General features: G+C 40.2%; 5 protein-coding genes across 7 annotated transcripts; 4 read left to right on the forward strand and 1 right to left on the reverse strand.

The window, feature by feature from the left end:
- Window positions 1-5,388: 5,388 nt before the first annotated feature.
- On the reverse strand, window positions 5,389-27,144 carry LOC120791796 (A disintegrin and metalloproteinase with thrombospondin motifs 15-like). The gene is made up of 8 exons (XM_040130516.1): window positions 25,886-27,144; window positions 22,883-23,015; window positions 21,152-21,319; window positions 15,453-15,736; window positions 15,198-15,375; window positions 14,282-14,457; window positions 12,789-12,964; window positions 5,389-7,622 (listed from the first exon to the last, which is right to left on the reverse strand). Exons 1-8 carry the CDS (start codon window positions 26,855-26,857, stop codon window positions 6,845-6,847), a joined length of 2,865 nt encoding a protein of 954 aa, XP_039986450.1. The 5' UTR covers window positions 26,858-27,144; the 3' UTR covers window positions 5,389-6,844.
- Window positions 27,145-28,645: 1,501 nt separating this feature from the next.
- Window positions 28,646-45,260, forward strand: LOC120791795 (A disintegrin and metalloproteinase with thrombospondin motifs 8-like). Its single transcript, XM_040130515.1, has 9 exons — window positions 28,646-29,622; window positions 31,942-32,181; window positions 37,279-37,411; window positions 37,572-37,739; window positions 38,628-38,920; window positions 41,941-42,127; window positions 42,824-42,996; window positions 43,709-43,884; window positions 44,348-45,260. Exons 1-9 carry the CDS (start codon window positions 28,867-28,869, stop codon window positions 45,090-45,092), a joined length of 2,871 nt encoding a protein of 956 aa, XP_039986449.1. The 5' UTR covers window positions 28,646-28,866; the 3' UTR covers window positions 45,093-45,260.
- A 3,886-nt stretch (window positions 45,261-49,146) lies between these two features.
- Window positions 49,147-75,512, forward strand: zbtb44 (zinc finger and BTB domain containing 44). 3 transcript variants are annotated; one of them, XM_040130943.1, is made up of 7 exons: window positions 49,792-49,827; window positions 50,006-50,061; window positions 53,395-54,498; window positions 55,089-55,173; window positions 55,691-55,842; window positions 58,473-58,773; window positions 71,380-75,512. In XM_040130943.1, exons 3-7 carry the CDS (start codon window positions 53,433-53,435, stop codon window positions 71,789-71,791), a joined length of 2,016 nt encoding a protein of 671 aa, XP_039986877.1. In that variant the 5' UTR covers window positions 49,792-49,827; window positions 50,006-50,061; window positions 53,395-53,432; the 3' UTR covers window positions 71,792-75,512. The 3 variants fall into 3 exon arrangements, with proteins under 3 accessions (XP_039986876.1, XP_039986878.1, XP_039986877.1); XM_040130942.1 differs by lacking the exons at window positions 49,792-49,827; window positions 50,006-50,061 and adding an exon at window positions 49,147-49,429; XM_040130944.1 differs by lacking the exons at window positions 49,792-49,827; window positions 50,006-50,061 and adding an exon at window positions 49,147-49,429 and having other exon boundaries at window positions 58,473-58,556; window positions 71,380-71,504.
- A 45,450-nt stretch (window positions 75,513-120,962) lies between these two features.
- On the forward strand, window positions 120,963-131,917 carry c7h11orf53 (chromosome 7 C11orf53 homolog). Its single transcript, XM_040131102.1, has 5 exons — window positions 120,963-120,972; window positions 122,058-122,158; window positions 129,079-129,118; window positions 129,385-129,689; window positions 130,903-131,917. Exons 1-5 carry the CDS (start codon window positions 120,963-120,965, stop codon window positions 131,329-131,331), a joined length of 885 nt encoding a protein of 294 aa, XP_039987036.1. The 3' UTR covers window positions 131,332-131,917.
- A 6,634-nt stretch (window positions 131,918-138,551) lies between these two features.
- linc.pou2af1 (lnc RNA pou2af1) lies at window positions 138,552-140,096 on the forward strand. Its single transcript, XM_040131141.1, has 2 exons — window positions 138,552-138,763; window positions 139,529-140,096. The coding sequence occupies exons 1-2, from the start codon at window positions 138,557-138,559 to the stop codon at window positions 139,877-139,879; spliced, it is 558 nt and encodes a 185-aa protein (XP_039987075.1). The 5' UTR covers window positions 138,552-138,556; the 3' UTR covers window positions 139,880-140,096.
- Window positions 140,097-144,179: the final 4,083 nt, after the last annotated feature.

Genomic DNA, 144,179 nt, shown 5'->3' on the forward strand with positions numbered 1-144,179 from the left:
AGTGAATGGTATTTAATTTCCATTTTTGCTTAAAATTCAATGTATTTCCCTTACAAAGAGCCTCGGTTAAACGGGTGTTGATCTTGATGTATTTTTCCTGACGCCTTGGTTTACCAAATGAACTTCACAACCAGTTGTTTTCAGCCCTCCACATGCATTTAATTCTGCAACGCTGGTCAATGTGACTTTGCGGCTCAGTCAATGTAAAGAAAGGCCAACTTAAAGCCTCAGCGATTCCCATGGACTTGGAAACATTAACCCTTCATGCTCATTAGCCACATGAGTTGGGTCTGAATAGGTGGACAGGTCTCTGGCTGGAGAAGGGGAGGGGGACAAAATCCACTCAGCTCTTGGCAGAGGTTGGTGTCAACTGCTGTGTTGTTGTGTAAATCAGATAATGTGATCTCTGGACAAGACCTCTCTTCACACAGCAGCAGCCCCCAGTGAGGTAAAACTTCTTAAGATGAACTCTGAGAGTGTGATTTTCTAAATACACTGGACCAGATCTCAAATTCAATAGAGACCTGATCCATTCAGGATGCTACAAGCAACGTCCAAGTCCATTAAAAACTCACACAGTGATGACACAGGAAGACACTCTAGGTTTGTGCTCCTTTACTTTTTAAAGCAAGATGGTCTGCGCAGATGAAATGTGTGGTGGAGCCGTGTAGGCCAGTGGAGCAGAATAGTAATGGCTGACTTAACTGGGTCGATATATTTTCTAAACACATTCAGATTAGTCACTTTTATTAATGCAGTGTCGCTTACAGTGTCCCATTGCTCTCCATGAACTAATCCAGACCACACACTAACTGTTTTTATTAGGACTACTTTAAACCACTTGAATTATGACTCTAACCTGCTGTACATTTCGACACCTGTCAGTTATAAAAACGCTACTTAGCTAAATGTTTTCCAGACTCTTGGAACTAAAATGTTTGTGGAGATTTTTGGGTTTACAGAAATATGAGATGTCATATTGAATTTATTTGTTGCATGTGTTGATAGAGAGTATTTGACACTGCAGTAAAGGGTTTAAAAACACACAATGTAACGGTGAATTTATGTAATGTAAAATATATTGTTGTCTTAATATCAATATTTGAGGCTAATTAAGTCTAGCTGAAGTAGTGAGTTATTCCATTTCATATATTGCGGAATAAGCGTCCAGACTATTTGAGGACTACATGTCTTAGTAACAACTTCGCTTGTGGCTCTATTCCTTCTTCTAGTGTATGCTGATTGAACAATTCAGGCTGTGGAAGAGTTTTGCAATTTAGTAACTAAAGCACTCTGCTGAACTTCAAACTTGAGGGCAACAAACTTAAATTTCCATGTCAACAATATCAACTCAGTGTGACCTGGACACTCCCATTAAAAACCATATAAATACACTCCATCACCCCAGCTTGTATGTTTCTCCACCCAACTCTTCCAGCTTCTCCTTTTCCTTTTCCAATTTTCTATCCCCCTCATTTTTGTCTCATCTAGGAACAGAGACAGACAGGAGATTGTACTCACCAGATAAATGATAGCTATGGTCATTAGTTCAAACATTTATAATGAAATATGTCAATCTTTTCCTGATAAGCAATTGCTTGGGGTCTTGATAGCAAATTACATTGTGTTTATACATTTGTGTATTATGTGCTTTAGAGCCCTCTGTGTGTGCTTGTGGATCTCTCTCTCTGTCTTTTGCTGGTGAATCTAATGGGGTGGCTCTGTGTGTAATGAGCTGCACGTGAGACCTCTATGTTTGGCTGAGTGAATGATTGTGTGATTGAGTGTGTTGATTGTTCCCAAGAGTTGATTGGTGCCAGATTGACAGCTACAGTTTTAAAGGCCAGCATGCTGTGGTGAACACTTCTGTGAAAAATTGTAACTAGTATCGTGCACATTTTTCTGCCAAAGCTCACCACCACAATGTTTTAGGGGAGAGGTTAGAATAGATGATTGGCTCAGCAAAGGATATGACAACCACATGGAAGACAATGGTTCACATCCAAATCTTCGAGCAATGGATGGTCTCTGTGAAAGATGACACAAAAGTTTTCCGAACCTTAACCTGGTAGTTCATCGTTTAACAAACTGTAACTAAGTAGATTTAGTCGCCTGAATTTAACCAAACTATAGAGGTGTAGGATTAGGAAACCTGCCTATGAGTGTTTTTGGAACAGGTGTATGGTCTGTTTTGGAAGACACTGAAAAGTAATGTAATTTGTCTTTTATTTATGAAGACATGTTAAGAGAGACCAAAAAACCATCCAGGTTTTTCCAGCATAGGTTCATTGATCTCCATCCAACCTCCTCCCTGTTTGTTTAACCGATCCACCCAGGACGTCATCATGTAACTTCATCTCATCAACCTCCCCCAGAGGGGCACCAAAATATCATTTAACCAATCACATGCGGTCTGTTCTTTTACATGAGAACCCGGACTTATAAGATGTGACATCATTAAATTACACACCGTCATTCTCATATTTACTAACCCAGCCTGTCTGTGCTGCTTTATCCCAGGGGACACCAAAAGAAAAAAAGATCTAACATTGATGAGCCACTGCTGTTCATGTTTTGATTTGAAACGTCACTTTCTGCAGGGTGGAAAAACACTGATACAATTTCATTTATGCAAATCTACAGCATCTCAATTAGTAGAGTTGGAGTGAGCTTCTCAGTCTGTTTGACAGGGTCAGTGTGTTATGCTGCTGTCAAGTTCTTTTGACCTTTTCCAAGATTTACTGAAGTTGCTCTGGGTCCACTTCAGAAAGAAAAAAAGATAAAAGAAAAAGAAAGTGCAACATGTGTTTTCCTTCATTGGAGAGTGTTCTTCCCCTGGGGAATGGCCTTGAATCTTCCTACAGGGGTTTCGCTTCGGAACTGTCACCTTTTTCATCCCACCTGAGTTTTAGGCCTACTGTAAATCAGCAGATTACAATGAGTGTTTACATGATGTAAACAAGAAGATGCTGTACAAAATGCATATTTTTGCAAATACATGTCCTGTATTTCACTGCAAATCATCTTTACCTTTCGGATACTAAAGCTAAAGAGGCACTCCACCGATTTTATATATTGTATGAAGATCAGTTTACAAGTAATGGTAAGTACTCTTTAACTTGTGAAAACAGTTGTATTTCTTCTGTTGCTCTAGGGGAGCTTTGTCATGTCTGAGAAAATGACTCAAACCATCCACATCATCTCTCGAAAAGTATTTATATTAGTATGTACCTTTAAACTCTCACATGGGTCAAATCCTTGGGGTGAGGGTTTCCAAGTCTGAAAGACATCTGTCCAACAATGCGTCCGGCTTAGTGGGCAGGCGCTGGCCAAGCTGGGTGTGTTATTACAGTACAGCTGGGACAACAGAGCTTGAATCAGCAGAATACCAAAGTGGATGAATGAATGTGTTTTCATCGGTCATGCTTCAGTTGGAGAAGAGCTGAGATATCAAGACTGTCTCAGCTCATGTGATGGAAGACTGCGGGCACAGCAGAAATCTGATGCAACAGATACTGCAGGAGCAAAGGGTGACACTCAAGAGATATCTGTATATTAACATTTCCTTTTTGTCTTACCGTAAAAAATCTGAATAATGCCTAAAACAGAAAAGCTACAGACAGATCATCAATCACGATTCAGCATATAGTTATAATCTCACATTTACACTTTATATATACTTTATTTTATGCTGCTAGATGAATGTATACATAGTATACAATACAATAGACAACTGAAATAACATTATCTGTACATAATGTGAAAGAAAAAAAATAACTGTACAAACCATCTTTCAGATGGTATAATTGGTCCATCTGAATGAAAACAGACTGGAAATTAAAACTGAAATGAGTTTTCTTTTGAATGTCTTCAGTTTTAAGGAGAATTCCACCTTTAAGAACAAGGAGTTTTCTATCATCATTCTATGACTTCAGATGGACTTTTGCCAAATACTTTTAAGACTGTTGATGCCATTTCTATTGATCTCCAAATATTTCCAGCTGTGTTGGAAATACAGTAAACAGTTGAAATGAAATGAAAACAATCCAATCAAAACAAGAAAATTAAATGCTAGGATGGATAGTACACCAGTATCTGTTTGGTGACTGATTGTGTTTTAGAGTGGATTTTGCCTTTAATTTCCCCATGAGGATGTTTCATGGGGAATATAAGCCTTTTGCCACTTGTGTGTCCTGTAGGCTTTGCTAATAATCTAACCACTTTTGGATGGTTCGGACATACTCTATAGTGCTTCCCAAACAAAGGCTGACATGATGCCTGATGATGACCATGGATAATAAACACAATGTGCACTGATGAGCCAAAACTTTATGACCCTTTCCTAATATACTGGTGATCCTTTGCATGTCGCCAAAAACACTCTAAGCTGCCAAGGCATGGACTCTACAAGACACAATGAGCCTTGTGGTATCAGGCACCAAGACGTTACCAGCAGATCCCTGAGGTCTGTTGAGTAGCAAGGTGGAGCGACCACAGATCAGACTTATTTCAGCATATCCCCCAACACACTATTGCCTGTTCATGCTTAGTCCCTCATCAGACAACTGCCAGTAGGTACTCTCCACTGCTGACCGGGAGCACCACACAAACCTTGCCGTCTCTGAGACGCTCCGACCCGGTCATCTGGCTACAGCGATTTAGCCCTTGTCAAAGTCGCTCAGGTCTTTGCACCTGCCCATTTCTCCAGCATCCAACATGTGACCATGATACCTGACTGTTCACTTACCGTCTAATATACTATATACCAGACATTGACCTGCGCCGTTGTTATCAGATAATGAAGGTTATTCACTTCATCTGTGAGTGGTTATAATGTTTTGGCTCATCTGCGTATACAAAGGTCTTGTCGTTAAGGCCTAGAGCTGCTGAAGTAGCCATGCAGCAGAGGGATAGTGAAAGCTGAGGAAATGCCTCTAGCCAAACAGCATTTAACCCAGAGCTGAACCTTTTCATCTTCCTCGACCCTTAGAACAACCTTCCACTGAGCATCAGATCGACTAAAACTGTCTTTACTTTGAAATATTGTCAAAAACCATTTTTACAGTATTAAGTTTTTTTTAAAGCAACCACTATGCTAATTTTCTTTTTTTACGATATTTTATTGCTTTAATTTTGAGTTTACGTCTGTTTGCATTTTTCGAGTACTTTCTAGTATTACTATTTTGAAAAATTGTTTGCTGCTTTTTACCTCATTCAGCTGATCTAAAGCTGCTTATGTCCTGCCATTGTCTTATCCTCCTTTCCTTCTGGAAAGCACTTTGTGCTTTATACTAGAAAAGTACTATGAATAAATACTACTACTACTACTACTGATAATAATAATAATAATAATAATAATAATAATAATAGTCAATGACTGTTTGGGAATATAGGCTACCGAACATATAGCTACTCAGTAAAGTGGTTTATACTGCAGGAGTGGCTTGGGAAATCTATATGTATATTTTGATACTTCTTGGTCTAGAAAATAGTGAAAGACCCCAACACGACATCTGCAAATTGCATGTTTTGTCCAACAAACTGTTGAAAACCCAAAGATATTCAATTAACCATCAGAGAGGAGACACAAAAGCATCAAAATCTTCGCATTTGGACAGCTGGAACCAGTAAAGTTTTTGCTTGAAAAAATCTACTTTTACATGTACATTACTTACTAAAACCATCTATTGATTATAAGTTTTGTTGCAGATTAAGTTTCTGTTGACTGACTAATCGATTAGTCAGCTGTTTTCTTTTTATGTTTTTTTTTTTCAGCCTCCACTGTTTTTCATAGTCACAAGATAATTTTAAGGTGATGAGGGAAATGTGCAGCGATGGTTCTTTGAGCAAGCCATACTTCTGTCCAGCTCAAGCAGAGAGGTGTCTCTCACAGTACTAAGGCTTTGTGGAAGTTTATAACTCTTTGGCAACATAGAACATACAGCTGAGCATTCGTTGGTTTGCTTTACACAGAACAGACAACAGACAATGAATTACAATTGCACTATACAAACAGCCTACATTCACTGTATAGAAAAAGATAACATCTTAGCTTTGACTAAACTAATTTTCCTCTAATTAAAAATATTTTTAGTTTTTGGCATTTTTAGTCAAATTCAGGGACTCTTTGATATTATCCAATTGATAAAGACTGTTTCAAGTGTGCAGGATATAATGTTGACTGTTTTTCATTTTGGAATGATATAAATCTTGTAAAGCTATTTGTTAAGATGAACTAACTATGAATGGCAGTTTGATTTTTCTACATCAGACCACAGCCAAAAGCACCAAATCAAGAAAAAACAGAAAAGAAAAAACAAAACAAAGATGTAGGAACTGCACGGACCAATCAGGTCTTGAACATGGCAGATACAGTACTGTGTTTCACATATTGATTGGTTCCTCAGTGAAATGAGAAAAATGTCAAGTCACAGATATCAGCTTCTGATAACAGCACAGTGTAAGTCTCACAAACTTTCATCCATCCTTAACTTGGAATCTAACCTATGCTTGTAATTATACCGAGAAATTACATCTGTGTGCAGATGTGTGTGATCGCTCCCTCTGCATCTCTCTCCTCTCCTACAGTTTGCACAGGCATTGCATCAACATTCCAGGTAGAGGTAGACTTACCAAAAGTCAAACATGCCATAGATGGTTTAACAGTTTATGAGAGGACAGCTTTCCTACTTTTTTTTAAGTCAACAGATCTCTGTCTTTTCAAACAATGGAGGAGGACCCTCTCTGTCTCCATTGGCTTTCTTCTCTTGAACAGATGTCCCCGCAGATACACTCAGACTGAAGTTGAGAGGATTTCCACCCAATGGGCTGTGTCTGTTCTGCTCTAACATGGCTTTAGGTTGCAGAGGTCCAGTTCCTGAGGCTTCCTCCTTCCAGAGCAGTGGTCTCTGGGCAGATTCATACCATTGTTGGTCATGCAGCGCACTGGCCGCCTTTTAAATCCCCTTCCACAGGACTTGGAGCAGTGAGACCAGGTACCTACATCCCACATTGGACATGGATCCCCACATGCTCTCACTGCTGCAGGCCTGTCACCACTGTCACAGTCCACTGCAGGACGCCCCTCCATGCTCTGGCACTGTACCAGCCTCTTCTGAAGACCGTTGCCACAAGTCACTGTGCATAAATCCCAACTTCCTGTCACCCAGTGACTAACTGGCCTCTTACCCATCACCTGCTTCTTAACTTCTACTTTGTTGCTATCAACTAAGATGCTGTTATGCGTTTTGAGGCTTCTCTCCTCTTTCTGCAGGGTTTTCTCCTCCTTGCTCTCCTTGGAGATGTAGAAAGAGTAGCGCACCCTGGGGGGAGTCATCTTCCCCACAGAGAGTACCTCCACAGTCAGAGGCTCCTGCAGCGGTCTGGTGGCCTGCAGAATCTCCACAGATGTGGAGGTGCCACTGTAACGCAGCAGGCTGCCCTTCACCAGTAGGTCACGCTCCACAGCTGACACCACGTAGTTGCCGTTTAGGAGGTACTTTCCATTCTGATTCTTCACTGCTAAGTAGTTTTCATCACTGACCATTCCTCGATAGCCGCGCTGACGGATGTCAATGTTGGAGGCTCCAGCTGGCAGTATCACCACAAAGTTGTAGCCATGGCTGGAGAGGAAGAGTGGATAAATGTAAATGCTTTCCAATAATTTTTTTTTTTTTGTGATGGTGCAACTTCTTAATTTTAAAAGGTGCTACATGTAGCATTTTTTAAACAAATCCAGAAGAGAGTAGGGTGCAGCATGCTGCCATACATCTACATCAAAGTGTCAAGACAAAATAAAAGTAGATATACCTTCAGGCCATTACAATAAAAATGTTGCTTGTGTTAGTTCTGACTAAAAGTAAGACCACATTTCCAATAAGCTCTAATGCAACGAGGATGTAAAATCTTGTGATTATCACCCTTTTTTTTAACATTATCGGTTTGTGCAATAAAGCAATGAAGATAATTTCCCACTAAATCCAGGATGGATGGTGGCAAACATGACAAGGGTGAAATAGATTCTACGTGACAGTCTCCAACTTAAGGTATACTGTGACATTTTGGGAAATAATTGTTTCCTGTCTAACCAGAGTGAAATGAGAACATCAATTTAATTTCTGTGCTTGTAGTAGAAGGTTTAGTTCAGGTCAGCCTAGCTTAATATAAAGACAGAAGGGATGGGTGAAAAAATAAGCCTCTATTAAATGTAAAAACATACACCTTCCAATAGTTCTAAAATTGTCTTACATACTTATTTTATCTTGTTAATACACAAGCCAGTCACCAATACATTTAGAAGTGATGCTCCAATGCTTTAGATAACTACATTTTGTGTTTATGTATGTGTTAAATTAAGAAGTTACCTTGTGGAAATAAATGTTGATTTTGTGGTTTACCTCTGCTTCCAGTCTTTGGCTAAGTATGATTTGGATCATAATATCATCAAGTTTCTAGAGCCAGATGCAGTCTGCCTAAACCTTCCTACGACCAGGAAGTTTTAGGCATTATACATCATCTTGCTTTGAACACCACATGATAATGTATTTCCATCAATATAGTGGAATAAGCACATACTTATAGGACATTATGCAAAAGATTGCACATTTACACTTTTACATTAACATGCACAGACTCCGTAAGCTATGCCATACTTAACGTCTGCCTCCTAAAAATGTAGCTACAAATTGGGCCCACAATGGCTACAGACAAATGTGATTGGTCAGCATGGGCTGCTTGTGTTTCCTCCTACAGGTTTTCCTACAAGTTTCTGGAAAAGGTAAGTGAACCCCTTGGATTTAATAACAGGTTGAACCTACTTCCAAACTTCTACTGAGCATCAACTGGCAAACAGCCACCCTGACATTATCCTTTAATACACCTTGATAAACTTGGGAATTCATTTTCCCCTCGATGCAGTTCAGGTCTAGAGGCAGCAAAGCAGCCCCAAATCATGATGCTCCCTCCACTGTACTTCACAGTTGGGATGATGTTTTCATGTTGGCATGCATTGCTCCTTTTACACCATACATAGTGCTGCATGTTCTTCCCAAACAATTCAAGCTTAGTTTGATCAGTCCACAAAACATTTTCCCAGTAGCGTTGTGAAGTGTCAAGGTGGTGTAACATTGACACAAAAGTCCGTGCAACCATGCACTATGATTTGCATATGGTAGGCTCATGAACAGAGAAGTTAACCTGCGGCAATGATTCCTTTAAGCCTTTAGCTGTTACTCTGGGGTTCTTTTATATCCAATTGATCAATCTGTGTTGTGTCTTTGGCGCCATCTTAGCTAAGTGACCACTTCCAGGGAGAATAGCCACAGAAATGATATTGTCTCCATATATAGACAATTTGTCTATAAAACTGTGGACTGATGAATATCTAAACTCTTTCAGATGACTTTGTAATCCTCCAAAGCTGAATGCAAATCAACAATTCTTAATGGTAAGTCTAACAACAATGATAAAGAACATAACAGTTACAATGATCAGGTACACAACTCAGCAAATAATAGACAAGATAGCAGACACAAGTATGCCTTCCCTGAGGAGAACAGACAGGAAATCTCCTCACAGGCCAAACACCACAGACCACCAAAGGCATGAAACATTTCTAGTTTAGTTAGAACAAAATGACAAGAGATTAACAGGCCTAAAGCCATCAAAAAAAGGAAGATTTAGTCCCTTTATTCCTTACAGCTAGAACCCCAAAGGAACAACCAGATGAAAACAACTCAGATGATCAGCCTTCCTAACATACTTATTATAGATGGCAAAAAGCTTTGGATTTGAAAAGACTGTTGAGTCGGAACAGGTTAAGTCTCTTACTGGACAGGCCGAGCTTTCCATACCACACTACAATGCAAAAAGATTACACAGATTCAGTGAAACTACAATAGAACAAAGTCATAATGTTCATTTTTCTAAAAAAAAAAAAAAAAAAAAAAAAAAATTATAAAGATGCTTTACAAACGTTACTCTGCTGTCAGTACCTTACCCAAAATGTTTATAACTAACTACCAGGGTGATTTCAGAGCCTAGTTAATGTATGACAAGTGGGGGATCTCCTGAAATCAACGATCAAATCCTTTGTTTTGGTAACATTAAGATGAAGGAATTACTGTTGGCACCATGATACAAAGTTTTTAACTATAGCACCATGACCCTGTTCCTGCGCATTTAAGAGGCTGTCAATCAGTGTATCATCAAAAAATGTCATAATTTGCCAATACAAACTCGGACAGTCATTAGTGTACAAAATATAAAGAAGAGGGGACAAACAACAAACTTGTGAACAGCCAGTGGAGGAATGCCTCATTACTTTCATACATTGCGTCCTACTCGTTACAAAGTCTACAATCCAGCCAGTTAAATATGAATCAAGATTAAAAAAAAGTGACATGAGTCCTTCTGCTAAAAAGCTGATGAAAAATCAATTAATAAAAGTCTGGCATGAACCACTGGAGTCCCAAGATGTTTGAACAAAAAATTTTGTAAGGCAAGAGAAGTGTCCTCCACCCCTCTACTGACCCTGTATGGAAACTGTAAGGGCTCTAAAATTAATTCTGTTTGCTGCAGTACTTCGATCTTAATTACTTTTTCAAAGCATTCCATAACTAAGGAAGTAGGGGCAACAGGTTTAAAATCATTAAGCACTTTAGATGTGCTTATCTTGGACACCTGAAAAATTGCTGAGTGTTTTCATAACCTAAGAACTAATTGAAACTTAAGAGACTGAGAAAAAAAGGAAAAGATGTCGCAGAACTGATCAGCACATGGTTTTAATGCCCTGCTACTAATGTTATCTGGGCCTGGACTTTTCCTAGTATTTACTTGCTAGAACAGACCCCTTACACTCTGTGTGTCAATGTCAATTGCCTTTACACCTTTAGATCATGTGAGCCTGTCGTTTTTTTCATGCCTTGCCAAAGTGCATTTGCGTTATTGCTGCCAAGTTCAGCCTCAATCTTTTCCTTATCCCTCAGCCTTTTCAATTGTGATCTCACTGTTTGTTTTTACTTTCTCTCAATGTATCAATTTTCCCTTCCCCAAAAGTCCACCTTTTATTAGGCATAAGGATCTTAACATATTTAGATATCCAAGGTTTATTATTTGGAAATATTGTACATTCCTTCGCAGGGCTTACAAAGTTTGAGCAAAAGGAACAAACCAGTTCAGTCACAAACCACCTCAGTGAGTTCATCAATACTGTCAGTAGATACCCGTAAAGTCCCGAAATTCAGTGCTCTCAAAGCAGCCTTGCAAGGCCAGTGTGCTGTTGTTGTCCCATATCTGAACATGTCTTTATGGCACTTTCACCCTCTTAAGCAAAGGTCTATATATGGGGAGAAGTTGCAGAGAATTATGATCCAGAGAGCGCAGCGGTGGTCCAGCCAGAGACTCAAGTGTTTTTAATTGCTCCGTAGGAATGATCAAGGATTTTATTCTCTCTGGTGTGACAAGTTACATATTGCTGAAAACTAATCAGAGGCATCTTTAGAGTACAACGATTAAAGTCTGCCAAAACGATACTGGGCATCTCCGGGGAAACTGATTGAAAGTTATGAATTGTATTAACTTGGGGATGTAAATATCAAAGTGACAAATAATTGTCACTCCCTCAGAAGGTAGAGGGGCCTGCATACTCCTCCTCCCTTTATTTTCCCCTTTTACCTCACAGCCCTGATCCAAGTGCAGACGAGCTGTGAACCCACTGATCTCCAGAGCACTATCCATATCCATGGAAGTGAGCCAGGTCTCTGTGAATGCCAATATACAGGCATTCTTGTATTCTCAAAAATGACAGACATTGGCCTGTAGTTCCTCAACTTTATTTTTCAGGGAATGCACATATGCCAAGACAGTAGGAGGCAGAGGAATGTGATTTCTTCCCTGTAGTTTTTTACGTGTTGATGCAGGCCTCCCCTCTGGCCCGTCTCCTGTTCAAAGGCCTTTGATAGCTGATCCCTGCCATAAAACCCTGGTCATCTCTGTGATCAAGAAACTGGTGTCGCACAGAATGATGCACTAGGCACTCAGGCACATTGTTTATTTTGATGTATGAGACTGAGTTGTACAACTTATGTACAAGTAGAAAGTCAAGAGAGAAGCGTATTGTCATTGTCTGAACACGCTGACTAAGAGCCAGGTTTGCATGATCACCAAACATACTGTATAAAAAGCTCCACTGCGACCACTGTTCTCTCACGGCTGGACAAATTAAAAATTAAAAATCATTAAACATACACATAAAATCTTGCTCCCACACCTGCGGCTGGTTGCCGCTTTGGCAGCAGCCCACAACATCAGCACATGCTTCCTGTGAATTGCCACCTCAAACTGTTCGCGTGTTTTTGATAAGTCAAAGTAGCTCTAACACACACCTGCAATCTGGTTTCATTGACTGGACTCCAGTTTTACTAACTCCTGACTCCACTTAACTATTGGTGATGTCATTAGCCGAGGGGTTCACGTACTTTTCCAATCTACGCTGTGAATGTTTGAGTGATGTATTCAATATGGAGAAAAAAAAATACAATTATTAGTTAAAATAGATTGTGTTTGGTCATAATTGTAATTTAGATGAGGATGTGACCATATTTTAAGACAAATTTATACATAAATGCAGGTAATTCCAAAGGGTTCACTTACTTTTTCTTGACTCTCAAAAAAAAACAACATATACCTAATATTAAAAAAAAGTTGACCCCAATGTTGACCTTGACCTGTTCCAGCATTTCAGATGTAACACTAAAGAGCGGTACAGAATGTGCTGACATACTACTTACATGGGTTTGGTGAACATTCCTGAGACCTTCTTGCAGCCCTGGTTGTCCCCACCACACACACCACAGTTGTCAAACTTCTTGTTGGAGTCCAGCTTGCCATCGCAGCCAGCCTTGATGCATTTTCCCTGAACACATACAGCCGAGGTGTCAGGAGAGCAGGGCGTCCCATCCACAACCTGCGGGGTTTAAGGTTTTAGAAATTGCATCATTCTGGGCTGATGTCATTGGGTAATATGTGAGTGTGAGCAACAGAAAGAAAGAAAGAGAGAAAAGAGAGAAAGACAGACATTGTTACTGCAGATGTGGCCCGCCAGTCTTTACATTTTGACTATACAAATACAAAGAACCACATAAATAAACTAGAAAATGCGCTCAGTAGAACACAGACCTCCGCCAATGTCAAACAACATACACCATACTTCAGAGGAAAAAATTTCAAATCACAGTAAATGATCCAGATCTGCCCCAAAATTTAATGACTTCTTCCCATGCAAATGCCCCATCCCTCCACCAAGTTTGGTGCAAATTGGTCCAGTACTTTTTGCGTAATCCTGCTGACAAAAAAAACAAACCAACAAACAGACACCGGTGATCATATGACTTCCTTAGCAGAGGTAAAAAGAAAAACACAACTATCACCAGAGAAGGTGTACAGTGTCCTTTAGTGTAAACAAGCTGTGGGCTTGTATTGCTCCTACAAGTTTGTTTCCATGCCAGTTGCATAAATAGTAACTGACGGGCCACAGCTGTGAAGTGATACTATCCCTGCATGTTTCCCTTTGTCACCACTCCATCCATCCTGCAGCAGCGGCTACTGTCCACTGCCACAAACACATCGCAGCTCATTGTTATGCAGTTGATGGAACAAGCTGTTACTTATTGCACTGTGGACGAGGGCCAAATCATACAAGGGAAACTGTTACTGTAAACACCGAACCTGGAAACCTCTGTGAACATTGAGCTGCTCAATAAATGTTTCAACTACACCTCCCATGAGGTTTTGACTCATCATGAGGTGTTCGATGACAAGGAGTTCAGATTTCATTAGCAAGCACCTCGGAATACTAAGAGAAGTTTCCAATGTCATGTCTCAGGTTTTTAGGCGGATCTAAGTGTGACAAGACATTTTTATTCACAGCAGCATAATGAAAGCTGACAGAGCTGGTGTATGTACTGTCCACAGGCTACAACTACACTTGCAATAGAGCTAGCAATTATCCGGCTAAAATCAGCCTTGTGTAATTATGATTTGATGGTAATGTGAAAGCAGTGAATATGCTATTTGCCTAGAACTTTTGAGAACTCATTGGTGTCTCTCTACTTTATTAACACATCGTGTCCATAGGTTTGTCTAATAAACTTAATTTAGGTTCTTGAACAAGTACCACTTTTTCAGTGATTAGCAAAAGCGAGTAGAGATTGAAACAGATACAATCTGATGGTACATTTGCTATAAGGAATGTTTAAATGAAAATAGTAACTTGGATACACACCTTCAGAGCAAGGACATAGAAGTACCCAGTCCCGTTAGCACGGCAAATGAGCTTGCATTTGTCCTTGGGAGAGATGCCTGAATATTTGGGAACCCAAACCACAGCCGAACCCAGCCTGTTGGTGTTCAGGTTTAAACCATTGAATGCTTCACATTGCTCCTCACGGAAACTCTTACCTGGAAATGTAAAAACAACCTTAGAGTTAATAGCAGTTTGTGTATATATATATATATATATTTATATACAAACCGCTATTAACAGTGCATTATTGTTACACATCTTTATGTTATACATCTACTGTACCATGTCCCCGCACCCCCCCCTTTCTCCCTCTCTCTCTCTCAACCCAGCCGGTCGGGGCAGACGCCCGCCCACCATGAGCCGGGTTCTGTTCAAGGTTTCTACCTATTAAAAGGGAGTTTTTCCTCGCCGCTGTTGCCAAGTGCTTGCTCATGGGGGTATGCTGGGTCTCCGCAAATACTGTAAAGAGTACGGCCTAGACCTGCTCTATATGAAAAGTGCCCTGAGATAACCTCTGTTATGATTTGGTGCTATATTAATAAAACTGAATTGAACTGAATTGAATTAAATTAACAAAAGCAAGCTTAACTTAGAGACAATAGACTAATACAGTATACAGGCTCTTTTAGGCTTTGTCCCTTACATCCAGATCAATATGAGATATTTTAAAATTGAGATCAAATAAAATGACTTCTCTTTACATCTGGTCTATGTTGCAAGTAAATTTGTATGATGAATTTAAACTTTTCATGACAATGCCCTGGGATTTCGAAACTGTACCCCCTCAAAAAATTCAGTGCATGACACCCCTGGTAGAGAGGTTTCGTGAATAGTCAGTTAGCGCCCTTTATGCGTGTCTTTCTGTGCGAACACACTCAAACAGAGACTAGCGTACTTGTTTCAGGACAAGGGTTGAGGTTACAGGAGCGATATTTGATGCGAAGGCCATAGCAGTATTTGCCTCCATTCTCAGGGACAGGGTTGTTACACTCTCTCTTGGCCAGCTGAACTCCTCCACCGCAACTTCGGGAACAGTCTCCAAATTCACCCCACTTCCCCCACCGGCCATCCACCTGCAAACAAAAAAAAGGGACAATGGTACATCAGTTGTGCCCTTAAAAATGACCAAGACTGATCTTTCAACACTCACCTTGATTTGCATGGTGCTGTTCTTGTCAGTGCAGGCTCCTCGGTAGCAGACCTTGCCGTTGCCACAGCTGGTGCCATCCGCCCACGGAAAGTGTCGGGTTTGACAGACCAGCTGTCCACGGGCCTTCCCGGTGCACCACAGTTTAGAGCAGGACTGCATGTATGGGCAGGGTTTGGAGCCAGGACCAAAGGCTAGCTCACACTGACGGTGCAGGCTGTAGCTGGAGCCAGGCAGATTGTCTGGGAGAGACAGCTGTCTCTGAGGCTGGTCCAGCAGACAGTCTCCTACAGAAACAAACCGGCAGCACTGAAGTCAATCAGGCTGCAGCTGTATTCCCTCGTATGGATATTAAAGTCAAGCTGATTCAATGACTAAAAGTTTGGAAACGTTCAAATATCCTTTTATTTGAAGCGACCATGACCAGAGTTTTCTGTGGCCCTCGGTTGCTGCTAATCAGCCATTTTAAACATTGAAAACTTTACTGTTTTGATTCCCAGTACTCTCATCATCCTTGTTTTCAGCAGCAGCAGGCAGCTGTTTTCAGTTTTAGGTGCAAAAGCTCTAATAAACCCACTGTATGCTACCTGTCAGCAGACAGACAAAGTTAGTGACCGGCTGGTGAACTTTTAGCAGCGTAACAGCCAGATAAACAGATCATAATGTTGACCGAAAGGTCGAAGGCCCAAGCCACAGCTTATTACACATGCCCTTACCACACACAAAATTTCCCCTTATCTGAATTTGTCCAAGCTACACAGTCCATACGAAAACTAAACAAGTAGTTCTGTATATGCATACATGTATATATATACACATGCCTACACACTCTTATGTGTGCATACACACATTGACACACACATGGATACTTTCATTGCTTCAAAACATCACATTACAAGAAACAATTTACCACATATACTAATTGCGATGGAATACCAAACAGTTGTCGTGTATTTGCTTGTTACATAAATTTTAAACAATCTTTTAAATTTTTGATTTGTATGACACGTTTTTTTAGTTAATTTTCGAGATTGTTCCATACGTTCGCCCCTTTTATTGTCACACATTCATTGTCCTTCAGATTCATTCCTTAAACAGCAATATTCAGTTAAGTTGGTATTTGCTGTCTTTTTTCACAAACATGTTTAAAATATTTGATGGTAACAAATTTTTATGCATGTTATACAGTATTCATGCAATCAATCAGGTCATGAAATTTTAATGTCTGTAATTTCATTAGCAAGGGATTATGTCACCATCTCGGCTTCATCTCCAGTTTATTCCAAGTGTTTCTGTTGTTTTCCCTTTGCCCTGTGTCTCCTGTTCTCCCCTATTTGTCTCCGTCTCCATATGTGTGTGTAAGTGTGTCTGTGTCGTGGCCGTGGCGCTCCTCTCCCTCTCCGGGCTCCCTGATTACCAATCAGCCTCCACACCTTCAATCCATCTGATCATCAGAGCAGCAGTATATGGAACTTCCCCGGTTCTTCCTCTTTGCCAGACTGTTGTTTCAGCCTGTTTGGTATCTAACGTTAAGGCTGCTTAGAATTGTGTGTTCAGATTGTTTTCCTTGTGTTTTCTCTGAGTTAATCCCCGTCTCCCGGTGCTCCAGGATCACTGCATGCCTGCCTGCTTGCCTGCTTGTCTCTCTGCCTGCCATGCTTGCAACATTATCCACCTCATAAACCAGATCTGCTTCTAAACCAGATCCCCCCTGCTTCCTTCAAGACCCGACCACGCCAGCCTGCTCTCATTCCTTATCTTGCCTGCTTGTCAGTCGTCCAGCCCCGCTCACAGCCTTCATTCCACACTCTGCTCTGTCCTGCCGGCCGCCAGTTTCCCTCTGCCATCTGTATTCTGCAGCCACTACCCTCATTCCCCTTCCACCTTCATCCCCTAGATTGAACATAAAGCTTCTCTTGTTCATTTGAGCTCTGAGTCTGTGTCCTGTGTTTGGGTTCACCTGTTGATCGTACGTGCATACAGATTCTTAGCCTTGTATAATAGTGAAATTGATTTTGATATTCTTCATTTCATATGATTGATATGCATTTTCCAGTACTTAATGATCAAGTATGACACCCAAAAAAATTTGTCTCATAGACTCTTTCTCCATCATGTATGCATACAATATACAACAAATCCCAGTACACTGTTGGTCAATATCAGTAAAATGTTAATTACAAATCCTGTTAATTTAATAAAGTTTTATTTGTTTTCAGCCAAAGCCCAAGACGAATGAAGCCAATTAATTTAGCCACTGAATGGCCACTGCACCTTCTATTACTGTTTGTATGGCTCTTCGTATACCTCCTAACCACTGCTGCAGCCATGTTTCAGCTTATGTTCCGTAGCTTACTTATGCTCTCGTACCCTCTCCCATCTTTATGAAGCCTCATTGCATAGAGGTTGTAGTTTGGGGCCTGGATTTTCAAGTTAGTCTATCTACCCTGTTTGCTTTTAATCATACATACGATCAAACACCCTACACTAATACAATTATTGTAAGATGGTACGATTTAACATTTTAGTGATATTGCACAGGGTTGTACTCAGTTTTGTTTTGTGCTGTTTAACATCTGTGTTAATTACATGATTTATAAAAATTATAAACTTAATTTTGCTTAAATTTAAGGACAACTTATTTAGGGGGCCAAGCCCGAGGGGGCTGGGGGCCATATAGGCATAATAGTGGCTCACTATTGTAATCGCTCAGATTTTTATTTTTTTTATTTTTGTTTTGTTTTATTTTTCTGTTGGTAACAGTGGTACTGCAGAATACACCAAAAAAGTTATGTGAGTGAAATTTTCAGAGGAGGGATAGAATGGTGCCTACATGTAAGAGGCCAAAAGTGAAACATGTCCACCAGCAGGTGTTCTGATAATGAAGGTAAGCGCGTTTTGGCCCTTAACTCCCACATTGTACATCACACATTAAAAAAAAAAACTCATATCCATGCGCTCCATGAATTTAGCTGAATCTTCTGATATAGGCCACGCTCATTTCCGCCTATGACTTTTTTTCCAAAATCGCAAAATAGGCGTAACTTACACTTTCAAACTCCTCCTAGGCCATGAGTGTGATCTACACAAACATTTGCTCATAGAATGCATGATCTCTCTTGTTCAAAAGTTTATAAAAGAATTTTGATGATCCAAAAAGTGCAAGTTTTTAAAGGAACAACTTCCTGTTGCAGTCAAAACAGATATTCAATCAGATAATTAAGATATTCTGATTTCGCTGTTATTTTTAATTAGATCAGCTAAAATCAGCTAAAAGGGTAACATGAACTTCTGTTATTTTCTTTTAGGAAGAACATATAGACTCTATCATCTTTCTCATACCACGTCTCAGAATCAATTTTGCTCTTTAAAAATGTTATGCATTGAAAGGATGCTCATGTAAGGTCATTTACGGTACTGACTGCAGGTTTTCAAGCCTATGATTTCAAATCTGTGGATTACAGAATTAAAGGAATATTCAAAAAGCATACTGAAGCAAAGAAAATCTTTCATATGACTGCACATTACGATAAAGGGCAAATATTATTTGAACATACAAATAATGCATGAATGAGTTTAAAGCAGTTGGTACTGTATGTTCAATAACTCTATATTCAGTCTGTACAAAGGCAGAGGTAGCTGTACGTGAGAGTGTAGGCACCTGTTAATGTTTAGATTAAGCCAAAATACTCATGTAGAAAAGATAGTAGCGTTGCTTGTTACAGTTAGAGGGCTGGTTGAGTTGAAGTGATAAATTGGTGTGTTTAATTCTGTCTATTACACAGAATCCACTTGCACTTACTTGAGTTTACACTAAGGCAGACGAAATTTGGAGTAAAGGAGCTACTGAGGAGAAAAAGCTGAATGATACATTAATACACTCATGAATGTTATATTGAATGTTGATACCGGAAGCAGATATAGTATATTATCAGCATCTGAAATTGCATCTCATGGAAAAATACTTGGATATACAATCCACTTTAAAGTGTAATTTTTTACATGTCTGCATTTGTTGTTGAGGCATTGTGGACTATTGAGGCTTGTGAGAATCTGGTATATATCTCTTCTGACTCTTCTTATTTATCTTGACTTCTACTCTTTAAGATAACAAATATTTTTCTACTTCTTTCCTCATCCACTGATGTAGATGATGGATGCAACGAAATCAAAAATACAGCAAAATATATCCAGATGTTTAACAATGCCCCCTCTCTAAGGTATTTTAACAACTTTCACATTAGTTTTATTGTGCTTTTGAACTGATTATTCCATCATTTGAAACGACCATGTCTCTTATAGAAAATATGCCCCTTTTTTCAACATATCTACCATGACATGGCTTTTTTTTGTTTGTGGAGTGTCTTTTAAAGTGTTGAAGTGTATTAACTTTAGACAATCTGATTTGAGATTTATATTACAAGATGCCAGTGAGGTCCAACACGTGGAAAAAAGCAAATAAAAAAAAAACCTTCAGTCAGAGACACGCCAAGGAATTGTCCATTTATAGCAAGTGGTCATACAGTTAGATCTGGCAGGAAAGACTCTGCTGTTTGAGGGAGCTCTCCTTAATCCAAGCAGCAATGTGGATTCTGCTCAAAGAGGGAATCCCACGTAGATGAACACGAATCTTAGTTCTCAACGGAATGTACTGTACCAGGCCTGAGTGAAACAATAGCATGTTGCAATTCCCCTTGAATGACAGAGCACAGCTGTTCTCATTTGAGATGTAGTCCAGAAACAATACCTCAGATAAACATGCGGAAGGACGGGAACAGTATCCTGATTCAAGGGAAATATTCTAAACTAAATGTACCTGATCTATGAGAAGCAACAAGCTTGTTGCAGTTTCCCTTAAAGGTTAGCAAAGCCTTTCTCATCTGAGATATAACTCAATATTATTTTATTACTCTCAGATGAACATACGGCAAGATGCTAATAGCACCTTGATAACAAGAGGAATCTAACAAAAAAAAATGAACAAGCCATAACCACGTTTGAGTAAAGCATTCCTCTAATGATCAGCTCAAAAGCACGCATGAGCTAAAAGAAAACCCCCAAAACAACTTCAAGCAATGTTAAACCCCCACAATGCGGCTGCAGTCCAACAGCAAACACAGGGAAACTCAGCTTCTGTCCGGCTGGGCATTGTCAGTCAGAGGCTGATTGACAACAGGCTGACCACCGAGGAAGTGGGCAAGCAGAAGATGCACGGCATGATCATTTACTCCTTAGTCGAGTTGTCCGGTGCCGTCAGGTCAGCTGCGCCAGACGGCGTTGGCATGAGGGCGATCATCAGAGTGACAGAGAGCAAGTGTCAGGTCATAATGACTGTGTTGTACACCTGAGGGACTATGATTGGATGTTACTAGCTACACAGCTGTGAACGAGCCAGTCATTGTAAAGCATACTGAAAACAACTGAAGCCAGTCAGTCGACTCAAGTCTGACTTTAGTGCTCTGCCTGAACAAACACTATGCTTAATTTTATTTAAAGAGACATATTCATTAAAAAAAATAATAAATAGAACAGAAGTATTTTTAGCTTCAGTCACACAACTGAAATAATCAGTATATCTGTGACAAAATAGAGCCACGGTCTGTTTTTTGTGGGTTAGATTACTACCAGCTGACAGCACGAAACCTGGACAGAATTAGTGGTCCATCTGAGTCCAGAGACATATACAGGAAGTGTTTACTAACCATGACCTCTGTCCAGGAACTCAGTAATGATGGCTGCACTGCACACAGACCAGGGTCGGCTCCTGTCAATCTGAATCAGGGTGGGAGACATCATGTGGTTGTCCTTCAGTTTCCCAAATACCTCCTCACATGCTTTCACATTGTCATGGGGCATGTTGAAGACGTGGCCTGAGGGGAGAGGGTGGGGTGGGAACAGAGACAGAAGGTCAGGTCTTTGTTAGAGTCAAGTACTGCTATTTACAGTCGAACCGTAATTTAAAACATGATAAGTAGATAGTAAGAGTTACTGGGTAGATACAGTGAAGTTTCTGTGGGGATGACACTGAAATATGAATCCATTAAAATAGAGAGAAACTTTTTACCAGACATCACGTCACACACATATGTAAAAGGCAAAGTGAACTCAGCTTGGACTGATTTGAAGCTGACATCATAGCGGGGAATGCATCTATGCATGGGAATATACAACGTGGCATACGTCCATGTTCTAAACCTGGCCTGACAGGGGAATTTAGTTCCCAAGGAAATGGTTTCATTCCCTAAATACGAACATGCAGTACTTTCCAAAAGAAAAAAACAAACAAACTGTGGTTTTCAGCATGTTCAATCATGAAACAGGATCATTTTGAAGGGAAATTGTGTAATTATTTAACTTACGCGTGTAAATCAATGCCTCTCTTGGGGCCTCGGGAGTTACTTGTGCATCTGGTCTCAGGCATGAGTCCTGCTTCTTTTACAGTCTTCTCAACCAATGATTATTTAAAATGTGAAAAAACCTGTCCCTTGTATTATTAAAATGATTAGGCTTAGCCTAAAACTACAGGCAGTTTAATACTATCCATTAAATTGCATCAAAAAGCAGACAAGGAAGGAATAGTAGTGTTCAACTTTAGTTCTTTTTCCATTTTAACCTCTCACATATATGTCCGCCTAAATCACAAATACCTGATGAATAGATAAGAATGTATTGACAGATCAGTTACTGTAAATTCACCCTATTGTTCAAGCTATACTGGACACTCCTCCACCCACAGGAGGTCATAAATCAAAACTTCTGAACTCAGTACAGTCTCACAATTCAGACAGATTCGTTTGGTTCATAACATACATTCTCTGTGTATTTAAACATACTCACCATGAAACAGCCAATGCAATGTTTCTTTTTAATAAAAGCTAGTTGATTAGCAAGAAAACTAGAAACTGATTTCGGATTTTAAAAAATGGTTCAGCATTTTAGGAAATGCGCTAAGAGTGAGATGAGAGAACTGATATCAATCTCGTGTCTGTGGGGTAAAGTTGGGCATAGTTTCTAGACATAGCCGTTGTTTGTCAGGAAATACTTACAGCAAGTAACGTCCAATAAAACCACAATCATTTTACATTTCTCTTTCTGAGAAATAGCTGGTAGGACTGAAACCCTGCAGTGCTCTCGGATCAGGACTGAGAACCAGAACCATATAGATCATCATGAAAGTTGCAAAGCCCTCCAGGCAGGCCAGTTTGCATACTGATTATGTGTGTATGTGTCTGTCAAACCGGACTGCAGAATTCCTTTGACACTTTAAGTTAAGGTTACATGCAGCTCTCGCCCTAAGCATATCTCACTCTGAACCCTGCTACAGTTCAAATGTGTGTCAGCATAAATCTTAAATGCATAGTATGAGTGTTCAGTCCTTTCCAATCAACTACACTTTACTCAAATGCCAACGACATTCGGGAAAACTTTCTAACCGAGTTCGTGGGCAGTCGTGAAAGCAGAGGGCAAGCCATCGTCTTCGATGACAGAGCAGCTCCTCTTCGGATCACACATGGTCCCAACGTCAGCCATCCCCAGTGTATCACAGGTTGTGGCCCCACAGAGATCCTGGTGACACGGAGATGTAAGTGTTAATTCAAACCCTTTTTCTTTATTCTTACAGGAAGCTTGAAAAATCAGATAGGACTGGAGCCATGTTCTAAACAAGTTTAGTGTGGTTGAGGTGTGAGTTACAGAATGGATAGACCATAGAGGGCACTAATACAAAGCACATGGGACTCTGGTTTGCTTATTGCTGCTCTGTTCTCAAAATATATTGAGGCAGAGGGTCAGGGGAGATAGCCCATTACAGATTTCCTCTTGGTGTTTGGGTAAGAGGTAAGAAGATAGTTTGGGAGGAATATATGAGTCCCACCCGCAGCCCACAGCCCAGGATAAGGTAAAACCATGTCAACTCCACTACAGTCTTTTCTTTACAAGTTAATCACTAATTCTTGCTATTCCCTCTTTTCTCCTTGAAGAACTTCCATTTTTGCTAATTGTCGATATCTGGCCTTGTCAAACATAAAGTTCTCAACACAAGGTTTCCCCCTAAAAAACATGTGTGCCAGTTTTCGTGTCATGGCCCTGCAATTATCTCTTTAGCCTTCCCAGCAGCATGGCTGTTGGGAAGGCACTGTTGGTTGGTCGGTCAACCACTTTGGTCCAGACTGAAATATCTCAAGCACTGTTGGATGGAATGCTGTGACATTTTGTACATATTGTACATTCATGGTCCCCAAATGATGAATCCCGATGACTTTGGTGATCTCTTGACTTTTCCTCTAAGGCCACCATGAAGTTGATGTTTGTGGTTTGGAGTTAAATGTCTTGACAGCTATTATATAGATTGCCATGAAATGGGTTTTGAAATTCATGTCCCCCTCGGGAAGAACTGCAATAACTTTGGTGGTCACTTAGCTTTTCGTTTAGCACTGTCTTCAGGTCAAAATTTCAATTTGTCCATTACTTAAGTTTATGACCAAATACCTTCATGACATTCCTACTGGCCTCAACTGTACTTTGTGTTTTGTGCTAATTGACAAATTTTAGCATTTTAACACGCTAAACTAACAAGGAACATGGTCAAAATTATACCTGCTAAAAATCAGTATGTTGGCATTGTTTTTGTGAGCATTAGTCTTGTCACTTAACATTACAGGGAAAGTTACAAGCCTTTTCCCACCTGAAAAAATTCTTATTATTGGAGTATTGGCCATGACTCATTGGTTTTCAGGATGACTGTTGTTTTGTTCTGTCCCAATGCTTACTGGATAGGTTTTCCTGTTTCTAACACTTATTTTATTCCTGTTTGGATCTTTCTAGTCAGGGATTATGTTATTATGTTATATCAAATGACTTTCCTGTGCTTTTGTAGTGTTCAAAGGAAATCTGAAAACACAGTGGATGGTGAACTGGTTAACCCTGTGTTACAGTGAGGCCCAGGGATACCAGAAGCACTTTCTGCCAGCCATGTGTATTCCACACAACTTTCTCTCCATAATCTATTACAGGATTTTTTCCAACGCAGCAGCTGTGCTCATTGTGCCCTACAAGGACAGCAACACTGGACCTGGACTTTCCTATATATAAGTGCCCTCAGTGTAAATAAAGAATCTTTCCAAGTAATAGGATGATTGTTCACTCTTTTTGACCTTTAAGTGTTTTTACATGTTGCTCTGCAGTGAAGGAGAGAGGTCGTATATCAGATCACTAGCCAGAATAAAACTGGACCTAAATGAAAGCAGGCAGCAACCATCAGACACCAATGATGGAGAGACAGAAAGGAGTTTGTATCTAAGGAAAAAGACTAGTCCATGGTCACAGCTCTGGTAGCCATATGCGATTATGTGACAGTTATGACTATGCTGAATGCTTTAGATAATGTCAGTTTACAGCAGCTTGAATGATGGAATAATTTGGATTCCAAGTGGATTTTTATCAAAAACTCTGATCTTTATGAATGTACCTTATGTAGGCAGATAACCTTATTCCAGTTCTTATTCCATAGAAGAACACAGAGATGAGGTCTTTCGTGGAAAGAACTGGCTCAGTTGATCTTTTCCAGTGACTCATTGAAGCAGCTAACACAGAGCTAAACTAGAATGGCGTTCAGTCGAGCGCATACCTCCGCCAAGGCAAAAAATGCCCTATCTTGCAATGTTGAGGGATGTGATTAAAAAAAAATTCCTGGATCCACCACTTTAACCAGATCTGCACTGAAATGCAATGGGTCCTTCCCTGGCCCATGTCCCATCCCTTCACCAAGTTGGGTGAAAATTGATTCAGTACATTTTGGGTAATTCTGTTGACAAATAAACAAACAAAATATAACCTACTTGGTGGAGGTAACTAGACTGACACTAAGAAGAGTGCATACCATCTGTGCAGCTCTGAAACGCATTGCAGAGCTGCACAGATGACAGACGGCACCAACACACTACGTCATGGATGGATTACTGAGTGGGTGTACTAGGCACAGGTCTAGGGGCCCAAAGGGTCAAGGGGCCGCTACGCCAGAGCCAAAGATACCAACTGACCATTGCAATGCAAAATGACTACGAAGGGACACAAAATGAACATACAGACACACAAAATGACTACAAAGAAAACACTAAACACGAAGAGATGCCAAATGACCACAAACAGACACAAATGACAATAAATGATATCACTGGGTTACTTTTGGGTGCCTGATAGTCTGAGACTTTCGGTTCACCCTTGAAGACTACCAATGTCTTTTTATGCCTCTTTCAGCCTGGGTGTCTTTCTCATATGTAGGAGGGTTGGGGGCCCTTTACATTGCCGTACCCAGGACCCCTTGTCTCATAATGTGTCATGCACATATGTATGAGTGCCACATGTCTATTCCATTCCATGCACCACAAATATGATACATTCATGCTGAATTTTATGGAGGTCACTCGCCCCCTGCTTACCTGTTTGGTGAACAGTATGGCAGTGTCCCAGTACTCAGGGTGCTTGTCACTGTGTTTATTCAACTTCTTCTGCCAGGAGCAGAAGTTGCGCAGGGTCAGGGCCGCATTACTGGAAACCTTAGGTCCCTTGTCGGCTTCATTTATCACCATGAAGCCCACCACCACTATGTTTATGGAGTTGAAAATGCTGGGGTGTTTGTATAGCCTGGCTGCTACTGACATCAGGGTCAGGAGGTAATGCTTCAGGTCATCTCCGTGAAATTTAGCCATGGATTCATCTGCCACCACCAGCACCTCCACAAACCTTGCGATGGAGGCAAACCTTTTGGACCTCCCTAAGGTTTTCAGCACAGTTTCAGTTAAGCTATCATTATCCAGTTCACTCATATACTTGTATTTCTCCAGGGAAATGGAGAAGCTGGTATCAGGTGCAACTCCACACCTGCTGGTGAAGTTGCCGCCTGAGTGCGCAGCGCCTCTCCTGCGGCGGATGACATGCATCCTGTCGAAAGAGTTTCTATACCCAGACGCGGCTGCCGCGTCTTCAGTTGCGCCCCGGCTGATGAAATACTCCATGCCGTTATAGGAGAACCCCCCGTGGAGACCTTTACACAGACTGAGCGCTGCAAAGGAGTCCGGATCTGTGTTGACATCACCGGAGTAGAAGCATTCCCTGAGGTCAGCCGTTACAGAGGCGTTGGACGCTAAGGAGCTGCTCTCAGGGGGCAAGGTGCCCGGCGCAAGGAAACTAGAATCTGGCGTGAGGTGGAGGTAAAATTCCTGCTTGAATGCACGTAGTCGAAAAGCAACCTGTCTTTCATTCATCTGCTCCGCACGCCGGTGCAGATGCGTTTCATCCTCTTGGTGATCCAAGCGAACAGGTGTGAAGAAATCTACCTCCATGCAATATGTTAGTTTGAAATAAAGGAGGCATTTGATAAAAATAATCAAAGACTGAGTGAGTGTAGCCATCTCTGCTCTTGGTGAGGAAAGTCCACCCTGTAATTCGGCTGCAGCGCCTTTGCACGCAGCAAGAAGTTGTGCGCAATGGCAGGGAGCGCCGCTTGTGCGTCCTCAGAAAACTAAGCACCCGCACTGCCGTCCAGCTCCTTTCCCATCTTGCACCGTTTCCACTCAGGCCACCAACTTCTCTGAGCCGCTGTGCTTTAAAGTCGCGCATACACACCGACGGGCACTGTAACCTGAAATCTGACTGTGTGCGCAAGAGAGAGCTCACTGGCCATGCGTCTCGCTTTATGCTGAAGACTGCGGCCACTTGTAACTCTCCAAATATTATTGTTGCTGTACAGCATGTGTGACAGGAGCTGGAGCATCACCCTCCTCCCACAGCCCAGACTCGCTGCGAGGGGGACAGACAAGGAGCAAACACACAAGGCACAAAAGGCAACACACTCCGACCGGTTTAATTAGGAGTTTTTTGAACATTTTGGCATTCATTTCAAATTCCTTTCTTTAAACCGTAACCTTAATTATGTAACACATGTCTCCAAAAATCTCCTGTCATTTCGTTTTTGTTAGATATTTCTTCTTCTTCTTTCCCTTTTCCAGCGTGTTTCCCAGAAAAGGAAACGCCACATTTTACCAAAAGCACCAAAAAGTCTTCAAAAGTGTAAACATTAACATGCAAACAAACATGTACTTTTCTCTGCACATCCCCATGCAGGAGACAAAGACATAAGGGACGTGCAAGCTTAAATCAGGGCAAAGAGCGACACCTGTCTGCGCCTGAAATCCACTGGAGCATCCGCGCGTCTCTGCTCTGGAACCAGTGCGTTGTGCTCTGGCGCCATATGTCGGCGTTTGTGTGGTACTGCGCCTCCAGGATCGTTTTTTTTTTTTTTTTATTGTTTAAAGTACTGGCATTCTTCAGTCACGCCGTCTTAATAAAGTCATTCCCGTTGTGCCTGGCCCAACTTGACTTCACTCTTGTAATACGGCAGGGGCCCTTTATGGGAACCCTCCGTGGCACCATGAATAAAATGCTTCTATAGTCCGCCTCTATTGTGCTGGAAAGAAATAGTCATGAATATAAGAACGTTTCAAATCCCCAGTAAGAAATGTCATTTTAAAATTGGATACACGGGGTTCATTGTTTTAATTTAACTTTTTGAATAAAAAAAATAGACGTTAATTTGAGTCATTGCTCCTTTTCACTGAATTCCTTTTTTAATAAATACGTTTCAAATGATAAAAAATGTTCTTTGGGCAAAAACACATCTTTCCTTGATAAATAAGTTTCTCCACAGAATATAGAGAACACACACACACACACACACACACACAATTAAAGGATAATATTCCTCTTATAGCTCCACCACTGATGATTATACATTTGTCAGTGCTCAAACACACACAGGGCCTTTCTCTGTCAAACGGTGGTCTTTTGTGCGGGGATAAAGCAGATCGCGCTGTGTGGCTTGGGGGGGGGCTGCCACTCATACACAACTCCGAAATAAGTCGAGTAGCGGACTTCCAGCTATGCATAGTATTGATGTCCTGCCGCTGCTATATAGCCTGCTGGGTTAAGAATAGGAACGCGGTTGTCAGGCTATTTCGGAAGGGGGGAGTGTCGATCTATTCTCATTGGACCCGCTTTTTTTCCGCGAGTTTCTCCTGAAGTGCGAGTGGGAGGAGAATTTCCAGGATATCAAAAATAAACCGCCTCATGTCCTGGGAAGAGCAGAAAGTATAAATACCACCGATATGTCCAGACTGCAGCGTTGCTGCTGAGTGGTACAACAGGACTTAGCTTGGTTTGGGGAACTAGAAACGTCAACTCAGACAGAGTGAAATTAAATACCAGTCATACTCTGACTTAGACTGCCTTTACAGCACTGGGACATCACCTTTGAAGTGATCCCTGATTTTGAGAAGATACCCTTTCGTGTGGTGAAGACGCGCCACTTGCCAGAGATAAAGGACATACATTGCAATCAGTTCTTTACTTCTACAACTTTTGAATGCAATTTCGTTTGCATAAGATGTGTTCCACTGTGCGTCTAATCCTTTTATCCATGTGCGTAATGAACGCAGCACTCTCCACTCCGTTTGAATCAGAGGATGTTGTGCCCGTTCGGATAAGAATGAGCGGTCGCTTTTGGAAGAGAAGCGAGGAACGGCCGAGATTTGTCATCAGTGCATTTGGCAAGGACATGACTCTAGACCTCATACCAGATACCAGCTTTATCCCTCCTTCCTTCACCATACAGCGCATCAAAGCCAGAGATGTTGGCGCTTTACGCAGCGCTTCGCGTGCCAAACCTGTCCTGGACACAGATCTCCCGAAGTTTGTAAGCCAGACAGAGGACAGTGGAGGGCAGCTGAGGAGCTGCTTTTACTCTGGGAACGTAGATCGCGATCAAAACTCCATTGTGGCTGTCAGTTTGTGTTCCGGCATCTTTGGCTCCTTCATAACGGAGGGGAAAGAGTATTTGATTGAGCCCAAAGTTAGCGGCGGCCCAGGGCCAGACGCTGCCGAGCAGCTGCATGTCATCAGGAGGAGGACATTCACCAAAAGCCACGGTGTTTCCCTCCTGTTTGATCATGCGGCGGAGGAGAGCCGAGCGGAGCAGCACAATGGGGAAAGTTTTACGCATGGCGACGGTGACGCACAGAGGGAACCTCGCCGGAGACGCTTTGTTTCCGCGCCACGGTTCATAGAGACCCTGGTGGTAGCTGACTCAACCATGACACACTTCTATGGAGATGAAATACAGGTCAGACAAGATGAACTCATTCTTTCCTGCACACACAGTTGATACAAACCCAAACAAACCTTAGTTTAACTTCGCAATTTAGACTGTCCTATAAACAATCTCCCGAAGACGTCATCTTTTTTCTTCTTTATTTCCCCATCCTGTCTGCTAAGTCAGGATTCATAGCCAAGGAAATATAGTGGCAGGGAATTGTTTTTTTGTGCTGCTTCATAAAAATCTTTGGCAGTGAGGGAGTTTGGGGGGGGTCGGTTGGCTCCCTGTTTTCCATAGGCTGAGAAAGAGGTTAGGAAATGCAAGCAATGCAGAACCACATTCCTCAGGACTTGGTCATGATTTAGCAGGGTATCTTCAGCATCATCCAGGGAAGATTCACAAGGCTTACCATATCTGTTAAATTCTGTCTTTACTCGATATTAGAAATTCATTAAATGGACCCTTTCATGCTGCATGTTATATAAAACATCCAATATTTAAATTCAGCAGAATTCAATGGATGGTGTCTTTATATGAAAGATCTCCTGAAATCATCCTCCATAATCAACAACAATCCAGGTTCTAACCAGAGCTAAACCAAAGACATTGATTTATTTTTTAAAAAGTAGGACAATCCATGATTTTGCCACAATCTGCAGTAGCCAAATTTTAGTCTGGTTCTATTTTAAAAGCTCCTCGGCAGCAAAACACTCTGCCTTATACCACAGTAAATCACAGGCAACCAGGCAGCAGGGTGAAGTGGACAAAAATTATACTGAATAAATTTGACTTGTGTAGGCTTTTCATTACAGATCAGAGGGCCTTATTTCAATTCTCATTCATGTTACCCTGGCCCCAGGGAAAAATCAACACGTTTCTCTGTGGGTGTGTGTACAGCAAATGTGGAAAATCTTTCTATGGGAGAATATCATCCCACCCTAAAAAAGTGTTTTCAGTGAGACTGATGGAAGACTTTGTAATACACAGCATGTCTCAACCCCCCACCCCCCCACCCCCAAGCCACCCACCCACATTCATTATGATTCATGAGCTGTCCACTAAGACACAAAAGCGTGATAGCGCTGTGGAAAATCCTACCCATCCCTACCTCCCACAACACAGGCATTGCTAGTGGACAAAACTAGCTGAAGTCAAAAGGGAATTCTTACTGAATTCTTCACTCAGAAGACCACAGTGGGCTACGAAATAATGTTTCCAGTTTCATGAAACTGGTTACAAGGTTAAGGTTAAACTACATGTTAGTATGTCCAACATATTTTTGTCATTTCTAAACTCATATGCAATCCTGGTGAAGTGTACCAGTACTGTACATTATTAGTGGGAGAAATACAGGCAGTAGAAAGTTTGGGCAGAAAACTGTTCTTCTCCAGCAGCAGCAGAGATACAAGGCACAAATATACATTATAATAATAACACAAGACAGAAATAGTATTGCTATACAGCACTGCATGCTTTAAGGGCCAATGACATCCCTTTTTGAGTTAAGTTTCCATCTTAGGAGACCCAGGAATTCCTCTACATGAGTAATGATTCACACAGTTATTTCTGAAGACAATTGCATTAATTAGCCATTGCTGTAGTACAGTGTAATGTGTTTCTTTAATTACTTGGTTATGTTTATTTTTGTTTAATCATGGGATTAAATGTTGGCTGTCTCTTTGTCATAGTTATCAAAGTGAAAATAAAAAACAACCTGTTTTCGAAAAATTCTCTGTATGCATCTCCGCCAACTAAAGCCATGGAAATTACTCTATTTATTTGTATTTCTGATAAGGGGTGATGTGTCATGGAGGTCAAATGATACAGTAACTGTATTGGCCCCTTCTAGCTTATTGCAGATTCTGTATTTCTGTGTCAGCCAAGAAATTGCAGTACATGAAAAGGTAAAAGATATGTTTTGAATGATTTAAAAACATCGTCACCACTACAGAGTTTGTCCAGCAGAGAGCAATAACATGGTTATTTTTAAACCATGAAATCTCCTGTTCAGTACATACTGTATCTTGGTCACAGTTCGTTAATAACCAATTTTTGAAGTTTCCTTAAAACGAAAAGTGTTTTATATGTAATTTGGGTATGTTGAAAAAAACTAATATTGGTCACAAAAATCTAATTCGGACCGGGTTTAGTCTGTGCAGGCAGAAATACAAGCATAGTGAAATGCAAAAAAAAAATACTTCCACTACACGACTATCGTCCATCTTTTGTCCCTGCTCCCCTGTGTCTTTGTGCTGTCCAAGCTCTTTAAATGTCTTATAAATGGAAATTCATGTTCATGGAAGTTCAAGTTTTTAAATGTTCTGTCCTTCCTCTCCTCCTCCATAGCACTACATTCTGACCCTAATGTCCATGGCAGCCCAGCTTTACAAACACCCCAGCATAAAGAACTCAGTTAACATGGTGGTGGTGAAGATGGTGGTTGTGGAGGACGAGGAGGTTGGCCCGGAGGTCTCCAGCAACGGAGGTGTGGCTCTGAGGAATTTTTGCTCCTGGCAACAGCTCCTCAATCCACCAAGCCAGAGACACCCAGAGCACTATGATACTGCCATGCTGTTCACTAGAGAGGTGAGGGATAAGCACAGATCAGGTTTAGCTTATTCACACAGCTGCAGAATGGTTGTCAAGGTTTCTGCAATAAAACCTAGAATCATCTGCATATAATGTTGTAACTATGTGATGTAAGACATTTGCCAGAGTTTGAGCATAAAAGTTCGGAGCTACTTGGAAGGAGTAGCTTGACAAAAAAATTTTAACTCAAGGTCCAGCTCCTAGCTTTTTCCTAGAGCTTTCATCTCAAGGCTCACAGTCTTCTTCAGTGGATGAAGTTTGCATATTTTTCACAGAGACAACATCACTGAAACAACAGGGATGAGAGACTGAATGAACACTGTAAACTAACAAAATCACCTGATTGTGAATACTAGGCCAAAACCAGTCAGAGCTTCAATTGGGAAGGTGTCAAAGTTCATTGACCAGGAGTCAGTGGATGGCTGGAGAAGAATCACATAAATCAAACCCAAACTTCATCCACTGAGGAAGACTGAGCTGTAGTTCAAATCTCTGGAAAAAGCCAATAAAAAGATCTTGAGATAAATTTGCTAGAATGTTTATGCAAATTTAAAACAGCTTTGGCCCAAGAATGAATCCTTGGGGAACACCGCATTTTGTATTAAAAGGAGCAGCAGTATGAATTTTTTTATTGTAGAGTTTTGGCTCCAGGAAAAACTGAATGCTGATAATATTTTGGCACTAATTAGTATTTTTATATAAAAATGAAGTGTAATCAAGTGTATGGGCGTGATGTCCAAGGGGTTGCTCATAGTGAGAAACCCACACAGAATTATCACCAACTCTGCAGTTCCCCTTTGAGCTAGAAAGCACTGTTTTGGTTATGTCTCACTGCTCTCATCAGTTTCACTTTGAGCAGCAGCAGGAATCTGTTTTTAACAAGAAAGCGCTCATACACTGGCTGCACACCACCTGCCAGCACCAAATGGAAGACAGACAAAGTTAGCAACTAGCTGGTAAAATAGGGGAGGGCCAAATATATTTCTATTGAGTTGGTGGAAAACAAAACAGAGCTAAAAGGAGAGTGAATCTTGGACTTACATTTATCAGGTCACCAGAAGCACAATTCCAAATTAATGTTAATATTTCTCTGTGTCTGCCACAACAGTCAATTTAATGTGTCTAACACATTAGCTGTAAAAACTCTTAGGCTGTGCCCCCAAGTGGCAGAAAAAAAAAGCAAAACAGATTAATGCAGCTTGAAAACTGTTCAGTATTAACACAAAATATCTTAACACTGGTATCAGGCTTCAAGAGTGATAGTGATTATGATAGTCAGGCTTCTCTTCAGAGCATGGCTTGGACTGTTTAGTGCATGAAACAATACATACAATGTTGTGAATGCTTTACAATGTATTATTAGAATGTAAAGTCCACTAACACATGGTAGTCTCACATATTTTGTTCTCCATTCAAAGCAATAACCCAGCAAGGATGAGCCATGAATTAAGCCCTGGTGGAATTCAATCTCAGGCCACTTGATGTACATGCTGTGGTTTCAGAGGCATCAGACACAACCACACAACAATTTCTTGAAACCAAAGTGTTTTACAGCAACACAGATGCATTTTAGGGGCAGTTGTTTGTAATGTGGGGTGTCCCAGCTGAAAATGAGAACTTTCCTTTGGGCTGGTTGTTACCATACAGTATTTTCCTCTTAACGTAACCCATTAGAAAAAAGAAGATGAAACAAAATGAGGTAAAGAAAGGCCTGTATAGCCTTTCGGGTAAACTAAAGATGCTGAAAATTTACTGTAGAGATGGAATAGTTTTAATCTTTTCCATGTAGGGGGAATGTCAACAGAGTCCAAACAAACTGCTTTATGGAAGCTTCGACAGGAAATAAGTTCAGAAGTCCTTAGGGTTTGAGTTGTGATTGGCTTATTCTGCTGTATTTGGCTGCTTTCCTTCATCTGGTATATGCATGTTGACAAGGTGTTAGAAGACAATACATTAGGCAAGTAATTTCTCTATTATTATTTTTTTTATAGATAAGTGCCCTGGTTGCCATTTGATGTTTATTGGTTGTATGCCTTTTGCAGGCTTGTGTTGGATTTGTAGAAGTAGCGTTTGATCAGGGAAAAGATTATTTAACGTGTACCTGGTTTGTGCTTGTTTTTCCATTTCTGTGGAGATACGCTTTGAAATTTAGAGGACAGAAGGTTCGTCATGGATGAGCTAACTTTAGTGCCCCCACAAATCAGCCCTGACATGATGAAGCCACTTTAAATGGTCAGGGCTTGAGTGTGTGGCCCGGTTGGAGTTGAAAATGTATGCCATGTATTCCACAGTCACAAGAGAAGGCTGCTGCCAGTACTGACTTTTGTGAAACTCAAAATCTACCCTTTGTTGCATGTAGTAGAAACATTTTTCTCATGCATTTTTGTTTTCTAATACTGTATGGGTGCACTTGTATGTACACTATGTACGAATGCAGTACTGCGGCTTGTGCTTTGACCCACACATCTAGCTTTGTGCCTGTGTGTCTGCATACATGAGTGACAGATGCTGTTGTGGAACGTGGTGTACAAACCCACGCTGAGCTGTGTTCTACTGCAGCTCCAAGTCCAGATGTGTTTTGAATCACAGAGGGCTCTGCCTTGAGGTTTTCTGGGGCTGAGGCGAAGCCATTAATGTGTCCATCTCCATCCTACACAGCCAGGCGTCTTCTCAAACAGGGAAAGGTTTCTGATATACCACACTGTTAATTTTCCCACAGCTGCATGCTGCAGATATTTATTTTCTTTGTTTTATGACGGAAACGCTGAGCAACATGTTTTTGATTTGTTTCTTTAAAAATAGCAGAAAAACAACTGGACCTACAGTAAATAGACTGTGAAGGTTTGCCATCCTACACGATTAATATAACAGTCACTCAGGCCTGCCTAAACACTTACTATATTTATTATTTGACAGAATAATGTCTTTAACTCTTTGATAATCCACTCTGCCCGTTGTTTCTAAGCAAATGGTCACTGTGTTTCCATTTAATGGTGTATCAAGTCAATATTGGCCATGTATTAAACCTTGGATAGAGTCTATTCTCCACAGTGTTGTTAAAAAATTGTTTGATTACAGGTTAACTGAGGAACTGGTCATCATTACACTGATTGTACATGACAAAACCTTAACCTGAATTGATGTGAATGAAATAGTTCGATTAGATCCAAAACAAGTATGCAAGTATGCGTTTTCTTTAGTTTTTGGTTTCATACATTTTAGTTTTCCATGACATCAAAGCTGTTGGGCAGCAGTGCTGAAACCAAACAGTGGCTGACTGTATGCAGCTCTTGTTCTAGTGGCATATGCTGATTCTGAGTGGTATATCACCACTGACTGGAATGCCATGCTATTGGCTTATGGCTCTTACAGTTGATGCTATGTCTCATCTTCCACTAGCATACACCAGTTCTTATTGACAGCTAATGTGTGACTTATAAATGGTGTGTCCCTTGTTTTCCACCAGAAAAGACCACTTCACACTGTCATATACTAATAGTGTGTCACTATTGTTGAAGTGTCATATGCTGATTCTTAGTAGTACGCCACTTTGACTAGTAGTATGGTTAGCATTTGATTCCGAGGCTCTGGAGAAGATTCTGGGGGAAGTGGTCTGTTTCCCCTTACCTTAACCTGAACCTAACCTTCACCCTGTCCCTAGCAAGTCATGTCTTATGATGCTTAACATGACCCCAACCTTACCTTAACCCTAACATAACCCTAACTTCATCTACTCCTCAGTTTACATTGCACTATGTCGCTGCAATTGAAATAGCACATACCATCTCTCACTGGTATATATATTTATTTATTTATTTATTTTTAATTTTATATTTTTAATTACATGCCACCTTTGATAGATATCTGTCAGCTAGCTTATGATACATTTTCCAATGAGAAAGTTAGCTAGTAGCAATAATAATGCTAAACGAACCTATAACCTAAGTTAGCTCCATAGGTAGCAAGAAATGAACTGTGTGTGTGTGTGTGTGTGTGTGTGTGTGTGTGTGTGTGTGTCTAGAAACAACACACACACGGGTTAAAAGCACAGAAGCCTCCTCAGACAATTATGTTTAGCATAAAAAAAAAAGAAAAAAAAATTAACATTTTCATGCTGTTTGCCTGCTGCACAAGTTAAGAGCACCGGTGCGCTCACTCTGATTATTATATTTGTAACATTAACATGTATGAAAATCCTGCTCTTTCCTCAAGATATACCAGTAGAGGGATATATGCCAGATATGTTACATTAATGTCAGGGCAGATTGCAGTGTAAACAGGCAGAGCTTCACTCAATACAAACTGTATTAATACAGCATTCAATCACTATCATTGATCAGCCAATTTTTCTCTGGAAAATTATAAACATAACAACCTACATGTTCCATCCAAAGCAATGAGTCTGCTCCTCTCTCAGCTGGCACAAACTAAACCACCAAATATGTCTGACACAGAGGCTGAAAAATGTTAGCAATATTCATTAAACAGCCTTAAACACACAATAAGCTGTCTTACATTAAAACTGGCATTTGTTTCTGCAGTTTCAATGCAAAACCATTCAGAGCTCTGACCAGATCCCTGGAGCTAATAACCAGTTACGCACCCTGAGTGGTATGGTGTTTGCAAGTAAGAATCATCATATACAAGTGGTATGGGGGTAGTATGTTTTACTATAGCACCAGTGACATACCAATTTCATGTGCTATATTCCAGTTGAAGATGTTACTACTCAAAGTAGCATATTACTAAGAATTGACATACAGTGGGATCCAAAAGTCTGAGACCACTTTCCCATTCATTGAAATTGGCAAATGCCACAAAACACATAGTAGCATAAAGTCAGCCACTTTTCGATCTCTGCATCATTCTGTTTTAGAGGCCTTTTAACCGTGATAAGATATAATACATAATACAGTTTGGAGAACTCAAACTTTTAGGAATTTTATGGCCTGAAAATGGCCACATTTAAACTGGACATCGGCTTTTGCTAATTTTATCAAAAATATTCCATTATTGGGATCAGCTTTTCAAATCTTACTTCATCATCGTGACCTTGGTGCTCCATTTTCAGTGTCTGCTGTGTTTGTGTTACAGGACATCTGCGGACAGAAGAGCTGTGACACACTGGGTGTGGCCGATGTCGGGACGATGTGCGATCCCAAGAGAAGCTGCTCAGTTATTGAGGACAACGGCCTGCAAGCTGCCATCACAGCTGCGCATGAGCTTGGTTAGATGGCATTTATTGTCATATGGGTGCGCTGTTGTGGGTGTGAGATTTATGAAAAAACTTGTGAAATGTAGTGCAAAAGGCAAGTTCTATTATGTGTAGCTTTAAAACCATTCTCATTTATGTCACATTCTTATTATAACATCCTCTTCTACTGCAGGCCACGTGTTGAGTATGCCTCATGACGACTCCAAGACCTGTGAGAGGCTGTTTGGAGATCTGGGAGGACATCACCTGATGGCTCCTCTGTTTGTCAGCCTCAACAAAACAGCACCTTGGTCTCCCTGCAGTGCCCTCTACATCACCGAGTTCTTTGACAACGGACATGGTAGTAAATATTTCAGGTTGTCAACCCAGCATGTTAAAAATTACACACTGAGAAAATCAGAAACTGCACAGCCCCGAGGAGACCATCAGCTAACGTAGATGTCTGCCATGACACAGTGGCTTTGTCACTAGGGCTGTTTCCAAGACGAATAAAACATACTGTGCTTCCTCTCATGCCCTAACTATGGCTTTTCGTGCTTAAACATGTCACTCCCTTCAAATTACGGGTTATAGGGATAGTCTATCTTGCCCTAGATTTCCACATCTTCTCTTTCCACATCCTCTTCTTCTCACAACCTCCCTTTCTGTTTCTTTCTCTTTGCCTTTCCCCCATTGCACCCTCTGTCCACCTCATGTTGTGCATCTTGTATTGTTTGTATCCTTGCTAGACCTATCAGTGAACCTTCTTTCCCACTGAGTCATACTATGGACTTCTTCCTGTTCTCTGCCTCCTTAGCCAAAAACACCAGCTGGTGTCAGCAAAATATGCTCTTTATCAGTTGAAAAATGTCTCCAACGAAAACTCATGTGGCTGAGAATGATCATTCTGAACTGTTGATGTCATCGACAACTCCAGACAAAAGCTTATTGAATGTAATAAAGAATCATTATTGGAACAATGACTAAATTCAGATTTAGAATAGCTGTCAAATGTCCAGAGTCAGAGCACTAGGCTGACTATAAAAGTGCACTGCATTAGTTAAATTTCAATTACTGATTTTTATAGTTAGTACACAACTAGCCCTGAATATTTTTCCACAGTTGTCATGCCACACACAAAGAGCAACACATTTACCATTGTCACAGTGCTGCCATTGTCAAGTCAATAATCTCCACAAACCACAATATAAACAATATCTCACAGTGTTGCTTTGTATTGCAACCACAGGGGACTGCCTGCTGGATGTCCCAGAGAGTAGCATACCATTACCAACAGAGCTTCCAGGCACCAAGTACAGCCTGGACCACCAATGCCAGCAGATTTTTGGAGAGGAGTTTATCCACTGCCCCAACATGTCAGACAGTGATAACTGCAGCCAGCTTTGGTGTCAGGAGGATGGGACACCACAGTGCACCACCAAGAACGGCAGCTTGCCCTGGGCTGATGGTACCCCCTGTAGCCTCAACGGTACCTGTCTCCATGGAGCCTGCATGTCAACCCTTGAGGTGATGCAGCCATTGGTAAGACTTCTTCTTTGTGGGAAAATTGTGTTTTTCATCAACTGGCCTTAAACTGAGACTAATTGTAAATTTTGAAAGGAAAAAATATCATGCTCTTCTTCTTATAAAACGAAAGTTTAACTTGTTAGCAATAAAATGCCCCTTTGCTCAGTTCATATACTTACAGGTATTGCTGCTACAGCCTTAGTTGGTTTGGTATGACCAGTCTTTCAGCTCATTGTTTTTATTTTTTAATAGCCCAAAACTTTATGTTTTGGTTTTCAGCAAAAAAAAAAAGCTCTGATAAAACTGTAGACAAAGATAGCAACTAGCATTTAGCGGCTAATGAGCCACACTTTTTTGTCATGAGTTGTTGGAAAACAGAACAAGGAGAGTGAATTTTTGACTTACATTCATTAGGTTGCCAGACACACAACTCAATAAGCAACAAATGTTGCTTCTTTTCTGCTGAATGTATACATAGGCAATTGTTTCCTAACGCATTAGCCATATCAACCTTATAAGGCCATAATGTGATATTAGGCTTGATGTAATTCTGTCCCCAAATTGCCAAAAAAAGAAGAAGATAAATGTAGATTTAAAGGGAAGATACACACTTTTTCAAGTCTGTCTTAAAACAAAACTCGCATGTCCATTTCTGCTTGCTGTAATCATTCCTCCTGCACCGGGAAGCTCTGTCAGACCGTACAACCACACTGTTCTCAAAAACCCACCAGGCACTCCATAAACACCAATGGACAGTAATATGTGCAGTATTTCTTTGTAATACATGCAATATGTGCAGTACTACATCTCATACAATCAATGTGCAACATGTAAATACACTGCTTATGCATGTATCTTTCTTTTATCTATGCTTGATACCTACCCTCATCTATATCCTGCTGCTGCTGTGACAATGCAATTTCCCCCCATTGGATTAGTAATGTTCAACTTATCTCACCTTCATAATGGGCTTTACAAGATCCACTCCTAATGTGCCTTGGATGTTAATAAGGGGGGATGGTTAGGTTAGGGGAGGTTCAGCAATCGAAGTTAGTGGGGATTCAGCCTAAAAACGGCCCGGCACTAAAACAGTGCAGGGAGCTGCGTTGATGGGGATGTGTTGTTTGAAACGTACCGACAGGTGTTAGACAATGAAATATGATCTATTATATATGGTTGCAGTAATAGATGATGTGATCCTCACAGACAGGATTGTATAACTCTGAAAAGTTGTCACCGTGGCAATTACTTTATCTTTCAATGCGACAATTGCGAGGTAAATAGTAGAAATAAGACATTCACATTATCAAGTAATCTACCAGGAATGTGGGTTTGATTGTATTCGACTGGGCAATGCGGCATGTTGCTGGATGATGCCACAGCTAAATCTTTTCTTTTTTGCCAGACCCTGCATTGTTTTGCCGGAGTCCCCTGCACTGGCACCGATGCTGCACTGACGAATGGGCTCCTTTTAAATGAATGAGAGGGCTCAAGCCAGTCTCAGTGTGGCCTTGATCACAACAAGTGGATATCTTCCAAAGTTACATTATTTTTAGTATAAAATTTCCTCTTTGTGTTTCCCCTGACAGGGTTTCCATGCTGGGCCATGGCAGAGGGATAGGAAGACAAAGAGGCAATTTTGTACTAAAAGGGCAGTAACTTTGGAAGATACAAACTAAACTAAAACTGCTAAAGCCTCATATTAGCTTCTGACAAAATTTGGAATTTATTTTTACACGCAGCGAGGAAGCGAGAAAGACGTTTATATGGGCACCTGACAATTGTTTTAAGACTAACTTGAAAAATTGTTAACCCATCCTTTAAGACCAAAGACATGCGCACAAGAGCAAGCTAGAACTGCATCAGGAAAGAGTGGCTGTCAGCTGTCAAGTATTTAATGTGATCTCAAAACACTTTGCACTCTTTGGACTGCATATACACTTTTTGGATGTTGCATGTTGACAATGTGTTTTTGCACGCATTTGCTCACTGCTGAGAAGTGCCTGTGGGTTTTGATAAGCCAGACCTTATTTTCCTTTTTAATAAACAACCCAATACATCATTGCAAAATCTCCATCAAAAAAACTTGCATTTTAGGAGAAAAATTCAGGTTAAACTACAAAAATACAAAACGACTAAATACATTCAGTTCCCCGGCAGTCTAGGCCTATAGCAGCATGACTAGGGGCTGGTTCAAGCCAAGCATGAGCCAGCCCTGACTGTAAACTTTATCAAAAAGGAAGGGTTTAAGCCTACGCTGAAATGTGGAGAGGGTGTCTGCTTCCCAGACCCAAACTGGAAGATGGTTCCACAGCAGAGGAGCCCAATAACGGAAGGATCTGCGCCTAATTCTACTCTTTGAGACTCTAGGAACCACAAGTAGGCCTGCATTCTCGGAGTGCTATGATAGGGTACTATGAGCTCTTTAAGATATGATGGTGGGCGACCATTAAGGGCTTTGTAGATACATTGTTTTAGTTAGGAGATAAGACACTTTTTCAGTATTGCAGCTGAGTGCAGTTTTAAGTAGAAATACATGAATGAAAAGTAGCTGCCTCATGATGCCTTTTTATATTTCCTTAAAGAACATTTATACATCTCAGTGTTTCATTTTAGCTTGGTTGCCTTGATGTATTCTCCTTGTGTTATAATCACACATCTGTTTATGACTTTGGATATTAGCTGATCCAAACTCATAAAACTTCTGGAAAAGACACCCACAATAGCAAACACACACATATATGCACACAGACACTTTCAGTTTTGCCTTACGTAACTGCAGCATGGCAGGTTCCACTAGCGGTGAGTGACACATGTGGCAGGAAGATGGGTAGAGGCAGACAGCAGGCGCGTGCCGAACTTCAACACAAATTTGGACTGAAGTCGCGGCACGCCAACACACTGTGCGGCCTCAAACCCAGAAGCCCAGAATGTGGTTTGGACTGCACAGCTGAGATTGCCTTTGGCACTGAGCTCTAACCAAATACTCTGACTGCTCTTTTTTTCCCTCTTTTCTTGCTTGTTTTTTACCGCAGGTGGTTGTGGACGGCGGCTGGAGCTCGTGGGGACCATGGCAGCAGTGCTCCAGAACATGTGGAGGTGGGGTGGAGTTCTCCTACAGAGAGTGTACTGACCCTGTGCCTCAGAATGGAGGGAAGTACTGTGAGGGACAGAGGGTCCAGTATCAGTCCTGCAACACACAGCCCTGTGACAACAACAAAGGTGAGAATCAGCATTATGCAGGTTTCAAAATCCAGTGCCTGAGGCTGCTGATAGCTGGTGTTTTTGATATAAACTAAGAAGTTCTATTTTTTTTTTTATATTTGGCCATTTTAATGTCATTTTTAAACCAAATACACATATCAGTGTTTTGACCAGACTTTTATTTTTTTTGACAAGGTGGAAAAACAGCAACTCCACAGAAACCTGAAATAATGATAAAAATTGTCTAATGATGACATCATTCATCAGTCATCATGCACATGGCATCTGGAATCAATATACTTACCACCTTTAGACAACCAGTATAGTATTAAAACTCTCACAACTGAGAAACTGTAATGTTGGCAGTTTTTGTTTGATAAATTAATTAGGCAATTCATTTTTTATGAATATAGTGTTTCATTAAGCTTTCTTTGATCAACTAATCGACTAATCTCCTCTGCTTTGTCACAGAAATACAGAATATTAGTATAGACTTATATTATTAACTTATATTAATTATATTATTAACTTATTAAATTGTACTGAACTTATTTGATTGCAGGGTTATTTTATAGAGATAATGTTGTAGTAGGGTAGATTTATTTAGTGAGTTTACTTTGGAAAATTATTTGTTAGGGGTTAATATATTTTCAAGAGCTCCCTGTCAGCAGATTGGCCTAAATCTGTTGTATAATTTCTGTCTTTTACCCATAGGGAAGAGTTTCAGAGAGGAGCAGTGTGAAAAGTACAACAGCCCCTACTACCTGGACTACAACGGGAACATGAAACAGTGGATACCAAAGTATGCTGGTGTTTCTCCCAGAGATAGATGTAAGCTGTTCTGCAGGGCCAGAGGCAGCAGTGAATTTAAAGTCTTTGAATCCAAGGTACAGTTTATGTACTCAATATTACAGCTCTTAAGCAACCATTTAGCCTACGCATTATGTTCACCCTATAGCTAACATGTCCCAATACTGAGCTAGTGCTTTCCAATCAAAGTGAAAGTCTTTCTTCAAATTCAGTCACAAATAGAATTTTTTATTATATTTGGATATTCAGAACACAAATGTACCCTAAAGCATAATAATAATCTAATAATTTTTGAGTGTCACAGTTATCAGACACAACAGAAATCTGGCAGTTTGCTCAGTTAATGTTCTCATGGAGTATAACTGGTCACTGCAATGGAAGAAAATCCAGACATCTAGCTTTGTAAAGATGCTTTAATTCAGTGAAAAATATATTACTCTTAAACACAATTGCCACTTTGGTGTGAAAGTTCTTCTTGACCTTGGAAACAGTAGCTTGACGAAAACATATTATCTCAAGGTCAATTTACTAGATTTTACACAACTTTCAGTTGCGTCTCATGGTCTTCATCAGTGGATGGAGATTACAGGTTACAATCAGGTCTTGGACGATCAGGACGTTACCTCATTGTAACCTTTAACCTACATCCAATGATGAGGAATGTAACGTGTCCTTGAAAGCTCTGGAAACAGCTTGTAAATAGACCATGAAAGAAATTAACTGAGCAAGCATACGAAACTGTACATTCAGGTGAATCTGAATCAACATCCACTAATTGTGTCAATGCAGGTGATTGATGGGACGACCTGTGGCCCTGACACCACATCGGTGTGTGTCCAAGGCCAGTGTGTGAAGGCAGGCTGTGATCAGGTGATTGGATCCAACAGGAGAGTGGATAAGTGTGGGGTGTGTGGAGGAAGTGGGCTCACCTGTAGAAAGATCACAGGCTCCTATAACAAAGCAACGTAAGTGGTATAAAAAACTAACTAAACTGAAAATCCATTGCATATGAAAATGATAGTCATTACAAATGGATATACAGTACAAGTCGTAACACTTCATAATTCATATTCACTGAAATGCATGTATACATTTCCTTGCACTATAGTTGTGAGTGAAAAAAGACTAACCTGGCTCTGACTGTAAGTGTATTTTCCATATGCTGAACTTGTCAGTGGACTGTTGAACTGGTTGGTAGCTGTATTTTTGAACTTTGGACAGAACCAGGATAACTGTTTTTTTTATGCTAAGCTAGGCTTATTTCCTCCCAGGTCCAGCTGCGCACTTAACGCACAGACACGAGAGCCATCTTGTATTCTATTTCTTGAAAAGAAATCATATAAGCACATTTTGCAAAATGTTACAGCTGTTTAAAGCAAAACACAGTCTATATGTGATCTAAATCCAGTCCTTTCTTTTTTCTAACAGCTATGGATACAGTGACATTGTCACAATTCCCATCGGCGCCACTAATATCGACATCAAACAGCGGAGCCACAGAGGAATCAAACATGATGGGAACTACCTGGCTATAAAGAGAGAGAGTGCTGGTTACATCCTCAACGGTAACTTTTCTGTATCCACAGTAGAGCAGGACATTCCTGTGCTGGGTGCTGTACTGAAGTACAGCGGCTCGTCCACCACATTGGAGAGGATCCAGAGCTTCAGGCAACTGAAGGAGACCATCACCATCCAACTCCTGGCCACTGCTTGGGAAGCCAACCCTCCTAAGGTCAAATATACTTTTTTCATCCCTAGAGATGTGACCTTCAATAAATCCAAGGAGAAGAAAGGCTCGTCACCATCTTTGCATATGATTCATCTCTTCAGCGTTCCTGACTGGGTGCTGGGGGAGTGGTCTGAGTGTTCCAAGAGCTGCGGCTCTGGATGGTCCAGAAGGAACGTTGAATGCCGAGACAGTGCAGGTATTCTCTCCAGCCAGTGTGACAAAGAGCTGAAGCCTGTAGACATCAGGCCTTGCGGGGATCTGCCATGTCCGATATGGCAGTTGGGACCTTGGTCCACCTGCTCACGAACTTGTGGCCAGGGGGAGCGCCACCGCAGTGTCTTCTGCATAGACTACACTGGGAAGACTGTTGAGCCAGAGAAGTGCGATCCGAACAAAATCCCAGAGCCAGTTTCCGGACAATGTATAAACCAAGAGTGCTTATGAAGAACATGAGTACAATGAACTTTCCCATTTTGGTCTGACTGAGCTTACCAACGATGGATCGATTATTGAACAGTCATACTGGGCACAGGCCCAGGGGCCCAAGTGGTCAGAGAGGTCAATGAGACACAAAATGACCACAAAGAGACACAAAATGACCACAAAGAGACACAACACGACCACAAAGAGACACAAAACAATTACAAAGAGATGCACAAGACCACAAAAAGACACAGAACAACCACAAGGAGACACAAAATAATTACTAAGAGGCACATAACAACCACAAAGAGACACAAAACTACTATAGAGACACAAAACAACCACAAAGGGACATATAATGACTATAAAGAGATGCACAACGACTACAAAGAGACACAAAATGGCAACAAAGAGACACAAAATGACAAACAACATATCTGAGTCATTTTTTTGTGTCTCTGAGATTCTGACAGTTCTGGGTCCTTCTGGGGTGGGGGGGCCTTTTACAGGTCTGTACCCAAGAGCCCATTGTCTCTTAATCCGTCCATGTTACCAACTGGTTGCATGAAGTCACATTAAGGGCATTTGCCTGAGTTTTGCTTTGTCATCTTTTGTTGACATTTGACAACCACTATTGAAATTTAAAACAATGGAAATCTACCTCATGTAATGTATGAACAGATGCTAGATGAAGGTGCTATGTGAGTGTTTTCTCCAGAATGAGAAGTTTTCTAGTCCTGCTTTAAACAAAAACTAACCTTTTGAATAAAGTTTTGTAAAATCGACAATTTTTCTTTCTAAGTTAGCTGTCATTTAAAGTGGAGCTAGAACAATGGCATGAAACCTGCTGTCAAACACCAGCACAGTGTAAATATACCTCCAATTGTCCTTTACAGCACCCAATCCCCTATAAAGCTTTGACCAAGCCATTTAACTATTATTGAGGTAGGTCAATGACTGAGGCATTGGGATTCAAGCTTTGCGGAAATGCGCTCCTGTTTGATTCCTTGTCTTTTTATGCACATATACAAAAATTTGACTGTGATGAGGATGTCATGTTTTTATCCTGACACTTAGCGTTGTTGAACTATGGGAAACCCATTCACTGACACAAAACCTGACAATATTTTGGACTTTACAACTTGCCAGTTATAGCCTACATCACAACAGATTGATTCAATTGCAAACTATATGTGTAGAATTTATAGAAACTAATAGAATTTGAGTTTACATGCTGTGTAAAGTTTTAGCCTAGATAATGACTGGTTAATCCTGACCAGAAAAAACCATCACAGAGAATTTCCTTCTGCCCAGTAGTTTAATTTTAGCTTTTTCCCAGGTGCATTATAATGCAGTTGAGAGGTATAAACAATTTGCAATGCAACAAATGTTTCTTTGGAGGTGTAAATACTAAGTTAAGTTATTAGCATACTATCTATCATGTATATGAAAAATAACATTGATTTTATTCATTTTCAGACTTTTATTTGTTAATACATCTTATGCAAACCCTCACAGTTGTTTTCAGACTCTGGTATGTATATTTGATTTCTTCATTCTTGTTGTTAATTTACAGTATATTATAAAACAAGAGATCAAGTATTAGGCCTATATCCCTTCAGTGAAGGACCATACTATTGTATTATTATAGCTTCCTTTTTAAGCTATTTATTTTTGTAAAATTTTTACCTTGGACATGCAATTAAAATGGTAAAGGCTGCTGTCTTTGAGATTTTTGTCATAAAAATGGTCAAATAAACACATTTATGTCAATACATTGTTCTTATTTATTGATCCGTATCTTCCTTGACAACCAAATGCAACCTTTCTTCAAACAAAAGCTTCATTCAAGCTCGAGGATTCTTGTTTCCAGACTGGTGAGTACACATCAACAATAGTGCCACTATCAGGAGGAGCAGTACTTCAAAATTTCCTTTAAATTCCAAACAAATGTTCAAGTTTTCCATGTTTTCCAGAGCGCTCTTTCAGACTGTTACAGGACTAAAACCCACCACTGAAGGCCAGACTAATAGAATTCTTTTAGGTGGGTCGACGACTTTTAACAGCTGGGCGAGGCAGATTTCACTGCACATTTTTACAGACTGAAACACCTTAAGATATTCAGTAAACTCCTCCCAGATTGGAATCGTTTCTCTGCTCAGACATCTGAAATATTGAGATCCATGTAAAAAAAATTGCTCAGTAGCTGTGGTTAGCGTGGAACCTCTATTTAACAGGCAACAACAGTAACTTAACAATGTCCTGTTTTTAATGTCTGTCTGTCTGTCTGAGCTTGATGTGAAAATTATAATGGGTTGCACAGACCAGTACGGCCATAATATTACTCACAGAATTTATTTTGGTTTGGGTTATTGACACTGTACCAATATATTTATAAAATACAACATATCAGACTTTGTCTACTACAATTGCTGTCTACTTCTAGTCTGTCATTGGCATCCAGGGCACCCCTTACATTGCTGAATAAGAAAAAAAAAAAACCACTGCTCACACAGCACTGAATACCTGATAGTGAGAGAGGGCTGCAGTTGCGTTCACCCTCTTGTCATTTCAGACCGGGCCACTTCCAGCTGCCCTGCAGTAACCCCATCCCCTCCCGTCTTTCCAGTCACCTGATTCCCTCTCGCCCACCTGCTTTACCTTTTCCCCGTTCCCTCTTTAGCTCCCTAGTAGCCTGCAGGCTATATCCCAGTCCACTTTTACTTGCACTCTGTTAGATTGTCCATAGTTCTCTCCCGGGTTTTTTTTTTTTTTTTTTTTTTTTTCTTCTGGTACCTGCCTGCCAGTTTTTGGACTTCGTCTTTTGCCTGCTCCTTTTTGCCTTGTGTCCCCGCCTGCCCGCTGGCTTCGCCCCACGCTGCAGCCCTTACCCTTGCCCGTCTCACTTGCGAACACAGGTCGACTGTTTGCATTTTTAATTGGCGTCTTTCAGTTGTGCATCTGAGTCCAGCGTTTTCTGAGCCGGGACACATAGACGGACGCTCGCTGGGGGCTGACTCTCGCAGAAACCTTCCGGTTTTCCGCTTTTCGGACCCCGCGGCTCATTTGCTTCCAGCGCCATGTAAGAATTGCATATGAGTAACCGGGCAAACATTCTTGTGATTCACACCGGGATAAATCATAATCATTCTGGATATGGTAATAGCCTGCTGTATGTGCGCAGGCGTGTAACAAAAGAAAGCCAGTAATGATAAACAGGTAGGCTGCGCGGAAAGTGATGTGTGTCACTGATGTGGCCAGACAGGCAAATCCAGGCGTTCCGATATAGGTAGCCTATCAGCTAGAGATCCAGATGTGTGTGCCTGGAATGACCGCTGTCAAAATCGCCCCACTCTGCTCCAGCATCAAAACACCGAAAGGGATGGCAATGAGAGCGAGTGACCGGCTGAGTAATAAAATATAAATATTAAAGAGTAAAAAAGTAGAAAAGTGTCCGTCCTGTCCAGACCTTCCTGCTACGAGAGATTCACACTGACGCCCTCGCACTCGGTGTAGACCTGCAGTGTGCGCTGAGAGTTGTATACTATAAAAATAGAAATAGAATTAAATAGGATTCAAATAAAATATTGTGTTATAAAACTAGGTCAGGTCAGGACAGCCATACATAAAAGTCTCAGATTAATAACTATGTACTAACTGAGAGATGATGTTGATGACATGACATCAAACAGAAGTTCAATAAAGTGAAATCTGAAATAATTAGTATTCTAAAATTATTACAATTGTCTTAAAGTACTATAATGTAAAAAACCGAAATGTCCAGTGCGTGTCAGAAAGTTGAGATGGATGAAAAAAAGTATATAAAACTGAGAATCTATTAAAAGAAAAGTATATGATGAGGAAAAGAAATGTATTCACAGTACGTGTAACAGATTTGTGCATGTTCTGATTAGATTTACATGGCTACAGAAGGTCGAATAAGCTTCATGTGAATTAATATTAAGAGCGGGAATTCCTGAGCATTATCTGAGTTGTGCTGTACATGTCGCTAAATGTGAGACTTCCTGTTTCTTACAGTACAGTACAGTGAGAGATGCGCGTTGCATTGTGGGGATACAAATACAGCGCAGAAAGAACAGCGGGGAGCACAAAGGAATGAAAACAGCACCTCGAAAACTTTCAATACCAGCGTGTTGTAATGTGAATTCACGTGAGCGTTATTTAAACTGTGAGGTTTGGCGGATGGCAGGCTGACAACTGCCTGAGAAGCGCAAGGAATGTGAGTGAGCGGTGTGGAGCAGCAGGGCGCACCGCTGTCTCCGACTATCGCCGCTTTTTGTCAGCTGAGCTGTTTGCATCCCGAGGCCCAGCCGTTATCACAAGCCTCATCCCAGAAGGTAAATTCCATTCGTGCAGTCTCTCTGGTTGCGGTTACCTCACAGTATACACACATAGCGGGCTAGTTTGTTGTCTAAGCATTGATTGGGGTAAAGGAGCCAACTAACAGCGCAGTGTTGCGTTGGCTAACGCTAGCTTGGGAGCTAACGGTAGTTAGCTAATGTGCAGCAGCTGCATCGATGTATGCAGGGTTATCCACGGTCACACCGGGAACGTGGCTGAATCGACTTCAAAATAAATGGGGTAAATTGAATGACTTATTTTTGCCACTTGGTCATAATTTTTTTTGGTATTGTAATGGTGTATGTATGTACCAATAAATCGAAGTGGAAAAATATAGAATATAACACTGTACAAGAATAGAGCTACTTTTGAAGAGAACAAGACTGGTCAGTCGGTAAGTTGTGAGAACAAATGCATGGTTAAGTTTTATTTAAATTTTGAATACTACCCAGATTGTTGGTACAATTACATGTTAATATGTGTCGTTAATAAAAATCTCTGATAAAATAAGACTTGAATGAAACGTCAAGTTCAAAACCGTTGCAATAGTCAATTGTCTTTTATTTTGACAGTTGAAATCGGATGTGCTTTTCATCTCCAGGCTGACTTGACCTATCAACTTGACACTGTAAGCTAGTATTTGCTAAACTGTGATTGTTGTTGGACACATGTTTGTTCAGCATCTTGATCGCCATACACTTTGCCTATGCCTTAGATACATACAGCCTTTCTTCTTTTTGCGAGCACTCTTGACTGCACTCTGTTTCTGCCAAGTGCCTGTGGTCCCTTTCTAATACGTGATGTAAACAGAGTAAAAGTACCAGGGGCCTGTACCACGTAGCGATATTAGTGGGTTATCCAGCTATTTTTGGGCTTAACTCCGGTTTTCCGGTATCACGTAGCTGGCTCACTTTTAAACGAGACGGATAACCATGCTCCAGAGCAGGTTAACTTTAAAGGATTAGTTTAAATCCTGTCAATGGCTCGACTGCTAATCAATCAGATCACTTGAAAAACTGAGCCATCATTCCTTCAGGATCCTGAAATAGACAAAGGGGGTAACAATAAAGTGACAATTAATAAAGAGTAATAGATATATTTTATAAATAAGTCGAATCATTCAGCTGTCCCAACTGGTTTTATAACAGAGCTTATAACAAATGCAGTGATAGTTTAATCACACTAACTAGCTTCATAATAACGATTGTAGCTGCATTTGAATTGCACAAAGATTCTAGGTTGACTGAAAAAAGACTGCACACTAATCTGACCTCTCAGTTTGTTTTAGTTGAAGAGATATTACACAGTATCTGGCTATAAGATATAAAGCTGCAGAAGTTGACTGAACAGTGTATGGGATTCTGCTTTATTCAGCGTGTCCCTGCCCTGTAGCTAACGCTAGCTAGCCAGCTGTCTGTAGATGTGCTTCAATACAAACAGCGGCGATTAATTAGTAAGAAGACTTTCAGTTCCTGACCTGTCTGTGTTCAAAGTGATCATTAAAGTGGATGTGCTATACTTAGCTGAAGCATCTGCTGACAGTACATGTGCAGTTGTATTGGATCGTATTTATGTTTAAAAAAAAATGCATAATGATGACGCCCTTGTAAGTTGTGCAAGGCCTTCTTTTATTCTTGCTTAACTGTTTTGCACATGTTGGCCTAAAAAAAAAAAAAAAAATTTTCACATTTCAGTCGTTTTGCATTTGCCAAGGAAAATACTGTTAATCCTTGGTACATAGTTTTATAACCGGGAATGTGTGCACTTTACACAATTTTATATTCATGGGAGCAAAAGTGCTGCACGCAAGAAATTTAAATTCAAAGGATAAATTCTGGGAAGCGCTTTGCACAACGTTGGTATTTCTCTGATGTAACTGAATTTGAAATTAATCGATTTTGGACTTTGTGAATCAAAATCAAATCGAGTGGGGCGATCAGAGCCAATATCCAGCCCTAATAACTAGAAGAGCAGTAGAAGCTGTAGAAACACTATAAATTATTTCCAAATATTAAAGTGAGGCTAAGGACACAAGGAGTCCTGTTGGGAATTAAAGAATCTTTGTGCAATTAAAATGCAGCTATAATCGTCATTATGACGCTATTTCGTGTGATTAAACTATCATTCCCTTTGTTATAAGCTCTGTTTTAAAACCAGAGTGGACAGCAAAACGATTGGAATGATTTATATAAAAAATGTGTAGCTCTTTATTATTTTTCTCTTAATTGTAAACTCTTCTGTCTCTGTTGGGATCCCGTAGGAATGATGGCTCAGTTTTTGTTGTGAGCTGATTGATTATCTGATTGGACTGTTGACAGGTTTTGATCTGATCCTCTGAAGTTAGTCTGCTCCAGAGCAGGTTATCCCTGCAGCATAGGTTAACATGGTTATCTAGCTTGGTTAAAAGTGCGCCAGCTACGTGAAAGTGGAAAACCAGAGATAAGCCCAAAAACAGCCTGATAACCCACTAATCTTGCTACAGGGTACAGGCCCCTGCTCTGTTGTCATCATAAATATTTTTGTGGTGAATTTGAGTAGTTTTTTACTGTTGTTGGTGACTCTTAGTTACATAACCATTGATTAATCAGTTGATCTAAGAGTGTATAAAATTGCCCAGTGATGTCCTCAAATAGCTTATTTTGTCCGACCCAGAGAAGAAAACAAGTTTTTTTTTATACATCTTGATGAATTTATCAGCAAAATAGTCATTGTCAGGATTTTCTGGCCATCAAACGTATGGTTGTAGCTTTACAATTGGGCAAGTAGGATATTAGTTTAATAACTTATGTATATTAGAGCCACTACATGGCCTTTTCAGATCTAAAATTGTCTTTAATTTGAGCATTATACCAAGGAGTTATCAAAAAGTTATAACACACTACTTTAGATCAAAAGTTAATGCAAATTGTATTTGTTTTTACTTCTTCATAGAAGAATTGTAGAATCTTCTCTTAAAGATGTAATTTTATGTCACAGGTCCAAGTTTTATTGAAAACATTCTGACAGTATTTGATTTTTATACATCAGCCCATTCTCAAGTTCATGTATTCTAAAGAACATCCCATTTTGTCAGTAAGAACGTAACAGTGATTATGCAGCTAAATAATTCTCCTTCAGGAGACGTTATAGCCATATGAAAACCCCATGGTGGAATTTAAGCTCTTTTCTAATAGCCCTGTTTGCTGGTTCAGGCCAGGCACTCTCCTGTTGCACCGCAGCCCAGGTCTATAATTCACTTTGCCTTTACTGGGCCAACATAGCCCAAGAGTATTTTCCTTTGGTTTTGTGTGTGCGGGAAGGGGAGCACGCTCTCCCTGCGAGAGCCCCTTCACTTGAGCTTTTGTTTAATGGAAAATCTCATGCCTCAAAGAATCCACATGTCTCTCAGACAGCTGCTGAGCATCCTGTAGTGTACTGGCCTCCACATGGGTCTGGCTCGCATCGCTGCGCATCTGCTTTGATTGTTGTTACATAACCTGGCATTTTGTCCTCCACCGCCCCCTCCCCCCCTACCTTTCCTTTTCCTTAGAGCTAAGAGAGCACCTTCGTATTTCTCTCTACCTATGCCCACTGCCCTCCACAGTAAATTTGACTTTCACCCTTTCTGTACCATGGAACTGGTGTTTGCAGAGTGCTGTTTTACTGATTTCTAAGGGAGTAGTGTAATGAGAGTCCAGACATCTGCTATTTCACAACTGATTCTTCAACACTAGGCCTGGATTCTGTTTAGTTAGGTTTTCATTAGACACATTTGCACTGTTATTTACAATATTGATGTAAAGTATTTGACACGAAAGAATAACAAAGCTTAACAAAAATATTTTTAGTAACACTGATTTAAAAAAATTTCATTTCCTAACAGAAATGGATCTTTGACTACTGATATACAGTTCATGTGGTTAACTTTTGCTAACTGAAGTGAAGTGTTGTTTTTTTTTTGTTTTTTCATGTGACCCTGCAGGACGCATTTCCTGTACAGAGTCAGGAACTGACTCCAACATGGGTGCTAAAACCTTCACCCACAGCTCAACCTCCCACAGCCAGGAGATGCTGGAGAAGCTAAACGCTTTACGCAACGAGGGTCACTTATGTGATGTCACCATCCGCGTCCAAGACAAGCTCTTCCTGGCTCACAAAGTGGTCCTTGCCTGCTGCAGTGAATTCTTCCGCTCCAAACTGGTGGGTCGACCAGAGGAGGAGGACAAGTTTGTTTTGGACCTTCATCATGTGACTGTTAGTGGCTTCGCTCCTCTGTTGGAATATGCCTACACATCTACCCTCTCCATCAGCACAGAGAATATCATCGATGTCCTGGCAGCTGCAAGTTATATGCAGATGTTTGCTGTGGCGAGCACATGTTCAGAGTTCATGAAGTCAAGTATTCTGTGGAGCCCGGGAAACAACAACAACAACAACAACATGACAGCAGATAAACCGCATGAATCAGCACAAGAGAGCGCCTCATCAAACTGCGCCTTGACGCCACTGGACGGCAGTGTGTCACCTGTGTCGTCGGACTGCAGCGTGATGGAGAGAAATGTTCCTATATGCCGTGAATCACGACGGAAACGCAAGACCTTTGTAACAATGGCATCACCTGAGAGTCCGCTCAAATGCACTACACAGATCGTCACCACCTCCCCTCAGATCCCCAACCCATCCCCTTCATTCTCAGACAGCACAGCCCAGCCTGTAGAGTCCTCCCTGGCCTTTCCATGGACTTTCCCATTTGGTATTGACCGGAGATTCCACTCGGACAAATCAAAGCTCCCAGAGAGCCCTCGTTGTTTAGAGCAGGGCACTCCAGGGACCTCAGAGGTGGTAGTTGGCCGGCGGCTCAGCGACTTCCTGACGTGCGAGAGCTCTAAGGCAGTGTCGTCACCAGTGCCAGCAGAAGAGGAAGATGTGAGGGTGAAGGTGGAGCGGCTCAGTGATGAGGAGGTCCAAGAGGCGTCCTCTCAACCAGTCAGTGCCTCCCAGAGTTCGCTGAGTGACCAGCAGACGGTGCCAGGGAGTGAACAGGTCCAAGAGGAGCTCCTCATCAGTCCACAGTCCTCCTCTATAGGTGGGCCATTGTCCTTAATTTACTGATCCACAGCATTTAGAATTATTTCTCCATGTTTAATGTTGTCTTATGGTTTAAAAGCTTCACCATCAGTCAAGAGTTTCATAAGTATATGTAAAGACACAGTAAAATGAAATATCAGTGTGTCAGTGTTACTTTATCTATCACTGTTATAATAGAGGCTGTGTCTTGACCCAGTTAACAAAGTGTTGCATTGTAAGACAAGCAATCCAACCTGCCTCACCTTGCCCTCACAGCTTTCTACCCACCTACAGGATTTTTATTTGTACTGGTGTCAGCGGAAAATTTTAATGTCCAATGGACCAAATGCTGTTTGAAAGACTTTTCTGCCCTGTCATAAATAAAAAGAAAATTGAAAGGCTTGTCATTTTTTTTTATAAATTGTTGAATAGCACAGTGCATTGGTATCCAGCAGCAACAGTCCTTAAGTAAGGAATTAAACTTCAAAGACCTACAGTAAATTAGCCTAACCCCATCCAAAATGATATGTTCTAAGGCTTTATTGTGTAGTCAGCGTTTCAGTAGACGGCTACCATAAGAGTTTTTTTTTTCTTTTCTTTTCTTTTCAGGGTCGATGGATGAGGGAGTGTCTGAAGGCTTGCCGTCAATGCAGAGCACCTCTAACGCTGGAGGACATGCAGAAGATGATGAAAGGTATCATGATTTGTTACAGCTTGCAGTAGGTCAAGTCATAGGCAGAAAAGAACATATAGACCTATACCTCAAAACTAGGTGTCTGGGCCACACCTGTTTAGGTAATAAATTTAGACGTAAGTTGAAATGGCAGTGACATGGTGCACTGTTATATGAAACATTTCTGTGTAAAAGCTAACAAGGCCTCTAACTGGAAATATATGAATGTCAAACATTAAATAATCTGACACGTCACTAAAGTCACTTATATCTCAGTATCAAACAAATGTGTCCAAAAACATCTGACTACTAGCTTCTTTAAATTAACACTACCTTAACATGAACTGTGCTTGGCCATTCTTTTTTCCAAAACTAACAAGATATTTTTATGTGAAAAGAGAAAAAGAAACTATTCTGGAGAAGATATTTTATTGACGTCAAAAGTGGATGTCATTTAAGTATTCATAGAGGGACAGCTTTTTTTCAAGGTAACTGAGAGCACACATGAAGTTGATTCTGACCCTTTTCTTTGTTTCAGGTTGGAAGGTATTCAGTATCCATACCACCTCTATATCAGCCCTTCAGCCCGACCCGGCACCAACGGCCCTGACCGGCCCTTTCAGTGTCCAACCTGCGGAGTCCGATTCACACGAATTCAAAATCTGAAACAGCACATGCTCATACACTCCGGTAGGTGAAACAGGGAAATGAAACTTTGGAATGCAACACAGCTTTACTGTGTGTGTTTTATGTATTACAACATTGATTCTCAGACGATCTAATTGAGAATTTTTTGACACTGATCAACAGGAACAGTATTCAAACAGGTTTTGTGCGCATTCTACAAATAATTTAGAAAAGTACTCAACTAATTTAGCATTGCATTCCTATAACATTGTTGGACACAGGACTGACGGTTTACAAAAACCAAAGAGTCAGAATTGATGCAGCAGAACCAGAAATATAATATAATCTTTTTTATTCAATACATTCTTCTTCCTCGTCAAAACCTGATGCTTACATAATCCAGAGTGCAACTCGACCACTGCCAGTTGGGCCGGAGATACTGGTGTGTTATGCTAGTAGAAGGTAACGTAGCCTCAAGCCTCTAGCCTCAAACAGAGATGAAGAGCTGGCTAAAGAGGTCTACTAACCTCACTTCTTTGTAACGCCACACCCTCAGATTTTTTTGTAATTGACTCACTTTGTAATCACTTGAGCTAGTTCGTCAGATTTGGTACAGCTGTTTTTGGAGCCACAGCAGACTTTATAAGACTTTTTTTACTTATGCAGCAGTACTGCCCAACACTTGTAAACACACTTTGATGTCTAAAGTCAGTGGAATTTCCCTTTAAGGGGCATCATAGTAAAAGTTGTTTTGGCCTCTGTTTGTATTTCTTTAGAATGATTTCTAAAGATTTGATTTCATATTGACATTAAAGTTTTTTTTTTTTTAAGTTTACTAGTGTAAAAAAAATCCAGGTTACATCCACTGTGAAGTCAGTATCTTTAAAAAAAGTGAACGAGGGGAAAAAAACAGTCAAAGGGAGTGAAAACTATTTATAGGCGGTGTATCTTACATATTAAGACATTCAGAGGAATTATTTGGAGCCGTGTCTGTTGTAAGATGATTTGGATGTTCTGTCCTTGCTTATTTTTAGATCATGTCGAAATTGTACAAAATACCATATTGGCGCTCTTTACTCATATGAAAACATTGTTGGATTTAATCTTGCTTTTCAAGTGTTTAGTTACATCAGATGTTAAGTGAGATTGTAAAAAGGTGCCATAACTAGTGTTTGGCCATTAGCCTGGAATAGAAAAGGTACAAAATCACAACCTGCTCAGGTCAGAGAAGTTTCTTTACAAAAATTTTAGATTCATAATTTTTAGCTATGTTAATATCCCTGCATTTATAGGCCATTGTGTTTGTTGTTGGTGTATTATTATTCCTGTAGAAAGTAATCAACATGTCATAGTATTTTTACAACCTGTGAAAAGTCAACAGACTTTAATTGGAGTCTGTCTGTGGAAGTTTTAAATCATTTTATATGAGTTAGTAAGAGACAAACCTGTTTATAAAAGGCCAGGCAGTTTGAAGTGCACATCAGAACAAACTGCTGCCATGAAATCTGCAGAAAAACCTCTGCAAACCTTTCAAAATAGTGCTGGAGCAAAGTTCTGCAATTGTGGAATAAAACATTGCTGAGCCACTGAAAGATCACAGTCGCTTTGTGAGTTTGATGAAGTCAGTATGGAGTGGGAAACTGGTATTCTTCAAGACTTGGCTGTTTACTCAGTGACCAGACAGGAAGGGTCAGAGAGAAAGGCAAGATGGATAGATAAATAGAAATATGGATACACAATTGACTATTGCCTACAACACAACAGAATGTGGGAGAAGTAAATATGTATGGGTAGTGTTTTAACATGGATGTTTCCTTTTTAAATGGCAGTGAAATTAATACTGTACCATTCAAGTAGCACAACTCATTCGTAATAAAAGGAGTTAGAGGTAAAAAGCATTTCTCTTTTACACAATAGAATTGAATATATTCAATATCTTTACTCTGCTGAGTAAAAATAATGGGAGAGTTTAGAGTACATTCTTTTAGGGAAAGACTTAACAGATTTAAATCCATAAACAAAGTCAGGCATGAGTCAGTCTGTTGCACTTAACATGACTGTGATTAGCTGATGCAACAAGTTGGAAAGCCAGAGAAATATGTAAATTTGTATTCTGTCTTTCAAAATGTAGCCTGAAGACGCTTACATGTATCTCTCATTTAATCCCTTTTTAGTAGGTATTTTGTGGGACACGCCATTTCTTATCAAATTAACATTATTAAATTATATTTAGGAGCTAAAATGTTAAGATTGACATTTGAAGAAATAAAACTCAAATTATACCAGATAGATTACATATTCATGATTTAGCTAAGTGGAAAATTAAATTTGAGATAAAAGATTTGATAAGAGATTCATTAGACTTGGGGTTTAACAAATGTATGCATATTATCATTTCGGAACTGGATTTACACATTAACTGGAATTCATCAAAACACTACATAGAGAGTTGCTATTATCAGTAGTACATTTTCTAATGGAGATTTAAATAAACGGTTAAATGATATTGAGTTGTTTCACTTTCCAACACCTTGTATATACCTTAGTGATGAATGGATGGCTTTTTGGGAAACACCGATTTGGACAACAGTTGAAGCTGCCCCCAGCCCCCAATCATCCACACATGGATAATATCACTTGTGTGATGCTAATGTACAAATCAGCTAAGCATTGGTTTTCTCCCCTTCCCCCAGGCATTAAGCCTTTCCAGTGTGACCGCTGTGGGAAAAAGTTCACACGGGCCTACTCCCTAAAGATGCATCGGCTGAAGCACGAAGGTAAACGCTGTTTCCGGTGCCAGATTTGTAGCGCCACATTCACGTCCTTCGGTGAATATAAGCACCACATGAGGGTCTCCCGACACATAATCCGCAAGCCGCGGATTTACGAGTGCAAAACGTGCGGCGCCATGTTCACCAACTCTGGCAATTTAATTGTACACCTGAGGAGTCTGAACCATGAGGCATCCGAACTAGCAAACTACTTCCAGAGCAGGTGAGGAGTCTGGGGGCGCTGACCCCCATCATTTACTCAGATCTCACCTGGATCAGAAAATAACTACAGTTTAAATTCTAATACCTGAGGTTCATTTGATCGTTTTTCCTTCTATGACTTTGGTTGTGTAGAATTGTTTTTAGAGATGATTGCAATTGATTTTGAATGCTCAGATCAAGTGTACCTGAAGTATTTGGCTGTATTTATTGGGGGGGTTTAATTTCACTTACTAAAAGGAATAGTTAGACATTTTGGGAAATATGCTTATTAATATTCTTCCCAAAAGTGAGATAAGAAGTTTGATAGCACTCTCATATCTGTGTGGTAAATATGTAGCTGGGGACAGCAGCAGCATTAAGACGGAAAACAGGGAAACAGTTAGCCTGGCTCTGTCCAAAGGAAACAAAAGTTGCCCAGCAGCTTCTTTAAAGCTCACTAATATATATCTCATTTGTTTAATCCATACAAAACCTGAAGTGTAAAATGCCAATCCCTCATTTTACAGGGGGTTATGTGTCTGACTATTTCTTGGCAGGGTTAATTGGGATTTTTAAAACGTATGTTTTTGGATTAAACAAACAAGACATAACGTGTTAACTAGTGAGCTTTAGAGGTGATTATCGGCAGATTTTGTTACCCTTGAACAGAGCCAGGCTAGCTGTTTCCCTCTGTTTCTGGCTCATATTTACCAAACGCCAAGAAATCGAATAAGCACATTTCCCAAAATGCCGAGCTATTCCTTTAACATTCATCATTGAGAGGAGATGGCAAATACCTCAAGCACGTTACAGCTCTGGTTATTGAAAAAATTCCATGAGATGTGAGGATGAAGTGGGTAATCAAGTATACAAAATTAATTGAGTTAGTCAGTGAATACACTGACTAACTGCCAAAATTTAAACCAAAAGTTCTGAAACACCTTAGATAACTTCAGTATTGCTTAAAATCACTAATTTTACAGTCCTGCTCTTTGTTCATGAGAGAAACAGTTGCATGTTGAAAATTTAACTAAGTGTGCTCAAACATCTGGTCATACAATCCCCGTAAAACAAAACTTTGATCATTTTTTCATCTCTATTTGTTTTTATATGAATGGATTTTCCTTATTTGTTTTTATCAGCAGCCCAGCCCACAAAGCCTCGTGAAAGTCTGAACACAGTGTCTTTATAAAGTCGAAGTGTGGTTTTTTGTTTTTTTAACTTCCCAGACTTTTCCACTTCTTAATCAACTCAAGTCCTCACAGGTCAGCAGGACTCAAAAGGGCCATTGACTCCTCAAAAGTTTTATAGTAGAAGGTCTAAGCCTGAGATCATAACAGCATGGAAAATTCTCTGGCAGTCCAGTCAGTCTCTTAACTCCCATCCTCAGTCATCACATAAAAAAAGATATGTTAACTACACTGTATGTTGTTGATTTCCAGACCGGTTTGTCAGATTCAGCTGTTGTCTGTCCCATAGAGGACAGTTACACCAGACCTTAACTATTTATTATAGATAATAAGCTCTAATTCCCACTGTTTGATGGGCTTTATGTGACTTGGGACTGATGAATTTAGTATACAACCATGGTCACAGTGTGCCCTCACACATTTTAAAGAGCCTCTGTCATAGTAATTCAAGTGTATTTGGTAATGAAACCCCAGCCATGTTTCAGTTTGGTTGGTGTATAGATCAAAGGTTACTGCATTTAAAAATAAGAGTTTGAGGCAACACTTGTCTTGGTTTCGATAAGGACCAATTTCTATACATCTACTTTCATTTTTTTAAATTGGGCATTATCTGAAGCATTTGCATTGACATTGCATTGTGTGCTGCATTTAAAACATTGGCAAAATATTGTGGAAGCAAATCATTGCCATAATAATTTCAATCAAATCAGCAACTTAATACCAAATTTTGAAATTTAATCCTTACTGAATACTAGTGTTGAACTTTATATACCCCTGAATTTATTGCACTGCAATATTTGACTTGGAATACCATCTTTCTGAATTTATTTGGTCCAGATTTCACTCTGGGAAATTCTCAAATAGTCAAATTCAATTTGTGCAATTTCATAATTGCAGTCAAATCCATTTAGAAATTTGACATGTCTAATATTCAAAAGCTATATTCAAGTTGCTCTTTGTGAGTTAGCTGAATTAACACACACACGCACATTGAAACTTGCAGAATGATGCTTCGCTCATTTTTCTTTTACACGCTTTGAAGATGAAACTTTGGAAAAGGAAACAGGCGGTGAAACCAGCACCCTGGTTTTCTATGTGTGTGATGTGGTCTTGTTGTGTGCATAACTTAAGAGATTTGGCCTGCCCAGCAAAGAGCTTTTAAATAGTTTTCCTGCCAAACAGCGTAGCTAACTTTTTGCTACCGCAGATCTATGGATCATAGACTTCTAATAGTCAATGAATGAAAAGAAAAGACCCCAAATATTAGATAAAATGACTAAAGTTGATCTTAGCTGGCCAAAATATCTTTTGTTCACTAAAATTGGAGACCAATAGCTACAAATACAAAATGAAGCTACAATTGCTACATTGTTCATCTGCGGATGTAATCACCCTCAAATTAAAATGGAGAGATTGACCTCATAGTCATGATTTAATTTGAAAGCCCATGAGTTAATCTTGTTGCTCTTCAAAAACTCTAGATTTCACAAAATTGTGTACTCACTGTAAATGTATTACATTTAATTAATGCCCCTGATTCATGAAAATCCATAGGTATCCTTAATTTGATAAGAAAACAATATCTTATTTCTGCAAGTTAGCAGGTATTTATAACCCCTTTTTAACCTTTAAATAGGCTGACATTTAGTCTCCAACAATAGCAGGAGGGGGTACAATACGCAAGTAAAATTAACTTTAATTTTATGAATATCTGCATTTTTTTCCTGAAAAAATTTGGCCAGATTGTGTACACCATCACTGATTCATACAAAACCATCTAATAGTACAATGTCACAATTTATGATGAAGAATTAACGCATTTATGGGAGCAGTATGAGCTGCTGTACATGTTTATATGTGCACTATACAAACATAAACTCTTTTAATCTAAAACTAAATCTAAACTAAAGTATCTAACTAAATCTATAAATCTATGTATTCTTATACATTACAATCTTTACATGAAAACCTGTATTTCAATGAAAGATAAAATTATAAAATTAAAGGCATTTTATTATACTCAGGGCTCAGGTGCCTTGGATTTTTTACTTCCTCTTTGCAGTTGTTAAGATGTGTAATGTCAGTATAATCAAACTTTGATAACATTTCTGGATTGCTGCATTCTTTCTTTTATAAGAATTACGACATGTTTTGTATGCCATCACTGATTATTACAATTACAATTATTATCATTTATGTCTTAGTCCTTTGCACTCGTGAGAAAATCATGTTTCGCTGTGAAAGCCAGATTAGTCAGGCCGGCTTTCTCTTGGTTGGTACGTCAGGAACTTAGTTAGCAAACCCAACTAAGGCATCTGAAGTGAGTGACACTCCACTCACAGCATTCACCCCTGGTGCCCTTTAAGCACTCTGCTCTGGACCCTGAAAACTCTGTAGTAAGAGAAAATGTTTGTAATGTTTAAAACAAATATCTAGGTAAGGTGGTAACTTCAGTGTGAATCCATTTCGCCAAACTTTCAGTACACATACTTTTATGCCCCATACATCTTGCCGGCCTGGAACACGTTAACAAGGTGTAGGGGGACTGTGTGTGGTGTTGCCAGCAAGAAGACCTGGAATGGGCTTCACTTTTGAGTAACACCGAAGACCGTTGATGTACTCCCAGCTGGACCCCACCCTTGACCCATAAAGGCCATCAACTGACTGGGCAAGAGGAAAACCTGTCCTCATTGACAACCATGCAGGAAGGGTGCACGGACAGAGCACAGAGATCCCAAGCTCTCTAAGTAGCAGCTGGTAATCGATACCAACTCCAGGCCCACCTGCTCAAGTAGATCAAAAGGTGGGCCTGTGAGACCACCTCACCTCTTACCTGAGCTCCAACGGCAGATCTGGGATTGGCCAAGGCTCTGCCAATGACATCCGAACCAGGTGCGGGAACTACTCGGCACCACTCGATAAACATTACACCTTGACCCTGTGGATCAGCGGCACCATCAGTTCAAGGGGCAGAAAGGCATAAAGCCGGCCAGAGTGCCATACCGGGTGGGCAAAGGCATCCACTGAGAGCAGGTGACACCCGCCCTCAGGGAGAACCAGAACCACTCCCTCGCAGAAACAGCTCAGGGAGTTCCAAAAGGCTAAATCGCTCCAGGCCTGTGCAGGCCCACACAGCCTATGGAGCATGTCACACCTTGGGTGCAGTTTGAGACGCACAAACCACAACTGGAGGTTTTTCATGTGTAGAGATCCCAGGCGCACAACTAGGTGAGCCACTACATCATCCCCAGTGGTGACATGAGCCTCCCCGCTGTAACCGTCACCTGGTTGGATTAATTCCACTAGCTGTCTGATTGTCAACACGTGAAAAGGACACAGCGCAATGTGTTCAGTGTTTGCAGGTTGAGTATGGGCCTCATGCCCCCTGACTTCTTGGAACTAGGAAATTTGCTGAGAAAAAACCCCTCTCAGCCTCCTACTGAGGGACTGTCATAATAGCTCCTTTCCTTAGGAATGAGGCTATTTCCTCCTCCAATGCCACTCTTAAGTGGTGCCCAGGAGATCTGTAATCCATCACCCTTCCTAAGCATCCCATCCATCCAGGGAGGGAAAGGGGGAGCCCAGCAGAGAGGGCACTGAAGCCACCAGCTTGAGCAGTGAGGCGGTCACTTCACCCCTCTCTGCTTTGGGGAGACTGCATCCCAAGCACAAGCGTAAGATAAGTCCAACCTAGCGGGCTCTAACGCTTCCAGATCGAGCTGCTGGGCTGTGCCTTTCGTGTTAAATGAGAGAATAGACTCACTTTCCCAGCTAGGCGATGTAGTCGTCTCGGCCAGCCATGTTGCCGTGTCCTTGACACACACCAACTTGTTAGAGGCTCAGAGAGTCATGCGACTGCGCAAGGTAATAGGGATAGTCAACACGGTGGTGTCTGAGATAAAGGCAAAAATTGTCCTCGTTCTTAAGCTGTTTCAATGCTTAAGCAGCTGAGAATCTGATCAAAACCTGGGCACTACGTTTAATAGAAGGTGTGAATCCCCTCTTGCTTGATTGCTGAAAAATTTGTGTTTTGGCCATTTATGTGGCAAAGCATGACCGTGCATGCCCTGGCAGCCAAGCAGTTGTACCATGACTGTCTCGCTCTCTGGCCGATTCCTCACAGAATATTCTTGTTTCCTCTGCCAATTCCTCATAGAATCATCAGAGAACATGACTGGAACTTGGATGCTACACCCTGGTGCAGGCATGAGTTTGTTTATCATGCCTTGCCGCGGAAAAATTTGTATTTTTCCTCAGGACACCCAGGTGCCCAGCTCAGGCTATGCGTGGTACATGAAGACAGCGCATGCTTCTCTAATGGGACATAAACATGGAGTTAGCTGAGAGCTGCAGTGCACCTAACACAGGAGCTGCCAGGCTACGGAGGAAATGAATGAAGGTGTGTGGCTTCTCCGCTGTTATACTGGCCACATACAACCTTTGGGTTAGCGGCTGAGTTAGCATATTCGTGAGGCAGATGAGGGGGAATAGGCTACACGCACCAGTCCTGCCCCACATGTCTCACTTTGCATTGCTGCTGTTTTGGGCAGGTGAGGAGGAGCGGGTTTCACACACCCTTCCCTCAATGACAGCTCCACATTGGTGGCAAAGAGAGATAGGCGTACCTTCTCTGACAGGGCGCTAACATCTGATATCTGTGCACTGCAAGTTCTATAGGAATTCTACTCTTTGGGGGAGATGAAAGGTTTGGGGCGACGCCCTTTCTTAACAGTTAAAAGAAAAAATTTGAGGCCGCTTATGCCTAGTGGCACCAGCCAAGGCAGCAAAAACAGTTGTCGTGGCCTCTGGAGGCTGCCAGTGGCAAGGTGCAGGTCAGGAAGGCCGTCAGTGTATTCATCCTATAACCCCGGAGGGTGGCAGAATCTTCATTGGAAAATATCTGTCTTCAGAGTGGCTGAGAGAAAAAAGGGGGACGAGCAGCATATGCACTCGGGTATTTATAGGGTACTCCAGTGTGCTTTCACTACCGACTGATTTGGAGGTAAGTGCAAAGATCTGTCTCAGAGTGCCAAGGCGGAGCCTCAAAGGGGTGAACCAATAGTGAAACTCGTTAAAGGGCGGAGCATGTACAAAATAGAGTATTTTCACAATCTTACTTTTTGTTTGTTTTGATGTCATTGTTCTGTGCTTCAGCACATTGGCTTTGAAATTAAATCATGACTATAAGGTCAATTTTTCCTCTTTAATTTGAAGGTGTTTACATCCACAGATGAACAGAGTAGCGATCGTAGCTTTAGTCTGTATTTGTAGCTATTGGTCTCCAATTTTAGTGAACAAAAGATAATTTGGCCAGGTAAGATCAACTTTAGTCATTTTATCTAATATTTGGGGTCTTTTCATTCACTGACTATCTGAAACCTGTGATCCATATACATAACGTTAGAAGACAGCTATTTGTTTGCTAACTACAAAAATCAGCTACCTAGTTTGCATGCCAACCAAATAGTGTAGCTAGCGTCGATGATCTGCGGAAGCTAACGGTTGGCTAGATTGTTAGGCAGGAAAACTATTTAAAAGCTCTTTTGCTGGGCAGGCAAAATCTATAAAGCCATGCACACACGAAGAACACAATCACAGACACATAGCTAAAAGTTTAACTCACTCAAATGACTTTGCAGCAGTGACTCTGCATTTACGTAGGAAATCTGGGGGGCTGGTTCCACCTGCTCTGCTTCCTTTTCCATAGTTTCATATTCAAAGTTTGTAAAAAAGCGTCATCCCGCAAATTTCATTTACCACTTAGACAGCAGCAAGAGCCGCATCAAAGTGTATTGCAAGCTTTATGCTATGAACAAGCTAGTATCTGTATGCATTTATAATTATGTGAATGTGAAAGTGGTACAAGGAAAAGCCCCCAAAAGAGCGCAAAGGACACATTATCCAATGTATAAAATGAACTATCTCAGATGAATTATACGTTATATATGGATCGGGTTTAGCTGGCATTCATTTTCCTGGATCAAATGATTGACGTTTAGTAACCTGTAGGCCAGAGGTTGGATTGATTCCATTAAGGATTGATTGCTTTTCCTTGGTGTTCCAGATGTTCCAATCTGAATTTTATTTCTTGAATTTTAGCATCTTTGACTAACTGATTTGAGCAACCAGAGTTTTTTGAATCGACTTGAATTTTTAGATCTGAATTGAGCTTATTGAAATAGCTTTTGAAGATTCAAGACCTTTATTTGTGACAAGCTGGCATAGTACGGGTGCGGTAAAATGTTTTTCCGTGATAGTCTCCCGCTGTGCTAACTTTATGGAAAAAAAAAAAATCCAAACTAAATAGAAATCTAAGCACATGTTCACATACACATTCATGAGTGTTGTTATTGATAGAGAAAGAAGAGAGAAAGCAAGAGAGGGAGATGGAGAGGGGAACACTGTACCATAGTAGTGTTGTCTCTTTAACAGACTGATTGCATGCGAATAGAAGCTCTTACAGGGTCTTTCAGTCTGAGCTTTCATATTACAGAGTTTTCTGCCTTATTTCAACAGCTTGAACAGTTTGTTACTGTGGTTACTGGAGTCCCTGGAGATCCTGAGAGCAGTGACCAGACACCACCTGGTGTAGATGTCTTGAAGGGTGGGCCGTTTAGTTCCAATGGTACGCTCAGCTACCTTTACATGCACCCCACCACCAATGTGTCATCTGCAAACTTCACAATGGAGTTGGAGCTGTGCATGGCCATGCAGTCGTGGGTGTAGAGGGCATACAGCATAGGGCTAAGGACACACTCCTGGGGGAGCCCCTGGGTCGAAAGTAAGGGTGTTTGAGGTGGCACAGCCCACCCTCACCACCTCTGGTTTCTCAGTGAGAAAACCAGTACTCACATAGTTCTCACATCCACTTTCAAGGTGGTTCAATATGTTGTGCAGCACCTGTGTGATGGTGTCAGCGGTTGCTCTGTTGGGGTGATAGGTGGACTGCAGAGGGTCTAAGGGATTCAGGTAGGAAAGAGCAGATGTGGTCCTTGACCAACCCCTAAAAACATTCCCTCATTACAGATGTCAGAGCCACAGGACAGTAGTCATTGTGACAGTTGGGGGTGTTGGACTTTGCTAAATGGACAATGAGTGACATTTTAAGCAAGTTGAGACTGTCAACTGAGCAAGAAAGTAAAAAAAAAAAAGAATAGAGCTAAATACCAGTACTAGCTGGTCTGCACAGCATCTCAACATTCATCCTAGGATGCTGTCTGGTCCAGCTACCTTCCTGCCATTCACTCTCCTCAGAGCACTCCTCACTTCATGCTCAGAAAGAGAGCAGCGCCTCTGGCGTTGTGGAGGGGGCGGGGGAGTCTACCAGCATCATTGTGGCTGGCTATTTAATGCTAGCATTAGCACAGCTAGCCTTTAAGCAAGCCTTGGAGGCATTTAGCTCATCAGCCAGTCCCGGATCAGCCACCACCACAGAGTAGGATTTCCCTATATAGTTAGTTATGTCCCGTAGCCCTTATCACAAACATCTGGAGTCACTGAGCTGCAATTGTGATTCCACTCTATCCCTGTAGTGTCGTCTAGCTGCCTTTACCACCTTCCTCAGATTGTATGATGCAGCCTTGTATGGTCTCATCTGACCTGAGACCTGAGTTGTCCGCTGCAGTCCATGCATTCAATGCATTGTGTACAGTGCTATCCAGCCACAGTTTCTGGTTCGGGAGGGTCTGGAGACTCATCGTGGGGTTGATGTTGTCTACCAGTGTGCCCATCAAGCTCACCACTGCTTCCACAAACTCACCAATGTCACCTGAGCTCGCCCGAAACATTTCCAAGTCTAAGTCATCAATGCGTCTTATAGCATGGCCTCTGATTGTGAGGTCCAGTGCCTGACTTACCTCGTCCGTGGAGCTTCGCTGCGAAGCAATTGTTTATATTTCGGTGCGAGGAGGATAGCGACATGGACCAATTTCCCAAAAGCTGACAGAGAGGTGGCTGTGTATCCATCCTTAAACAGGCTGTAGCTATGGTCCAGGGATTTGTCGCTTCTTGTTGGACAAGAGATGCGTTGGTTGAGAATCAGCATTACCCAGTTTAGGTTAGCCTTGTTTAAGTCCCCAGTCACGATGGGGGCAGCGTCTGGGAGTCATTTTTGTGGTCACTGAGCACATTTTGTAGTTTGTTCAGGGCTGCTGTATGAATATTAGGCACCTGAATTTTCTATCTGAATTTCAGAACCCTAAAATAAATATATAGTGGAAATAAAGTTTTGAAACTGCAGAATTTAAAATTGACTATTGATAATTTCACAAAATGAAATACAGACAACATAAACCCAGACAGATAGTTTTCAAAGTCAAATATTGCAGTGTAGTAAATTCAGTGGTATTTAAATTCCAATATTAAATATTGAGGATTGACTAAATTTCAAAATTTGGTATTAAGTTGCTGATTTTTGGGTTAATTCTGTTGTTTGTCGGTACACTAATTAAGCTTTACAGGACTCTGTCAGATGTCAATTATATTTATAGAAAGTGGAAAAGGAAATTGACCTGTCAGATATCCACCACCAAATAAGAAACTGTTGTTGTAATTAAATAAATAAGCTTGTGATCTTAAGAAAACAATCTTATTATGTCAAGATCACAAAATAATTTAGATCATAGGAAAACAACTTTATAAAAAGCTGTCCTTATCCATGTCCTGTCTGGCCCTCTGTAGATATGGCACAACATTAAGATATTTTCAGTTCAGCTACAATGGAGTTTTATAGCAGAAACAATCATCAATGTAACCTTAGCAGTAGATTAATTGCAGATTAAATTTCTGATGATAATTTCATCTTTAACCTCTTCCTGACTGAATTTTTGTCAGGGTTGATGGTACAATCAACCATTATAGTTCCCATTTCAATTGAAATTAATTTTTTTGATACTTCAGATATATCATATTTTATTGGCAATAAAGCCACCTTATCTGATACTTAGATTTAGCATGATTAGGGGAAAAAATGTATGTATGTATGTATATGTATATATATTATATAATACAGGATTTACATCCATTTTTTTATACTCCTCTTGGACAGTTGACTGACAATCAGTTTCATGGCCAGGTGTGGGCTGTTCCCTCGTCTTCATGACAAACTAAGAAGATAAAAAATCTGCAATGGATTCTAGGTGTTGAATTTGCATTTAATAGCTGTCCATGGCAACTCTCAAGAAGGAGAAGGCCATCATTAGGCTGAAAAAACAAAACAAATCTATAAGGGATATGGCAGAAACTTTAGGAGTGGCCAAATCAACAATTTGATACATTCTTAAAAAAAGGAATGCACTGGTGAGTTCACCAACAACAAAAGGCCTGGAAAACTACAGATGACAACTACAGTGGATGATCGCAGAATTCTTTCCTTGTTGAAGAAAAACCCCTTCACAACATATAGCAAGGTCAAGGACACTATCGAGGAGGTAGGCGTATCACTGTCAAAGTCTAGAATTAAGAGATGCCTTCATGAATGTAAGTACAGAGGGTTTAGCACAAGGTGCAAACCACTGGTAACACTCAAGAACAGAAAGGCCAAATTAAACTTTGCCAGAAAACATTTAAAAAAAAAGCCTGCCCAGTTCTGGAACAATATTGTTTGGCCAGATGAAACCAAGATTAACTTGTACTAGAATGGGGGGGGTGGAGAATGGAGAAGGAAAGGAACGGCTCATGATCCAAAGCATACCCAATCATCTGTCAAATATGGTGGAGGCAGTGTCATGGGCATGTATGGCTGCCAATGGAACCGGGTCACTATTGTTTATTGATGATGTTACTGCTGAAAGAAGTAGTAGGATGAATTCTGAAGTGTATAAGGCTATACTGTCTTCTCACATTCAGCCAAATACTACAAAAGCAACCCAAGACCTTTTCAAGGCAAAGAAATTCACTATTCTTCAGTGGCCAAGTCAGTCACCTGACTTCAACCCAACTGAGCATGCTTTTCACTTACTGAAGACAAAACTGAAGGCAGAAAGTCTCACAAACAAGCAGTAACTGAAAGCAGCAAGATTAATGTTTGCAAAAACGTTCATAGATAAGCCACAGTCTTTCTGGGATAATGTTCTATGGATGGGTGAAACCCAAGTAGAGCTGTTTGGAAATGTAGTGCATACGTATGTTCATAGGCAATGAAATGAAGCCCATAAGGAAAAGAACACCTTACCTGCACTAAAACATGGTGGAGGTTCTATCATGCCGTGGGGCTGCTTTGCTAAATTTTGTACTTAACATTCAGGTGTGCCAGTTTTTTCAACCTGGACTGTCCTAAACTGTTAATGTGATATTTTTTTTAAACCCCTTGAATTAAAGCTCAAAGTCTACACTTCAATCACATCTTCATGGTTTTGTTTGAAGTCCATTGTGGTGGTGTACAGAGCCAAAATTACGATAATGAATTATTTATGGCCTAACTCTCTCTCTCGCTCTGTGTGTGTGTGTGCTTGTGTGTGCGAGTGTGTGTGTGTGTGTGTGTGTGTGTGTGTGTGTGTGTGTGTGAGAATATGTATATATATATATGTACATATACATATATATATGTGTATATATATATATATATATATATGTATATGTATATGTATATATATATATATATATGTATATGTATATGTATATGTATATATATATGTATATATATGTATATGTATATATATATATGTATATATGTATATGTATATGTATATATATATATGTATATATATATGTATATATGTATATGTATATGTATATATATATATGTATATGTATATGTATATATATATATATGTATATGTATATGTATATATATATATGTATATGTATATGTATATGTATATATATATATGTATATGTATATATATATATATATATATATATATATATATATATATATATATATATATATATATATATATATATATATATATATATATATGTATATGTATAGTATATGTGTGTGTGTGTGTGTGTGTGTGTGTGTGTGTGTGTGTGTGTGTGTGTGTGTGTTTATGTGTGTACATATATATTTGTGTGTTTGTATATATGTGTGTTTGTGTGTGTTTATGTGTGTACATATATGTGTGTGTGTGTGTGTGTGTGTGTGTGTGTGTGTGTGTGTGTGTGTACGTATAAATGTATATGTGTGAATACGTTTGTAGTTATGTATATGTGTGTGTGTATGTTTTGTTTTGTTTTTTTTAATTAATTAATTAATTAATGTTTTATGTATTTAATTTTTTTCCCCAAACTGATTTAAGATTCCCTTTTACATTTCACGCTTTTTTGTTCAAGACAACATTACGCACACTGTTCATACTCTGAGGCAATGATTGTGAAAAATGCCCAATATTACATCTATTACATCAAACTTGGCATGTATGGTTTAAACGAAATATTTTTGTCAAGGTACCAAATAAAAGGATAGTGAACTCAACATATTCTCTTCAACCTTGCAGTGATTTCCTCGTGCCCGACTACCTGAGCCAGGTACAGGAGGAGGAGGAGGTGCTGGGAGTCCAGTATGAGCTGGAGGAGTCCCAGCATCACCCCGTATACCCGGGAAGCACCTCCACCTCCACCACCACTGCCGCCTCGTCCTCCTCCTCAGTCCAGATGCCTGTCATCTCCCAGGTCTCCTCCTCTACCCAGAATTGCGAGAGTTCCTCTGGCTTCCTTTCACCTGAGCCCCTGGATCCCCTGGAAGCCCCAGCCTCCCTCAAGATGGACGCTGACGAGACGGCAGCCATGACAAAGGAGACCAAAATGGACAGCAGTGTAGGGGGCAGTTCCCCAGAGGTGTTTGAAGAAGAACAGCAACAGCAGCAGCATGCCCAGGCCAAGGGGTTGGTTTCCATTACCATAGAATGATTAAAGTCTTCTACTTGCCCATCACGTCTTATTTTGCAGCCATGTCATATGGGAATATCTGTTGGAACACCATGACGGCTAAAAGGGACGACCTGGACGTGCACATGTTGAAACTTCATCACGTGAAGCCATCATGATTGAAGTTACCTGAAGACTTCAGTTGCCTTAGTGTTGCTTTCCACATGCAACTCAAATTCACTTATTTGAGTTAATGTTTTACACCAAACCAAATCCAGCAAAGTAAATGATAATTGTCTTTGTTTTCTCTGCAATTATAGTGCAATTTCTTAAACTTGACTGAAGCAATTTCCTTGTTGGTGACATGAGATTTCAGTAGGTCGTGAAATCTGGGTTCAGTCCATCCCCAAACCCGAATTTCCGGTATTTATCACCCGGATAACCAAGTGAACAGTATTTTTAAGAGTAATTTTTGAAAAGGCTGTTTTTTCCCATATGACGTGAATGCAGTGCTAGCTAAAGTCATTTCTGTCTTAGCCAATTTGAGGTCTGTTAAATCCAAGCCTTGCCCTATTTTGGAAAGTGCCTGAGTTCCCATTTTAACAAAGTAATCTGTAGAGGAGGAAGAGGTCTTGACTTTGCCAACAGTGACAAATAAAGCCTTTGCAAACTGAGCTAAAGAAAAAATACTTGTATTTCATTTGTAGTGATAATGCTAGTTTGTATGGGAAGAGACTGTGTTATTCCTTCAGTGCCGTCGCTATAGGCAAACTGTTAAATGTCAATATTATCTATATTGCAATAGCTTGTACTGTAGTTTTACTATTTGAATGCTGTGTAAGTTGTGTGTTGTGAAATATGATACGTCAGGTGTGTGTATGTGCATTTCTTTTAATCAATATGAACACAGTACATTTCATTTTTAAATGTTAAAAACTTGAAATTATATTGGCGGAGTATTCCCTTTAGATGTTTGTGCAGTATATGGTTTTTTTCTGACCTATTGCAAGTATTTTTTTTTTTTAATTTTAATGAACACTGTTGTTAAATCAAACCTGAACTCTAAGAGTTTAGAAAAACTCAGATCAGCACTGATGCATCTTTGTTTCAAAATCTTAACCAATAAATGAAAAAATACGACCAAATTTTATGTAAAACAAAAGAATTTTTAAATTTGGACTTACAAGGTTTTTCTCACAACTGCAGTGTTGTAGTCCCAGATGGGCTCTAAGATACGGTAATGTAGCATTTCATCCTAGCCGAAGTTAGACTTGCTTGACAAATGGCAGTTTTCTTCCCTTTTAAACACGGTTTGTCATAGACATTGATATCTGATATGGCTTTCAAATTATGGTCGTCCTGATTTACCAAGGTACACTGCTGATGTTGTAAGATGTTGCATGACTGTCGAAGTGATTTTTCATTTAGGTACACCATGATTGTCTTTGATCCTTGTGTGACTTCGTGGGTGGTAAACCAAGAATATTATGTTACCAAAAGTGTGGACTAACCACCAGCATTCTCTCTGTCTTTTGTTTTTTTTTTTGTGTTTTTTTTTTTTGTGTTTTTTTACCTTAGTTGTCACAAACGGAAAAATTACTTAAGAAAATTTCCCTGACTAAAATTTTAAAAATTACTGTATGCCTGCAGCCAGGGAAGCAGGTAGTGATACAAAAAGATTATGATGGCTGTCTGTGATGGCCAATTTTCAGTCAGAACAGATTACAAGGGTGGTAGGTGTTATTTGATAATATTGCTTTGGAAGCAATGGGAGCGTGCTAGTGTGTGAATGCAAATACTGTGAGTATCATTATAAATGATAACTTTAATATGTTGTGTTAAGCAAAAGCTTATCCTTCACCTTCGACTGATAATACAGTTTGGCAGGTGGTGTTACTTATTTCATTTACTTTTTTACGCTGATTTTGGGTCAGACCTCCAACTCCTGTTACCTGTGTTGTGCCAACATGGTTGTAATTGTGTACCCTAGACATTTCTTGTGCCTGTATTTTTAGAAGATAATGATACCCATGGTGATAATCCATGAGTTGAATGCTACTGACTGTGAATGGGTTTCCTTTTCAGTGAAATCTTCTATTTGTGGTTTGCCCCTTGAAAGTAGTACTAACCGCCCACATTTAGGATTGTCACAGCAGGATGTAAGCCCTCACATACAGGGTTGATTGTAAATGTAGAGATGAATATTGCTGTGATAAGGGCGTCAATATTAAACTGTCCTGATCATTGAAATCCACTGAGAGCTATCTTAATAAGAGCTTGAGTGACCCTGTGCCATCAGTCGCTTTCATCAAAGTTGTGCCATTTCCCCTTTTCATCTGGGTACAAATCAAGCTTTTTCCTACAGGACCAAATGTCCTCTATAACATTGGGGATTTGCCATGGCAATCAGTAACTGCACATAATAAAATAAAGAGATAATCATTTTAAGTGGTCCATGCTATTTAGCAAAGGGGTCTTGCTGTTGTGCCCCTGAAAACACTGTATGATGTTGTGCATTTAAGAGGCAAGCCTTAGTAAATGGACCTATGAACTCTAGTTGCACAATATCAAAATTTTAAAAATGTTTTCTATTCTCCAATTGTATGTCAAGCTTTTCATCTGTTATGTTCGGTGTCTGTATTCAAACAACATTTTTATAATGAAATGCTGCTGTTTGTCGAAACGCAAAGTGCCCAAAATATTTTTGTGAACCAATGGTGTGCAATAAATAGACCGGTGGTGTTTTAAAAGTTTTAACTTTGTCTTTGGAATGATGAATTATATAAAAAAAGAGAATGTATCATTTTGTTTTATTCAGATGTGACTGAAGGTGAATCAAATAGGCAAGGGCCCCATTTGATCTGTGAAACAAGGAACAAGGCTTTGTTATCAAATGACTGGTTCTATTCAGCTCCTTTCTGTTTGTTTCTAAAGTTGCATGTTCATATTGTTCTGTGAAGTGGAGAGCATGTCTTAAGTTGGCGATGCATTCTGTCAAGGCCTTATTTGTTGATGACTCTTCATCCAGCATAGCTTTGATCTGTTGTTCAGCATGCCCTCTTCTTTTCTGTACGTTATCCCTTTATGTGCAATGTTTTAAAATATCTTGATTATATACAGGACATGCCTTTTAATGTACACTTGATGTTGTATACGTTTTCCAGTCCTTATGGTTTATTTAAAAGCAGGAAAATATAAGAAAAAAACATGGTAGCTCTTCATAATGGCATATATATTTTTGGTGACTTTTGTATGGATGCTGTTTCATGGCATCTTTGGATATTCTTGTTAAATGTGAATAGAACAGCTTAGTCTAGGAGCGTGGGGGGCCTTGGTAGTCTTCACTTTGTGACTGTCTGCAATGTGTGTGTGTATATATATATATGTATATATATATAAATATACAGTATATACACTCATACTATGTTGCGTATTCTTTATACTGTAGGCTACTTGATTACAACCTGCTTTGAGACAGATGTTGTAATTTGTGTCTTTGATACTGTATTTAAGCTGTAGTTTGGAGAAACTGTACAAAAACATCCCAGATAGTAGTGCAACCTACACATTGAATAGGGAGAAGTGATGTTTGTGGTGTTGAGTGTTTTAACTGGATAATATTCCACAGTTGGCTTTTAAAAACTGACAAGACCACTCTGTATTTTAGGGTTTATGGTTGTTCTGAATCTTTACTAGTGTTCTGGCTTTGCAGTCCTGTTGTTATGAAAAAGAGTCGTTTTTGTAAAAGTATAAAATGTAAATAAAAAAACAAAAGTCAGAATAAGTCTAAAACTTGTCTGAAGTTGTTTTTTTGTCACTGTAATATATTCGAGTTTACTTCAAGTTAATCTGAACACACATTCCTTATCGTAGCACATGACTTTACCAATATATTCTACATAATCACAAAGCAAAGGTTTTTAACCCTCATTAAGAAAGAAACAAAAAACCAGTAGAAGAGTAATTTTTCAGTTGATTTGTAACCACAATTTTTGTAATTTAATTCAAATTATTTTTCCCCTATAAAAAGAAGCAGATAAAAAAGTACCTTAGTATTAAATTTAAAAAGATTTTACAATGTGTGTCTAAAAAGTGTGTAAGCTATGTTAAAGGAGAGATTCAGGTTTTTTTTATATTGTAATACAATTCTCATATGCCCTATGTATGTTAAAAGAGACTGGTTGCTGTAATAGATTCTCCATTCTGTCGTTAAAGCGATCCCTTCCTAATACCACTGTGCTGTAAACATGGGTGGATTCGACCGCTAGGGGGTCCTTGGGCAAAAAAGAGATGCTGTGCCCCTGTTAATCTCTACTAATAGGACTTGTCCTATGCTGTTATACTATTGGGAGCCAGATTTGCCGTTTGGTAATTTTACTGAACACAATAATTTCTTTCATTTAATCATGATACATAGAAGTAGATTTTAACATGGGGCCCCTCCAGAAGACAAGGCCTCAAATTTAGGTAATAAAGCAGGACCCACCATAACGCCCTTATCACAGTTGTTCACCCTTAGTCGCGCATACTCCCTATAAACTAGCACAAACCCGTTGACACAATACTGTAAGCCTGGAGCTTTCAGGGCCCTGAGAGTTCTCTGGCCCCAGTACAGTTGCCTGCTTTGTACGGTTGGTTATGCAGCCTTGAAGCGGGTATCCTCCAAACTTAGTTTTTTCGTAGGAAATTCCGTCTTTGTTTCCACAGACAGTGTTTTCTTGCCAAGGTGAAGTAGAAGGATACGTCCTAGTAGCCACATGTAGGTTAGCTACCGGGACAAAACACCAGCAGTAAACCTACTCATGACTACCAGTACCAAAATACCCATTTGATCTGAATAACTGAAGTCTCACGTTAGCTTTGGCTTAATATTAGAATGCATTTTTTTTGCACAGAACAAGGACTGTGGATTTTTTCCCCATTTCTTAAATTGTAGTCGGCTCTAAGAAGGTATTGCTTCACAGCTAGTATGCAGAAGAAGAACAGTGACCCATAACTCTTTTAACATACATATCCCATCTAAGTATTGTATTAAAACAGATCCTAACTTCTCCTTTTTGACGGATTAAATATTTTAAGGCCATCTTTTATGTCATAATGTCATCTTTATTTTTTTTTTTTAATTTTTTGGCGATCTTGCCTTTATTAGATAGCCGACAGTGGGAAATGTGAGGTGAGGGGAGAGAGAGAGATGATAACTTGCATCAAAAATCCCCAGCCAGATTCAGAGTAGCAACATTGTGACTACATGGTCAATGTCTTAGAGCCCAAAGCCACCAGGGCCCCCAAAATCATGAAATGTGACCAGTCTCTGCTGGAGTTAGGATCGACCAGCATCCTCAGAGATGTTCTGAGTGCTCAAGGCATCAATATTATGCTCTTGAGCACTCAGTGCTTTAATGTTCTGCAACATCAAGCCTTTTTCCATTCCTTTTTTTAGTCATTCTCAACATTGTTGCCACCACACAGCCTTACATGCTTTCTATTGGAATAAGTTTGTCTAACAAGTGTACAGTTACATTTTGTCCAAATGCAGAGTCAGATGAAACGATTTATTAGCCCAGCTCACAGGTTACACTTTCAGATGGTTACATAAGCGCACAAAACTGTATATTATTACTTATATTGCTACTGATATAGTACACAAATATTAAAATAAACAGTTGGCAACTGCTCTCTTGTTTCTGTGGGCACTGTCTTCTCAGCTTATCTTTGAAGAAACCTGCAGTGCATCATGTTGACAGTGTTTTAGACATCTATCTGCAGTTCTGTCCACAAATGACAGAAGTTAGCATTGGTAGCATTAGAGCTCAGGCTAAAAACTAGTAGCTTGTGGACCTCTGAGCTTAGATTATTTTGTTACATGTTCTGTTCCAAAAGGTCAAGAATGACCTCCCATACTCAAATGATTAACATTGTTGTCCTCTGGCAGTTTTGCTGCCAGGTCATCTTTATTATTCACGTTAGTGGTGTTGAAGACTTAAATGGCTTCAGAAAGTATTCAGAACCCTGCACTTTTTGAACATTGTATTGTGTTTTAGATTCAATTTTTAATGGGCTAAATTTTTTGTCCATCAGTCTGAATTCAATAGCTGATAATGATAAAGTGAAAACATTTTTTTTTAGAAATTTTCACAAAATTATTAAAAATCAAAAACTGAATTCTCTCATGTACAAAAGTATACAGACTGTTTGCTGTGACACTCCAAATTGTGGGCAGTAGCATCCTGTTTGCTTTTATTGTCCTCGATGTGTGTCTACAATTTGCCTGGAGTCCACCTGTGGCAAACTGAATTGGTTGAACATAGTTTAGACAGACTCACACCTGTTTATGTAGGGTCGCCATAATTTATACTGCATGTCAGAACAAAAACCAAGCGGTGACGTCTAAGGAACTCTCTGTAAACCTTGCCAATAAAGTTTGTAGCAAGACATAGATCTTGGCAAGGGTATGAAACAATTTCTAAAGCTTTGAGTTTTCCAAGGAGCACAGTGGCCTCAATGATTGTGAAATGGAAGAAGTTTGACACCAACAGGACTCTTCCTAGAGTTGGCCGTCCGACCAAACTGAGTAACCGGGCAAGAAGGTTCTTGGTCAGGGAGGTGACCAAGAACCCAACGGTCACTCTAACAGAGCTTCAGAAATCCTCTGCAGAGATGGGAGAACCTGCTGGAAGGACGACCAACTCAGCAGCGCTCCATCAATAAGGCCTTTATGGTAGAGCTGCCAGACAGGAGTCACTCTGAGTAATTTGCCAAACAGCATTTAAAGGAGACTGATAGTATGAGGAAGAGAATTCTCTGTTCTGATGAGAAATATATTGAACTTTTTGGGCAGAACTCCAAACACTGTCTCTGGTGAACACCAGGCACTGCTCGTCACTTGGCCAATACCATCCATACGGAGAAGCATGGTGGTGGCATCATCATGCTATGGTGGTGCTTCTCAGCAGCAGGGACAGGGAGACCGGTCTGAATTGAGGGAGGGATGAATGCAGCCAAACGCAGAGAGGTCCTTGAAGAGAACCTGCCCAATTCCAGGTGTGCAAAGCTTGTAGAGACACAGCCAAGACGACTCAAAGCTTTAATTGTTGCCAAAGGGGCTGAACTGAAAGTGATGTAATTTTTTTTATTTTTAAAGGGGCTACAAATCAATTTTCCTCTATATGTAATATGTGGTTTCTTGCCAGTAGCAGGTAGTGGTGATGGTCGCTTGCTAAGAGCTTTTTCTGGTAATAGTTACTTTCAGTTTATGTATGAAGGAAAACTTTGTACCAGAAATCAGAATGCATTCTGTGCTGCTATCCTCACCAGATAATTAAAAAAAATTTAATATTCCATATCCATGCACTGTCCACCAGTGGACACTTTTGAAATTTAGCACACCCCTATAATGTGCATTACATGTAAAATTCAAAATCAGTTTAAACATTAGACATTTGCACAATAAGGCATAAAATGCACAGCCAAGGATGCTGCAATGTTTAGTGACACCACTGCATCTCTAGTAAAAGATAGGCTCAGCCAGCACAAAATATTTTTACTGCTTATAATGTACTGGGGGACAGTGACAGCTCAGAGGCTGTCACATGAGCAGCCTCTGAGCAATATTGCTGTCCGTTCACTGGAAAAGGAGCTTTAAATCACTTTTCTAAGGTCTGAACAAAATTCCTGAAGATTATAAATTTGGTTTTAAATTCTTTGGATTAACAATTGTCTTTGAGTGAAGTGTTTTCGGCCTTTTTCTCGTGGAACGTTGGAAAAAAGGTGAACATTTATTGAACATTTATTGAGTGAAAAACTATAATAAATCCAGATATTCTGAATTGATTGCTTTTTTAAAGGAACATTTATCTCATAAAGAAATATGAGGGAATCTTTAGTTGAGGGAGCATCACTGATGTGTGGAATAAATCTGGTATAAATCTGTTTTGTAAACAACAAATCCCTTTTTTTATATCCCTTGAAATCTTTGATGAACGAGACAGATTGGTGGACAACACTGGGTTCTGGGTTTGATGATGGGCAAGTTTAACCCAATCATTTCCATTACACAGAGTCAGAATTTTGTTGCTTTTGGCCTCTGGTAGATTTAGACCCATCGGAGAAAATTCATCCCTGCACCACAAACTTGTGTTTTCCAAGATGAAAACAATTACTCAAACTTTTATTTATTTATTTATTTATTCACCCCCCCCCACACACACACACACACACTCACCCTGCACGCATTGCCTCCTTTACAGCCCCACTGTGTAACGCTGGGCTCTTACTTTGTTCAATGTAAGCTTTCACTGCCGAGCCAAAAATGTTTTTGCAGATCCTTTTATGACTTGTTTACATTTTGGGCTAATCTGTTGGATTTGCACAGCTGGAGGGGGAATTTAGACAAACTGGATACAGCAGTTTGTGAGGAGAGTGATAATGCTGCGGTGAGCTGTCCTGCCAGGAAAAATAAAACACACTGCATGACTAATATACTTCATACAATCCTAATCAATGGAGGGGCTGAATTCAATGGAATATTTCACAAATCGCATCCTTGCCAGATTCATTAGGTTTTTGTATCCACAGAAAATAGACATTCACACTCAGTATTTCAAAAGTGAACCCAGGACCTGGGTAATGTTACTGGCCATTCTTGTGGGTGACGTCTTGCAGTTACGCCAAAAGTGAATACATTTGTTCCATTATTTTTCAAAGATTTACAGACAGCAATGACAGCCATCTGAAAAGTATTGAGTTGTATTTCTCCCTTTTCCACAGCTTGGTTCATGTCTGTCCACCAGGAGCTCCATGATACCAAATACCTGCGAATAGAAGCAACAAGACAATCAACTCATCCACCTACAGCATTTTGTCAGTTTCCATTATTGTCTAATGAGCTTCACAGAACTTCGCTGGATGTTTGATTCTTTCCACTACAGCTCAGAATTTAATCTGCTCTCTAGTTTTGGAAAAGCCTAATTTTAGCCAGACATGGAACATCCAGCCTTCATTCCAGTGTAAATTCCTTTCGAATCACGTGGTGTCCCTCAGTGTCGTGGACTGAGGAAGGAACAGGAGGGAAACATGAGAGGGCTGTCCAGAGGGCTTGTAGCAATTAACCAAAGGCTTACACCTTACCCTGCTGCTCCACCCTGTATTTATTGCTGTTAAGGACTAATAACCACACACCTAGCTGTTTTCCAAATTCAGGCATTCTGCTGCCTCTCCAGGACCATGTGATCACTGTTAGGAAATCTTTTTGATAGTCCTAGGTATACCCTACCATGGATTAACATTACACCAACCAAAGCAAAGCTTGTTTTATATCAATTTCATTAGACCTTGCGTTAAAGTAAATCGCTTTGTCTTGTGAATTTCTAGCACCTCAAACATCCGAATGACGGTGACAGAAACAACGATATGTGCTCTGAGGATCATGTGCCTAACTAAAAGTAAGGTCATCCTTTCTCTACAGAACATGTCTTATTGGTCTTTGTGAACTTCCTGGTTTTGATGTTCCAGATGCTTCTCTTCACCAAATTAAAAATTTTCTCAGTTTTTTGACCAAGGTGTCTGTAATTAGGTCATTACTGTGATGTTTATCTCTGCACCTCTCATCAGGCAAGCAACATGTCAGTTCTGTGATGCCTTTTTGTAGCTGAGTATCCCTAGGAATTACATTTATATTTGATAATTCAACACCACATGATTTGCAGTCATTGCCAATACAGGAAACAGTCTAACAATTATGTAGCAAGGCAGAAAGTAGGTCGGCAACGCATCTGATTTTAATGCAATGGTCTGGTGTTTGCATCCTTTCACAGACTTGCAATTAAAGGTCTCATATTGTAGAAAGTGAGATTTCCATGTCTTTTTAAATTATAATGCAGGTCTAGGTGGTATACAAATACTGTGAAAGTATCAGAACGCTCAATCCATGAAGAAATTCAAACAGCCTGTATTCTGAAACCGTGACTTAAATCCTGCCCCCAGGACTTCTGCAACTATGTGTTGTCACATCGAAACAGTCACCGCCCTCAGCTATGCCCCCATCATGGCCCATCCGGACCCAATGTCCAACCTTGCAGGATTTGGTTTCTCTGAATGTTTACCTGAAATCTTCTATATATTTATTTGTTATTTCGCTTTTTGATCTATCTCTATTAAGGACTCTTATTAGTATTTTGTTCGGCCTTTCCAACAATCTTTTCATGTTCTAATCCTTTTAACGTTATTCCTCTACCAATTGTTGGATTACTTTTATACTGCTGTTTTGAGTTTCCCATTTTATCAGTATTGCATACTCACAAAAAAGGATAAGTTGCTTTGTCTCTGTAGCTGCTGCCCAGGCACAGCATATTTCGTAAATGCACTCTTGCTGTCCCAGGTGCCTGGTCACCCACCGTGGACGGTGTATAGCTCCACACCAAATCCAGCCGGAGCATTCAGTAGTAGGCTACAGTCCGTTACTTGTGGTTGGCTTGGCCGTGCATCCCTCACAAAACCACCGATCAGAAGAGAGTCTCTGAGCCTCTCTTCTGATTGGCTGAACAACACAAAATGTCCTGTTTTGTGTAGAGCTTCAGAGAAAAGCATGAGAAAGGTACAGTTCTCTCAGACTTTTGGACCACCGTATCTTCTTATGGTTATCAAAACTTGAAATAAAACAACGGAATAGTGCAAAATATGGGACCTTTAAAGTTCCCTTCTTTTAGCCGCTGCTTCTGGTTATTGTTGAGTTGGTTTGTTAGTATGTCTGTTGTATGACTTTGGTCCAGACTGACGTAACAACTAGTGGATGGTTTGCCATTCCTTTAGAATGAATTTCAATAATTTTTACGTTCCTGTCCCTTATTTTTTTCTTTAGCACTTTCATCGGATGAACTTTTTTTTTTTTTTTTTTGAAAAAAGGATACATATTTGCATTTTAGTTCTGGTCTGGTTTGTGTTCTCACCAACTATTTATAAATAATCAAGAGGAGTAAACATGAAATCTTACAGACTGACAGGTAACACACTGACTGGACTGCTGCAACAAACAACAAACTGATACTGGACAGAAAAGTTTTGGGGTTATTACTGTGGAATCGCTCTGTCTCTATTAAGAAGTACAGAGGATGCAAGCATAACAGACTGCAGTTTTAACTGCTTTTGACTGTCACTGTATGATGTGGTGCTGCCCATTTCGGCTTTAACTTATGTGACACAGATTCACCATTTTAAAAGAACCAGTTTGAGACTGCTCCGTGTGGACTCTGTTGTAATAGACCCATACAGTCGGACAAAATAGTTTCATTTGTTTCAGTGTTTTTACGTAAATCTTCACAGAAAGGAGCAGTTAGTCTTCAGCATTACCCCTGCAGTGTTAGGTCACAGCTGAAGATTTGCATCATTGGATGACGGCAGTAGCCTTCTGTCATTGGTCTGATTTTGATCTTAAAATTACCTCTCATTTAGCTAACTTTTTTTATTTGCCACTGTGCTGTCTTTCCATTTTCTTTCTGTAAAATGAATGGTGACATCAGCATAAACTTTCCAAGCACTTTATTTGGAACACCTGTACCCCTGCTTATTCATGCAATTATCCAATCAGCAAATCACCGGGCGGCAGTAAAATGCATAAAATTATGCAGATAAAGGTCAGGAGCTTCAGTTAATGTTCCCATCAAACATCAGAATGAGGAAAAATGGGATCTGACTTTGACCGTAGCATGATTGTTGGTGCAGGATGGGCTGGTTTGAGTATTTCTTAAACTGCTGATCTCCTACGATATTCACGCACAACAGTCACTAGAGTTGAATCAGAATGGCGCACAAAAACAAAAAACATCCGGTGAGCAACATTTCTTCGAATGGAAATGCCTTGTTGATGAGAACCGTCAGAGGAGAATGGCCAGACTAGTTGAAGCTGACAGAAAGGATACAGTAACTCCGATAACCACTCTTTACAACTGTGGTGAACAGCATCTCAGAATGCACAACACGTTGAACCGTGAGGAGGATGGACTACAACAGCAGAACCAAGTCTGGTTCCACTCCTGTCAGCCAAGAAAAGAAATCTCAGGCTGCAGTGGGCACAGGCTCACCAAAACGGGACAGCTGAAGACTGGAAAAACGTAACCTGGTCTGATCAGTCTGGTCTTACTCAGTAGCATGAATCCATGGACCTGCCTTGTGTAAACAGTCCAGACTGGTGGTTGTGGTGTACTGGTGTGGGGAATATTTTCCTGGCACACTTTGGGTCCCTTAATATCAGTCAATCATCATTTGAATGCCACAGCCTATCTGAGTATTGTTGCTGACCATGTGCTTCCCTCTATAGCCAAAATTTATAATCTTCTAACGGCTACTTCCAGCAGGATAATGCACCATGTTACAAAGCAGAGGTTGTCTCAAACTGGTTTCATGAACATGAGAGTGAGTTCAGTGAACTTCATTGGCCTCCTCAGTCACCAGATCTGAATCCAATAGAACACCTTTGGGATGTGGTAGAACAGGTGACTGGCAGCATGAATGTGCAGCTGACAAATCTGCACAAATGTTTTGATGCAGTCATGTCAACATGGACTAGAATCTCAAAGGAAAATTTCCAACATATTTTTGAATTGATGCCACGAAGAATGGAAGCTCTTTTGAGAGCAAACGGGGGCTCTACCCAGTGTTGTTATGGTGTTCCTTATAAAGTGCTTGGTTTAGTGTATGTGATACAGAAGCTTGACTTCAGTGCCACTTTTACATAGTGTGCGGTGACTGAAGTTAATAACTTCCATCTCCACGTCAGTATTACCAGTGGCTCTTTAAAGTTATTTGAGGTAACATTAAACCTACAATAATTGATTTTCTGCCTAATGTGAGCAGTGCAACAAGGTGTACACAGCATACTGACATACTGTATTGTCATATTTATTAAGTTGATATGGTAAGGGTGTTAGCTTTAGCTGTTGATGAATTATGTTCACCAGTTAGTCTCTAACTTTGTCTCTAAGTACTGTACAGTGGGTTATTAGAGCTTTTTTTTTGCTGAAACCAGTTGCCTGCTGCAAGTGAAAACTCTAATGAGAGTGGTGACATTGAATCAAAACAGTAAAGTTACATGCCAGAAAATCAAAACAATAAGCTGAAAAATGCAAAAATGCTCAATAGAGGTGAGCTAAACAGCAGAGTGGGATGATAATTCTCTGTGGGTCACTACAACTGACAACTGACACATAGTGATTTGATATAAGGTTAACACAAAAATATTGATTAGAGCAGCTTTAAATATTGTTTAAGTAGTCATTACAGTTACAATAAATGATAATTCTGGTTTATCACAATTTGAATCTTATTTTCATGGCTTTAGCCATCATTGCACTCACCACGTTTGCTGAGATCTTATAAAATGCCAACATTGCTAAATAAGGTTCAAATAAGGTTAAAGTTTTAATGAAACAGAATTATCATTTAACAGTGCAAAAAAAATCGAATTCTAGTTTTGAGAAAGCTTGTGATTTCAGAAAAATAATCATTTCAATGTTTACCAAACAGATAGTCAAATTTCCCGTCATCAAGTCCAGTTTTCAGTTTTCTCTGGACAAAGCGCCCATTTGCTGCTTTTCACCTCTACATGACGATGCCCTACAATTATCTTTACCTGCCATATTTTATGTGGACAAATGAGAACAATCTATGATGTATCAATTACGTGTACTTTTTCAACTTTTTCAGTTTTGTCAGGTAGGCTGATACATAGAAATATTGCCAAGTGTAATACCAAACCTCCCCAAGAAAGTTGAAAACACACATTAATGGTGTAATAAGTGCCAAGCCTAGTGACTCTTAAAGTACAGTGAGAGCATGGCTGAGGTGACTCAGGGGATTTTAGCTTCAGATGATACACTGTACGTCACTACTGCAGCATCTTGTCTTTGTTCTGCAGATGTTTGGCATTTTAAGCGTCTTAAATGTCAGATATCTGTGGAACATTATAGTGATGTTCAAGCATCGTAGAGTAAGAAATGCTTTATGAGGCTGTCTAATAGTACTCCTAGGTATTTACGTAAGTTTGATTTATTAATCATTTGGCTCTTGAGGACTTCTAGAGTTGGCGTAAAGTTCTGCTGTCACACTGTACAGTTCGGTTAGCAGGACTTGGTCTTAAAAAACAAAACCTGTTCATTTGATTAGCGCCATTATCTTTCTAGGAAAAGTGTGTGTGGTGTGTTGACTTGTAGAGCCTTTCCTTGCCAACTGGCAGGGTTTCCCAGCAGTGTATTCCTTCAGACTGCTGCCTTATATGGTCTCTCATCACCAGGTTATGGGCTCATTGTCTGCCTGCCTGCTAATTCACTTAACGCTCTACATAGACGGGGTTCACATAGTCAAAGTGTCAAGCTTCAACATTCGAGCACTGCAAAACTTGGACTGGCTGCAAACTGCAGCACAACATCACTATCTGTCAGTTACTTTTTCAGAGGCCCGCACATAGTCAGAGTAGTAATACTGCTCTGACGTCATGCTCTGTTTTGACAATTCTGGGTGTTCACTTGCAAACCACCAGGCTTTCAACAGATCCTCTCCTCATACAAATGGGCAAAATGATTCTGCAGGCATGAGTAAACTCTGGCAAAAGCTTTACCACGCTTCATTGGTATATTTGCGTGCACTTTCTCAGAAGTCTCAGTCTCAGCAATGGAAATCAGTTGACTTGAAAGCCAGTGTTTTGAGATATGTCTGTCCTATGTAATTCTCTCTCGAATCTTTAGAATTTTACAACAAAGATCATAGAGGTGGTCACCACTATTTGGTTTTTCGATTAAATCATCTATCTAGCCCAGTACAAAAGAAATTATCCCCTGGGTTCTAACAGTAGAAGACATTTTCATCACTCACCCAAAAAGCCTCATCACTTCAACTTGATAGTGGTGGTGGGGTGAGGATCCAGGCATTTAAAGTAGTGGCTGACCAATACTGGATTTTTGAGGCCAATACTCATATCTAAAGTTGTGAGTTAAAATGATTTTTAAAAATTGAATGGAGCTATAAGGCCTTTTCCTACTGCTGCCTGCTTTTCTTTTTTGCCTGTGTTTCTACATGCACCTTGAGAGATATTTAGCATTTTAGCCATTTAAAGGATGTCTCTGTTTAAAGTTGATCAAATGAGTGGTTCCCAACGTTTTTTTGGCCTGTGACCGTTTAAAATGAAGCAGTGTCCACTTGTGACCCCTTGTCACAGGTTTTCCCCCAAGTGTGAACTTGAGCTGAGAGTTGTGTCCTTCTCAAAAAGTTTTTTTTAATGTGTCTTACCTCTTTAATCATCTTGTGACCCACAGAAATATCCCTCGGGAACCACTGCCGGAGAATGTTTGAATTTAAAAGAGAATCTTTTATATATGTAAGTTGCAAAAGCAGATTTCTAGATCTCAACAAGTAAAAAAAGAGAGAGGGATCTGATATTTCTATTTCTGTAAATTATGCCTCACAGAAGTTCTGACCATGTAGTTACAAATGACCAAGGGAAGATAACAATAAATCATATAATAAAAAATCGTTGACAAATCTTTTATGAAGGAAAGAAATGTCACATGTAATAAAGTCAACTGTGTCTCCTAGAAATCCAGCAAATAAAGTACGATTTGTAGGAAACGTGATCACTGGCTGGGTTAGGTTCCTTTTTTTTTTTTTTGGAATGAATGATGCTGCACATTTATTAACAGCAGCAGATTCACAGACCGGGATCTTTCTCTAACCTTAACCAAGGGCTGTGAGAGTCTAAACATAACAATGAAAAAGTTTAATAATGTCACTACAAGTGGATATTGTACAGCAAGATTTGATATTTGGTGGAAAACAAATATGTTGTCTGTGAACATTTTACTATATTCACTATCAATGTATTTTTGACTTGCCAAATATATAACTTAACAACATTTCCTCATTACATCATAATCTGGTTGCAGTTAAATTTCTTTCAAAACATATTTGCTGCTGCAGTTTAGTTTTACATTCCCATCATTTTTAGGAGACAGGTTTGACAGGTTTGAATAAGATATCTGAACATTTCCTATTATATGTATATTTAATACATCTTCCACAATTAAATTTACGTAAAACCACTGCATTGAGAAAACACCCCTTCAGTTTTGTATTGTATTGCTAGATTTGCTGCACAAAGAGCAGTCATGTGAAAGTGGACGGACATACACATGCGCAACTTTTATTTGACTTTGACAACTAAAAACATTCATGGTAAGTTAAGAACGTTAACATAACAGTGTGTTTTGGAGAGAAGGAATCACATCTTTTCACTACAAGAGATAGCTGGAACGTGTCTACCCATGTGAGCATAAATCTCATGTATTCAGTCATATCCTTGCTATGCAAAGAAAAAAAAGCAATGACATTTATTTTCGCTTTTTGGCAAGTTCACCCTGAAAAAACAGAAAAAGGTTTTGTCAATGCTCAACATTTTAATAACTAATTGTGTAACTAGAGGACGAAAATGATCATTGTTGTTTGCTTGCCAGGAGATTTTTGTCTTCTGATGTAAAATTATATTAAGGACCTAAAATAAAAGTCAGATATAAAGGAAATGAAAACTTCTACCCAATCCTGATTCCTGTTATTACTGGTGACGAGATGTTTCAAAGGCTATGAGTAGGTAGCAAATAACATAAAGTTACATAAGCCAAAGAGGAAAGGCTGGAGGCTATAGAATTATATAAAAGTTTTACTGTTTCACTTCATGTCCTGTCAAGCCATCTGCTCATGTGAAAACACCATTAAATTTCCTGCTTCATCTCAGTGATCAGGAAACTTGCTGTGAATAGGAGTCTGTTTCGGCATCTGCCCTCCCTGCTACACAAACAAAGCACTTAAACACACCTGAATATGCATTACTGTTTGCCCTGCAGGGATGCTCTTTGGGTGTCAATGAGTCAAATATTCCTACTACGTAATATGATGACCCCGCTATCTCCGTGGAGGGTTACTGATCAACACCAGTAACTCAATGATAGCTTGGCCAGGTGTTAAGATTTCCAGCTCTCAAAACCCTTTTCCCCATCTGTATCGGTTTTGGGGTTTGGGGAGGGGGGGCTATACCCATTATAGTCTACTAATACATGCAGTTTGAGTTATGGCTCTTGTCTGTCGAGAGCAAGGGCCAAATTTGCATGACACTATAGAGCCTGGGATTTTATTAGCTTTCCCTAACCTTAACCATCTACAGGAGGTTTAGTGTCTATAGGCGGCAGATCAGAAAATGCTCATTTGAATAATTTTTCTAAGGGTGGCTGTGAAAGGTTTTGTATAGTACTGTATTTGTGCCTAAATCCTGAGTGTACAATGGAACATCTTGATCACAGAAAAAGCACTGGTTAGTTAGATAATCTGGCTAAACTGTTGGCTTGTTTCTAAAACCCCGATCATCTGAGATCAGTGAGATGATCAGACAAAATTACAAAAACAAACCAGAATGATCATTGAATGATCAAAATGGTCCACCTCTGTGCACTATTGAAAGAAAATGCATCATTATTAATTATCCTGTCATCATGGTCAGTAATGGCTGTTAGGGGCCCTTATTGATTGGGGTCAAGTTCTTTCAAAACAGCTGCAACTACTTCCCCTGTCAGTCGGCTTTTTTTTTTTTTTTTTTTTTTTTTAAAAGAAAACTGTAATAAGATTTTGTTGTGTGTTCATCCCTGTAAACTCTCACCTTATGGCTCTTAGATGAGCATAGGTAGTTACAGAAAGAAAAAGAAAATATAAAAAATGTTTTTCACAAATCAGGGCTGTATTTAGTTTCACTATATTCCATTGCATGTGTTACTTTGTTATGTTAACCTCATCTGCTGTGCAAAAGTCTTCCAAGTCTGTTCGTTTTCAAAATCCTTCCTTTTCTGTGGAACAATGGAAGAGAATGAGTTGATGCGCAGTGAGCTTTTTAATTAAAGTTACAGTAAAAGGTATCACAACCAAAGAAGACATTAATCCCATAGTAGTCGGTTTCAATAGAGTGGAACCTGTTAGCCTTTTTGCTGATCAGCAGAGGTTTCCAGTGCAGGGGTGTGGGATGGGGGTGTAGGGAACAAACTGATGACTTGCAACTTAGCTATTCAAAGTGGTTTCCAAGAATGTGTTATTCTTGTAACAATGTTGAGATGACGTCCTTGGCTGCACTGCTCTCAAAATCGTATTGTGATCTATTGTTTTCAGCTGTTGCTAAGGACACTATCTCTGTCTGACAGGGAATCTGACGTCAAACGATGGTCTCATCTTCCCAAATAATCTTACCAGAGATCTCACAGGTACTGCCTGGAGAGTTTATCCAGCACAGGCGTGTATGACAAAGAGAGGGTCTGTTTTTTCACTCTGTAGCATCAGCGTTTCATTCACATTCTGTGATGTGTTTACTTACCCAAGCTGTGAGCGATTCAACCAGTTCACATGTGTTGAAAGCAGGCTCTTAGGATGACAGATTTGTGACATTAGGCACGTGCTGCAGATATTAAAAGCAATGCTTTCACTTTTTCCCTCATTACTGCAAAGTCATTGTCTACAATGGCTGTGTTTCATTTCAAGACAAGGTTGAAATTTATAGGGCCAATATTTGGAGAATATAAGGGATTTCTTTAAGCAATGCATGTGATTTCCAACCCACCAACCAACCATCAGAAAAGGGTCTGGAGTCTGCAGTTTTTTTCCATTCTTTCATGGCAAAGTCTTTCCATTGCATTTCTGGGAAGTCATGGAAAAGCCGACCTGACAGCAGTGACAGTAAAATGCCTCTGACACCTGTGACATTTTCCAGTAGCCCTGGTGTCAGCCAGCACATGTGGCCAATTTTTGGAAGCTAGAACCTGCATATGAGTTTCAGGGAACATGGAAGGGCAATTTTCATCCTGATAGCTAATTAAGAATATGTAAGGACTTGCCATGACTCTCCACACATGGCTGGATGTAAGAAAAAAAAAAACCTGAGGTAAACAATGATGATTCTTGATTGTCCAGTTGATTTAATCAGCTTTAAAAATCAACTGGAACTTTCTTGGATAACAAATCCATAGACGAATACCGTTGTCTCCTTAAGGGATTTATACTGATTTGTATTTATCTCTTAACAATAATAATAATAATAAAAATTAAAAAAAAATAATAGTAATATGGACTCTTTTTTTGGTCTCTCAACTACTTCTGCATTTTCGTCAGACAAAGACACCATTTAAAATTCACGTTGACCAAGTTAAATTTAAGACTTTTACAGATGTGCAGTTTAATACGCTGTTCGTGGTCATACAAGCCAATGATAATTCCTGATAATATAATGAATCCAATTAATGGACCTGGACAAGCGACAGATAACGGATGGATGGATTAACCAATTAAAAATGATGAATTAAATAAAATGAACTTAATTAGATTAACTCTGAATTAATTTAACTGAAATGACTGAACAGCTGTGTGCACAATATACTGTACTGTCACAACAACTTTTAGGCCCTGCTCCAGCCATTTTAGTGCCCAAGGCGATATTAGGATTTTCTCAACAAAAATCAGGGTGCACATCCACAGATTTGTGTATCTGAACATTTCGCCCATCTTTGGACCGTTTCAACTCATCTTCAACCTCCTCACACTCAAAGGCTTAAATTATCACCTAGAAACTTTCTTCAAACTTTAAACCAGTCCAAACTTTTTTTACTTCATTGCGTTATTCAACTTTTTCTTTCATAGTTTTTCAGTAATCACAGGTCAAGTTTCCCGCTCTTTCAGACCTTCCCAGATTCATGGGTAATTTTGAACTCACACACTCTAACTGACACACCCCTTGGAATTGACTTTAAACTACCTCGGGCACTTCAACTTCAGTTGCTTTCATGTTTGCAGTTAAACAGACACTTATCATTTAAAGTCAAACTGACCTTTCAAATGCTTTCATTTCACACTCTTTAAATGACAATTCAGCTGCTTTCAATGCTCAAACTGCCTACTGGACAATTTACTTGACACTAAAGTTTTAACTGCTTTTGGCTTTTTCATTTCAAAAGGCACTTCAAACTCTCTCAGTGCGTTAACTTCAGATCAGACTTCAACTGCTTTAAGTGCTTTAATTTAAAATGCAGTTCCCGTTTAACATCTCAAATGCAAACAATTATTTTAAGACATTTTAACCTGTACCTGTTTGTACCTGCAATTTTCAGTGTAGCTGAGCACACTTCAATTGTCTTCGGAAAATTTTGCCTTTTCTATCTTTGAGCAAAATACGCATAGGAAGAGGTCATTTTATTGTTATTTCTTTTTCAATCCTATTTTCAATCTTAAATAATAATTTACCAAGATTATTAGATAGCCTAATATTTCTGATGAAGTCCCACATTTCAAACCAGCTCACAGGTATGTCGAAGGGGCAAAGTAGTATTTACTAGCAGATTTACACGTCCTGTAATGAACACAATTAAAGTTCATGTTCCTAAAAGCAGTATGGCACATTTCCGCAGTTACATATTTCAGTATAAACTGTTGTGTGTTTGTGAGAAAACAGCACTGCGGTTTTAAATACTGTAAATGCATTACCCGCCCAGTGATTTATGGAGGAAAGGTGGAAGACACAGAGGACAGGAGAAGATGGTCGAGCTGCAGCAACAATACCTCAAGAATAGAAACTGCTAGAAAAGAATGAAAGGATGTTTTTTCTGTAGAAGAAAGGTCTCTTCCTGCCAAGACAGCTGTCTTAGAAGTACACTCAGAGTAAATATTTTACATAATATGAGCCATTTTGAAAGTTGTCTGTATAGCAAATACTATGTTATAAATTCACTGTCCACACAGTCTAACTTTTAATCATGTTTGTTTCTGGGTTCCTGCGTCAGCAGATGTACCTCATAAATAATAATTTAAACATAAATAGACATGTTAAGGTCAGCCTGCATTGGCTGTTCAACAACAGTGTCAAATAGTTGTGTTGCAGAAAATGTGCCACTGTGACATCTTTTGCCAGACTGGAGTAAAAACAAAAGTTTGCCCAAATTGATCTATCAGTTAGCCTGTCTGCAGAGAGCTCTGCTTGTTGTCCTGGCTGGTAAGTGCAGTGCAGGGAGAGAAGGAGGGGTAATGAGCCCTGGGTCTGGATCCCTCCTCATCTAAGGAATGCGTGCAGGTTCCTCTCCAAAAGTGCTGACGTCAGGAGTGGCCTTGGATTAAAAACAGCCAGTTTATAATAAAGATGATGAGCAGATAGGCTGTGTTATACAGTTGATCTGCTTAAAGGCTCAGCTCAGGTATGTCCACTACATCAAAGCCATCTTTATGGTCTGAGAACAACAGTTAAGTATACCCTTTAATAGACTCCCTGTGTAATGTATTTGTAGGCTTGAACAATGGCTTTAAATATCAAAGTTGTTTTATAGCAGCTTTAGATGAAGATTAGGGAGATTGTAGGAGAAGACATTTGTTGACATTGTTGTTCCTGTAACAGAAAAACTTTTATTTCCTGAGTTTAAAAATCATTATCAAATGTTTTTGCATTGATTGAAATCAGTAATTCAGCGATGTCCACTGTCTTTCAGGATTTGAGTGTCACCCCCTCCGTTTTTTTTTGTCTGCACTCCTATCCCCTGGAAATGCATTATTTCCTTCTACTTCTTTTTTCCACCTAGTGGCCTCTCTCCAAATTCCTGAAAACCCCAGAAAACAACCTTGGATGAGTAAACAGTTTTTATTTAAAATAATTTTGTACTGAAGGATGAGGCTGATGATATTCTATAGTTTCCTTGTTGTCAAGAAATGAGCAAATCAGACATGAATTAGCATGTATCCTATTAACATGTATTGTGTGTGTGGATTCAAAGCCTGATAGGGAGCCAAAGAGCGCAACTGTTGTCCAGAACTATTAAAAACACATCAGTAAGCCACAGCAATGCACTGGAGGATGTTTTATATTTCTGAAAAAAATGAAATTATATATTTGTGATTTACATATTTAGTGGGAACCCTGGGGCTTGGGCTTGAGTGCCATCAACAGGGCGAAGTTGGAAAGTATTGAGAGACAGGCTAATGCATTATACTCTTCATGGGATTTGCTGACTAAACTCTGGCTTTATTCTTTTCATTTGATTGCTAACTGCCAATCTCATGCAGAATATTTCTCAATAAAAACTGTTGACAGTGAGGTGTGAGGGTTATCTTAAATAACCAGGACTTTCTAAAACTGACACATTGCTGTTGTTTTGAATGACATTTTTAATGCTCTGGGCATCACAAATGATATTCCATTTACTGCGATTGTAATGTGCTGCCAGACCACTTAAAAATTTCAATTATATGACTTGAGCATGAGTGAATGTTTGATCAATCTGCATTCTGTCTGCAATCTGTCATTCCTATGTACTTAAACTACACAAGGACAAGAATATCTGCTAGTTGGCCTCTCTCCCCTTCTCACATTCCTACGTCACACCAATTTAGTAAACTAGGGGTCTTTACCAATACCCACACTTAGTATTGGTAGGTAGTCGTGTCTACATGTGTGACATGTTTCGAGTGGTTGCCACAGTGACCAAGTGCCCACTAAGACTGGAAGCGTGTGGAGGTTTATCAGAGCTCACTGGGACACGACACAACTGGGTAAGAAGGAAAGCCCATCACAAATGCAAATACAAATACATAGTGTAACTGAGCTCAGATGATTTGGTGGAACAAATAAGGCGAATCAAACATGCAGTTTTACAGTTACAATCAGATAATGCACTTTCAGGAGCTGAGGGGAGGAATACAATTAATAGAGCAATTAAATGGAGTTATCTAGAAGCACATGGATCTACTCTATGTATATACATATATATATGTGTGTGTGTGTGTGTGTGTGTGTGTGTGTGTGTGTGTGTGTGTGTGTGTGTGTGTGTGTGTGTGTGTGTGTGTGTGTGTGTGTGTTGACAGTGTCAGACATGCAATATTAATGCTATCAGTCTCATTAAGAAGAATAGATTGATACATGTGGAAGTTCTGCCATGTTTGTAGTGTTTGGTGTAGTGTCTATGACCTCTTCATGTCTGTTAATTTATGTCGGTCCTAAAACTAGCTTATGAGTGCACTACAGCCAATAACCTGATGGATGTTGTGCAGTAGACAGTGCTGAATTTTGGGAAACACTTAGCTCTGACTACCACTTCAAAATGGTATTAGGAAAAATGCACATCAAGTACAGGTTAGGGTACTGTTGTTATTTTTCCATCATGGGACACAAATGCCTATTATCTGGCGGTACACAAATGTGCAATTCAAGACAGTATTGGGTATTAGAACCATAGACACGTGGTATTGGTGGGGAAGACCTAATTTTTACAGAAATTCCATCTACTTAAAGACAGTCCTCCAGTCCGTGTGGCAAGCTGAGTTTTCAGAAGAGTGTTCAGCTCATAAGCTGGGGTGAACACTGGGCCAGTTTGTGAAACCACCACCACAGGAGTCCACCTCTGCTCCCGCATCTATAATCACAGGCCAGGACAGAGTCATCAGCCACAAACAGTCTGTTGTTGAATAATGTAGCCCTGTGACTTTGCTGTGCAGCTTGAGCATGGTCCACAACTAACGCCACACTTGGTTTAAGAAGGTCAAACCGGGAGCCAAGTCTACAGTGGAGAAAGAGCATGGCAGGATATGTGGGATGCTCCTGTTGCTGAGTAAAAAGGAATCCAATCTCTGCTGCACAGTGGTGGATCCCTTGGATGCTTTCAAGGAGGATTTAAATGTCTGTGCAAAAAGCCCTGCAAGACCATTCGTGGCTTGGTGACATGGTGCCAAGTGCTCCTGCTACATTCATTTTGAGAAATCCTTCAAATTCATCTAATGTGAACTGAGGGCTGATGTCAGTCACCAGGACTTCTGGCAGCCGATAACAACTGGATAGTCTTGGTTGACATTGTACAATTTATTAGATAGATTTTTGTCCACTTATAATGGGCATCCACTATGATGAGAAACATATGTTGCTCAAAAAGGCCTACAAAAAGGCCTTCTCTGCCATGGTGCGCCTGGCCACGGTACAACACTGGGAGACTTCTGGGTACATTGACATGGATAACAGCTTGGCCTGCTGCTCAATTTATACACCATTTCCTACCCAACAGGCAAAACTACGGGTGATTGCCTTCATCTTGACCACCCCAGGGTGCCCAAAGTGCAACTTGTGTAGCATCTGCTGTCTCAATGTGGGGGGAACTATCACACGATTTGCCCCGCATAAGGCAGCCTTGAACTGTGGTGAGCTCATCTTTTCTTGAAAGATAGGCTGTCGAAGCATTGTTAGAACCTTTGTTTGCCGGAAATTTTCCCGGCATGGTCATTTCCAGCAGCTGAGAGAGAACTCACCATGCACTTTTGTGGATGTCTGTTTTGCATACAGGTAGGGAGTCCAGGTGATGTATCAGATAGGTGTCTACAGAACCTAAGTTGTCTTTATGTGGTACCTGAAGTGGGAGACGTGAGAGGCCATCTACATTAACAGGGCCCACCACTGAATTCTAGCAGTTGCTTTGGAATGGATAGCCTCAATATGGTGGTGAAAGGCTTAATATGGTTGTGAGTGGACGATGGTCTCTTAGAAGGTTGAAATCGCGTCCATAAAAATATGCATGAAATTTGCAGACCCCAAAGATTACTCCCAGGGCTGAGAATAATTTTGCTTGGCTACGCTTAAGGTTCTGAATGCAAAAGCTATGGGTTTTCTTTGCCACCTAGCATTACATGGAAGATCATAGCAATAATGTTATATGGTGAGGTGTCACATGCCAGCCTGATTGCAAGTTTTGGTCCGAAATGAGTCATTACTTTCTTGGACAGAAGCAGGTCTTCAGCTGTCCGGAAGGCTTTGTCAGGGGACCAGTTCCATTGGGGCCCTTTTGTGAAGTAGGGTGTGTAGCGAGCTAATAAGTTTTGCTAACCTCTCAAGCTCCATCAAATTGAATAGGAAGCGTCTGTGAACTGACATTTCAGGTCTCTCCACAGATATTGTATGGGGTTTAAGCCTGGGCTTGGCTGGTTGGGCCACTCAAGAACAGTCGGAGGCTCGTCCCAAAACCACTCCAGCTTTATGCTTTGGGTCATTGTCTGAAAGGTCAACCATCACCCCAGTCTCAGATTGTGTGCACTGTGGAGCAGGTTTTCTTCAAGGGCTTCTCTGCATTTGGTTGCATTCATCCTTCCCTCAATTCTGACCAGAATCTCTGTCCCTTTTGCTGAGAAATACCCAAATAGCATGATGCTGCCACCACCATGCTTCATTGTAGGGATGGTATCAGCAATGTTATGAGCAGTGCCTGGTTTTTGCCCAATAAAGTGCTTGGAGTTCTGCCCAGAGTTCCATTTTTGTCTCATCAGACCAGAGAATCATTTTCCTCATGCTCTCAGAGTCCTTTAAATGTCCTTTAAAGGCTGTCATATGCCTTTCACTCAAAGTGACTCCTGTCTAGCAGCTCTACCATAAAAGCCTGATTGATGGGGTGCTGCTGAGATGGTCGTCCTTTCAGCAGATTCTCCCATCACAGCAGTGGACTTCTGAAGCTCTGTTAGAGTGACCGTTGAGTTCTTGGTCACCGCCCTGACCAAGGCCCTTCTTGCCCTGTTATTCAGTATGACAGGATTACCAACTCTAGGATAGTCCTGGTGGGTCCAAACTTCTTCCATTTCACAATTAATGAGGCTGCTGTACTCCTTGGAACACTCATAGCTTTTTAAATAGTTCTATACCTTTGCTCTGATCTATGCCTCATCATAATTTTATCACAGAGGTCTGCAGACAGTTCCTTAGACTTCATGGCTTGGTTTTTGTCCTTACATACAGTGTGAATTGTGGGAGCTTATATACCGAGGTGTGTGCCTTTCTAAACTATGTCTAATTGAATGGAATTTTCCCACAGGTGGACTCCAATCAAGTTCTAGACACATCTCAAGGAAAATTCAAGCAAACACGATGCCACAACCACAGTCTGGAGTTCCACAGCAAAAGGTCTGAATACTTTTGTAAACTGTACTGTAAATGAGAAAATTTAGTTTTTGATTTTTAATAAATTTGCAGAATTTTTTAACTGTTCTCACTTTTTCATTGTGGGTTATTGGGTGTAGATTGGGTAACAATGGCAACAATTTTATTCATTTAAAACTAAATCTACAACACAATAAAGTGTGCAAAAAGTGTAGGGGTCTGAATAGTTTCTCAAGACACTGTACATTAGTCGGGGCAGGTGATTCTACAATAGCCCTGAGTAATTAATAGCATGTCCCAAGTACTCCAGTGAGCTCTTGAAAAACTAAAATTTTCTTACGCAGCAAATGAAGGCCAGATTTCTGCAAAACGATTCAGCACAGGCCCCAGGTTTCTAGGGTGCTCCGCATCATCACGTCCTGTCACTAGAATGAAACAGGAAACAATGCACATTGGGAAGTCCTTGAAGAACTTGGCCAATGACTCGTTGAAAAATGGAAGACATTGATGTTATTCCTAACAGCAGCCACTTATAGCAGTATATGCCCTTATGTGTTTTGATGGTGAGGTATTTGTTTGAGCTGTTCTGGACTGGCAACTGCAGGTAGACGAGAGAAAAAAATTATTGAAAAAAAATATTTTAAAATATTATTAAAAAATATTTTAGGCATGAGATAGGGTAGTGTTCAGCACAGAGGGACAGGATTGACTGTCACTTTTAAGTCCCTTCTTTTGTTGCAGGCGCGATGGGGGTGGCCCGCTCAATGAACTGTACTGGGGAAATCACTCCTAATTGCTGGAGTCGCTCTAACTGAGCCTAAGCCTTGGGTCTGAGTGCATAGGGAACCACCATGCTTGGCAGAGTTTAGGCTGAAATATGGGGTTCAGAGTCTACATCAAAACCCTTCAGTTTTCCCAGTCCTTCCTTGAAAACATTTCAACATTTCAAGTGTGTCTTAACTAATCAGGTGCACAGATATGACAGACAGTTTTTATTGCAGTTCAGTCACACTTTCCTCAGTCATTCACAACCAAAAAGTGGTGACACATTCCTTTTTACAACATAAAGGGGGAGTTTTGCTCTGTGTTTGTTCACGTTGACTCTGACTTTAATGACTCCCACCGGGAAATTCTCTTTACCTATGTATGTCATCTTTGTACCACTTGTTGGCCGATCTACAGTCCCAGCAGTCAACAACCGATGCAAAGATCGCAGTTTTAAATAGCTTGCATGGACTATTGTCCGACAATAACCAGCAACTGGGTGTACCACACTCATTGCAAATTTCACAAGATCTTCCCTCAGTTATAATGACACTAGTGCTGATGTTAATCGTATACTCTAATATTAGTACAGACACAGGAGAAAGAGGCCATATAGCTTGAAATTGCTTGAGGGAAAGTTATTGAGTGAAATGAAACTGTAGTCAAACTAATTATTCTCTTCTGCCATTTATCAACACTAATGGAAAACGGCGCTCAACAACACTTAAAACTCAAATACCTCACAGCTACTATGTACCCATTTGAAGATTCCAAATGTCTTTTTGGAGAGACGCCTGGAACACTTAATGAAAAAAACAGTGAAGAATTGTCATACTGTGTGACATCTTCATCAAATTTGAAGCAGTTGCTCAGTTGTATTTTGTTTACAATCCCATAGTGTCCTTCACATGTAAAGATAAAGCCACAGTCAGTTACTGATTTAAAAGACCTGCTGCTCTGTTTTTATATCAAATAGAGTATTTATGATACTTTTACAAGAAACTTTGGGGGTTTCGTTTCTAGCAAGACCTTATTTATTCATATATCCAGTGTGGTTCAGGAGCCAGAGCCATTTTAATTTGGGTATGTCATCTTATGCTTATATGGGCGTCGAGTGGAAGAGGCTAAAGCTGCAGTAGTCAATATTTTTAATTATATAATTATACTATTAATATATTTATAATGGACCACATGACTATATGTAATGTGAAAGGCATCATTTGTAGTGATGAACCCACAGAGAATTATCACCCTGGTACCCAGTTCCCAGCTTATTGATTTGTTTGTTTGATTCACTCTCACAGCTCTCATCAACCTAATTTCTAGCTGAAGCCAGCAGCTGTTTTCAGTGAAAAAGCTCTGATAAACTGATACAACTGCCCAGCCCCACACAACATAGTCAGCAACCAGCTGATATATGAAGTGGAGCATTAAGCAGCGAAATAGTTAGATATTTTTTTCAGGAGATGATGGAGACAAAAAACAGAGCTAAAGCAGGAGACAGAATAGTGGAATAGCATTTATCAGGCAGCCATAAACACAACTCCTAACGAATGCTAATGTTGTTCTGTGTCTTGCTGGATGTGTAAATAAGCAACTGTTTTTCTGACAAGTTCACCATATCTACTTAAGACGCGATAAGATGTAAGTGTTGTGTTTACAATTTTTTTTCACTGCCCCCAAGTGGGCAAGAAATCTGTTCCTGCAGGTTTAAGGAAACATATGGCTTATAATTTCACAAAATTCTTATTTTTCATCTATAAGTCAACATTTTTTAATGATGTGTAAATATACCTGTGGATGTTTTAGTTTAAAAAAAATCACTGGGCCTTTAAAGTGGAAGAAGGGACGACCTCTGTGTTGTCAAGGGACAATGTCACTTTTAATTAAAAGAGTTTAACATTTACTTTGAAGTTATTTCAAACTTTTCACTATTTACTGAGCTATTTTACATAATTAAATTTGCTTTTACTCAAGATTTCAGTATTGGTAGCATTTCAACCAATGCATCAATGGCGTCATCCCTGAGAACTGAGAAGCCAAGCAGCCCCGCCCTTATAACACACACACACACACACACACACACACACACACACACACACACACACACACAACTATGTTATTTAAATAAACCGCTTTTCATACACACTGTACACTGGACCAAAGAAGTACCTGTTGAAGACCACTTGCAGGTCCACACAGGTGATTAAACCAAACACGCATATCTGCGTTCTGAGTGAACACAATGTACATAATGGAGTGATTTAAGTAAACTTTGGGTTCTGTTTTCTTTTAATTCTTCGTGTCAGCTCATGCGGAGAGAAAAGTCAATTGACAAGCCCACCATTCTTTGCCTTTGGACGACGAATGAATTGAAGTTGTCAGGACTGCTTCTGTCAGCCAAAAAGTTATGATATACAGTATTCATGGGCCTATATGTTTTCATTCATGAGGTCAGTTTGGAAATCAAACATCTGAGCCCACACACAAGAGGAAAAAATAAAGAGAGGGTTAATGATGTCTGCTACATTGAAAAGGGTAATACTTAGTGTACTGAAACTGAATCAACATTTGAACTTCTTCAATCAAGAGAGCAAACAGCCAACGCTTGCCCCCACTGTGCAGACTCCTTACCTTACATAAGTCAGGGCCTGAAGACACATCTGGAAATCAACATAAGGCCTCAGAGTGCCCGTGGCAAGAGGCTTCTCAAATGGACCACACGTTGTACATCAGTTTGGTTTGGACATATTCTTTTTCAATCTTGCAGGCCTCACTTCATATGTCATTGCCTTCCACATTTTATTTCTCTCTTGGCCAGCCATTCTGCATAGCATCAAATGAACAAAACCTAATCTACAGAGTGAAATCAAGACTTAAACACCTATTTTTTCTATTAGTTAAAATAGCTTAGCAATATTAGTAGTTGTGAAGATATCCAGGAAAGAATGAATAAAAGTTATGATTTTTAATAACTTTGCAGAAAACAATTTCTTATTTACACATCCAGCAGATACAGAGCATCATTAGCATTGAATTTGTGTCCAACTGATGAATATAAGTCCAACACTGACTCTCATGTTGGCCGTCCTCCAAATCCTAAGGGTCTGGCTCTTTAGCAACTAATGCTCCACTGAGTTCACCAGCTGGTAACCTCTTACCTGTTGGCTGTTCGGTGCTGGGAAGGTATTGTACTTTGGGTTTATCAGAGCTTTGTTGCTGAAAACATGTGCCTGCTGCACCTGTACTCGAGGTTGGAGATAGCATTGAGACTATATCAAAACATAAGAGTTGCATAAAACCAAAACAATGAGCTGAAAGATGCTAAATGATTTGTAGGCCTGAGGGAAACTGCAGAGTTCACCTTTCATATTACACAAAGTAGTATGTGTAGAATTTGAAAACTTCTTACTTTGGTGCCCCCCAGTGGTATTATCAAAAGAGACCCTGTGGCAGAGAGCAACACATCATCTGATCCAAGGTTCACTGGGACCTTGTGATCAGCTCATTTGAAAGACTTCTTCAGTGTTGCTTCAATTTTTTTTCAACTGAGCGAAAACAAGTCCTGGTTAACAGATCAGGCTTGGCTTAGTTTTCAGGTACTACTACAACACTGGACACTGGGTGGCCTGACGGCTTAATGCACTGAATGCATTAATGCAATGAACTTTAAAGGAATTCGCCAAGGGTATGTAATTCCATTCGAGGAAACTGAAGCTGTGAAAACTGCTTTGCCAAAACTGGAAGAAAGAGGTACGTATTCACACATCAAGTGAAAAGGCAATATTTATGGTGTGTGAGTGTACTGCTTACTGCACTTTCTACCTCTCTGTGTTTCCCTCCCACTCTTGCCCTCTTTTTTTACACACACACCCAACACAATACACATAACCTCTCGCTCTTACACATTCCTACAGTTCTTACATTAATTCTGCTTATGTCTTTCTAATGAACTTGCGGCGTCTGCTGATGTCTAGCCGCACCACATGCCGACCTCTGGGCCCGACAGCACGTTGGCCTGTCTGTGAACTGAGGGCAGCTTCTGTCTGTGAGCTGGGCTGGGCTAGTACTGTACAGTGTGATCCAGACTAGAGGAGTCACAGGGTGAGTATAAACATATGCTTCTGCTTTGAATCCCCTAAGTAGGCCAAAGTGGGTGTATGAGAATTGTATGGTCTAGCCTGGCTTCAGGAATTTCATGAGATGAGCAAAGTGTTGTAACAAGTGAGAAAATATATTGTCAGTGGGCGAAATAAAAGAAATGCTAGGGGTCATTTTTCTTCATAGGGTGTAAATGAAACCATTAGTAGTTTTTAATACTGACTTAAAGAGCGAGTTTTGGATCTGAAGATGTATTGAACAATTTTTGTCACTAGAAGGCAGAAAAATTCTAAAAAAAAAAAGCTGACAGACACGAAGCGTATACATTATAATCGCATCATTTTGTTGTGGGTAACTTGTTTGCAAAAACTAGCCTAACCATACATCAAGGAGAAACAAAGCAATATTATTTTTCCATTGCAATTTTTGTTTCTGTTTTGTGCCTGTCTACCTGACAAATATAAGTTTATTCACTCTCTTTTTAGTTTTGGTCTCACCAACTCCTTAGGGAACATATCTATTTAGGTGCTAAAGGTTTCACAATTTTCACCAGCTAGCCGCTAACTTTGTCCTGTGGCTGCCTACAGTTTTATAACATAGACTTGATACATTTTCTTATGAATTTATGGTCTGTATTGCTCGTTTCAAGTCTTCTTCAATGCAGCATGATGTTCATTTTGTAAATTATGGTACCATTGAGAGTGAAATAGACGATAAAACAGGGTATGCTTCAAGGAGATAGCTGTTCAATTCTTCCAGTAAGTACATTTTGTTTTAAGCCTGTTTTTCACTAGCCAAAATTAGCATTGCAATTAATATCACAGTTAACATAAATTATGGATGCACCTTGCTAACCAAACTAACTAGCTAGCGCTAGTGTTAGCTTATAACTTAGTGTTTGTTAGGCTGATGGTACCTGGCGTCACCCAGCTGGTAGCCTGTGTTAAAGGTATACTAAGGAGGATTTGTCGGTTGCTGTTTATAAACACACCATTCAAAGTTGGCCACACCCTGTGCGCTATTATTGGCTGGGGGCTACACATCCACTGTCCAAAGGTTGCAACCCAGAAACCTCCTAAACACAGCAAAATAAGAAGAAAATAAGAACATACACTGCCACACCTAAGTGATGTTTGAGAGGGATTACTTTTGCATGAGTCTATACATTGTTTTTTTAGGAAAATCCTGCATAGTTTACCTTTAACCATAGACTGTGGGGATGTTTTTGCATTAATGTAATGGTAGACATTCAGTCAAAGGCCGATAAAAAGGCAAATTTAACCAACATTAAGCTAAGAATGTTTGTTTTGTGTTTTTGGCCCATGTGACCAAGTTTAAGTGTATTGGGGTAGTGTAATGCGCTGTCCGGAAATGCATGGTCAGTGTCAGGACAGTGCACTTACATTAATGTAAATTAATAAAGTTGTCCATCAGGAGGTAGTAATAGTTTAGGTTAACATAACGTTTGGGTGACTTAAATGTGATTAAAACAGTAACGTTAACTTTCTACATTGTCATTCTGAATACCTGATATATGTCTCGAGTTGAAAGGTAAAAAAGGTGTATGTAACTCTTGTACTCTCAAATCATTAACATGGTGATGTAGAGCTCGTTGTTAATGTAGCTGTATGTAGTGTAGACGTCAAATTATGCCATTTGAGTAGGAATATCATAAGGCAATAAGTTTCCTACATTTTGTGAACAGGTCTGCAGTTCAAAAATGGCACTTGAACAAAGATAGTAGGCTATAGCATTTTTTGGATTTGCCCTTTTTACAGTCATGGCCAAAATTATTGGCACCGCTGAATTTCAAGTACATAATTTCATGTAACCAGAATATTTTTATAAAACGTCCACGGTTACAGAACAAAAGAAAAAAAACCTTGCATGATAGTGAAATAATACAAACAAAAAATGTACCACGGACACAATTATTAGCAGCCTTTTGATTAATTTATAAAAATACAAAACAAATAAAACTCACACGTACTTAATTTTCAGTGTTCACATGACCTGAATTAACCAATGAATGATTTACTGCATAAAAAGTGGCCGATTGTTTCCAGTTTCTTTTTCACAATGGCGAAGACGAGAGATGTCTTAGAGCATCAGAAAGGCTATTATCAAAAAAACATAACAATTCCAAAGGCTACAAGGTAATCACCGAAGATCTTGAAATCCCTTTTTCAACAGTTCATAATGCTATCAAGAAGTTTCACATATGCGTCAAGGACATGGTGCTAAGAAAAAAATCAATGAGAGAAGTCTGTGACAATTGGTGCGGATTGTGGAAAAAACACCTCACAAAACATCTAAAGAGCTTCAGGCTGACCTGGAGCAGTCTGTAGTTGTGGTTTCAGCCCATGCCATACGCTGCACTCCGAAGCAAGTAGGGCCTCATGGGGGAAGGGCATGGAGGACACCACTATTGAAAGAAAGGCACAAAAAGGCAAGACTAATGTTGCAAAAACTTTCATAGATAAGCCACAGCCTTTCTGGGATAATGTTCTATGGACAGACGAAACCAAAGTAGAGCTCTGTGGGAATGCAGTGCATCAGTTTGTTTATAGGCGACTAATGAAGCCCATAAGGAAAAGAACACCCTACCTGCAGTAAAACATGGTGGAGGTTCTATCATGCCGTGGGGCTGCGTTGCTGCCTCTAGTACTGGAGGCATTGAATGTATTAAAGGGAGGATGAAATCAGAAGATTACCAAGGTAATTCAGATTGAATTCTGTTACCCAGTGTCAGAAAATTAGGTGAGAGGCGAAGGTCTTCGGTCTTTCAGCAGGACAACCACCCGAAGCAAACATCCAGCAGCACCAGAGAATGAAGAAAACGACAAGATGGATTTTTTTAAACTGGAAAGCAATCAGTGACCTGACCAATCCCATTGGAAACCTTTGGAGAGAGCTTGAATCTGCAATTGCAAAACGGACTCCTGCAAGCTTAAAAGGACTTGAACACGGAGCAATGGAAGAGTGGCAGAAACTACTAGCAGACAGGAGCATGAAGCTTCTATATGGCTACAAGAATTGTTTAGAGGCTGTTATTGTTGCCAGTTATGTAAGTTTTGGTATTGTGTTTGTTTTTTTTGTTTTTTTGTTCAGTAACCTTGGACATATTATTAAAATATTGCGGTTTTACAAAATTGCATAGTTTCAGTATTTGTCTATGCTTATGTGCTTTTTTATTTTTTCTTTTCTTGTTTTTTATGGGCCATCAACCTGCCAGGGACTGCAGATGAATATTAGCCTGTAAGGCTGAACCTGGCACACTTACTCATGTTAATTAATGTTCGTTGTCTCTTATTAAATAAATACACATAAATAATTCTCATTTTCATTGCAGATGTGGTGCGTTGTTAGTGCAAACTGCCACTATACACATCATTCTGGAACGCAGAGTCTGAATGCACAATATCAACACTTTTTTTTGCAAACAGATTTCCTTTAGGTGATTATGACAGGCTGAAGCAATTGCTGATAAACATCAGGAGAAAGAACTGGAACCCATCAAACACGTCTAGTCTCTGCAGTATGCGCTTTTTTACTGTATGCACTAATTACAGAGTGAATTTGCTAAATGTACAAATACTTCTCAATGTGTGGATAGCAACATTTAATGAAATGATCAGTCACCATTTATGATGTCCATGATCATGATGCCACCCCCATTTTTACCAACATCAAGTGACTACACCTGTTTGAATCTCTATTTAGAAATATGGTTCATTCACAAAATAATCATATCACAAAAAAGTTAGAAGTGTGTTCTTATGTACAATACACAATGTATAAAAGAACATTTGTCGTGAGTTTGTTCATTTGATATTTCATAGTTCATACATGATAATCATCAACTGAAGCAGACATTCATGCACCTATCCTGACAAGTGGCTAACTGTATGTGATTGTTTGTGATCCAACATGTCTTAACTAAAGTGTGTCTTTTAATGTAATTTGAAAGGTATCCGCACTATGAAAACTGAACGACCAGTGCCAACAGAGGGAAGACTTCATGTATGGAGCAGTGTATTTGGTGCCATTCATCTGGTTGTAGTAGGGAGACTACATCTATCCTCAGTTCTCAAATGGGCTGTGATGATGAAGCCAGAAAACCAAATCCAGTTCAGCTTCCTGTGATGAAAGTAAAGATCAACCTTTTAGAAGTTTGTTTATTATGCTATGTCCTTAGTATTCACAGGTTCAATTTCTTTTCCTTTGACCTAATATCCGCTGTTGTAAGATAGGTGATGGCAGTAACATTTTTAAAAAATAGAATTTTAAAAATATTAAACTGTAATTAAGTGATGAATCAATTCTAGCACAGTAATCACCTTCACAGATGAAAGTATTTCCCAATTTAGCATCAAAAGGGTCTTTGATAGGAAACAGCCAGGAGCAAAATTTGACTCCTGTAATGGATGTTTACTGTTGTTACCACTCTAGAAGTATGTTTTAGGCATACAAACTCTTTAGTGTGTGCTGAAGATTTGACACTGAGATTTTAAAGCAGTTAGGTTGTTAAGTCATTGATATTGCATGTCCTTGTATAGTTTTTCATTTGATGGAATCTTTCAAAATGTCAATGTAGTACAGCTCATGTACATTAGTTTTATTCATAACCACAGTTACTGTATTGAAAAATATCTTTGCGATTATAGTTTCGTGTTATATTGAATTTTAAATAAACCTAGCGTGATTAAACAGTACTGAGTGGGTTTTCCATTAACTGCAGAACACTCGCCTGGTTTTTCTAAATTTACTATATGTCCTCATAATGAATCTAACAGGACATTTTGGTGAATTAGTGTTTTCAGTGTCAATAAAATTGATAAGAACAAATGACACACATAAGGAAAGCGCATAATATCTATATTTTGATCCTTCATTGTCATTGCTCAAGGATAGCAACATTTGATAAACATTTCTATTATCTATGTTGTTGATTAAAGCTAACATAGAAATAGCCCTGCAATTCATTACATAACCTGGCAAAACCTCCATCATTGTTTTCTTCTATGATGTGAATATGGCTATTGTTAAAATTCATACCAGACATGAAAAATCATCAAGAAACTTAGGACAAGAGCTTCAGGAGAAGATGATGCAGGACCTTCTTCATAAATGCTCTGCTCGCTGATCTGCTGGCTCTTGAATGAATAGCATGTCAAGACGCCAACAGTTAATTGTAATGACATTATCGTTCAATTATGGTAAATGAATTGTAACCTGCCGGAAAATTCGTTATAGCTAAAAGTTGGCTAATGTAAATTAACAACATTGACAACCTGCTGTCACTGTTAACACTAAGTTAGGTAACGTAAGCTTCTACCAAATTTAAAACACTATGTTAGAATATGTTTTTACCATAGTGGTTACACGCAGATTAATGTTAATTTACACACGGAAACTTCAGCTACAATAACATTACAAGGTTACTCCTCTTTATAAATGCCAAATGTGTAAATGTATTCAATTAGCTACTGTACTACGATTACTTTAACACTTAGCTATAAAGTTTACCTCGAATTATGGAAGCTATTTTTTTAGCAGCGACTTCGCACAGCATAGCCAGAGCCTGGTGCAGTCATGTTGCCGGTATAAGTGGGAATGCATGGTGTCCTCAGGTTCTCAGTTAGATCCACACCTCAGATCCACAGCTCCACCCTCTTGTCCAATTATGGTCACTTCTGGCTCCAAAAAACCAAGATTGCGATGGCCAAAATGCCAGACTTAACGCTTCAAAACCAATGTGTGATGTCAATGAGGATTGCCACTGGTTTTACACAGAGAGTTGATGTTAGCAGGATCTCATTAGCCCACTATATAAAACCATTGATGGGATTGCTCAGACTCAACCATAAAGTATATGTACAGACTAGTACCAAAACAATTAGCTGAAGGAGGCTACCTTCACCTACCAAGTGACTTGATTCAGTGTCAGTATCAAAAATATTGCTTAGTAGAGCTATACATTTGAATCAGTTACTTCTTTACTGTGGAGTCCCGGACTAAATTAAAAAGATTAATACCAGCCAAGTTAGTTCTTATTAAGAGTATCAGTGGTGGAAAGTAACTAAGTACATTTGCGCAAGTACTGTATTTAAGTATAATTTTTGAGGTACTTCTTCTTTACTTGAGTATTTCAATTTTATACTACTTTATACTTCCACTCATTTCAGAGGGAAATATTGTACTCTCTACTCCACTACATTTATTTGACAGCTTTAGTTAGTAGTTACTTTTAAGATGAAGATTTTACACAATGGAAAATATAACAAGCTTTTGAAATAAAACACATTATTAAAGATTAAACCAGTGGTTTCCAACCTTTTTGGCTTCTGATGTCTTACAAAAAGCAGTGTGTAGTTTGTTTCACATTTCAGATGTCTAACAGCTCCCCCGAATAGTGTTTTGTCCCTCCAAACCTTTCACGTGGTTAAATTTCAATAAATGTTCGAATGATCCAATATCTCACCAAAATGAAAGGTTAGAGACAAAGAAAAAAAGCTGAAAACTGATTTGTGTATCAGAACTTTGTTTTTTCTTCTTTCCTCTCCCATAAATCATCCTACGACCACTCAAATTTATCTGGTGTCTCTGTATATAAAACTGTATTAAAAGTAGTTCAAATTAGCTCCACCTCCAGTATCTACAACAGTAACATACTGCTTACACACTGATGCTTCCGATTATTTTGATGATTGTGCATGTTGGTCTACAAACAGTCTTAAGGGTTCAGTGTGCTTGAAACAGACTAGGTCATTCGATGCGTCATCTGACCATGCCTAAAGGCAAAAGTGAAACTTTTCTCAAAATGGGGATAACAGTACACACCTTTAAACAGTCTCTCATCAAAGACGTTTATGAAAAAAGTGACAGAAGTAATTGTGTGAGAATGAAAAAGTGATTGTCAGATTGTCTGTTTTGGGAAGCTACAAAACCTTTTGAATGCATTTCCCCCCATTTCAGCCTTAGGAAATGTGGGCTCAGAGGGGGTTTGAGAGAAACTTTAATCTTTCTTTAGGAAGTTATTCATTTAATCCAAGACCAGGCTAAATCTACGACTACTGGCGGAGAACCATGGCAAAGAAAGTCAATTTAAGTAAATCTAGTTTAAAAAGACACTTTAATATAAAACTAGATTTAACCCAGCCCTCTTTTTGATTGTCTGCAACTCCCATCCACTCTGTGGGAGACAATCCTGGATGCTTCCCATACAATAGCGTAGGGAAGCACCTGTGAGCTTCTTTTAATTGGAAGGACGGTTAACCAGACTTGCCTTTGCCAAACCAACCAGCCAGTCTTCATCCTTTATGTCTTGTCACTTTTAAAACCAATACTTATTACTGATAAATCCCCTTGTGGGGCAACAATGAAAAACACCTACTACGACTGCAGCTGTAATGTGCCCACTGTGGTTTGGTACATCAGAAAAAGGCGAGGATGATGCCACTCACAAAGACTTGTGTGGACAAGCGACACAAAGGTGAGATTTATGCTTTACCATAAGTGTTCTCCAACACCAAGTTTTGGTTTTACAAGAGAAAAGACTTCAAGTGTCAAGACTAAGGGTTGGTTTGGCAAATGCAGGGCTGGTTAACTTTCCCACCTCGAGTAAAGAAGAGCACACCACCACTTCCCTAACCTTATAGGGGCCAGACTCAAGCCCTGTCTGGGAAAACCACACTAGAGGGTTGTAACTCTAGAGTAACAAAATCTACATTGAAAACACTGCTGCAAAGGTGGGGTCATATTGGGTTAAATAACATGCAGTTCAGCTTTTCTGTGTTGTACTCCAGACTCTTACTCTTGACACATGAAATCATTGTGCAATGTCTTTTCTTTTTCTTCTTTTTCTTCTTTTTTTCTTTTCTTTTTTTTTTTCACTCTTGCGGCTGCGCTTGGAGCACACAAGATTTTGCCTCAGTAGACATCTGTTCACTGCCTCAGGTACGTGATTTGCTATTGTAATTGCCTCAGAGTTCAAATCTTTTTCCAGGAAGAGTTTACATTACTCTGCCTACTCCTGCACATCTTGTCGCCATGAAGACTTCTATGGAGGAAATAAAACTAAAAACAGGATGTAGCTTATCACCAGGGGGATTTACTACTCTCTAATTCCTGCTTTCGTCATGTAGTCCCTCTAAAGTTATTGGTACTGTGCAGCAGTAATATCAGTATTGTCAGTATTACTTCACCAGGTTGATAAGGTACTCTCCACTGGCCTGGTTAACCTCCTATTTCCATCTATTGCTTCATCCTCCTCTGCTTAAAAACGTTTCCTGCTCACTCTCACTCCTGCACACAAAGAGAAGTTGTTTATAAAGTGCTGAAGAAAAGGATTAGATTCCCTTCACCATAATATGTTTCCATGTGCTTGTCCAAGATCTGGGTATTGTAATATATCACTACTTTAATGTGACAGTACACCAGCTGTCTTCTGTTGCTTGAATGAATTGGTTTTGGTTTAATGAGTACATTTCCATTTTACTGTATTGTGTCAAAATGTGTTATTGATTGAGAAGTGTGACTTCAGCTCATCGTGGCTCACTTGTCAGACTTGTGTCTTCGTGTTAGTTCAGTAGATCAACATGGATCCTTACTCTTCCCCATATTTGGTGAAACTGGCCATTTTAACAGCGATGAGTTTAAATAATTAATGCAGCAATCCAATATGATGGAGGTCTCCAGGGTCTCCCCGAATGACTGAGCTTGGAAATAATACTGTGAGATTCATGCGAGTTATCCTCCTTACGCCAGAGTGATGTCAATATCTGTGCAGGCTGGACTTGAATAAACATTTATATTACCCCACTCAGCAAAATACATCTTCCAGACTCAGAAGAATTTAAAGTATTTCTGTCGAGTGTGACGAAGCACTATAATTTCCAAGAAAAAGCAAGTGGCTGGGGCTCAGAGACATACCAAAGCTTTACAAGCTGGAATTTAGTTTTATGAGAATAATCCCTATATGTGCATGATATGCACAGGAACCCACGCAGAATCCTCTCCAATAAGGTTTCCTCCTCTGTCCGAGACAGAATACTCCGTCCTCTGGAAAATTCCACTCAGCGGTCCAAGACCATGTCCTGAGATAAGAAACGTGTTTTTCTTGATGGTGACAGAGAAAATAATAGTTTGGGATCTTTTTAAGAGGTTGAAAATCCAAACTAGTTATAAAGTTTACAAGGTTCTGCTAGTTTTATTATTATTAAATGTTACTATTCAACTGTACATGACAGATATTTCTAACCTGGCTTGACTTGTCAGGTCGCAGACTCTAAGCAGACACACATTAAACTGACAGAGCCCATCTGGTCAGGTTTCGTCTTGATTGTTGTCTTCAAAAGTTATCCCAGAAAAAAATGAAATGTATATAATTTAGATTGATAGACGCTCACAATATTTTATCTTTTTTTTCTGAAAGAAAGAAATCAGTCTCTTGGAGACAGAAGGCAGGACTGCAGTTCCTCAACATCAACTCACTGTTATGTAAGAGGTAGCAGTGGAAAAGGGAGGACACCCTTAGCAGCGTCTCTTTCTAGCAAGGGAGTAAAGAATGTGGACAGTCTAGTACTCAAATTATAAGGAATTCTGAAGGTGATGTGAATATTTTTGGATAGTAAAGTCTTGTCAGTCGAGACAATATTTATATTGCAGTGGTGGAAGAAGGAATCAGATCCTTCATTTAAGTAAAAGTAGCAATTCCACAATGTAAAAATACTCAGTTGTAACTAAAAGTTTTGCATTCAAAATTTGACTTAAAGCAGCTCTAATCCATATTTTTATATTAACAATGGATCCCATGTAGGTCAAAGGTGAATTACTCAGCAGCTCCTCTCAGCTCTATAGAGCGATTTAGTTTCTTTCACCTCATTATTTTGTCGTCCTGCCCACAACTTTACTGTTTTTGTGTAGCCTCTCGCCCTCATCAGCCCATTTCCAGCAGCTGTTTTCAGCAAAAAAAAAAGCTCTAATAAACCCGCTGCACACTCCCTGCTCAGCACCTAACAGCAGACAGACACAATTAGCAACTAACTGGAAAAAGTACTGATGCATGTAGCGGCTATCCAAAAAAATAAGGTACTGCAGGCTTAGATAAAAATACAGACGTAAGTATCAAAGTAAAAATACTTGTTATTCAGAGTTAACCCTGTCAGATTATCATATTATTATGTAGAGCCTTAAATATAACTGGATTGTTATGACTGATACATTAAGTGGCATTTTAATGTTGCTAAACATCTAACTTTAAAGGAAGACTTTTACATTTTAGGGTTTGAGACCCTGAACTGTGAACTTCAGTTACATCTTTCTCTAGTGGTGAAATCTAATAAAGGCATTAAATTCCCCAAAGAATGATTTAAAAAGGACTATTCACCTTCTTGCCAAGAGTTAGATGAAAAGGTCAACGCCGCTCTTTTCATTATGAGGCTACGGTTGTTTAGCTTAGCTCAGCGTAACCACAACTTGTCTTTACTACATTTCTGTTTCGGCACAAATTAAACAAAAACGACATAATGTGTTCATTTGTGAGGTGCTGGTACTGTAGCTAGATTTTTTTTTCTTTTTTCCTTTAGATATGACCAGGCTAGCTCGATTCCCCCCTTTTTTCAAGTATCTATGCTAAGCTAACCAGCTCCTGGCTCTAGCTACATAGCTAGTGTACAGATAAAAGAATGGTATCAAGGTTTTCAATCTAACTGTCTGCAAGAAAGCCTATAAGCATTTTTTCCAAGAGGTTGAACCGTTCCTCGGTCTGCTTTATAAACCGCAACGCAGTATAATCTATAACAGTGCATCATATTCTACAAGCTGTTCATTGTATTGCGCTGAAATAAAAGGTATCTGAAAATAGCCGGCAAGTAAATAATTACTAAAGCTGTCAAACAACTGGAGTAGACAGAACGATATTTCCCTCGAGCATTAGATCAACGAATTCAGTCACCGTACTTCAGCAGAGTAAATGGACCATCGTCAGACAGTCTTATGATCAGTATCGGTACTGTTATCAGTGGTGAAGTGAGTAGGCATATTATAATGATGGCAGTAGTCTTACAAGCGGCGGCGGCAGCAGCAACATTAAGAGCGGTTGTATGAGTAGGCAGGAACTGGCCGATATCCAGTTTCCAATAAAAAGCTCAGGCTGATATATTAGCCTGACCTGAGCACACCCTGTTCTTTGTTGACAGTGGAGACTAACAGCGGCGGAGGAGATGTGTGATCAGACCAAGCCTGTGATAAATCATGACTCAGCAGTGCAGCATGATAAGTAAAAGCTGTTTGAACAAGCCCGGACGACAGAGAGCTCAGTTCTGCTCCCTCTATCTGTCTGCTTGTCCGCCTCTGCGTTCGACTGTAACGTCTCGTGTGTGTGTGTGTGTGTGTGTTTGCTGAATACATCCGTGCATGTCTAAAAGTCACTGTTACCGATGCGACCTTTCGGAACTGTGTTTACTTATTTCGTGCACACGGCGCTTCAGTCCATCTGGTCGCCTCCCTCGCGCCGCCGTGTCAGCGTCGAGCTCTCTTCGGGTTTGAGTTGTCTCCTACTGCCCTCTGGTGGGTAAAAAGTGAAGGGATTCAACTGTCATGACCGAAGGATTCCACTGGAGGTCAGCTTACTGATGCACAACATTTGCTAACAGGTAACACAAGCCACCCCCTCTGATGAGGACCTTGGTTTTGTTCTAAAAAAAAAAGACCATTACCCTAATACATAACAAACATTCTTTCTGTGTTTACAGAGTTGATTCATCGAGTTCCAACGTATCACAGCGCAAATAAACGTCGTGCACAAGTTCTATTTTTTTGTGTTTAACCCAACCTCGATCACCAAGCTGACAAAAGAGAAAACACATCGATACAACTTGAACCTGAACAAACAATCACAAATTGAACCACAAATGATTATGACCACAGTGACTGCTTATGGAGATTGCAAAAAGTCAATAAATTCAATACAATTTTTCATAGTGCATATAAAAAGTATCCGCGCCCCCTCTGAGGTTTTCATAATTTATCTTTATTATTTAGGACCCTTTTCACCCCCTTTGAGAAAACACACTTAAATCATCACTGGTGCACCTCCATTAGTTAAATGGAGATCCCCTGTGTGCCATCAAATGGGTTACAATTGACATGTCACAAAAGGAGATAAGTAAAGTTGAATTATCACTAAAAATATGAGAAAAAATATTCTATTTTTCACATGAATGTTGAGACATAAAGGAAAAATAGCAACAGGTGTTTATACATAATTAAGACATCACGAAAACTACATGGCAACAAAGAGTAGGGCTTGTACATAGGTAATGAAGATACAGTGCTGAAATGACTGGATTGATGGCGTGGTTAGCGAGTTCTCGGGCGCCACGACTAAATTCGGAATGTGCGTTGGTGTGTGCGGATGATTGTGAATGTGTGTGTTTGTGGGAAATGTGGTCCTGTCTTGAGAGAGCAAAGAAGAGGAGAGCAGAGAGGAAAAAGGAAGAGGAAGAAAAACAACCGGGATGTGCAGTGGCTGTGTGTATGGTGATGTAATAAGTGTGACTGCATCATCCGCTTGCATCCAAAATTCCCGTAGAATATCTCTTGTACAAGCAGTGTCTCAGTAAAGATACATATTTAAATAACTGGAGCTATATTGTCATAAGTCCGAACTTAAAAATTTGTCAATGCTCAAGCAATGCAGAATTCTATTTGCAACAGTGAGATGTTCTGTAAAAAGCAGTCGCCCGTCACGGGACACTGCAGTTGCACTTTGAACATTTAAACTGTGATGCAATGGAATGTCCTGCCATGATTCAGGTGCTTCTGTTAAGCCTCTTTACCAATCAAGCTAACATTTCCTCAAAACGGAAGCATGGAAGTACCAGTGTTAACATATTACTTCTGGTACGTCTGTTTTTTGGTGTTTAGTCACAAAATCCCAAAAGAAAATAAGAATGGGTTTTTTGGAAAAAAAAACCAAAAACAAACAAACTGCCAGAAATAAGAGCTGTGTTAAATGGATTTGAAGTGTTCCACTCAACTTTTTTAATATGGACCTTTAGAGCATGTCAGTTCACATTGTTGATATTAATGTATGCATTTTATTTCCTAATATAAAATCTAGTAGGCTAGTAAACTCTTATTAGCACTTTCATTATTTTATTTTTTTTTGGCATTTCAAGCCACGTACTGCGTACAACACCAATCAGACCTCGTGTCCCTGTGCCAGTAAACAGGAGATAAATCCCTTACTGTTCACCAGAGGAACTTTCCTGGCAAAAGCCAGCAGAGAAATGACATGCTATTGACAGGATCCAATGGAAAGGCCGTCAGGCTATAATCACTGTTGTGTTCAATTAACTGCACAAAGAGAGTATTTGGAAATGTAGTGACATAAGAAGGCATCCGGTCAGCCTAATTATTCAGCCCCATCATTTCATTGGCAGAATGAGACACTGTACAGCACAGTTGGATCTTTTCCTTCCTCTTCTGTCCCAGATGTCCGTTGCAGAGGAGAGCTGTGCATCCCTCTTATCTCTGAGTCATTAACTGATAAAAAACTCCACACAGCAGTCGGCACACATAACGTCATCTCGTTACAAAAGTACAAGGAGCCGCAGTAGCGCTGATGACAAGGAAGTCAGTTCTCGTAATTCACTGTAATTCACAGTCAACACCAGGCCAGACTGCACAACAGGGTGGATGGAAACTGTTTATTGCGTCTTTTCCTGTCTAACGTGACATTGCATGAAAGCCATGCTGCGACGGTTGAGTGTGAGAGTAAACTTTTGACTCAGAAAATGATTTTTAAAAATAATCTTAACGCAAGGTCCACTTACTAGCTTATTCCTGATGGCACATGGAGTTAGGCCAGTTCTAACTTTTCATCTGCTTTTCTGACCTCATGTCAGATTTATCTTGTTGAACTAAAACTTTTATTTTCATTTAGATAATAATATAGGCTGTAACCTGTACATGTTTCTGCAAGGAATGTGACTATACTGGATTTATGGACTTAATCTATGTGCTTCCAGGGAAGGATTCATGAATGGGCCTATTTAGCGTGGCCCAGGGGACTGCTTACATTTCTAGCTGGAAGGTTAAAGAGCTCAGTCAAAAGTAGGGATGTTCTGGCCACATTTGTATTATATTCTTGTATATTTTTTCCTAAACAAAAGAACTGCGTAGTAAGGTACAATGCAGGCTGAAGTGAGGCTACATTAAAGTTACAGTAGTAAAGGAACTTGTATGTTTGACAGAGGAGTAGCGCTGCTTCAAGACACCATGACCTGCGTCACATGTTTTCTTTGATGGTTTACCATAATATTCTCTGTAGTGTCGTATGGTATTGTGTAAAATATGTGGATCTGCTGTGGCAGAAAGCTTTGGAGAAGGTTTAGACAGCCTCCCTATATCTCAAGCATGGACAAATCAGTAGGTTTGGTTTCAAATTAACAGCAGCACTTGACAGTTATGGTTAACCTATAAAATGTTGTTGAAAGAGATGAAAAATTACTAATGCTGCTCAGTAGGAGGGGCCGTTGATTGTCTGTGCCCAGGGACCCATTAACTCCTTATCTATCCCTCTTTGTTTCTATATGTCCAGGGCTGCAACCGATGAGTATTTGCATTTGTGAATAATTCATAGATTATTTTTTTAATAAACTGTTTAAACCATAAAATGTAAAAGGAAAAAAAAAAAAAATTCTCATCGTGAATTTTAGAAATGAAAGTTTGAATTGTTTGTTGTCCGACCAACAGTCCAACAGTCCAAGAGCCAAAGATATTAGATTTACAATACTAAACTGAGAAACTAGAATGGATACTTAGAGAACGGTTAGCATCTTTTTTGCTTGATAAATCAAAATTGTTGTTGAATCTTCTGTCTGACCAGTTGATTACGGACTAATTGTTTCAGCACTATGTTAAAACAACAAACTGTTCAAATACATACAAATATGTAAGCAATTTGGGATCATGAAAATTTTCACCACCAATTATACAGATGTGTATATAGTCCAATAAAATGTAACCACTGGTAGGAAATAAGGCTTCTTCTGCTCAGTGGTTGCCCCACATGCCTACATGTGGCAGGGTGCACTGTTTGTGTGCACAGGCTAACTCTAAGACTTATCAAGTTTGAGAATGAACTTTCTTTTCCTGGCTGGTAGCTTTGTTGAACAATGGTCACTTCTTAACACAGTTGGGAAGAATCAGGTGAAACCATGGACATTCCATGGAAGCCCCGCAGGCCACTATTAGAGGCTAAGTTTGCGACTTTCGGCAAAAATAACCCCAGCAAATGCAATGCTTTTAAATTGCTGCCTACAGTACAGTATATATAGACGGAGTGTCTGACTGCACAAACACTCCTGCAAAACTAATGACATTCCCATCAGTGCTAATAAGCAAATGTTGCTAATTAGTGTTGGTGTAATTAGCAAATGTTAGCTGGCTAACGCACTTTTACCTAAGATAGCGGCCATAGTAAACATGAACACAACACAAGCGTGTTAACATTGTCAATGTGAACATGGTAACATACTGATGTTAGCATTTAGCTCAGAGCACCACCGTGCCCTTCACAGCCTTACATGGATTGCTAGTTGTACGTTGATTAAAAACTCAAAAGTCCTGCTAAAGACTTTTGAGTTTTGAGCATGCTGTGTCGTGTCTACATATTGGGAAGTTGTTTAGTCTAATGAAATGCTGTTCTGTGCTGCAGTAGCACACACTGAAGTGTTGATACTCCCCAGACACTCTATGGAAGCTGAAAGACTAAAAAAAAAACTTTCTACCAGTTTAACATTGCACTGCTATAACATTGTCAGAATCACGATTGACAGTTAAAAAAAAAGGATCAAACTGATCGCAGCAGAACCAGAGATATCGTCTTTTTATTCCATGCATTCTTCTTCCTTGTCAATACCTGGCACCTACATTACCATCATTGCAACTCGACTGGAAACACTCTGAGCAGAGAGTTGGGTGTATGAAATCCACATCCCCAGATTGTTTTCATTTCCAAACTTGTAGTCCTCAGACCCAGTCAACGCTGACTCAAGTGTCATGACTTGACGCAATTTTTTCACAGCTTCCTCTGCAGCCACAGAAGGCTTTATACTCCTTTTTCACACATGCAGTAGTGCTCCCCAAGACCTGCAAACAGATTCTGATGTGTAAAATTGTTGGAGTTCTCCTTTGACTCAGTCAAACTGCCTGAATTTCCTCCGACATCCAGTGGCATAGTGGCATATGGCTACAACAGCAATACAGAGAAGACATTTGCAAATATTGTGACACAGCAGCCGGCTGATATTAGTGTGACAATTAGAGAATGTTCCTCTAGTTCTGCATAATTGTATTGACACAAAAGACATCATCAAGCATCTTCTTAGCCTAAGGAGTGATATCAAATGTGTTTGTCACCTAAGCACACTGTAAATACTGAGTTATGATAGATCTTAATCTTGCTTAGTCAGAGGTTCAGAGGTTCAGGCTGTAAAATTCTATACACTGCATGCTTTTACTTTGTACTGAATCCATATTGTTTTATCATAACTAGTTTTTTTCCAAGTTAGTCGGAGGAGCAAGAAAAGAACATGTCTGGGTGAGAACATTTCACAGTTCACAATTAGTACATATAACCAATTATTCATAGTTCATATAACCAAGTATTGAATTCTGCCTTCTTTTGTCAACAGAATAAAAGACTTTTCACTGCTTCAATTGAGTCACAGTCACTTGGTAAAATACAAGACTTAAATAAATTGGCTTTTATAAATTTTGCACATTACTGTTAACCGGTGAAACTGCAGGCTGGATCTACAACAAAACTGACTATAACAGCATCATATTTTTGTTGAATATTAAATTATTTGATGTTAATTTAGCTATTTTAGCTGTATTATACTGTATATATATAGCCTACAAGGTATTTCTATTTACCACAAGCACGGAGCAGCATTGTCTCACCACTTGCTGTTCCCACGTACTGCTGCACTCTCATCACATGCCAGCGCACTTTGTATCAGTCTGTCATAGTGATAGAAAGCATATTTACACATATTAGCTAAATAATCTGCTGTGCAGTGTGTATCCTGTCAGCACTTGGTCTTGGTGGTGCTGTTGCGCGCTTCTAGCTGGCGGCTGCAGTAGGTCACTGTTTCACTTGTTAGCGTTCTATGTGTCAGGTTACCTGCGACAGTATTTCTGCGCCAGGCGAATAAGGTGACCACCATTGTGATTCAGCTCACACAGTCAGCATGTGAAATTTGAAGGGCTTTTATGTTAAACATGCATGATCACTGTGACATTCGGAAACAGCGTTAGGATCTCTATTTAAACGTATCACGCCAAACTGCATGCAAAACCAAGCAGACATAAACTGTGAACCTTTAATGTTTAGCTAGTTTATCTCACTGGTGTCAGTGGCATTATGAAATCACATGTGTCAAAATGTAACCAGGTTCAGTCTTCATCATCTCAGCATCACACAATATGTGAAGCTCATGGAAATTTTCATCGACGCTATTCACATTTTTACCACAGGAGTCTCAGTTGGAAGGCATAAGGGAAACTATTAAAAAATCAGATGAGAGCTTTGTTGTTACGCCAGACACAAACTTTTAAACCTTTAAACGAGAGTTAAGATGACTCATTTGTTTTTAGTTTGCTCAAAGTGTTTTATACAAATTTCAGCATATATATTTGAGTAGACAGTTAATGTCCTTTTATGCAAAACTGTCTCTTTTTTTCTCTTAAATTATCATTTTTGCCGGGAGGAAATCATTCTTTTGTCAACTGTCTGACGTGAGATGCAAACTGTCAGCCCCCAGACATCAGAAGATGCTTTGGTACATTCTGAGCTGTGTTGTTTAGTCCAAAGATGCCACAGCACTAACTGAAACAAAAACAGAGTCTATCCCACAAACCAGCAGTAAGAAAACTCCCTCTGCTCTAAATCAAAATGTGGAAACAATATATCCTTAAATTTGGATGATGAGTGGGGGCTCACGGAGGAGTGACATGCTGCTTCCCAGTCTCTCTTCCACCCCCTAATCTTGACTGCAGATGCAAATAGTCTGAAAAACGTCCCTACCAAACATTTGCATTTAAACAAATAGATAAAGGTCATTTTGTGAAGCTGCCTCCTCATGACTGCAGTGTGAGGTGGCATGTTCCATGTGTCCCTGCCCTCCTGACAGCGTGGTTAAAGCTCCCATCGTGGCACGCTACACCACTCAGTATGGTGCTGCACACTGGGATTTAACTACTGTAGGCAAATACAGCAGAGGGAGATCAGAGAGGCCTGCGTGTGTGTGTGCGTGTGTTGTGTGCGTGTGTGTGTGTGTGTATGTATGTATGTGTGTATGTATCAGACTGCTCAACAGCACCATGGACACAGGTGAGACAAACTCATTCATATACAGACTAACTGCTGTCATTGTGATTGTTGTACATACATGTAATGTCTGATAGAGTTTGCTCCAAAAATATAATTTTTAACGTCCGATTATTTTCTTTTTCGGTTTCATGAACAAACTGCATGGGAAGAAATTTAGTAGGAACGTGTAGGAATGTGTGTGACAATTTGTCACACATACAATTTGTGTAACAGTTGTATTTTGGCAATTATTTGATGACATTTGTGCCTATGAAATCAATGAGAAGTCAGTTAATTTAGTATCAATGGTACAAGAAATGTATTAGCAAGGATAAAATAATATGTCAAAAATGTATTCTAAATACAGTTTGCCTAACTCCATGTTTGACATTTGAAAGCCGCTTTTAATATGAAGCATTTGTATGCTTATTAATATCAGTAATGACATATATTTGAATATGGAATAATACCTTACAGGATGATAATTAGCTTTTATTTTATTAGCTTCATATTTTCAAGCAACTAACTGGTCGAGCAAAGTCGGGGCTTATCTAAAAGATCCATTCAAAAAGCTGGGGTCTTTTACATAAAGTTTTTTGCATGTAATATCCGTTTGCATTATAAAGTTTGCATTTTCATTGAGTTTATGCTTCTGCTTCCCAGGAATGTCCCCAAATCACACCAGCACACATTTGAGATTTGTGACCACCAATATAATACCAAATGAGCTGCTATTACGATTCATGCATGCAGTGTTTCGAATCTTTATTTAACTGTCAGATTCTTTCGTCATATCGTCGATTTTTTAAAGCATCATAACCCCTCCAGTCTTCTTCGCTGCGTGAGCGAGTGTTTGTAGTAAATTGCGTCTTTTTAGCAGTCCATTTGCATTGACCAAACCAAAGGCAATTTCCATGACATTTACACACCAATCCCAAAGAGTCATTCGCTTATATGCATAAAACTGTGAAACATTCAAATGAACACCCATTTGTGGGGATGAATGAAAATTTGTATGAAGTTGTGCTGCAAGTCAAACTGTTTCTGGATTTGTATCAAATGTTCATCAAAGGCGTATTCACAAACGGTTTTTCTGTTTTGTCCAGAATATTCTAAGAGAGTGTACCAAGGCGTCCGAGTCAAGCATACAGTCAAAGACCTGCTGGCAGAGAAGCGATCCAGACAGACAAATGGGCCCAGATACACTGTAAGCAAAATCTCATCTAAACTGCTCTGCTTTTGTCCCGTCCTGTCTCTTCCCACTTCATTTTTCTCCCAAACCAAACAGCACAGCCACAGTTGACATTCTGCTGGGAGCACAATTAAGAGGTCGCCTTTCAAAAATCTCTCTCCTCCTTGTTTACATTTTGGCTTGTTTTGTGGACTAACGATCCATGGTTGATCCTTTGACCACCTGTACCTCCCCCTCTGTCTCTGCTCCCCTCGAGTGCTTGCAAAGCCAATCTGTAAATAGCTGAGCATGGTGTGTGTGGAGAGAGACACAAAGCGCCAAGTCCCATCCCGACCTCACAAAAGAACACTGACACAATGCGCGCAATGGCGACGGCCATCATCTCCCAGAAACTGCCCCGAGGTGGAGGTGTGGTGGGAGGATTGAGGTGGACAGGGAGCATAGAGACAGAAAGAGGGCCGTGTATGAGGCTGCCTATGCAAAGTTTGATCCCTGCACACCTGCCAGCTGACATTGTCCCTTCACTGTGTGCAGGCCGCAGACAAACCTCCTATTGTTGTCTCAGGGACGCACTGCAACACACACTCTCACACACAGTCAGATAAATCCGACTCGGCTTTAGACGTCTGCATGCACAAGCAAGACTGGCTTTTCATTTTCCACAAACTGCCTGTCAAAAGGCTTTTACAGAACAGTAACCACTGTTTGGTTTCTGTCCAGCATCGGCACGTCCACTCTATAGATATGCAGGCCGCTAACGACGCAGGTAATGAGGGGACTGTGTGACAGGCAAAAGAATAATTACCATTAGATGCAACAAAGAAAAAATAACCCCTCTCTGATGCAATGCATACGGTGATATTTGATATGTAGAGTTTTGTAACCTCAGTGCATGTAGCAAAGACCTCATAACCACGAGGCCAATGTACTGTGATATAGAGGAGTTGTGAGTGGTATAGCAGAAGAGCAGGAACTTGTGTGAGCTTGTAATTCGTGTGCTGGTGACAGAGCTGATCGGTAAGATGAAGCATACATGTGATTGAATTGAGCTTCGGTTGGCAATGCCAACATCAGCCACCCTTGCGACCTCAGATGTTATTTTTAAAATTAAATTATTATGTTAAAAGACACTGTCATTTATATATCTATTTAGAGTTTAGGTCCAGGCTCGCCTTTCAGCCTTTGTTCCAAACATTCTTTGATATTAAGGACAAGGCTGGCAATATACACTGAATGTTTCCTACTAACAAGTGTTGTGTGTGTATACAAAGCCGGATACAGCATATTCCTCTGTGACATAGAGCTCCATTCTTTTTTCAAAGCCCCTGAAAAAAAGGTTTCAAATCTCAAATATTTTTTAAATCATTAGATATTCATGACAAAATGATAGCAGCTTTTAGAAAATGAAAGCTTATTTCTGACCTGTTTTACTAGGAGCCAATGGGTTTGTCACTGAGATCAACAGAGAAGGGCAGAGAAGTCAAAAAGGTATTGCTGAGGCATTGTTGATTTTGGCCTTTTCATAGGATTTGCTGACAATAGGAACATTTTGGGAAAATGCAAGCTTTATCCTTTAACTTGCACCACTGTCGGTAAGTGAGGCTGAGGTACATTTCTGAGATGTTTGCTAAGTTATGCCCCCTGACAGCATCTACTGAAGCAGCACATGCACGGTGCAAAAGCGGTGTCTCATTTTGAACATGAGGAGTGACAAAAAATATGTTCCTACATGTGGAAGCAGCAGTTGGTTGGAGAGTAAACAAGTGACTCTGTCAGTGATTCCACGGAAGAGACAATACCAGCAGCTAAAACAACTAGCTTCTGCTTTCCTCTTGAAAATAGGAATAACAGCCTCTCTAACGATTGGAATGTCAGACTCTTAAAATTTTGATCCATTCATAAAGTTCATCAGCCTTTTACTCTAGATTCCAAAATTCCAAAGAAGGGTTGAATTTGCATCCATTCTGTTGAATGTTATTTTAATTCCAAACTGCCCTACGTCAGGTATTTTCAAAATAATTTGACGTCTCTAGAACAAAATAAAGTGTAATTTTTTAAAGAAAAAAACCCCACACAATTCCTTTTACAAATTAAAATTGAATTAATAAGAAATAAACCACACCATTGATCAATTCAATACACTCAGTCTGGTATAATGAGTAGCTTATGATGGTAGCTAATGTTGGATAACTTTAAACAGCTATAGCTGTGTATCTAACATTAAAGAGTCAGTTCACTGACTTTATGACTGTTCTCTACTTGTGCTACTTTTACTCTACGTTTTAGCATTCAACCTTATCCTCTAACTGCCACTTGTGGCCACAGTTCAGCAAAAGTCTCTGTGTCTCACTTTAAGGCAGTTTAATTTTGACTATTTTTCCTCTACAGCAGTACATGTTAAGTAACTTTTAATAACCTGACACTATTTTCTGGGGTCAAATATAAACAAGCATTTTTTTATAATAAAGTAATTTCACATTGTCGAGAAGAAATCTAATCTAACTGGCACATACTGTAATGTAGGCCCTTCTCCAACCACACTCGGTTGTATATGCAGGTACAGACAGGCGACAAATGAATGGAAAAACCAACATGAAATGTCTCAGTAAGGTGTTGGGCTACCACGTGACACCAGAACAGCTTCAGTTTACCTTGGCATTGATTCTACAAGTCTCTAAGACTCTACCGGAGGGATGGTCACCATTCTTCATAAGATATTCCCTTATTTGGTGTTTGATGGTGGTGGAGAGCACTGTTTAACATGTCAGTCCAAAATCTCCCATCAGGGTTCAGTTGGGTTGAGATCTGGGGACTGTGAAGGCCATAGCTTATGATTCACATCATTTTCATACTCGTCAAACCATTCAGTGGCCCCTCGTGCTCTATACATGGGGGTATTGTCATCTTGAAGAGACCATTCCCATCAGGATAGAAATGTTTCATCGTAGGATAAAGGTGATCACTCAGTACAAATTTGTATTGATTTGCAGTGACCCTTCCCTCTAAGGGGCCCAGTGGACCCAAACCATGCCAGCAAAATGCCCCCCGAAGCATAACAGAGCCACCGGATCCCCCCAATGTAGGGGTTAAATATTCAGGCCTGTACCGTTCTCTTGGTGTACATCACACATGCATTCGCCAACGTGTTGAGAATATGGTGATGGATGACTCATCTGACCATATCCCTTTTTTCCACATCTCTGTAGACTAGTGCCTGTGGTTTTAGCACCACTGAACCCTCAAATGTACATTCATCTTTGTAATGAGGGGTTTATGCCCCACGAGGCGACCAAAATATACCTCTCTATCTAATTGTTGACGGACTGTTGGCACTGACGCAGTCTGATCAAGTTCTGCAATGACTTTCTCAGTCACCTGAGGAAGGAAACTCCTGTTTTTCAAATCATATGGAACTCTGCACGAGCATCACGGTCATCAAATGTGCGTTGTCGACAGCAATTTCTGATCCTATTTACTGATTTCCTGTAGATCTAAATGCAGATGTCACTTTAGTCACCGTTCCTATTGAAACACTAGCCAGTTGGACAGTTTGTGTGACTGAAGCTCCTGCCATTTGTGCCCCAACAATGAACCCTCTTTTGAAGACACTTAGATCTTTTCCTCTTTCCGTCTTGATATAAAATCAAATCAACTGGGTCCTGTCAGAATTTTTACTCGATGTTAATCGCGTAATTGTACCATGCAGTGCACCTGTGTGGAAGCATCTGCATTTGCAATGTTTTCTCCATTCATTTATTCATTTGTCACCCGCCCAAATCTGGCCTTCAATTCAGCACCTTTCCAATGCAAGGTTTACCCATATGTTTACAAATGACGCATGAAAACCTAATGATGCACAGAGACACACAATAACTAAAGCCATCTTTATGGCAGCTGATGCTTTTCTTTTACCTCTGAGAATAAAGGGCCATTGAGAGAGAAGAGCAAACTCTGACCACAGAGTGAGTTCTTCATGTTAGAACATGGAGAGCCACAGTGAAAAAGTAAAGATCATTTCACTTCATTAGCTTCTCTTCACCGAGAACATGTCTATTAAGGTGGACTGCCCAAACATCCTGGCATCCTATTTTTAAAATATTAGCGTGTAACAGGTTGTGGGAATATGAGAATATGAAGAGGGTTTTACATAGGAAGGACGACTTTTTCTGTGAAATAAGCTTTAATAAAGCCACCGTCATTACTCCACACCCCCCTCCTCTACCACAAACACACAAACACACACACTGTCCGACGGTCTGAGCTTGAGCGAACTAATTTCCATACGCAGCCTTCAGAGATGCACTGAGCCATACCTGGGCCACATGAGGAAGTCTTGGCACTGGCAAATCACATTCAAATTCTGCCCTCCAAATTTGCTTGCCTCCCAGCCAACACAAGAATAATATCAACTCTTTCATGCTAGCAATATGCAAACAATCCTATGCTGGCAAACCTTGCCTATGTGTTTCTGCGCTGCATGTCTCTGCACTCGGCTCCCTCTGACTCTGCATCAATCGGTATCTGCTTTTAGAATCGAAACGCACTGATAAACTCGTTATTAATGTTGTTGGTCAACAGGTTTTTAAGAGTAAAGTAAAAACATAGAGATGTTCCTGTATCAAATATCAAATCAAATATGTTCCTGATTCAAGATACTATGAGAAAGATGAACGAGCAAACGGTTCTTATATTTGCAAGAACTAAAGAATTAAGATTATTATATAATATTATAACGAATATCGATCTCTCAGTGTTAAAGATCCTGTCCTGCATTTATCAGACTTTAATGAGCTACACTTAAGAATGCTTTTAGGAAACTGAGGAGAACAGCAGTTCTCCGGGGAACAATAAAACCTTTATCAAGGGAGTCACAGTACTCCTGCTCACAGGGAAGTATAGGGGAGTAAGATTGAAGAGCGACGTTAAGTGATCACATGATCAGTCACATGTAGGCTGTCCTCTGAGCAGGAATGATCAGTCGGAGACAATGAATAACCTAACGTCTGATATGTTCATTCTTTAATGAGCAGCATGTTTTGCTGCAACAAATATCCACTTTGGGGCTTTTTATTTGTGTGAAATCTTTAATATCTCCAGCAGCAATGGATATCAGAAAGTAAAGACAATCTCACATATTAATCATGTCTAAATATACTACAGTCACCTAACATCTACTCATAATCAAGTCAGATGAGCTCTGGGGCTCTTTTCAATTGAAGAGTATTTTTAAATCATAAGAAATGTAATAAATAGGTTTTAATATTAGTAGGAGTAAAAGTGAATGTTTTTTTTTAAATCTTCCCTTTAAACTTTTAGATTTAGCAGGTTGATAAATACAGGCCAAGGATATAGTTGTAACCATTATAATATTGGTTCTCTGCCTTTTTGGCTTGTGGCCTTGTGAAAGAAGCAATGTGTACTTTCACTGAATGCATTCGTGTTATTTGTTTTATCTGAACACTCACGTTACCCTCAAGGCTTTACATGGCTCGGGGCCAGAGTACGTCGGTGAACTTAGCACTTCTTACTGTAAACACAGTTTTACTCGCTTCTTGTTGGAGGACCACACACAGTATGCTGTTGTTTGCATAATACTGTCACGTCATCAGCAGACAATTTATTTCGTTTGATTTTTCTCTTCTTTTCTCTATTGTATGTCTCAGATTGTCAGGGCCGTTTGATAACAACAACAACAACAGCAACAGTAATAACATCTTGAAACAGCAACTGCTCTAATGCATGGCGCTAAGTGCTAACACACCCAATATTAAATTAAGACACTTCAGGAAGTACAAACTATATTGTGAAATTGCGTGTGAGTAGTGTGAGGTAGATACTGTATCTTGTCTACACTTTTCTTTTCCTCTCCTTTTATCTTGCGTGGAATATCCCGAGGCTTTGATGATGTAAGGCAGCACGACGCCGACAGAGAGAGGGAATTTCTCTGGTAGTGAAATGATTTACTGCCCATTCTGTTGTCATTTATCTTTATTATCGGGACTGTGCTCATTCCTGGGCCTGAACTCTTTAGTCTCATAGTTGCTGATTTTCTTGTTCTTCCTTTGCTTATTGTGTGGATTGCCAACACTGTCCTCTGTAGTCCACACACCTCTATATATCCCTATTTGTAATGTTAAATTTCATTTCAGGAAAGTGAGCAAAATAGGAACACTGAATTCACATATGACGAGGGAGGGGAGAGTACTCACATAGCTCTTTCTTTGCTTTTATGCTTATTACAATAAATAGTCAAGGAAACAACTGCTATTTATTTGTGAATGGAGGAACCCTGAGGGACTGTTTAATATTTAAGACACAGGGACAGCCTGATCTTTTCTTTATTTTTTCCAAGGGATATCTGATCTGTGATCCCTGGGAAGCAGGACTGTGATAATGGAAATCATTTGCATTTTATGAGGGAGACACATATGGAGCCCCAAAGTGTTCAATATTAAATAAATAAGTAAGCGGCTATTAAATAAATAGCCATCTGAATCAGTTGTGTAAAATATATGAATGAAACAATCATTTGTGGAATAATTTAGGAAATGATTCAAACTCAGCTCGCTAAATAAAATCTTCTTCAAAAGTCTGTTCTTGTTTCATAAACCCAGTTATCCCAGTGCCACTTTTATTTCCTGCTCCCTTTTAAGTGGCGGCCTCCAGTTAGTCGGTTAATTCAGAGTAACGTTGGCATTGGTGGTGCGCCGGCTTGAGAGAGGCAGGGGCCACGTGGTTGGCTGAAAGGTGAGAGGGCGGAGACGACACCATCACTCTCAGAAGTAAGACGCTGAAACCAAAAGTGACGCGATGAAATGAAAGAGCGAACGTTCGAGGCGTGTGAGAAAGGAATCAGCATTTTCACTCGGCTCTTCTGATATCCCTGTCACTCGCCATAATCTGCACACGATTAAAGTCTGATTTCTCTGTCACAGGGAGGATCAACCACTCCACCTTCATTTGTGCAGATGCCAGGTGAGACTTTGCATGTCAAGAAACACATCAAAGATCTCTCTTCATCATTCGCTCTCCACTGGCTGCAAGATAAATCCGCCAACACTCAGTCTCAGTCAGCACTATCATTATTAATGTACTTAATGCTTAAAGGACCCCTATTATCATTTTTGACTCAGCTGTCTGCACATTTCAAGAATCCGACGTGTGTAAACACTGCGGTTAGACAGTGTCATCCACTGCTGCCATGGTGAAGACAAGGATATGATTTATTTTGCTCTCTGCAGGGTCTCACATGTTGCCCAGCTACTACGGTATGAGGCGTCCCTTCATCTCCGACTCAGACTTCTGTCCATCCACCAAGCAGTTCTCCCCTGACGTCTATTCCTCCTCCCTCGGGGGTAAACCGCTGGGCTGCGAGCCCTCCACAATGTCCAGCTACTCGTCCCTCATTGACAGCTACTACCCAGAGGCCTTTGGGGATTACCGCAGCGCTGCCACCTTCTCAAGCTCCGGAGGATCCTTCCTGCCCTCGTCGGCCCTCTCGTCCCTGCTGCCTCCCTTCAGTGGAGAGTCCTCACATCTATTTCTGGTAGGATTCAGGATCAGGATTTGTCTATGTTTATGGCATAAAGCAATGAAGAGGGGTTGGACAACCTTAATCGTCATTGGTAGGGATTTAGCAAAGGGTAAATGCATTTACGTCATCACATTTCTACCCTTACAAATCATGTAGTTTATTTCAATAAGAGCAACTCCAGTGTTTTCAGAAGGAGATGGAGTTCAACTTTATTTCTGAAATGCAAATCTGCCATCATTTCACTGCAGCTCACCCCTCTATGGTTAACCAAATGTTTTGTTTTTTTATTTTTTTGACAGTTAAAACAGCTACAGTTAGGTACATAGGTACATAAGATTTAATCCAAGGGGTTTAACAAAAGTATCGCATTAACCGTTTAGGATTTACAGCCATCTTTATACATAGTCCCTCATTTTCAGAGGCTCAAAAGTAATTAGATAGACCATCACTTTCACAGCCAGGTGTGGCCTGTTGAATTAAAGCTGAAAGTCTACACATCAATCACATCTTAATGGCTTCGTTTCAAATCCATTGTGGTGGTATACAGAGACAAAGTTACGCAAATTGTGTCACTGTCCAAATATTTATGTATGTTACCGTATTTGTGATGTACTCCTTCACATTTATTGGTCCATTTGTTGCTTTAGCGTATTTGTAAAGTTATTTTTGTATGTCATTTGCTGGCCTTCCTCCAGAAAATCACCTATGATAAAATAAAACTGCAAGTTGTCTTTCCATAAAACAAGTATTCACGGTGAATTGAAACTTATTTCTTAGATGCCGGTCGATTAGGAAGGGAGCTCTTCAAGTTCCATAGTTTTATGAATGAATAAAGAGCATTCCCATAACACTGTCAGAGGTATAAAGTTTCAGAGAGTAACAAGGACACTGCTTTTGTAAAGAGATGTTGCTATTGAAATATTAAATGTAATTTTTCAATCTTGTTAGCGCTGAAAGCAGAATGTCATTTTAGGTGGCGGCAGAAAGTTTAGACACTGATATCTTAAAACCTCTGGCATGATGCTACTATGAGTACATAAGAAACCCGTTAAAGGCGTAAACGAGTTGAGGGAAAATATGAATGACATCACATCCTTACAAAAGAACTCCTGTTCTGTCAGGAGCCTGGCATTGTGACGGTATCTGATGACAGACATTTCCTTTAGTCAGAAGAGGAAGTACATGAATGATTGATTCGTCCTCTCCTCTCGTCTTTCTGCTCCAGAGAGACTCATGGGAGCAGTCGGTTCCAGAGCCAGTATCCCAGGTGGATGCTCTCTGTCCGGACACCCTGGCCACCGTCAGCGTCCCGCCTTCCATGCCCAGCCCAGAGCCCCCGGGCAGCCCCTCCCAGTACCGGTCCACCAGCCGCGGCTCCTCCATGGCTTCCGTCTCCAGCAGTCAGCCCTACACCCTGCACTCCCTGGAGGACGCCCACTACCACCCTTTAACGACGAGCAGCTCCTACCCCTCCTCCTCCTTCCCTTGTCCTCCCTACATGAGCAGCCCCACCAACGACCTGGTGTCCAAGATGGTGACAGATGAGGTCGACAGCCACAGCGGCCTCCCACCCAGTGGTGAGGCTCAAGCCTCCTGGGCAAAGGAGGATGGGGTGAGCCCTTGGTCGCCCTACGAGATCAGGAGGACCTACTGACTGGGTGACAGGCCAGAGGTTCAGAATGTAGATGAAGATGAGTTTCACAGACAGTTAAACAATGAACTCAACAACCACATGACAATACAGAGAAAAATTCTGGGAGGTGTTTTATTGATAGGACAATTTCAATGCATTTCCTCAACATCAGTGTGCTCATATTAAAGCCTGATCTTTTGGGAAATTCCTACTGATTTGTATGGGGAAAAAGGTATGTCTTTTTGAAAAGCATGGACTTGATCAGAAAAAATAATAAGCTTTAAAACTGAAAACTAAACAAACAACAATAACAATTTAATGTTTTAGTAAAGTAAATAAGATAGGAAATTCAAATCCATGGTGTATGATATGAGAATTTGTGCTTGTTATAAAAAACCATGTGAACGTGTTACATGTTAAAGACCATTAAACGTACGTGGTTCTTGTACCACAGGGCGTGTGGTGCTTCTGCAGTTCTGCAGTATGGGGTAAGCTTGTGGAGTAGCACAGCTAATTTGAAAAAATAAAAATTTTGATTTATTACAACGTAAAGTTTATATGTTCACATATTTGTGTTTAGGTGAAAATACATGTGGTGTGTGGCAGATCTTTAGTGTATTTACCTACTACAGCCGGCCAAATGCACAGGAATCCCCAAATGAGTCAGCTGAAACATTGTGACCACACACACTGTGCATTTGTGAAAACTGGTAAGTAAATGAGCAGACAAGTCAAGAGACATACCTCAAAGTATCTGATAAATGGTTAAAATAGCCAGTATCAGACAAAAAACAAAACAAAACTTGGGAATCACTGCTTTAGCACATGGATCCCTATTCAAGAAAACTTCTGGCCCTTTCTAAAGGAGAGTGTTAGACATACCCTAGTACAGAAGTGCGTAAGAGTACATAATTTCGGTAGAAAAAAATGAAGTCAAACAATAACACAGTTAAGAGAAGTTGAGACGTATGATAGGGATAATTCTTCAGCTGTCTCTTATGAAAATGATGCCTTGATGTGGATACAATGAAATTAAGAATTTCTGAGTTCTGTCGGGGGCCCTGGGACCCAAAGCTCTTAACACTCAACTTTAACCCCCTCTATTTAGCATTCAAAAAGCACTATATGAACAATTAATAATTGGTTTATAACACACTGTTACACAGCTTATAACTTTGAACAAAAAATCTTCAACTTCAAAGTCCTTTGGTCTTCTTAAAATGTGATGAAGTGAGTCAGCACTGTTCATTATGGATACATGTACGTCTCTATCACTTAAATGAAGTCCCTATTTGTGTCTATTATCATTTAAAATGTTAATGAATCACTTACACTTACTTTATTATAGGTTAATATATATGAATATCAAAATACTATATGCTTATTATTGCTTACAACAATTTGATTGTGTGTAATAAAGCATCAGATGACATTTTAAAAATGTTCATAATATCCTGATACAGGTTTAATATTACTTTATATTTACATTTTGACTGAATTTACGGTGTGTTACAATAAATGTATTAAGTATACATGTCTAAGCTTGTATAAATCATTCACAGAAAAGTTTTTTTAAAAATTACGAATGTTGTTGAAACTAAGGAAGACATATGATTAGATATTATTCTTATATTTTATATCATCAAACATTCATGAACTCTTTATACATCAGTTATGAATGCTTCATAGTTGTTGACAAAGGCACTGATAAACACTTATAAATATGTTTAGATCTACTCTATAGTGCTTGAAAGTGTAGTATACCATTTTACAATGGTTTGCATGTACTGCTTATAAATGTTAAAATGGGGGTTAAAATAAAGTGTTACCCAGAAGACCTTTAGACGTGACCCTTGTTTTTCATCAAGCTTTTTCAATCAAACCACTGAGAGAAAAATGTATCAGGTTGGTTCAGCTTTATTGTCTAAACACTCACTTTTCCCATCTTCAGCATATGTAGAATTGTAATTGCCAGAGAGCTCCATGTTTTCAATTTCCATTCCTTTTTTTTTTTTTTTTTTTTACCTAAAAACCAACTGTAAATCAAAGTAAAGGCCAATACTGGTTGAACAGTCCTCATACTGTATCTCCTCGCATACCCCTTGTATATGTTCGTGTGTGTATCCATTGCCGCTTTCCAGAATTTAATCCAAAGGGGGTTTGGTGTTTGATGCAGGAATAAAAGTTGCTGCGAACACGGCAGAAGACTTGGATATTGAGAAATTCGTCGTGTCAAACTGTTGAGCTCGGACTCTGCTGTGCAGGGCGGCAGGGAGAGGACGTTCTGATGCTTGCGCGCTAGGTGGAGCCCCCGCGCCGCTGCTGCTGCGGCGGCGGCGGCGGCGAGCAGGCGAGGAGGAGCTGAGGAGCTGGGGAGCTGCTGAACTGCGGGGAGAAGCAGGACATCATGGCTGGTAACGGTGACCGGAGAACAGGGATGAAGAGGCCGTGATGCGTGCGGTGTGGTGAGAGGGGAGCCTTGTGAAAAGTGCTTGAGATGACCGCGGAGGGCCTCTAAAGGGGCGGATATGACACACAAACATGTCACCGTGGTCAAAATCATACACTTACACTATGTATGGAGTGGGGACACTACCACTACTGTAACTAATCATAATGATCATATAGTTGTGCTAATAACAATTACAATAGAAACGATCACAACGACAACTATAGCACTAGGATTTAATGAATAACGTTTGAACAGCTTCAGCGACCAAATTGCTCCAGATGTTTACTGCTGGCTGAATATGACACATTTAAAAATATACAAAATGTTTATATTTTGCTTTATTTTCTAATCATTGAATCGCTTATCGTGTGCAACCCACATTCGAAAAAAAATTAAAATGCTTATTGCAACGTTTTATAGAGGCTGGTGTGAATATATTGTTGCTGTCTGATGCAGAGAATCAGCTGCCAAACTTCTTAACACGGCCCTCTCTACATTATTAACACATCACATATATTTCAGTTTTGATCAACTGTTATAGATTATGTATAGGTTATGTTTTTTAGTCCTGAATTAAGAGGGAGTTTTTAAATGTTCATAGAAATCTTCTCAAACGGTGGACAATCTTCATTGTTATGGCATCTATTTTTCTTTTTAATAGTTGAGAGTTTCTCAAAGAGAATGTTTCGGAGGCTCGGAGCTGCAGAGTCGTCCGGCCACAGCCCCCAGCGGGTGAGTGCGCACAGAGCACTTGCTGGAGGAGCTCAAGGCCTGCAATGCCAAAGATGGCTACTGCCCTTTGCCACGCCCACTTCTTCCCCACTTTTCTGTGTTTTTCTGCGAAGTAAAGCTTAAAAATATGTTTCAAGATATTGCCGGTGTATAGAGTGGCCTCGGTGAACGTCTGATGACAGACATAGGGTGAACCGCGGTGTTAAAGTTGCGCACATGAGGCAGCCAGTGCTATAGTGCTTAATGAGGGGGGTGTGATGCTCTGATATTGCAAAAGGAGGATAAAATTAATAAAAGTATGCTTTCTTTTTGGTCAAAGTGTAAAATACTAATATATTATATTAAAGTGGAGCTTGTACGACGTCCATGAGAAGTAATTTTAATTGAAAAATCGATATAAGTCAGTTGCCTCTGAATATTCAAATTGAAAGTAACGCGCAATCAAATCATTGTCAAATCATTGAGTTCTAGGGGTTTTAAATAGTAGGCATGGAGGGAGAAAATCTCAAACTAATATGTCCACAGCTATATTACAATATTGTTGTACGCTCTGATTCTACTGCAGGACATTTGTGTTGAGATTTTTTTAGACTTTTGGACAAATTTCGTTCTTGGCCATTTTGCTGAGGCAGAAAAGGACGTTGTGGAGTCCCACAGGTCTTCTCCAGTGAGCCTGTCTTCACCTCTGCCATCATGTCTGGTGAGTTCCACGTCGGATTTTCCTCGGGAATTCGTTTTCTGCAGCATTTTCTCCTGTTAGACAGAGAAGAGAGAGGGGAAAAGGTGGGAATGTTTAATTTGCAAAATTAAGAGCACAGCAGAGTCTCCTGTAAGGGGAGGAGGTTTTCCCCATACATGTGGATTTCCTCCCAGATTTAAGTCAATTATAAAATGACCAACACTGAAATTACACTTATAAATGTTTGTAGTTTAATGCCACCTGTTTCCTAGTTGTTGGGTGGGTGAGGAGGGTCCCCCCCCCACCACCACCACCACCACCACCACCATTCAAACCCACAACTATGAGCTACAGCTTTACCGACTTTTATGGACTTCGTGATACGTTTCATTCTCACGACCCCCGTGGCGCCAGGACATGTTTGTGTTTATCGTCGTTTTCGCAGAGGTTTTCAGTGAGGATCAGTTACTGCTGGGACAAACATTTCAGCCGTATCTATCCGGGTTGCTCCTGTGCAACGGGGCGTCATGAGTAACCGCGTTAGAGTGGGATGTGTCTGCTGTGTAACTTTGGCCCACTCTTTGCCACATTTAAGACAAATCACGAAGTAGCATTTAGCGGTATGAATATTTATCAGATGAGGTTTTTCTCGAAGCCGAGCCTCGTCTCTCATCGAATCGCCCTTCTCCCAAGACGCTCGACGCTCCTGGGTGCCTCAAATGACACCTTTGGGTCTGAATTAAGTGCACCCATGCGACGCGTCCTCTGTGGGTTCCCTAATAGAGCTTCACCCACAGGGGGGAGAAAAAACGGGGCCAGTTCCCTGTTTATGTGGTGTTGCATCGCACCGTCACACAACCAAAGCGGAGCCAGGGGTGATTTGAATAAAGTAACAGAGATTGAAGTTGAGCTGGGGTTTGAATTATAAACAGTGCAAGGCTGAAATCGCACTGAAGCCCCCCCCCCCCCCAAGACAACGACTGTCTGCTCAAACTGAAGCCCAGTCGAACTTTCTCAAAACTGACCTGACGCCGGTAACATGGCGCTCAGGTGTGTAAAGAGAAGCCTTGAGTGTTTTCGTGGATAGCTGCTGCGCTTCTTTGCCGACACAAACCTTACTTCGGTACCGGCTCCTATACACTGATCAACTGCCCCGACGCGTTTGCCCAGCAGAGTTTGGAATTGTAGTCCGCGGCCGCTTCGCAGGCTCTTTTCAGCTCTGTCTTTGTGCGTTTTACGCGGTCGCCCCGAGCGCCTTTATCCAGCCCAAACAGGCGATCCTGCTCGTCTTTCACCCTCAAGATTGACCCGCGTCCACCATCTCAACCTTTAACCGATCGCATCCGCGTTTAATATCAAAAACATGCACTTACGGTGGCGCGTGTGCTGCCGCTTCTCCTTTGTACCGGGTCTGGACTGGGTGGCTCGGGAGCGCGGAACACGCACACTGCTCGCAGTGAGTCAGTCTGCAGACGGCGCAGTAGGAAATGCCGAGCCGCGAGATGCCGTAAAGAGCCGGGCTTGACCGGGGACACTGGGGGGCCCTGGGGTCTTGGACACGCGGTCGAAAACACCCAGAGCGACAGCGCGCGCCGAGCGCTGATAACGCGCTTTTACGCCCAAAACTTTAGACCATGACGCGCCACGAACAGTTCAAGCAACTTAGTGTTTGTTATAACATGCTGTTTGGGTTACCAAAGTAAAAGCTCTTACATTCAACAGTTTATTAGGAGGACAATGTAGCGACATAATCATTTCTCGGAGAGACCACAATTTAAAGGGAAAAAAGTAATGCATGACATTTTATTTTTATGATTTGAATTTAAGGCAAGAATGCCCATTGTGGGCTGCAAGCGGAGGAGGGGCAAGGCAGTGTGGGGTGGAGAGCAGAGGAGTTAGTGTCTATTATTGTCTCCTGCCATGGACGGTGCTTAATAAACATGAGGGGACCTGCTGTTCTCTTCGTGCAGACAAGCCGAGGGTGTACCAGGGCGTCCGGGTAAAGACCACGGTCAAAGAGCTGCTGCAGAGGCACAGAGCCCGAGAAGCCAACGGCAAAAAACTCAAACCGGTAAGCCCTGCCCCACTCGCCCTCCACTCCATCCTCGCTGTCACTCTGCCTTTTCAGTGTCAGACAAGGCAGGAGAGAGGAAAAAAAAAAAAAAAAAAAAAAAAAACACTCACTGAGCAAAGCAATAAACTGCCCCTGTTAATGATCGACTGCCCTTCCAGTAGAAAATATCCCAACGTGTTTTTTTTTTTTCTAACCAAGCCATGAGCACGCACATTCGCACAAATGCAGATACATACACTCGCAAGAATAAAGCCCCCCACGACATATGAGAGGAAAAGGTATGTCTTTTCCAAGTGAAAACCAGTCAAATCAAATGCTCTAATAAAATATCTAATGCCCCCCCTCCCATCTTTCCTTTCCTCCTTATGGACAGATAGCCCAGGCTTGCTTGGATCTTCAGGATCTCTGCGCGTCCACTCTTCCAAGTAAGTTTACCCAGTAGCAATATCCAAGTCCAGTGTCAAATGCATGCATTACAGTACATTATACATTACATCTATACTACTGCAGCATTTGAATCTGTTTGATTTGTTTGTTTGTTTAGTTTAGTTTAGAAATTCCAGTCTAAATTTGCGTGCAGCTTGAAAATCCAGCCATTACCACAACCATGGCTGTCTGTAGGAAGGAGGTTGCAGCGAGACAACTAAAGCAGACCATGAGGCTGGATTCATCTAAAAGAAGCAAAGTCTTAAAGCACTCCCAGAGCAGCAAATTGCCCCCCCCCCCCTGAAAAAAACAGGAGCAAAATACTCACATGCAAGCCCCAGTCATGACCAACTACTCAGAAAAGCACACTTGGAATGCAATTCTTGTCAACTATTGACAGCACCATTCCAAAGGTGCGGGGATCCTACCTATAAACGTAGGCTACATTTAAATGCGTCGGCTGAGGGAGTCATGACATCACTCTCTGAACTTATAGGCCTATTTAAATGTCTTCCCGTGGGCTCTTACCACGCAGAGACTACCCCGCACCTTTCTCTGAAGATAGCTCTCGCTTTATTCTCTATGTCGGTAGATTGGGCCTCGACAGATATTGAGTTTTATTTTGAAATGCAACGCAAATCCCGGGGGGGTCCTCGAACTCTGGTATGTGGCTTCTCACGTAAGACAGGGGTGTAAGACTTAGCCTCGCAGCCTATGGTACGATTTCATCTTTTCATTTACTTTTACAGACGTGATCTCGCCCGGCCGCTATGCGAACCCTCCTCCTGCCACCACCCCGGCGGACGCGAGCGGCTGTGGCGCGCGAGCCCTCCAGCCGCGCACCGCCTCGTTCCAGGTCCCCGACGGCTCGTGGGACATCCAGATGCAGGGCGACGCATTCAACAACATCCAGCAGCAGTTCGGGGACGCGGTGTTGCCCAGCAACTGCTACAGTGGCAGCAGCAACAGCAACAACAACAACCTCGGCGGCGGCTGCAGCTACAACCCCTCCATGCCTGCCCCTCCTACCTTCACGCTGCCTATGTGCCATGGACTATCCTCAGATGCGGACTATTATGGGCATGTGATGGTAGGTGTCTTCCACTGACATTGGCCAGACTCCATTAGAAAAATCTGGGTTTTGAAGAAATGTCAATACCTTTTCCATAAATGCATAAATGTACAAAGATGACTTCACCTCTGTCCTTATCTGCAGGTTCCTATCGTATATTCGGCAGCTATACAATCTATCATTCAGCGTTGATTGCTATTAAATTTCAATGTATGTGTGAAAACAATTAAAGGCAAAACTGTACTTAAAACTGAAATACTAAAAAAAAAAATATGAGAGTTTAGTAGACAGGATTATGCCGAATAAGAGAGTGGTTAAAGACCGATGGTAAACACCTTAAATCGTGTTCCTACAATGAGAAACGTTTTCTGAAATCTCAGGCAACGTCATATCGTGTGGTTTTGGAATAGAGGTTTGGCATAGCTGTTTCTTTGGCCTGCTGGTTGGCTACATTTACAATAGGTTTTGTTTTGTTTGTAATCTGATCTGTTCTTGTTTGACAGAATAATCAAATGAGAGTATGTAACAGCTAAGAAAATACATGAGCCAAAATAGAGTCAAGCTTGACATATACACATCACTGGAGGAACATTATTATGTCAGTAGCTTTAATAAAGGAATAAATATCCTAATTCACATAGAAAACTTAAACTAAAACACCACTCACGGGTGTCCCTGCTGATGCTGTGACCTAGTCTCTGTTAGATGTCCATCACATGTCACCATTGCAAACGCCTGTTAAAAATAAATCCTCACGCTTCTCCATGTCTTCTTCTCTCCCAGGCTCCCTGCTCCCCACCGGAGTCGCTGAAGCTCTGCAGCCCCATGGATCACAACAGCTACTCACCGCAGGACTCTTTCTCCTCCTCTTCCTCCTCCTGCTACGGCTCGCCCACCAGGATGGAGTCCAGCTACCAGGGCTTTGCCCCAGAGCACTACCACCACCAGCACTGCAACCCCCAGGACTGTTACTGCCTGGCCCACTGTTGGCCAAGCCAGCAGGAGAGCTTCTCTGCCCCCGAATACACACCTTACTTCAACCCCACAGACTATCCATACACCTGTCCTGTGGAAGAGGGCTATTTCAAGAGGGATTTGCAGATGAGCTCTGAAATGTGTTACAATATACTATGATAAGACCTTCAGCAGTACTTTTTTGTCTTTTGACTGTTAATATGATTCTCTTCGAGTACTCAGTAAGGCTGTTTAGCCTGATGGTCCCTTTTGCATTTCAGTGTGCTCTTACTGGCTTGTGCTTTGGTGGAGTGAATATGACGAATGCTGAATGAATGGAAAGTCTGATATTTTTCGATCAGTTACTGTTTTTTTTACAACTTAGATTTATTTTCATACATAGAACTTTTTGCTGTACTAAAATAAAAATGTGTTGAACCCACCAGCGGGCTTATGTTCGTTTACTAGGCACTCACACATGAAAAAGGCAATAGCAGGGTGTAGTGTTAGTGTTAGTTTTTCGGTGAAGTCGTGGTCTTGGTCAATTTTATCGGCGTCTGCAGGTTCACACCTACCGACCTGAATGACACAACAGTTATCTTCCATGTTGCGTAACACCCGGTCTCATACATCTACCGTACACCTATCACAGAAAACTGCAAATATGTGGAAGGAGAGTAAAAAATAAAAATAAAAAAACACAGACTGATTATGTGTGGGGCGGAACTGTGCTTTAATGCACCAAAGTGAAAGAATCCTGAAAGATTTGAGTTAACCTGCAGGGAGAAATTTCCCGAGAGAGGTCGAAGGGAACAGATTTTCTGATGTATACTTGTTGAGGGATTACATTTGAATCATGCTGACAGGATGAACTGAGTACCATATATGCGCATCATATGTAATTTTGGATTCATACTCAAAAAGTTCATTTTGATTTTTTTTCCAACAAAGTGTCCAGGCCAAGAACATTAACAGGCACAAGTGGCTCAGGTTTACATAAAAGACTCATAGAGCAGCACATGGAAACGTACGACGCGTATGAAATTCAGCAAGGAACGCTGTAGTTACTTCCCCTCGGCTTATGTAATGACCACAAGTCTGTTCTGCTCATTCAGCTACTTGACCTGCAAGTACTGGAGCTGCTCAACAACCTGAACTGTGATAACTGGGTTCTTAACTTTAAATGTTTGAAGTAAAACTTAATGAGCAAAGCAATGGATGCTCTCTTAGTTCAGCCTTCCTTAGGCAGTTCTCAAATTATTTGAACAAATATTCAAAATATTACAATACAAATAGTACATATAGGGCAGCTATGCTGCTTTCTGGCTGCATTCCACCAGTGAGGACAATGATGTCATGTCCTTGGTAATACTTCTTGAAAAGGAAAGATAGTGGAAAGACTGATAATAGTCAGAGAAAAAGGAGGGAGTTGTCGAATGCAAAAAAAGAAGAGAGAGAATTTAATATGCTCAATATGGGCAGAAGGTCTGGCACTCAATGGCATGAAGAGCAAAGAAAAAGCATGGATCAGCAGCGATTCCGGATTGCAGTGTGTTTCAAGCTTGGCACTCTTCCTCGGGCAGCATCCTCATTTAATGGTTTAATGACCTGAGGTGGGGCTGTGAAGCCTATGCTGACATGTTTTTAAATAAAATAAAATGTACTGTTTTTCAGCAAAAACTCAAAAATTATCCACCGGAAGGGGATTTAGCTTTCCCCGCCAGCATTTCATAGCTGCAAATAGGATACATAAGGTTTTGAAACATTTAGACTATAATTTAGACAGATAACGTTTATCGAAAATACTGTGTAATTGCACAGTTTAAATATAAAATGTGCCTTTTTAAATACTAAAATATGTTCAAAGGTTGGTTGGTGGCTTGTCAAAAACTTCTAAGCTGGATGGGATTACGCCAGGGGTATTTGGACTGATTACTATTTAGACATCATTATATTTATTTGTCCAAGACCATTTACAAAAAAACTTCATGGCCCCAGTATCTCTAAAATCCTGCTCACGTTTCTGCTTTCTAGCATTATACAGCACCAGTCTCGATGGTTTATGTAAACACCACACATTTACATGACCGTATAGGCAACACAAAACCGCGTAAGCAGCAAGTCTCCGTGTGTCCTTTCCTACGTCTAGCTTTTAGGACAAGAGACATAGATTAGTTACTGCAGAATCCAAGTACTGTCAATTTTTTTTAAAAATAGTCACTAAATTATTCACACACCAATAATGTCAAGGAGTTGACTAATCTTCCTGAGTTTGTTAAAATAATAGTGGCTCCTTTTAAGTAATATTTCCCAGAGTATGCTTGTGTGCTCTTTTGTATATTTACTCTTTTATTTCCATCAATCCATCATTTTCATCTTTATTGTATTGCAAAAGAATAACTTATCATGAAGTCTGTTTTCAGATTTGTGCTGTTTTTTTCAGATGAGCCACTGGGTTTATTTCGCTGACTGAGTGGCAGACAATTTTCTCCACTTCCCGCTTGCAAAGGAACACTTAATTAATTAGACATTGCCAACTAAAAATGTGAATAACACAATAACGATATTAACTCAAATTAGAGGACAGAGATGTCAGACTCTAAACTCAGACACGGGATTCTGACTTAGCCTAATGTGTGTTTCTGTGCTCCAGTGTCCTCACAGACGGCATGACTCACCGGTGCGGTCAAGGTGGGCGGCAGCCAGAGGACTCTGGAGACACCTCACCGTCCTCCTCCCCCATTTGCGGTGGAGGCTGCAGTTAGCTGCAGTTAGCTGCAGTTAGCTGCTGTTGCTGCGCTGCTGTCGGGGGCCACAAACCTGGCAAAGGTTTGCCCCGGGATGAACCCATTCTTGTGCGTAAGGAGCGTACCATCTCACATCATAGGCCAGCCGTTCATATGCATGTTGAGACACTGTTCATAATTAGTAGAATAATGAGTAATTTGAAATGGGGAGTGACAAGAATGTTGTGAGTGTATTACAACTTAAAACTTTTTTGATGGCATCTTGATTTTTTCCCAAATGTTCTCACACATGGGTTAGAGACTCCATTTTTCACTGTTGTTGATTTAATAAATGCCAAATTTGTCACAGGAAGTGTCATCTTTCATGTACAATTTTGAGGCAGTGTTTCCTAATTGAGGCCCCATTGGTTTATCACCTTACCTGCGTGTGAAAACCTGATCCTTACCCGTGCTGAAAACTTAAACATTTCCTTCTAAGCATAATGGAGTATAGCTTTGTGTGGCCCCATACCCGAAACCCTAATAAACTGCAAACACCAGCATCTTTAAGCGTTATCTTTTTACCCCTGAGCATAACTGAAAGTTGAATGTCAAAGCTAAGTAATCCCCTGCAAGGCACACGGTGAGCTGCTGCAGACAGGGGCAAGTTTAGGGCTCTCAGGCATTAAAGTAAATCGGCAGGGGAATGTGGGGCTCCTAACTGACACCAGGGGAGATCCACCCTAACCTGATCTGTCTGCAGCTCCTCATTCTGATCTCATACTGTAAACAAGTCTGCTTTATGCTACAAGTCCCCTCCAGGGTCACTCCTGCAACGCTGTTGAGTCTGGCAAGTAAATCAACAAGGCTGCACAAGAGGGGAGGCTTGCGTGTGTGTGTGTGTGTGTGTGTGTGTGTGTGTGTGTGTGTGTGTGTGTGTGTGTGTGTGTGTGTGTGTGTGTGTGTGTGTGTCTGTTTGTGTGTTGACAGGCTTCACTCCTTCAGGTGTTTGGGAAGGCTCTGATAGCGTCTGATGAGAGAGCAGGGAATTTGTGGCCCACACATTCTAGCCTATTGTGAAGTTTCAATCCATTTATCACAACACTATGCATCTCTATTTCAGTTATCTCTCAGAGTTGGGGGCCACACCCCTTAGGAGGATTAACTGACTAAACCAATCTGTTTAAATCAAATTCTGGGAAACCCTTGATTTTGTTCCAGCAACCAGAACTTTGTCTGTACCAGAATGGTGGCCATAGCCTGTGCACTTTTGGTAGAAATCCCACAGTGCGTTGTTTTGCCTTTGATGCACTAATGTTATAAGGGTCTGGAATCTTAATTAATTGCACATGTACTGTACTATGCAGGGAATAGTAAATGACTGATTTCAAAAGGAATTTTGTACTGCTGTAGCTTTGAAAGATACCCATTTCATTTGTCTAATTCAGTCTGCTAAAGCCTCATACATACCTTAGATGGATTTTTGAATATATTTTTTAACACAATGGACAACTGACTGTTGGTTTAAATGAGAGTTGAAACACTGTGAACCCATCTTTTACATGAACACAAACGGATTATCACATGTTTATCCCGCAGTCTCTGGCTGCCTGAGGTTCCAGGGCCCCCGGGATTGTTGCCTGGTTGGTCATCCTGCCTTAATTCAACCTTGACAAAATAACCAACTGTTTAACCAGATTATCTTAACCGCTGTCTTCAGAGGTGAAACTCAAAGTTAGAGCACTTGAAATTTC

The sequence above is a fragment of the Xiphias gladius genome, chromosome 7 (assembly GCF_016859285.1).
Source record: "Xiphias gladius isolate SHS-SW01 ecotype Sanya breed wild chromosome 7, ASM1685928v1, whole genome shotgun sequence".
NCBI lineage: Eukaryota > Metazoa > Chordata > Actinopteri > Istiophoriformes > Xiphiidae > Xiphias > Xiphias gladius.

Coding starts and splice junctions, on each gene's coding strand:
- LOC120791796 (XM_040130516.1), bottom strand. CDS start 26,857: ATGGCTACACTCACTCAGTCTTTGATTATTTTTATCAAATGCCTCCTT. Junction 15,376..15,452: donor ACAGCACCATGCAAATCAAG/GTGAGTGTTGAA, acceptor TTTTGTTTGCAG/GTGGATGGCCGGTGGGGGAA. Junction 14,458..15,197: donor CAACCCTTGTCCTGAAACAA/GTACGCTAGTCT, acceptor TTACATTTCCAG/GTAAGAGTTTCCGTGAGGAG.
- LOC120791795 (XM_040130515.1), top strand. CDS start 28,867: ATGCAATTTCGTTTGCATAAGATGTGTTCCACTGTGCGTCTAATCCTT. Junction 29,623..31,941: donor TCTATGGAGATGAAATACAG/GTCAGACAAGAT, acceptor CCTCCTCCATAG/CACTACATTCTGACCCTAAT. Junction 43,885..44,347: donor GGCTCCTATAACAAAGCAAC/GTAAGTGGTATA, acceptor TTTTTCTAACAG/CTATGGATACAGTGACATTG.
- zbtb44 (XM_040130942.1), top strand. CDS start 53,433: ATGGGTGCTAAAACCTTCACCCACAGCTCAACCTCCCACAGCCAGGAG. Junction 55,174..55,690: donor CATGCAGAAGATGATGAAAG/GTATCATGATTT, acceptor TCTTTGTTTCAG/GTTGGAAGGTATTCAGTATC. Junction 55,843..58,472: donor GCACATGCTCATACACTCCG/GTAGGTGAAACA, acceptor CCCTTCCCCCAG/GCATTAAGCCTTTCCAGTGT.
- c7h11orf53 (XM_040131102.1), top strand. Junction 122,159..129,078: donor CAAATGGGCCCAGATACACT/GTAAGCAAAATC, acceptor TCTCTGTCACAG/GGAGGATCAACCACTCCACC. Junction 129,690..130,902: donor AGTCCTCACATCTATTTCTG/GTAGGATTCAGG, acceptor TTTCTGCTCCAG/AGAGACTCATGGGAGCAGTC.
- linc.pou2af1 (XM_040131141.1), top strand. CDS start 138,557: ATGCAGGGCGACGCATTCAACAACATCCAGCAGCAGTTCGGGGACGCG. Junction 138,764..139,528: donor ACTATTATGGGCATGTGATG/GTAGGTGTCTTC, acceptor CTTCTCTCCCAG/GCTCCCTGCTCCCCACCGGA.